This window comes from Carcharhinus amblyrhynchos, chromosome 34 (assembly GCF_965287045.1).
Source record: "Carcharhinus amblyrhynchos chromosome 34, sCarAmb.v2.hapA, whole genome shotgun sequence".
Lineage (NCBI taxonomy): Eukaryota > Metazoa > Chordata > Chondrichthyes > Carcharhiniformes > Carcharhinidae > Carcharhinus > Carcharhinus amblyrhynchos.
In genome coordinates this window covers 12,055,789-12,182,160 of record NC_137357.1, presented here as the reverse complement: position 1 = coordinate 12,182,160, position 126,372 = coordinate 12,055,789, and the positions used below count along the sequence as shown (strand labels likewise).

At 44.5% G+C, this 126,372-nt stretch overlaps 2 protein-coding genes across 3 annotated transcripts; one reads left to right on the top strand and one right to left on the bottom strand.

Moving 5' to 3' along the window:
- Positions 1-4,685: 4,685 nt before the first annotated feature.
- On the top strand, positions 4,686-89,678 carry kansl3 (KAT8 regulatory NSL complex subunit 3). 2 transcript variants are annotated; one of them, XM_080217230.1, is made up of 22 exons: positions 4,686-4,996; positions 9,956-10,126; positions 12,141-12,231; positions 13,297-13,482; positions 18,136-18,267; positions 18,756-18,872; positions 19,816-19,917; positions 20,832-20,903; positions 22,352-22,426; positions 26,046-26,203; positions 29,576-29,639; positions 30,079-30,276; positions 42,385-42,586; positions 44,163-44,240; positions 63,525-63,713; positions 65,385-65,469; positions 71,071-71,237; positions 77,380-77,477; positions 82,642-82,834; positions 86,513-86,694; positions 87,738-87,891; positions 89,057-89,678. In XM_080217230.1, exons 1-22 carry the CDS (start codon positions 4,782-4,784, stop codon positions 89,488-89,490), a joined length of 3,363 nt encoding a protein of 1,120 aa, XP_080073356.1. In that variant the 5' UTR covers positions 4,686-4,781; the 3' UTR covers positions 89,491-89,678. The 2 variants fall into 2 exon arrangements, with proteins under 2 accessions (XP_080073356.1, XP_080073357.1); XM_080217231.1 differs by lacking the exon at positions 44,163-44,240.
- Positions 89,679-90,006: 328 nt separating this feature from the next.
- On the bottom strand, positions 90,007-93,738 carry LOC145361435 (cytochrome c oxidase subunit 5B, mitochondrial-like). The gene is made up of 4 exons (XM_080217232.1): positions 93,579-93,738; positions 91,038-91,108; positions 90,448-90,547; positions 90,007-90,158 (listed from the first exon to the last, which is right to left on the bottom strand). The coding sequence occupies exons 1-4, from the start codon at positions 93,706-93,708 to the stop codon at positions 90,052-90,054; spliced, it is 408 nt and encodes a 135-aa protein (XP_080073358.1). The 5' UTR covers positions 93,709-93,738; the 3' UTR covers positions 90,007-90,051.
- Positions 93,739-126,372: the final 32,634 nt, after the last annotated feature.

Sequence of the window (126,372 nt, the reverse complement as noted above, 5' to 3'; positions counted from 1 at the left end):
GGTGATAGATGAACTCAGGGTCCTCTTCACATGAAGATGGATCTTGCACACCCTCTTGTGGCTTCCCAAGTCACAGTAGGTTTGGTTGATTCTTCACCAGAGTTTGTCTTGAAAAAGACTTTTGATTCCCCCACCTGCCTCCTCTGAATGCTGGTTTTTGGCCAAGGGGGTGATTGGATGTGGAAGTCACAACACTCCATGAGGTTAGTCGAGTCACCCAAATTGTATCTGAACTCTAAAATAGTAGGGAGTCTGGCTGTATACACAATCATAATGTCTTCTGGGTGAGCACTTCCTGCAGGCTTTCAGCCCATTACAACTCTTCCATTGTAAAGTTTGAGCTTCTCTATTTAATACGTAAAATGTTTGGGTTCTAGTTTTAGTTCCTAATGACTTCCTTAATGTTAAGGTGAAGCACCCCTGTTTAGTATGAGAGACAGTTCTGTTATGTGTCCCTGTTGGCTTTTGATCAATGGTAGTCTCATAGAAGCAGTTTTTAGCTGTATTAATTTAAAACGTCCAGTTTTATTTCTCAGGGCTTGTTGATTTGGCCCCAACGAGGACACCCAGATCCTTACACACTGAAGCATTTTGAAGTTTCTCTCCAGTCAGATAATTTGCTTTTTTGTTCTTCCTGCCATATTGGATAACCTCACATTTAAGAACATAAGAACATAAGAAATAGGAGCAGGAGTAGGCCATCCAGCCCTTCGAGCCTGCCCCGCCATTCAATAAGATCATGGCTGATCTGTCGCTGCTCAGTTCCACTTTCCCACCCTCTCCCCATAACCCTTAATCCTCTCTCCTATCAAAAACCCATCAACCCGCGTCTTAAAAATATTTAGCGAGGCAGCCTCCACCACTTCAACGGGCAGAGAATTCCAGAGATTCACCACCCTTTGAGTGAAGAAGTTCCTCCTCAACTCCGTTCTAAACCGCCCCCCTTTTATCTTGAGGCTGTGCCCCCTAGTCCTATTGTCTTTTTTGAGCGGGAAGAGTCTTTCCACCTCTATCCTATCCATCCCATTCATCATTTTATACGTCTCAATGAGATCTCCTCTCATTCTTCTAAACTCTAACGAGTACAAGCCCAGTTTATTCAGCCTCTCCTCATAGCTCAACCCCCTCAACTCCGGTATCAGCCTAGTAAACCACCTCTGCACTCCCTCCAAGGCCAAAATATCTTTGCGCAGGTGCGGCGCCCAAAAATCCACACAGTACTCCAGTTGCGGCCTCACCAATGCCCTATACAGCTGCAGCAAGACCTCCCTACTTTTATATTCAATCCCCCTCGCTATGAAGGCCAGCATCCCATTCGCCTTCCTGACCACCTGCTGCACCTGCAAGCTGGGTTTTTGCGACTCATGCACAAGGACCCCGAGGTCCCTCTGCACCGTCGCCTGCTGCAGTTTTTTGCCTCGTAAGTAATAGTCCTTCCTACCATTTTTCCTACCAAAGTGGACCACCTCACACTTGCCAACATTAAATTAATTTAACATTTATCATTAACATTTATCCACATGAAATTCCATCTGCCAAATTTTGGCCCACTCACCCAACCTATCTATATTGTCCTGGACCAGAATAGAATCGTACAGTGCAGAAGAGACCCTTCTGCCCATTGAGTCTACACTGATACATAAGAAACACCTGACCTCCCAGCTAATCCCATTTACCAACACTTGACCCATAGTTTTGAATGTTATGACATGTCAAGTGCTCATTCAGATACTTTTGAAACCAGAATCCCAAATTACATTAGGAAGCCAAACTAGACCCAAACAATTTTTCTATAAATGTGAGGAAATGATTCCACTGACAAAATAGGGATCTTTTACAGTACACAACTTTATCTAATAAGTTTAACTATTCTAACAAATAAAGCAGCTTAACTATTAACAATTGAACAATGTTAAAAGTTGAAAGGAAGTAACTTTACTTTCTAGCTTATGACTGGTTCAGTTCCAAATAAGCAAAATTCCCTTAGAGACTTAAATGCCACTTGAAATACAGTTAGCAATCATAAATATACTTGCTATAAATTGTGTTAACAGCCTTGAATGTTTCAGAGCAGCTTGCAGACTCCCAGCTAGAACTACCACTTCAAAACTGCAAAGCTCCTTTATCTCGACGACAGATCCAGTTTGTCACATGATCACATCAATCAACTTTAATCCGAAATCCCAGGGGAACCTCCTATACAAACGAAAGTCCATTAGCTTGATCTATGTGACAAATTCCAAGCTGAAAATATGTTTTAACTTGCTTTCACATCCTTGAGCTACCTGTTTTTCAGACACACTGGCTGCTGGCAGAATAAATCTGAAATTTTAATCATTACCTTAAACAAGAAAATTTATATTGATATTAATTGCACTTGTATCATCACAATATCCATTTGCAAATTTCTTAATTCCTCTTTGCAACTTGTTTTCCCACCTATTTTATCTGTAAATTTGGCGATACCACATTCTATCCCTGCATCCAAATCATTAACATAGGTTGTAATAGATGAAACACTGCGGCATACCACTCGATACAACTTGACAACCAGAAAGAAGGCCTGTTTATCGCCATTCTCTGTTTCTGTTGGATAGTCAATCCTCGATCCAAGCACAGAAGATGTTAACCTACTTGGTCTATAGTTTATTGCTTTCTGCCTTTCTCAGTTTTTGAACAGGGACATTGCATCAGCCTTTTTCCAATCCACTGGAACCTTTCTCGATTCCAGGGAATTCTGGAATATTATAATCAATGCCTCCATTGTCTCTCTTGCCATTTCCTGGTGGATCTAAGTCCCCGAAGCTCTGGGGACCTGTCTATCTTTAATCCCAACAGCTTGCCCAATATTTTTCCCCCGAGTGATGGCGATTGTTTTAAATTCCTATTTTTCAACAACCTCTGTACAACCAGATAATATTGGGCTGGTTGTGGTGTCCTCCAGTCAGAAAACCAAGGCAAAGTCTCTGCCATTTTTGTGTTCCCCAATATTAATTCCCCATTCTCATCCTGTAAGATGACTTTAATTGCTCTCTTCCTTTTCAGATATATTTGCTATCCATTTATATTTTGCATTAGATTACTTTCATAATTTGACTTTGCTTTTTGTAATTTTTTTTAGTAACCCTCTGTTGACATTAAAAGTTTCCCAATTCTCCAGCTTGCCACTAACTTTTGAAATATGATATGCCTTAGTTTTGGTCTTTTTGTTATCTTTAATCTCCTTGCTTTGCAATGGATTCGTTTCCCCTTTTTACAACCTTTCTCCCCCACTGGGATATATTTTAGTTGAGAAGAATTGAACATCATCTTAAATAGCTGCCACTTCCTCAATTATCCTACCTTTCAGTCCAGTCCATTGGGGCCAAATCTGTCCTCATGCCGATGTAATTACCTCGGTTTAGCACCAGGATGCTAACGTGGAACTCAGGTTTATCGCCCTCAAACTGAATTTGAAATTTAAGTATGTAATAATCACCCCAACCAGAGGCTCCTTCACTTCATATTATTCTAAGAAACAATCTCTAATATACTCTATGAATGCTCCCTTGAGGCTATCCTTGCCAATTTGATTAATCAAGTCTGTATGCATATTAAAGTCAGGCCTAATGGCAACTAGTGGGAACTCCACTATATGAATCTGAAAAATAATAATTTACTGCTTCTCTGTGATTACAGTATCAACACTGCCACTGTCCAATTAGTCTTGTAGAAGACAGCATTCGGTCCATCGGCTCTGCACCGACCCATCTTTTTATTTTACTCGGGCCTGATTTCCATTACCCAACACATTTACCCCATTAATTTCCCCTAACTCACACATTCTTGGGACACAAAGGGAAAATTTTACCACAGCCAATTTATCTAACCTACACATCTTTGGGCGGAAATCCACACAAGGAGATTTCACAATCACCCAATTCCAGAATTGAACCTGGGTCCCTGGTACTCTGAGACAGCAGTGCTAACTACAATGCTGCCTGGGCTTCTATTTTAACACATTTCCTAAGTTACAGTTGGAAAAAAAACACCTCTGCCTATAAAATGATCTGAGGTCATGGGAGGAGCTTTAGAACGATAGTGTTCTTTGTGCTCCCGATGTCCATTGATGGAATGCAGCTGTGCGGGCGGTCACGGGCGGCGCTGTCTGTGGAGGTCCCGGAATGCTGGGCTGTGTGGCCGCGGGCGGCGCTGTCTGTGGAGGTCCCGGAATGCTGGGATGTGTGGCCATGGGCGTCGCTGTCTGTGGCGGTCCCGGAGTGCTGGGCCGTGCAGCCACGGGCGGTGCTCTCTTCGGAGGTCCTGGAGAGCTGGGTTGGCCACAGGCGGCGCTGTCTGCGGAGGTCACGGAGCGTTGGATTGGCCACGGGAGACCTGTCTGTGGAGGTCCCAGGGCATTGGGCTGTATGGCCACGGGTAGCGCTGTCTGTGGAGATCCCGAAGCGCTGGGCTGTGTGGCCACGGGAGGCGCTGTCTGTGGAGGTCCCGAAGCGCTGAGCTGTGTGGCCACGGGAGGCGCTGTCTGTGAAGGTCCCGAAGCGCTGGGCTGTGTGGCCGTGGGTGGCACTGTCTGTGGAGATCCTGGAGCGCTGGGCTGTATGGCCGTGGGTGGCGCTGTCTGTGGAGGTCCCAGAGCGCTGGGCTGTGTGGCCGCGGGTGGCGCTGTCTGTGGAGGTCCTGACGCGCTGTGCTATGCGGCCTGGGCGAAGGTGGAGTGGCGGCCCGGAGGTCGCGCCGACTTGTGTCCGTTTCCAGGCCCAGCGGCCCCCTACTCTGGCTCAATGTGCTGCCGAGGCAGCGAGCGGGATCTGCAGAGCTCGGCCCGGCGGATGGGCGCCTCTCTCCTGCTGCAGCTGTCGGCCCACGAGCGGGAGCTGGACCTGGTCTTCCTGGATCACAGCTACGCCAAACCCTGGAGTGCCCACCCCGAGGCCAGCAGCTCCAGGCCGGCCCGCCTGCTGTTTGTCACCCCGAGGAGGCAGCAGGACAGTAGCAGGTGAGGGCCCGGGGAGGGGGGAGAAACCACCCAGAGTGGGAATGGGAGTAGGTTTATTATTGTCACATGTGTAAACATACAGTGAAAAGTATTGTTTCTTACAAAGCATACCGTTCATAGAGAAGGAAAGAGTGCAGAATGTGGTGTTGCAGTCACAGCTAGGGTGTTGAGAAAGATCATTTAGGGATGGCATAGTGGTTAGCACTGCTGCCTCTCAGCGCCAGGGACCTGGGTTCGATTCCCGGCTTGGGTCACCGTCTGTGCGGAGTCTGCACGTTCTCCCCATGTCTGCATGGGTCTCTTCTGGGTGCTCGGGTTTCCTCCCGCAGTTTGAAAGAAAATGCTGGCTAGATGTATTCTCCCTCAATGTACCTGAATGGGTGACGGAGCGTGGTGGCTGCGATGTATGAGGAGGCTCCATGATAATCACCCTATTCTGGTCACCCTGTTACAGAAAGTGTTTTCTCCGGGTGCTCCGGTTTCCTCCCCAAAAATGTGTGTGTTAGGTTGATTGGCCATGCTAAAATTGCCCCTAAGTGTCTTGAGATTTGTAGGTTAGAAGGATTAGTAGGTAAAGTATTTCGGGATGTGGGGGTAGGGCTGGTGGGATTGTGGTTTGTGCAGACTCGATGGGCCTGATGGCCTCTTTCATGCTGTAGGGTTTCTACGATATTATTAAACTAGAAAGAGTGCAGAAAAGATTTACTAGGATGCCACTGGGACTTGATGGATTGAGTTATAAGGAGAGGCTGAATAGACCGGGACTTTCTTCTCTGGAGCATAGAAGGCTCAGGGGTGACCTTAGAGAGGCCTATAAAATAATGAGCATCGATCAGCTAGATAGTTAATATTGTTTCCCAAAGGTAGGAGAGTCTAAAACGAGAGGGCATAGGTTTAAAGTGAGAGGGGACAGATATAAAAGTGTTCAGATGGGCAGTTTTTTAACACAAAGGTTGATGAGTGTCTGGAACAAGTTGCCAGAGGTAGGAGTAGAAGCAGGTACGATTTTGTCTTTTAAAAAGCATTTAAACGGTTACATGGGTAAGATGGGTACAGAGGGATATAGCCAAATGTGGGCAATTGGGACGAGCTTCAGAGTTTAATAAAAAGGGCAGCATTGACAAATTGGGCTGAAGGGACTGTTTCCATGTTGTAAACCTCTATGACTTTGTGCTGTATGAGGACTGATTAACTAGGTTAGGATTGTTTTCATTGGAGTTCAGATGAATGAGGGGGGAATCTCATTAGAGACTTATAAAATTCTAACAGGACTGAATAGGGTCGATGTAGGGAGGGTGTTCCTGATGGTGGAAGTGTCCAGGACCAGGGGTCACAGTCTGAGGATTCATAGTAGACTTTTTAGGATGGAAATGAGGAGACATTTCTTCACCCAAAGAAGTAGTTGGCATCAGGAAGTAGTTGATGCCAAAATATTGAATGTATTCAAGAGGCGCTTGGATATAGCACTTGGGGCAAATGGAATCAAAGGTTACGGGAAGAAAGCAGGATGAAGCTATTGAGTTGGACGATCAGCCATGATTGTAATGAATGGCGGAACAGGTTTGAAGGGCCAAATGGCTCCCTCCTGCTCTTATCTTCTATGTCTAGGGGGATTATCACAGTAACTTCATTGAGATGTTAATGGAAGCCTACTTAAGACAATAATCAACTTTAAAAACTTGAATTTTATTTATCAGTGTCACAAGTCGGCTTACATTCACACTGCAATGAAGTTACTGTGAAAATCCCCTACTGTGAAACTCCATCGCTTGTTCGGGTATACTGGGGGAGAATTTAGCATGGCCAATGCATCTGACTGGCACGTCTTTTGGACCGTGGGAGGAAATGGGTGCATCCAGAGCAAACCCACGCAGAAATGGGGAGTATGTGCAGACTCCGCACAGACTGACCCAAGCTGGGAATTGAATTTGGGTCCCTGGTGCTGTGAGACAGCAGTGCTAATCACTGCCACCATGTAGATCCATTCAAAAGTTTGATAGCAGCAGGGAAGAAGCTGTTCTTTAGTTAGTTGGTAAGTGACCTGAGACTTTTGTATTGTTTTCCCGACGGAAAAAGGTGGAAGAGGGTCAGGGGTGCATGGGATGTTTGATTCTGCTGCTGCTTTCGAGAGGCAGTGGGAAGTGTCGGTGGATGGGAGTCTGAGTTAATTGATCCACTCATTAAGATTAAAAGACTTGGCTTTAAGAATTGGAAAGTTATTTAAAATCTTGGTGAGTGTTACGCGCAGAATTCGTTTCCATTTTATAACAAGATATCGAGACACTGAAGAACAGGTTGCAGTGTTTGGACCCATGTCTACAACTGATCTTACTGGAAGTTTATCTTTCAGATGAGGGCTTCCAATCTCAATGCTGAAAGTACTTGCTTTGGAATCTTCTCCCAAACAATGATTTCTCTCAGACTTCTTCTGTAATAGCTCCAGGGCTTTGATCTCTGCTTCCAATGTCTCTAATGGTTCTCTCTCTGGATTACTGTGTGCATTCAAGCTTCATCTTCCACACATTCTCAGGGGTGTTCAGCAGCACCAACAGAAGATCACTGCTTCACAGGGCTGGGAGGAAGAGTGACGACTCTGGCTGTCTCCTTGAGTCTCTGGCTTCTCATGGGCCAGATGTCCACTTCCTGCAGATTTCATAAAACACAGGAACAGAATTAGGCCACTTGGCCCATCAAGTCTGCTATGCATTTCAATCATAGCTGATATTTTTCTCATCCCCATTCTCCTGCCTTTTCCCCATCACCCGTGATCCCCTTATTAATCAAAAACCTATCTACCTCTGTGTTAAAGACACTCAATGACCTGACTTCGGCAGCCTTCTGTGACAAAAAGTTCCACAGATTCATCTCTCTCTAGCTGAAGAAATTCTTCCTCATCTCTGTTTTAAAGGATCATCCCTTCAGCCTGAGGTTGTGCCCTCTGGTTCTAGTTTTTCCTACTAGTGGAACCATCCTCTCCACATCCACTCTATCCAGGCCTCGCAGTATCCTGTAAATCAATAAGATTTCCTCCTCATCCTTCTGAACTCCAACAGACTCCTCAACCGTTCCTCATACGACAAGCTCTTCATTCCAGGGATCATTCTTGTGAATCTCCTCTGGACCCTTTCTAAGGCCAAATATTCTTAGATATGAGATCCAAAACTGCTGATGGTACTCCAAATGGGGTCCGACCAGAGCCTTTTACAGCCTCAGAAGTACATCCCTGCTCTTGTATTCTAGCCCTCTCTACCTGAGTGTTAACATTGCATTTGCCTTCCTAACTGCCGACTGAACCTGCACATTAACCGTAAGAGAATCTTGAACAAGGCTTCCTAAGTCCCTTGTGTTTCTGATCTCCTAATCACTTTCCCATTTTGAAAATAGTCTATGCCTCCATTCCTCCTTGCAAAGTACATAACCTCACACTTTTTCACATTGTATTCTATCTGCCACTTCTTTGCCCACTCTCCTAACCTGTCCAAATTCTTCTGCAGCCCCACTGCTTCCTCAGTTCTGTCTGTTCCTCTACATATCTTTGTATCATCTGCAAACTTTGCAACAGTGCCTTCAGTTCCTTCTTCCAAATCATTAATGTATATTATAAAATGTTGTGGTCCCAGCACCGACCCCTGAGGCACACCACTAGTCACTGGCTGCCATCCTGAAAAAGACCCCTTTATCCCCACTCTCTGCCTTCTGCCAGTTAGCCAATCCTCCATCCATGCCAGGATCTTACCCTAAACACCATGGACTCTTAACTTATTTAACAGTCTCCTATGAGGCACCTTGGTCAAAATCTTCTGGAAATCTAAATAAATCATGTCCACTGGTTCTCCTTTATCTAACTTCCTTGTTACCTCCTCAAGGAACTCTAACAGGTTTGTCAGACATGACCTCCCCTTGCTGATTTCGTCCTATTTTGTCACGCACTTTCAAGTACTCTGCGACCTCTTTAATAATGGACCCTAAAATTTTGCCAATGACCGAAGTCAGGCTAACCGGCCTATAATTTCCCGTCTCCTCCTTCCCTCCCTTCTTAAACAGCGGTGTTATGTGAGCTCCTTTCCAGTCCTTTGGTACCTTCCCTACCTCCAGTGATTCCTGCAAGATCACCCCAATGCCTCCACAATTTCCTCAGCTACCTCTTTTAGAACCTGGGGTGTAGTCATCTGGACCAGGTTATTCTGACTTGAAGCCTTCCTCTGCTCCTCATTCTTGACCTTGCGAAACAGGGTTTGTTGATGATCCCTGTTTTTCTTCCTTGCTTTAGCGGTTATCTTGGCACTTTATCCTGTCCTTCCCTGGTTAGGCAACTTTGCTGTATTTTTGAATTTGCTTTGTGTCCCTTTTCATGTGCCTGTTTTGGCACCTTGTGTGGGACCTTGTTTCCAAATGTTTCTGGGCCTTTTGTTGATAGGCAGCAGCCTTGTTTTTTCCGATTTTACGAGTTGAAGAATCCTATTAAAATCCCGCAAGTGGGAACTGAATGTATTATCTCCATGTTTGCAGATGATACAAAGTTGGTTGGGAGGGTGAACTGTGAGGAGGATGCAGAGATGCTTCAGTATGCTTTGTGTAGGCTGAGTGTGTGGGCATGGGCAAGGCAGGTGCAGTGTAATGTCGATAAGTGTAGGGGAGTCTAGAACTAGAGGCCATAGTTTGAGGATGGGGGTAAACCTTCTAAGACTGAGTTGAGAAGAAATTTCTTCACCCAGAGGGTGAATGTGTGGAATTCACTACCACAGAATGTCGTTGAGGCCAAAACATCATCTGATTTCAAGAAGAAATTAGGCATAGCTCTTGGGGCGAAAGGGATCAAGGGATATGGGTGGAGGAGGGGATCAGGATATTGAATTTGATGATCAGCTATGATCAAAATGAATGGTGGAGCGGGCTCGAAGGGCCGACACCTGTTTCTAGTTTCTGTATCCTATAATGATGTAATTCTGTGTTTTGCAGTGATTGTGACGTGACTGTCGATGTGGAGACGGTGGTTCCAACCCCAACACCCCTGTATGATAATCAGAAGGCTCGGAGTGTGATGAACGAGTGTGAGCGCCATGTCATCTTCGCAAGGACAGATACCGATGCCCCTCTGCCACCTGATGACTGGGAGGATCACATTAGTAGGTGGGTACCTTCCACTGTGAAAATACATGATGCTAATAGCTCCTAGGCTGGTACTGAATACTGATAAGAATAATTAGAATGAGACTTGCATTCTGATCAGTATTCTGTAAACTGTGTGCGCCTCTGTATGCCCTTCCCTGATCAGAACTTTCCATACACCTGACGAAGGAACAGCGTTTCCAAAAGCTTATGGGTTCACTGTCAAATAAATGGTTGCACTTGAACCTGGCGTTGTGAGACTTCTTACTGTGTTTAACAAAAGAACCAGGCTCTCTTTGTATTTGCAAACAGACCTTCCCTGTGGGCTGAGCTTTGCCGTAGAAATGTAAAGAGTGTTAGTGCATTGGAGCTTTAAGTTCCAGCTTTGACAAAGGGTCATCTGGACTCGAAACATCAGCTCTTTTCTCGCCTTACAGATGCCGCTAGACCTGCTGAGATTTTTCCAGCATTTTCTCTTTTGATGTTGGTGCATTTCTTTGGAATTTGATTTTCTTGATTATCTGTTAATTCCATTCCAACCATTAACTTGTACTTGAGCCTATGTCTCTACATGCCCTGTTTGTGAACCCAACTCTCCACTCATCTGAGGAAGGGGCAGCGCTCCTTTGGTGCTACCAAATAAACCTGTTGGGACTTAAACCTGTTGGACTTAAACCTGTTGGACTTAAACCTGTTGGACTTAAACCTGTTGGACTTAAACCTGTTGGACTTAAACCTGTTGGACTTAAACCTGTTGGACTTAAACCTGTTGGACTTAAACCTGTTGGACTTAAACCTGGTGTTGTGAGACGTAACGATTTTCTGCAGTCACCAATGTCAGGATTTAGATTCCTGAGATATTGGGAGCGATTCTGGGTCCTGTATATGTTTAAATAGAGTGCTGAGGAGTGGGCACCTGAGTGGGGAGACACAAGAGAGGGAAACAAAGATAGAAATGAAAGACAGAAAAGTAGAAAGCAAAAGTGGAAGACAGAAGCAACAAAGATTTGCAGCAAGTATGGCCATCATCCCCATCGCTCTATTTTAAACCCTCGCCACAGGATTAGCAAATGACTCTGGGAGGACGTTGGTCCCAATCTTGCTACGATGCAACGTATCCAGTGTCGACTGGCTCTACCCCAGAATCGATCCCAATATCTCAGGAATCTAAATTCCTTCCCCCTACATCATTTGGAGGCATGCATTCGTTTGGTCTCGTCTCCTATTTCTGATCTCGCGAGCATGTGTGACTGGGAGTAATCCTGAGAATACTACCTTTAAGGTCCTGCTTTTTGCTGTATTTCCTGGCTCTTGCTGCACTTCCTTGACAAACCACTCCTCCGATCAAAAATCAAAGCACTGGGCAGGTGATGCAGGGAAACTGGGTCTAAATCCCACCTCTCCAAAACAGAAAATCTGAACCCAGGGGACTTGTTCACTATCTGCTGAGTGTTTTTAGTCTGGCTGCCAGTCACTTGTTTCCTTCATGCCTGGCCCTTTTACCGTGCAGTGTGACCACCTCACTCTACATGCTATAGGCCAAAATCTCATCCTTGTGGATGCTTCACAGTAACTTCAACTTCGAATATCTGCTCAGAGGAGCCATTAGAGTCCTAGAGATTTACAGCAAGGAAACAGGCCCTTTGACCCAACTTGTCCATGCTGCCCTTTTTTTTAAACCCCTATGCTTGTCCCAAATAGTGCGGTCACCGTGAACACCGCATGTGTCCCTGACTTCTCACATCACAGAGGAAGAGCATTCCACATGGCTGAGCTGCCCTGCCATGAATTATCCTGAAATTATTGCTTTTACTTTTATTTCCTTTAGTTTAGAGAATATTAAGGGCAGTACGAAAGGGGGAAGGTGGTGTGGGGGAGGGTATGGTGCAGCAAAACACGTGGGAGGCTGGAGAGCTTCCTTTCTTTCTATTGATTAGATGGTTTCTGCCACTGAGCTTAGTGGCCTGAGTGGTTTTTTGTTGCTGTCTGTGTTGCCTGATGAATCTGATCCATTCATACTGTATCTCTTCCCCAGGTCGGGGTGGACTGCTGCTCAGAACAAGCTGTTCAACAAGATTGTGAAGACATTGCATTCAGACCGGTTGGCAAGACTGGCAAATGAAGGGGTGAGTACCACGCCATCACTGAGCCTGGAGAACGTTCTCCAGAAAATGCTCAAATTACCTCATAAATTGATGGCAGATGTTGTCAAGAGCTGGATGGTGGGTTGATGGATGAGGTTGATGTGGGGAATGAAGAGTTAGCTGAGTTAGAACACAGGAACACAAGAAACAGAAGCAGGAGTCGGCCATCAGGCCCTTCAAGATGGCTGTGCCGTTCCATTGGACCATGGATGATCTATGCCGGCCTCAACTCTTTTTCTGTGTCATTTTCCCATAGTCTGCTATTTGTCAATTACTCAAATATTTATTCATTCCCCCACTTTAAATATGATACAGCCTTCATCACCCTTTGGGGCAGAGAATTCCAGAGATTGATCACCCTCTGTGCAAAGAAATTTCTACACATCTCAATTTTAAATGACCAGTCCTTTATCTTGTAGCGATGTCCCCTTGTTCGAGACTCTCCCAGTGGTGAAAACATCTCATCCATCTACCCTGTCAAACCCCCTCAGGATCTGGTATGTTTGAATAAGGCCACCCCTCACTCTTTTAAACTTAAAGGAATACAGACCCAAACTGTTTAGTCTATCGTCACAGGACAACCCTCTCATTCCAGGAATTAGTCTGGTGAATCTCCTTTGGACTGCCTCAAAGGTTCCTCTTGTGACAATACTGTGCTTGGGTCTATCACTGGCAGCCTCTGTTGCTGCAGCAGCATAATTGCTCTTCATTACAAGAATGTTTATTTTATTCTGAACCAATGCTGTTCTGATTGCATGACCCTCCTGGAGTTTTACAGAATCTGGCTTGATTAGGTTCATTAACAGGTAAGGTCATGTAACTGTGGTCTCATGTCATTGCTCTGGAGTTAAACATAATGCTGGAGACTGCAGATAAAGGCAAGCTTCTTGTTCGTGTTCATATTCCAATTATTCAGCAGAAGCCAATTGGCATCCCAGTCTCTCTGCTCCTGCTTGGGAGGGAGGAGGGATGGCCAAGTGCGGAAAGATTGTAGAGGATTTGTGATGCATTGACTGGACAATGTGAAAGAAAGCTTTTTTTATTCAGGCCAGCAATGAACCAGTGCTGCGGAGGATAGCGGTGGACAAGTGTGCTCGGCGCATTCGCCAGGCCCTCGCCAGCGTGAACTGGGACACCAAGTTAACCCAATGGCTTCACACCACTCTGGTGGAAACTCTGAGCCTGCCAATGCTGGCAGCCTACTTAGACGTACTCCAGACCCTGAAATGCAAGGTACGGGGGATTCTACACTGAATGGGGGGAGATCACTGAACTAGGCGAAAGAAGGATGCATTGATCCTGCACCTTACATAGCCTCAGGGAGTTACAAAGTTGCTTAAGAGCCGAAGAAGTACAATTCACGACAGGGTACTGATCGCGGGGGAGAGAGAGAGAGAGATCACAGGAGGTGAGATTGCCCACCCTCTCTCTGCGTTTACAATTTCAGCAAATTACCGCACAGAAAGCTCGAATGAACCAGTTAACTGGTAATAATGGTAGTAACCTTGTATTGATGTTGGTTGAGGAATACATTTTGGAGGGAATACCCTTCTTCAACAGTGGGAAATTGGTGGAACATTTCCACTGAAAAATACAACCTAAGACAGCGAAGCATTTGCTCAGTTCAGGCTCCTCCCGCACTGAACACCCAGGGTCAGTACTAAGGGAATGCTGGGTTGGTATTGTGTGAGCAGTGATGATAAGTACCAGCAGAGCTCCCTCTCGCTCTCCCGGCTCCCCGTATGAGGGTGGGGGTGTTCGCTTTCACTCTCGTGGTCTCTACTTCCTTTCTCTCCTGTAACCACTCTGTCTGTCTCTCATGCCCTGCAATCTCTCCCTCTTCCATGATCTCTCCTCCTGTGATCTCCCTTTCCCACCATCCATCTCCCTCTCCCACAGTTGATCTCTCTTTCCCCCCACAGTTGGACAGTTGGTTTCCCCTCCTGTGGTCTCTCTCTGCCCCGCAGTCTCTCTCTGCCTGCCTTTATAATTTTGGCTGAAACCCCTGGGCCGGAACTGAAGAATATCGATTGGGGGCAGATGTTTGAGAGCAAATCAACATCTGGCATGTGGGAGGCTTTCAAGTATAAGTTGAGAGGGATTCAGGACCGACACATTCCTGTAAGGTTGAAGGATAAGTATGGCACGTATTAGGATCTTTGAATAACGAGATATTGTGAGCCTAGTCGAAGAGAAAAAGGAAGCATTTGTCAAAGCTAGGAAGCTGGGAATACACGAAGCAAGTGTGGAATACAAGGGAAGTGGAAACTTAAGTAAGGAGGGGTAAAAGGGGTCACAAAAATCCTTGGCCAGCAGGATTACGGAAAAATCCCAAGGCTTTTTATACATATAGAAGAGCAAGAGGGTAGCCAGGGAGAGGGTTGGCCCACTCAAGGACAAGGCAGGGAATCTATGCATGAAGAAGAGGAAATGAGCGAGGTGTTAACTGAGTACTTTGTGTCAGTATTCACCAAAGAGAAGGACTTGGTGGATGATGAGTCTGGGAAAGGGTGTGTAGATAGTTTGAGTCATGTTGAGATCAAAAAGGAGGTGGTATTGGGATTCATGAGAAACACTAAGGTCGACAAGACCTCAGGGCCTGATCGGAATACTTAGGTAAGGGAGGAAATTGCTGGGACCTTGAGAAAAATCTTTGTATCCTCACTGGCTCCAGGGGAGGTCTCAGAGAATTGGAGAATAGCCTGTGTTGTTCCTTTGTTTAAGAAGGGTAGCAGGAATAATCCAGATAATTACAGGCTGGTGAGCCTTACATCAGTGGTAGGGAAATTATTGGTGAGGATTCTTCAAGACAGGATTTATTCCCATTTGGAAATAAGTGGATGTATTCGTGAGAGGCAACATGGTTTTGTGAAGGGGAGATTGTGTCTCACGAACTTGATCAAGTTTTTCGGGGATGTGACAAAGATGATTGATGAGGGTAGGGCAGTAGATGTTGTCAACATGGACTTCAGTAAGGCCTTTGACAAAGACCCTGATGGCAGACTGGTGCAGAAGGTGAAGTCGTATGGGATCAGAGGTGAGCTGGCAAGGTGGATACAAATCTGGCTCGGTCAAAGGAGACAGAGTGTCGCATGGAAGAGTGCGTTTCTGAATAGCAGGCTGTGACAAGTGGTGTTCCTCATGGGGACCTTTGCTGTTTGTATATATATAAAATGATTTGGAGAAAAATGTAACTGGATTGATTAGTAAGTTTGCGGACAACACAAAGGTTGGTGGATTTGCGGATAATGATGAAGGCCATCAGAGCATACGGATCAGTTGGATGCTTGGATGGAGAGATGGCAGATGGAGTTTAATCCGGACAAATGTGAATTAATGCATTTTGGAAGGTCTAATGTAGATAGGAAATATACAGTAAATGGCAGAACCCTTAAGAGTATTGATAGGCAAAGGGATCTGGGTGTACAGGTACATGGGTCACTGCAAGTGGCAATGCAGGTGGAGAAGGTAGTCAAGAGACATACAGCATGCTTGCCTTCATGGGCCAGGGCACTGTGTTTAAAAATTGGCAAGTCATGTTGCAGCTTTATAGAACCTTATTTAGGTTGCACTTGGTATATAGTGTTCAATTCTGGTTGCCACACCAGGATGTGGAGGCTTTGGCGAGGGCACAGAAAAGATTGACCAGGATGTTGTTGCCTGGTACGGACGGCATTAGCAATGAGGAGAGGTTGGAAAAACTTGGTTTGTTCTCACTGGAATGACAGAGGGGCGACCTGATAGAAGTCTACAAGATTATGAGGAGCACGAGCAGATTGATAGTCAGAAGCTTTTTCCCAGGTGGAAGAGTCAGTTACTCGGGGGCACAGGTTGAAGGTGCAAGGTTTAAAGAAGGTGTACAAGGCAGATTTTTTACACAGAGGGTGGTGGGTACCTGGAACTCGTAGCCAGGGGTGGTAGTGGAAGCAGTTATGATAGTACTTTTAAGGGGCATCTTGACAAACACATGAACAGGATTGGAATAAAGGGATATGGTCCCCAGAGGGGAAGGGGCTTTTAGTTAAGTCAGGCCGCATGCTCAGTGTGGGCTTGGAGAGCTGAAGGGCCTGTTCCTGTGCTGTAATTTTCTTTGTTCTTTGACAAACTTGAGTATATTCCTTACAGAATCTCAGACATTTGTTTGAGTTGATAGTGTTCCATTCCAAATGAAACTTTAAAAGCTGGTATTGGGAGAATATGTTGAGCAGAAAATGGATTTCTACATTAGTGAGTAAGTGGCTATCCATTTTGGGTTGAAGAAAAGATAAAACAGTGTATCTAATGATGGTGAGCTGCTGGAAACACTGAAAAGAGACTTACTGTCCAGGAATATGGATCATTAAACCGTCCGGAACAGGTGCAGAAAATTAAAATGTCTCATGGAATGCTGGTCTTTCTGTCCAGAGAATGGGAATAGAAGAGGAGACATCATGATTTAATGATACAAAGCTCTGTGAATCATTCTGTGCTCCACGCCTTGGGAATATCTGAATCTGGAAGAAGTGCATTGCAGATTTAGCCGGACACCAAGGGTTACATCATGAGAAATTACACAATCTCAATGGGCCAAATGGCCTCTTTCTGCACTGCAGAGATTCTATGGTTCTGAATGGGTCAATTGATCTTTTTCAAGATTTAATTGGAACAGATAGAATAGGTAGAATGAGGGGAGAGATACAAAAGGGGCAATTTTTTCATACAGAGGGCGGTGAGTGTCTGGAACAAGCTGCCAGAGATAATAACAGAGGTGGGTACAATTTTATCTTTTAAAAAGGGAGTGGGATAGCTTGATCTTGGGTTCAAACATAGCTCAGCACAACATTGAGGGCCAAAGGGTCTGTACTGTGCTGCACTGTACTATATGAAAGAGCATTTAGATAGTTACATGGGTACGATAGGTATAGAGGGATATGAGCCAATGCGGGCAATTGGGATTAGCTTAGGGGTTTTTAAAAAAAGGGCAGCATGGACAAGTTGGGCCAAAGGGCCTGTTTCCATGCTGTAAGCCTGTATGACTCAATGGAATCAAGAGCAACTGTTTCTACTGGTTGGGAGTTGAGGACTGGGCAGATTATAAAAATCGGCAAAAGACCTTTCAGGTGTGAAGTTAATGAACACTTGTACACATGAAGGATGATACAAATTTGGAACTGGCTTCCATGAATGGCAATTGATGCAGGATGAAATTCTAATATTTTTATCTATGATTGATCAGATGGGCTGGAGTGCAGAATTCAGCCCAGAAAAGTGTGACATGATGCATTTCGGGAGCTCAAATAAGACAAAGAAATACACAACAAATGGGAGGAACCTGAGAGATATAGCAGAAGTGGGAGTGCATGCCATGATCCGGCACCAAGCAACATCTTTTCTACTCACAGCCCACACTCAATCCCTGAAGCTTGCAGGGCAGGTTGATAAGGGGCTTAAGAAGGCACATGGAATCCTTTCATTTATTTCCCAGGTATAGAATATAAGAGCAGTGAGATAATACTGAACTATATAAAACATTAGGTAGTCACAACTTGATTACTTATGCAGTTCTGATCACCTCATTGCAGAAAGAATGTAATGGCATGAGAGAGAATACAGAGGAGTGTTGGCAGGACTGGAAAATTGCAGCAATGAGGAAAGATTTGATAGGCTCAGGTAGCCTTCCTCGGAACAGAGAAGGCTGAGGGAAGTTGTACAAAATTGAGGGGCCTGGATAGGGTGCTGAGGAAGGACCTAGTGACTTCAGCAGAGACGCAAGTGACTCGAGGACAGAGATTTAAAGGTAGAAGGATTGTGGAGGTATTTTCTGAGCAGCAAGACTGTATTTCATCCTGTCTGTATGTTAAGATTGTATTTGCCTGCTGCCCTCCTCTCTGACTTGTTTCCTTTCAGGTCCCAACACTCATTGATAAAATGATCATCTCCTCCACCACAAAGTCAGGAGCTGCTGGAGCTGAAGCCTTGTCCTTATTGTTAAAACGACCATGGGATCCTGCAGTGGGTGTGCTTTCCCACAACAAGCCTGTGAGTTACTTGTCTGGAGTATAAAATTCCTGACTGCACAGAGGAATGGCAATTGTTGAATTGAAATAAGTGCAGTCAGCATGGAGTGCTGGTGCTCCTATTTAATTTGGGAGACAGTGTAACTTGCAGAGGAATGAGCAAGTCATGACATGGGTGGGTGGGAAGGAGAGGTTACCAGAGGGCTGGTTGTGGGGGGTTGGAGGTGTTGATGAGGGTGGTGGGCTGGCATGAGGGGCAGGTGGGAATGGGGGTGCTGGAATGATTGAGCCAGAGAGGGGTGAGGCCAGAGGCACAGGATGGGGTGGGTGGTGGAGGACAGTTAGAGGGGGGTGCGAATGTGGGTGAGGCCAGGGGAGGGGGAATGTGGATGGGCTGGAACACTAACTCCACTGTTGTTCCTAGCTGCACTACACGCACAGATGTTGCTTCCAATGGGTCTGATGATTGCAGTTGGAAGATTGTTTTGATGTTGCTGTTTTCTCCTACAGAGTAAGATCCCAGGCTCTCCATTGTTGGTCATCACTCCCAGTGGACCCACGAATAACATGACCTCTGCATCACGCAGGAATCGCTTCTGGTTATCTCAGTTGTCCTGTTTGGGAAAGGTTTGTGTTATGAATTTATTATTGTCACACTGTGAAGACATTTGTTGTGTTTACTTCTGAACAAGTCTATTGGGGATCTTGTGGTGTCTCCACAATGAGCTGCTCAAGGGATATTTATTCCTAAAGTTCAGTTCAGGAATCAGAATATTTCATTGGCTGCTTTGGAAAGTAGAATGTTTGTAACTTGTCTGTGGCCTGACTTTGGGGATGGTGGGAGTGGTTAGCTGTTAGTGAGGGATGGCATGGAAGCGGGAGAGCGTGAGCAGGGAAGATAGAGGATGCGTTGTTGGTGAGAATTGGCAGGAGGGGAAAGTACAGCTGGGAAGGTGGGCGTGTTGTGAGTGTGGTAATGCTGATAATGTGAGGACAGTTGCCAGTTGTTTCAGACTCTGGGTGATCAGGTGGATGTTGAAACCCAGTTTAAAACATTGATGCAGCTGAATAAAAGCCTCAGTGGCTGATAATTGGCCCTGGGTATTATCACACTAACATTAATTAGTCACAACTTGATTACTTGTGCAGTTCTGATCACCTCATTGCAGAAAGAATGTAATGGCATGAGAGAGAATACAGAGGAGTGTTGCCAGGACTGGAAAATTGCAGCAATGAGGAAAGATATGATAGGCTCGGGTAGTTTTCCATGGAACAGAGAAGGCTGAGGGAAGTTGTACAAAATTGAGGGGCCTGGATAGGGTGCTGAGGAAGGACCTATTGACTTCAGCAGAGACGCAAGTGTCTCGAGGACAGAGATTTAAAGGTAGAAGGATTGTGGATGTATTTTTTGAGCAGCAAGACTGTATTTCATCCTGTCTGCATGTTAAGATTGTATTTGTCTGCTGCCCTCCTCTCTGACTTGTTTTCTTTCAGGTCCGAATACTCATGGAAGTGGTGGGTAGGTGTAGAGGACAGTAAGGATGTTTCATTGGTTTTTTTTGTCCAACAGGTTATCCCAGTCACCATGCACATTGTAACTGGAGGTTCAGGAGTGAATGTGGTGCAGTGTCTAGAGCACATGATTGGAGCGATTCGAGCCAAGATCCATGAGGTAGGTGGCCACACTGCTGCCATCACCTGTTGTCCTCCCTCTGCTATCCATCAGATTTCTTCCCTTCACTGTTTTTGAAAACTTTCAGGGCTCTTTCTGGGTCTAGTGCATGCTTGCCCCACTTTTTTGCCCCCTTGCGCACACGTTCTCCCTACTGTGGATGGCATGGTAGCACAGTGGTTAGCACTGCTGCTTCACAGCTCCGGGGACGTGGATTCAGTTTCCGGCTGGGGTCACTGTATGTGTGGAGTTTGCACATTCCCCTTATGTCTGCGTGGGTTTCCTCTGGGTGCTCTAGTTTCATCCCACCGTCCAAAATGTGTGGGTTAGGTTGATTGGCAATGCTAAAATTGCCCCTAGTTTCCTGAGGTGGTTAGAGGGATTGGTGGGTAAAGTGTGTAGGGATATGGGGATAGGGCCTGGGTGGAATTGTGGTTGGCACAGATTCGATGGGCCGAATGGCCTCTTTCTGTACTGTAGGGTTTCTATGATTCTACTGCCGCCGCCTCCCACCCCCACCCACCTTGCACACTCTCACTAGTTCAGTCACTTGTTACTTGGAGGGACAAAGTCTGACCTAACCCTGTAATAGCAGAAGGGAGTGTGGACTGAAGCCATAATATCAGGATGTGGGACACAATCGTTGGGGTGTTGTCAGAGAATGGCTACAACACTGAAAGAGGCTGTTCAGCCCAGAATGCCTATGCTGGCTCTCTGCTTCAGCAGATCAACTAATCCTAATTCCCCTGTCCTTTTCCTGTAGCCCAGCAATAATTTGGACTTCTGGTGCTTGTCCAGCTCTTCTGAAAGTTGAATCTGCCTCCACCACACTCTAATTCCAGGCTGCAGGGTCTCATTGAATATGCTGCTGATAGAGTGATTATAACCCATATCTCTCTCTCTCTCTCTCACAGCTGCAGACTCACTTTGCGAGCAGGCCAATTGTGTTGATTGGTTGGAACGTTGGAGCCCTTGTAGCCTGTCACGTAAGGAGCCCAAGTCAGACTTGCTGTGGTGGGGTATATTCAGATACTTAGTCAGTTATTGAGTCCAGCTGAGTATCCGTCTCTGAACCCTGCCTGCTGCTGTCGGAGAGAAACCTCGGCAGTAACTCAAACTTACGCAGCAGAACTCAGAGAACCATTAGCAGTGAGCAAGAAGTGAAGGGTTTCTGACAACTTCTCACTCTGTGTGAAGTTTGCACATTCTGCCCGTGTCAGCATGGATTTCCTTCAGGTGTTGGAGTTTCCTCCCACAGTCCAAAGATGTGCAGGTTAGGTTGATTTGTCTGCTAACATGATCTTAGTGTTAGGGGATTAGCAAGGTAAATATGTGGAGCTATAAGAACAGGGCCTGGTGGATTGTGGTCATTGCAGATGATGGGCCGAATGGTCTCCTGCACTGGAGGGTTCTATGAAGGGACAAGAATTGCAACAAATGAAAGAAGCTGGAAGAAGTGAGTCCCAGGACAGCAGTGAATCTGAAATCTAGAGGATCCGGGACTGGGAATGGGCAGTAATCCAGAGTCTGGGGTTGGGAATGGGCAGTAATCCAGAGCCTGGGATGGGGAACAGGCAGTAATCCAAAGTCTGGAAACTGGGAACAGACAGTAAACCAAAGTCCGGGATTGAGAATGGGCAGCAATCCAGAGTGTGGAAACTGCGAATGAGCAGCAATCCAGAGTCTGGGATTGGCAATAGGCAGTAATCCAGAGTCCGGGAATGGACAGTAATCCAGAGCCTGGGTTTGGGAATGAGCAGTAAATCCAGAGACTGGAACTGGGATTGGGCAGCAATCCGGGGTCTGGGATTGGGATCGGCCGGCAATCCGGGGTCTGGGATTGGGATCGGGCAGCAATCCGGAGTCCAGGACTGGGAATGGATAGTAATCCAGGGGACCAAGCAGCCATTAATGCGATATAAATGTTCAGAATAGGTAGTAATATGAGTCCAAATTTGCAAGTGGGCAGCAGGAACTTTGTTGCAATCTGCCCTACAATTTAAGGAGATTCACAATTAAGTGTCTTTGGTTAATTCTTGACCCATAAACTCACAAAATGCTTGAATTGGTCACGCGACCGAGTTCATGTACATTCGAGCTGGTCTGTGTGAACGATTGATGTCTGATATGGAGAGCACCTGGTAATCCTCGGTAGAAGGCTGTGAAATGTACGGACAGGCTCTGGGGCAGTCATGAGGGAGTCCATCCCTACCTTCCTGTTCAGATGAGTGTTTTCCAGTGTGAATTGTGAGTTAGAGAACACACACGTAACCTGGGAAAGTACAATCTGTGCACCAGAGTGGTGTTTCTTGGTATTGTGAAGCTTTTCTCAGAAAGCCCTGTAGAATTTAGTAACCTGTGAAGTATTTTTTGAAATGTTGCGGTTCTGTCATGAATGCTATCTGAAGTTACCAGCTGATGTGTTTCCATTCAGGTTTCGATGATGGAGTTTGTCTCAGCTGTTGTCTGTCTTGGATTTCCTCTGCTCACTGTTGAAGGACCAAGAGGAGTAAGCATCAAATAATTTTAATTATTTTTAAACAGTGAAATTTTGTTACACATGCTGATGTTGAAAAATAAGAGTTTTTATTTTAAGAAATATCCTCAGGGAAGGTACAGTAGATTAGATACAGAGAAAAGCTCTCCACATTGTCATCATAAACACTCTTTAAATAGTTAAATTTACAAAAAGGAAGAGAGGGGCCAAAGTGAATATCAGCAGCTTAGAATGATACTGGGGAAATAATAACGGGAAACCAGGAAATGGGAGAGAAGTTAATTATTTTATAAAAGCAAATTACTGAGGATGGTGGAATCTGAGAAAAAAGAGAAAATGTTGAAAAGTCTCAGCAGCTTTGGCAGCATCTGTAAGGAGAGAAAACAGCTGACGTTTCGAGTCCAGGTGACCCTTTGTCAAAGCTAAAAGGCAGAGAAAGTGGGAGATATTTAAACTGCAGGGTGAGCGAATGAAACATGAGTCATAGCCACAGAAACCAGAGGAAAATACTACTAATGGCAGTCCACGGAGAGAATAAAGGGTGTGAATGGCTAAATGGCAGAGAAGCTAAAATCAGAGGGTAAACTGTGACAGAAGATGATGTTGGGGGAGAAATGAAATTGAGAAAAGGGGGGAAGGGGAAGCAAAGGCAGAGAAAAGGTAAGGAAAGGGGGATAAAACATGGAGAAGTGTGGGGGGGCAGAAAGAAAAGTAAAGAAAGGCAATGAAGAAATAAAAGGGAGAGAACAGTAAAAAAAATTAAATGAAATGAATAGAAAGGGGTGGAAGTGGGGAGAGCAAATCATCTGAATTTGGTGCTGAGACCAGAAGGCTGTAAAGTGCCTAGCTGAAAAATGAGATGCTTTTCCTCCAGTTTGCATTGAGCGTCACTGGAACATTGCAGCAGGCCAAGGACAGACATGAGCATTGGAACAGGATCCCAGTTTATTCAATCTCTCCCTGTGCCAGGCAACATCCTGGTAAACCTTTTGTGCATTCCCTCCAAAGCCTCCACATCCTTCCAGTAGTGTGGTGACCAAAATTGGACACGGTATTCCAAATGTGGCTGAACCAACGTTTTATACGACTGTAACGTTCCTTGCCAACTTCTATACTCAGTGCCCTGTCCAAATGCTTTCTTCACCACATTTTCCACCACCTGTGCTGCCACTTTTAAGGACCTGTACTCCCAGATCTCTGTGTTTCTATGCTCCTGATTGTTCTGCCATTTATTTTGTAGCTCCCACTGAATTGGATCTACCAAAATGAATCACCTGACATTTGTCTGGATTAAATTCCATCTACCATTTCTCTGCCCAATTTTCCAGCCTATCGATATCCTGCTGAATTCTCTGACAATCTTCATCATTATCCGCAACTTTGCCAATCTTAGTATCATCTGCAAACTTGCTAAACAGACCAGCTACGTTTTCTTCCAAGTCATTTATATATATTACAAACAGCAAAAGTCCCAGCACTGATCCCTATGGAACATGACCAGTTACAGGCCTCCATTCAGAACCGCTACCTCTGTGGCCAAGCCAGTTCTGAATCCATCTAGCTAGTTCACTCCTGATCCCATCTGATTTCATTTTTTCCACCAACCTGCCTTAAGGGACCTTGTCAAATGCTTAACTAAAGCCCATGTAGACAACATCCACAGCCCTTCCCTCATCAATCATTTTTGTCACCTCCTCGAAAAACTCAATCAAATTAGTGAGACATGACCTCCCATGTGTAAAATGCTGCCTGTCACCAGCAAAACCATTCAGTTCCGTCTAGATAACGGCCATGTGGTTTGTGTACATTCATCTAATGGCAACCATATGATTGAATTCAATGTGGTGTTAAAGAAGAAGAGATGTGAAACAGAAACAGTTGCAAAGTGTAAATATCCTGGTTTTTGTGATTGCAAGTGGTCTGTCCAAAGAGGTGTGTGCCAAGAAAATAATTTCCTCTTTTAGCTCCTGGTGGAATGGCAGCTGTGAGTACCAAGATCATATGATTTGTTTGGTTCAAGAGGGTGTCCATTTTAAAATCAAAAACAAATTTGTTATCCCAAGGACTCAACACCCATTTAGACAAAGTACTCCGCTCAAAGTGCTACCCGTTGGGAAGGACGTTATTGGCCTTGAGGGGAATGCAGAGTAGTTCAATCAAGGATTTCATGAGGTGGAGAGATCGTACAAATTATGGTTCTGTTACTTGCAAAACAGAAGGATACGGGATTTATGAATCAATTTTTTCAACCCAATAACAGAAACAGATTAGATTCCAACCATTTCTGGTGGTTGAGTAATATAAGATCCATGGGACATTCATAACTACTAAAGCTAAATCTCATGCAAGTGAAAACAGGAAACACTCAACACAAAAAGGATAGTTTTCATGTGGTACTCTTCTAAAAATGGCAATTGTTCATGAAATTTAACTTGGTGATAATTTTTCAGAACTCAGAGGTATCCAGGGATATGGAGTGGAAGTAGATATTTAGATCACACGTCACCACTGTCAAGACCATGCAAAATGTGTTTCCTTAAACTGGTCTACAAGCTAAGAATTTGTGTATGCAGCCCCCTTTTAATTTATTAGTGATTCAGTTAAAAATAATTCAGCACAAAATTATCTGAAAAGTAATATGGAATGAAGTTATTAATTAAAATACAGATAGAAAGATTAGGTGCAAATTAAGAAGGAAGAATACTTAAAGATGACATTTCAAATTAGTCTGTGTGAAATGTCATCATGAGTTCATAGCTTTGAATTCTCTCTTTCTGGAGTGAAGAGCTTGAAGTCGTATTTAGCAGCTGTGATGGTTTATATATTCGACTGTCTGGAGATTGCTTCCACCAGTGGACTCGGCAAGTCAGCAGCGTTTGGGCGCGAGTGACATTCTGATAGTACAGGACTTGCAGATTGCCTGTTTACCTTTCTTAACAAAACCATGATGTTTTAGTACTGAGCCTCTTATTTCATAGCACCAGGTGGCAGGGAAGCCCAGCTCCGAGTTACGTTTCAGCTCTGAGGTATTCTGCCTCCGAATTGCCACATCAAAATGACTTACAGACAACCCAATTTATAATCCAGTAACACAAAATGACTGTTATATTAATCTAAGCGAGTACTTGTATCACAGGGCAAATAAATCCATTAAATTGCAGGGTTTGAAAACGTCATTCCGATCATGTATTCTCCCATAAGTAAAATGGTCTTTCACACTTTCAGATGTCAGTGGACGTCCCTGGGGGGAGTCCGCATTTTTTTAATAACTTTTCATAGCTTCAGTGATACAAGTCTGACACTGTTTGTTTGTAAAACCACCAAAGGTGCCAGGTTATCTGTCTGGTTCTCTGTTTTGATAAAGGCTTTTTTCAACGATGTAAATGTTTGAGAATGGAAAGACACTTGTGAAAGCAGTTGTCTGTAATATTATACTGATTGAATGGTGAGAACAGGCTCGAGGAGCTGAATGCTTTACTCTTGTTCCAATGAATTCCAGAGATTAGGTGCTACCGGCACAATACCCCTGCAGTTTGCCAAAGGGGAGCGACACCTAACGATGCATGGAATGTCTGGGGCACACGCTCCACTTTGACACTGTGATATTAAATGCCTGGATTTTTCCCTTCAGGATGTTGACGACCCGCTGCTGGATATGAAGACCCCAGTGTTATTTGTGATCGGGCAGAACTCAGTGCAGTGCAGTGCTGACACCATTGAGGATTTCCGGGAGAAACTTCGAGCCGAAAACAGTATGGTGATAATTGGAGGAGCTGACGACAATCTGAGGTATACATGCAACTTGACCCCTCATCCTTTTCTTTCATTTAGTGGCTGAGTGATAGCACTAAGTCCTGAATCAGAGGTTTGTGGATTGAAATCCCATATCAAAAAAAATGAGCAAAGCAATAAATGATGTTTTATTATCGCGTGGTAGATTGTTGCATAAAGTTAAATCTCACGGGGTCCAGGGTGAGTTATCCAAATGGATACAAAATTGGCTTCTTAACAGAAGCCAGAGGGTGGTTGTAGAGAGTTGTTTTTCAAACGGGAGGCCTGAGACAGCAGTGTGCGCTCGGGATCAGTGCTGGGCCCACTGTTATTTGTCATTTATATTAATGATTTGGATGAGAATATAGGGGGCATGGTTAGTAAGTTTGCAGATGACACCAAGACTGGTGACACAGTGAAGAAAGTTATTTCGGATTGTAAGGGGATCTTGATCAATTGCGCCACTGGGCTAATGAATGGCAGATGGAGTTTAATTTACACAAATGCGAGGTGATGCATTTTGGTCAATTAAACAAGGGCAGGACTTACTCAGTTAATGGTAGGGGCGTTGGGGAGAGTTACAGAACCAAGAGATCGAGGGGTACATGTTCAAAGCTCATTGAAAGTGGAGTCACAGGTGGACAGAGTGGTGAAGAAGGCGTTCAACATGCTTGGTTTCATCAGTCAGAAACATCGAATACAGGAGTTAGGATGCCTTGTTAAAGTTGTACATTGGTAAGGCCACACTTGGGATATTGTGTGCAATTCTGGTCGCCCTATTATAGAAAGGATATTATTAGACTAGAAAGAGTGCAGCAAAGATTTACTAGGATGTTACCGGGACTTGATGGATTGAGTTAGAAGGAGAGGCTGGATAGACTGGGACTTTTTCCTCTGGCGTGTCGGAGGCTGAGGGGTGACCTTATCGAGGTCTATAAAGTAATGAGGGACACAGACAAAGTAGATAGTCAATATCTTTTCCCAAAGGTAGGGGAGTCTAAAACTAGAGGGCATAGGTTTAAGATGAGAGGGAAGAGATACAGAAGTGTCCAGAGGGGCAGTTTTTTCCACACAGAGGGTGGTGAGTGTCTGGAACAAGCTGCCAGAAGTAGTAGTAGTAGAGGTGGGTACAATTTTATCTTTTAAAAAGCATTTAAGTAGTTACATGGGTATGATGGGTATGGAGGGATAGGGGCCAAATTCGGGCAATTGTGATCAGTTTAGGGGTTTTAAAAAATAAAGGGCGGCATGGACAAGTTGGACTATGAATCTCCCTGACTTTCTGTCCCCTGTTTTGTGCAGTGCTGAACAATTGCTGCATTATCAGAGAGTGAGTACTGAGCGAGTGTGACGCCAGAGGGTCGGAGGGTGCTCCGGTTTCCTCCCACATTGCAAAGAAATGTGGGTTAGGTGCATTGGCCATGCTAAATTGCCCCTTTGTGTACCCGAATAGGCGCTTGAGTGTTTCGACTAGGGAATTTTCATTACAGCGTTGATGTAAGCCTACAATTTAAAAAAAAACTTTAAACCAATGTCCTGAACAACTGGAGTATAACCTTCCTACATTTGTAATTAATTCTCTTCACAATAAATGATAACGTTTTATTAGCTTTCCTAATTACCTTGTAGCCTTTTGTGATTTATGCACACGTCAGGAGCTCTGCAGTCTTAACATTTAGATAACAGGCTTTATTATTCTTTCTGCCAAAACAGAATATTTCACATTTGCTTATATTGTAATCCATTTGTCACATTTTTGCCCACGAGCTTAACCTTTCCATGTCTTTTTATTGTCGTCTCCTTGCACCCTGTTCAGAATTTGCCTTCCTAGCTATCGTTGTGGGGTCGGGAAATTTTGCAGCCACACGTTCAGTCCCTTCATCCAGGTCATTTATATTAATTGAAAAAATTTAAGACCCCAGCACTGATCCCTGTGGCACATCACTCATTACATCCTGCCAACCAAAAACACACCCTTTTTTGCAAACTTTCTATTCTCTGTTAGCTGCCAACACATTATCCCCAACACAATGAGCTTTTATTTTCCAAAATAATGTTTGATGCGGCCCCTTGAGGTTCCACCCCATCCTAGAGGTTTTATCTCTTATCTCCCCTCCTGTGGACGGCCCCTTATCTAAGTACAGCACACTTTGTGGTGTTCATGGTGGGAGAGTCAATATTGATGGAGAACTTCTCTATCGGAGGATCAGAGCTGTTGATGTGCTATACTGTTGGAAGGCGCGTTGTGAGAGTGCTGCAATGTTGGAAGATCAATTTGAGGGGCAGCTGCACTGTTGAAGGTTCAGTACTGTAGGAGCACTGCACTGTTGGAAGCTGAGGGAGCAACACACTCCAGGAGGTGCTACTGTTTAGATGAGACTGAGAATCTATCTATCCCAGGCTGTAAAAGATCAACCCGTCATTCACAATTTGCAACATTTCCTATATCACAGTGACTACACCTTCAATGTAGTTTATTTTGATGTAAAGTGCTTTGGGATATCCTCAGATTGGAAAGGTGCTATATAAACATTCAAGTTACTCTTCCTTCCACTTTGCTTGCTGTGGTCTGGTTTCACAGGTGCTGCACAGCTTCACTGAAGGGACAACTCCATTTCTTGTGGTGGATCCAGCAGAATTCAGTTTGCTCTAATTAACAAGTTTTTTTACACAGAGGGTGGTGGGTGCCTGTAACTCGATACGAGGGGAGATAGTGGAAGCAGATACGACAGTGACTTGTAAAGGGCGTCTTGACAAATACATGAATAGGATGGGAGTAGAGGGATATGGTCCCCGGAAGGGTAGGGGGTTTTAGTTCAGTTGGGCAACATGGTCAGTGCAGGCTTGGAAGGCCAAAGGGCCTGTTGTGCTGTAATTTTCTTTGTTTTTTGCTCTAACATGTGGAGAGATTGTAGGATATGAGTTCTGAGCTAATTCCTCCACCAAAACCCCTGGATTTCTCCCATCTTCTCTTTCACTCAACGCAGTGTCTTCTCCTCACCCATTTAAATTAATAAACACAAGCTAGACTTGAAATAGGCTGCTGGAGCTTCTGGCTGAAAACTCCTTCCAGTAGTTTTTTTGTGTAACTCATACAGAGCTATGGGAAGACCTGTTGCCAGAGTTACTCTTTGCAAGCTATCGCAGATCACTAGTGTTCACATTCTCCTGACACACTTCAAGAGCAAAGCCATTTCCATTTGCTGTCAGAATACTCTGTGATACGATAAGTGCCATATGGAGCCAGAAAGAACCATTCTGTGCTCCTGCCATATCAAACCCAGGTGGGGAGGAGGATATGCCCAAGGACGGTTGTTGATGGGAGGAAAAGGAAGAGTCTGGAAAATAATTTGGACTATGCATAAATCTCACCCTGTTTCTTCACTGCAGGATCAGCAAAGCAAAGAAGAAGATGGAAGGTCTAACGCAGAGCATGGTGGACAGGTGTATCCAGGTACTCGCACTCACTAAGGGATTCTGGAAGACACGCTCTCCCTGTTATGGAACCTGACAAGTGTGCAGTCACTCATATATAGTCTTGACACTTCACACAGTCTCTTAACACATGTCCACTCTCACTTACAAATCGATTGAGATTGCTCAGACTGTCACTCTTGACATACACTCACATATAAATGATGACACACTTGTTACTTATACGTAGATTCTGACGTAAGTATTACAATCACACACTGACTGCATTGTCTCACACACTGTTACTCAAATGCTCTTGCTCCACGTAATTTTTTCTTCGGCAGCCCATGACATTATGGCAAAACAAAGCCAAGAAGGTTCCACCCCATCCCAGAGGTTTTATCTGTCATCTCCCCTCCGATGGACATTATGTCATGAGAAGTTATTGACAGCCTTTGTGGATTTTTTTTTAATCTCAGGATGAAATTGGTGATTTCCTGACTGGTGTCCTGACCAAGACTGAATCTCACTCAGGGGCTGAAGCCAAAGACCTGGATGCAGAGAAGAAAAAGCGATGTAGAGACGCTCGCCGGGACTTGGCATTTGAACTTCCAGAACGAAGTAGCCGGCCAACGTCTCCCTTCAGTCGAGTGCCGGCTTCTCCCTCTGGCTCTGAGGTGAAGGTGTTCTCATCCTAATAGTGTTTAATAACTTCGGGAAGATTTTCCCTTCTGACTTCTGAAAGAAGCTGATTGACTAGATTTATGAATCCTTCACTGTAACAAATAAACAATATTCAACATAGTTCAAATACTAATTAACAGGCAAGTAATACTTCAAACAGCTATGCAATAGTCACTTTAAATGGTCAATGCAATGAAGGAGCACCATATGAACATGCCCACCCCAGCATACATAGCATTAAAATAAGGAGTCCCACAGCTTTCTGTATTTCCCAGGTGGAGATTCAGTTCTTTACTGAACTTCTGAAACCCTTTCAGACAGCAGTCTCAAAATACCCGATCTCCAGGGAATCCCAAAAGGCACGTCTTAGAATCCCTTCAGTGCAGAAAGAGGCCATTTGACTCATCAAGTCCACACCAACTCTGATCGAGTATTTTACCCAAACCCTGCCCTATGCCTGCAACCCCACACATTGGTCATGGCTAATCTATCAAACCTGCACATCTTGGGACCTTGAGGGACTTTTTTTTTTAAACCATGGCTAATCCACCTAAACTGCACATCTTAGGACCGTGGGAGGAAACCGGAGCATCCGGAGGAAACCCACGTAGCTGCAAGGACAACATAGAAACTCGAGACAGATAATCACCCAAGGCTGGAATCGATCCAAAGTTCCTGGTGCTGTGAGGCAGCAGTGTCATGGAGTCAGAGGTTTACAGCATGGAAACAGGGCTTTTGGCCCAACTTGTCCATGCAACCTTTTTTTTTAACTATTAAGCTAGACCCAATTGCCTGCGTTTGGCCCATATCCCATCTTACTCATGTAACTGTCTAAACGCTTTTTAAAAGACAAAATTGTACCCACCTCTACTACTACCTCTGGCAGCTTGTTCCAGACACTCACCACCCTCTGTGTGAAAAAATTGCCCCTTTGGACCCTTTTGTATCTCTCCCCTCTCGCTTTAAATCCATGCCCTGTAGTTTTAGACTCCCCTATCTTTGGGAAAAAATATTGACTACCTACCTGATCTGTGCCCTTAATTATTTTATAGACCTCTATAAGATCATCCCTCAGCCTTCTACGCTCCAGAGGAATAAGTCCCAGTTTATCCAGCCTCTCCTTATAGCTCAAACCGTCAAGGCCTAGTAGCATTTTTGTAAATCTCTTCTGCATTCTTTCTAGTTTAATAATATCTTTCTGTAATGGGATGACCAGAACTATAGACAGTATTCCAAGTGTGGCCTTACCAATGTCTTGTACAACTTCAACAAGAAGTCCCAACTCCTGTATTCAGTGTTCTGACCAATGAAATTAGGCGAGTGCAGGCTTGGAGAAGGTGAGTGACAGATTCCTACCTTGGGCACTTACAGGAGGTTGGGACATGGCAGGGAATATAGGGAGGAATGTAAGTTGTGTCCGGTGCCACATGTGGGAGTTCCTGGTGGTGTCACGGGTCCCCAAGGTACACATCTGCAGTAAATGTTTAGAACTGCAGCGATTGAGGGCCCGGATCAGGCAACTCGAGGGGCGCCTGGAAGATGCGTTTCTAGTTAGGGAGAATGAGGAGATAATGGCTGGGAAACATGAGCAGGAGGAGGTCTCAAGGGCTGAAGAGAAGGGAGGATGGACGACTGTTAGGAGAGGAAAGAGGAAGAAGAAGAGTAGTCAGGGTCCCCCGGCCTCCCCGGAGGCCCCCCAAGGTTCGTCGGCAGGGGCACAGAAAAATAGGAATGAAGGGGAGACTGATTTAGAGGGACGGAAAGGGTCTGGTAAGGTGATAGTGGTAGGGGATGGGAGGGTCCGAGGGATTGATAGGAGGTTCTGTGGGCAAGGGCGCGACTCCAAGATGGTGGTCTGCCTCCCTGGAGCAGGGGTAAAAGATATAATGGAAAGGGTAGAGGGAATTTTGAAAGGGGAGGGGACCCAGGCAGAGGTCATAGTACACGTAGGGGAAGGGGATATAGGAAGGAGGAGTAGGGGAGAGGTCCGTAGGCAATTTAGGGAGTTGGGGGCCAAACTAAAGGGCAGGACCTCTAGGGTGGCACTGTCTGGGTTGCTGCCCAGTATGAGCAGGGCTAAGAATGACGAGATCATGCAGTTGAATGCATGGTTGAGGGACTGGTGTAGGGTAGAGGGGTTTACTTATGTAGATCATTGGGAGGTGTTTAGGAGAGAAAGGCAACTGTACAGGAGGGGTGGGGAGGATTTGAACGGGAGGGGGACTAGTGTCTTAGCAGGGAGGTTAGCTGGGGTGTTCAGGAATGATTTAAACTAATAGGGAGGGGGGGTGGGGAGGTGGCTGGGAGAGAGACGGGTGAAAGGAAAATTATAAGGGAGAAGGTGGTTCCGAGGGACATTTGTGGGTTGAACTGTGTCTGTTTCAATGCTAGGAGTGTGGCAGGGAAAACGGATGAGCTTAGGGCCTTGATGTTTGTGAGGCAGTTGGATGTGGTGGCTGTAACGGAGACGTGGTTACGGGAAGGGCAGGACTGGCAGCTGAATGTTCCTGGGTACAGGTGTTTTAGGTGTGACAGAGGAGGGTTGAAGAAAGGTGGAGGGGTGGCACTGTTAGTCAAGGAAAACATCACAATAGTGCAGAGGGAGGGCGATATGGAAGAGATAGGGATTGAGTCGCTGTGGGTGGAGTTGAGAAATAAAAAGGGAGAGATCACACTGCTAGGGGTGTACTATAGGCCACCCAACAGCCCAAAGTCAGTGGAGGAGGGAATTTGCAGGGGCATTTTGGACAGGTGCAGAAAGAATAGAGTGGTTGTAGTGGGTGATTTTAATTTTCCCGGAGTGAATTGGAGGGGGCCTAGAGCTGGGGGTACGGAGGGAGAGGAGTTTGTGAAATGTGTTATGGAAGGGTCGCTAGAACAGTATGTAACTTGCCCGACTAGGGGAGGGGCTATACTGGATTTAGTGTTGGGAAACGAGCCAGGGCAGGTGGGTGAGGTAGAGGTAGGCGAACATGTGGCGAACAGTGACCACAAGTCCGTCTACTTTAGGATAAAAATGGAAAGGGACGAGTGCCGTCCAAGCGGAAGTGTGCTGAACTGGGGAAAGGCGAGCTATGGCAGGATTAGGAGGGAGCTGCAGCAAACTGACTGGGAGGGACTGTTAGCTGGCAAGTCCACGGTTGGCAAGTGGGAGGCTTTTAGGGACAAAATGAAATGGTTGCAGGGGAGGTTTGTTCCGGTTAAGCGAAAGGATGGGAAAGGTAGGATTAGAGAGCCGTGGATTACGGGGGATATTGAAGACTTGGTTAGGAAGAAGAGGGAGGCGTATGATAGGTCAAAACAAATGGGTACGGAGTGTGCGCTGGAGGAATATAGAGAGAGTAGGAGGGAGCTAAAAAGGGGAATTAGAAGGGCGAAGAGAGGGCATGAGATGGCTTTGGCCGGTAGGATTAAGGATAATCCTAAGGCATTTTATTCCTATATTAGAGGCAAGAGAGTAGTTAGAGGGAAAATTGGTCCTCTTAGGGACAAGAGTGGAGAGTTGTGTATTGAGTCGGAGGGAATGGGGGAGCTCCTGAATGAATACTTTGCGTCGGTATTCACGAAGGAGAGGGGTTCGGAATCGTGCGGTCTCTTGGAGGGAGCGGAGGTTCAGTTGCAGGATATAGTTATTACGAGAGAGGAAGTGCTAGGGCTTTTAGGTAGCGTAAGGACGGATAAAGCTCCGGGGCCTGATGGTATTTATCCCAGGCTGCTTAGGGAGGCGAAAGATGAAATTGCTGGGCCTCTGGCGCACATCTTTGTCTCTTCTTTGGACACAGGTGAGGTCCCAGAAGACTGGAGGGTAGCAAATGTGGTCCCGTTGTTCAAAAAAGGTAGTAGGGATAACCCTGGGAATTATAGGCCAGTGAGTTTGACGTCGGTGGTAGGGAAGTTAATGGAAAAAATACTTAGGGGTAGGATGTATGAGCATTTGGAGCGTTGCGATCTGATTAGGGATACGCAACATGGCTTTGTTAGAGGGAGGTCTTGCCTTACGAATCTGGTGGAATTCTTTGAGGAGGTGACAAGAACGGTTGACGATGGGAGAGCCGTTGATGTCATCTACATGGATTTCAGTAAGGCGTTTGACAAAGTCCCTCACGGTAGGCTGGTAGAAAAGGTTAAGGCGCATGGGATACGAGGCCAGGCAGTTAGGTGGATTGAAAACTGGTTGGGAAATAGAAGACAGAGGGTAGTTGTGGAGGGTACCTTGTCGGGCTGGAGGCCAGTGACCAGTGGTGTGCCGCAGGGCTCGGTACTGGGACCTCTCCTCTTTGTAGTCTACATAAATGACTTAGAAGAGGGAGTAGGTGGTGTGATCAGCAAGTTTGCTGATGACACCAAGATGGCAGGGTTGGCGGGTACAGAACTGGATTGTCAGGTGATACAACAGGATATAGATAGGTTGGTGCAGTGGGCAGATAGGTGGCAGATGGCATTTAATCCTGACAAATGCGAGGTGATGCATTTTGGAAGGAATAATGCAGAGAGGAGTTATGTGATAAAAGGTAGGCCGATTAGGAGTATAGATGTACAGAGAGACCTGGGAGTGCAGGTCCACAAATCCATGAAGGTTGTGTCACAAGTGGAGAACGTTGTTAGGAAGGCTTATGGGATGTTAGCCTTTATAGGAAGGGGCTTAGAGTATAAAAGCTGCCGTCTAATGCTTCAGTTATACAGAACGTTGGTTAGACCGCATTTGGAGTACTGCGTCCAGTTCTGGTCACCTTATTACCGGAAGGACGTGGAGTCTCTGGAAAGGGTGCAGAGGAGGTTTACCAGGATGTTGCCTGGCATGGGGGGACTGGGTTACGAGGAGAGACTGAAGAGACTGGGGCTATTCTCCTTGGAAAGAAGGAGATTGAGAGGGGACATGATAGAGGTATATAAGATACTGAAGGGAATAGATAGAGTTAATAGTGAGAGACTGCTCCCTAGACTGGGTACGAACACAAGAGGTCATCAATTAAGGGTGAGGGGGGGGAGGTATAATTTGGAGGTAAGAGGAAGGTTCTTTACACAGAGAGTTGTGGGGGTCTGGAATGCGCTACCGAGTAGGGTGGTGGAGGCAGGCACGTTGGACTCGTTTAAGATGCAGTTAGATAGGCATATGAGTGAAACGGGAATGGAGGGATATGGTAGGGGCTATTAAATAGGGTAAACCTCGGGAGACACCGGAAGGGCAGGCTGTATAACTAATATGTTTTGTCTTTATTCCACAGGTGGAGGTCCACCTCGTGTCAAGCGAGGGGCATGCACACGGCGGGTTGTGCGTGGGCTGCTCTTGGAAGTCCAGGAGTGGCCTAGTACTTCATGTCGGTGTGTGTGCTTGATCCTGGACCGATAGACGGGCTCCACAACAGCTCAGTGACTAGCGCTGCTAGCTGTGCAGATACATGGATTTGGGCCTGTGTCTGTGGGAGTTTGCGCATTCTCCCTGTGGTTGCGTGGGTTTCCTCCGGGCGCTCCGGTTTCCTCCCACACCCCAAAGATGTGCTCTTAGGCTAATTGGTTTCCACCAAATTGACACTATTTCTTCCCTGAATCTGACTGAGTAGGGTCCCATTCGTAGACATGCAGGGTAGGATAGGTGTAGGGCGATGCGGCGGCGCGGGCTCGTTGGGCCGAAGGGCCTGTTTCCCGTGCTGGGTTGTTCTTTGTTCTTTGTTCTTTGAAACCAAGCATGCTGAATGCCTTCTTCACCACCTGTGACTCCACTTTCAAGGAGCTATGAACGTGTACACTGAGACGTCTCTGTTCTGTAACTGTCCCCAGTCACCTGCCATTAACTGAGTAAGTCATGCCCTGGTTCAGTCTGCCAAAATGCATCACCTTGCATTTATTTAATCTTTCTTGGTGCTCAGCAGAAATTTATTCCGATGGTTAAAAAGGACAGTAGGAAGAGAGGTAATAAGCCGTGGATAACGAAGGAGGTGAAGGAAAGTGTTAAATTAAAAGCGGAGGAATTTAGAGTAGCTAAGAGTAGTGGGCGAGAAGAGGATTGGGAAAGGTTTAAATGTCAACAAAGATTGACAAAGAAGTTGATAAAGGAGGGTAGGAGAAGCTATGAGGCTGGGCTAGCACTTAATATAAAAAAGGATAGCAAGAGTTTTTATAAATATATAAAAAGGAAGAGGCTGGCTAGGGTGAACGTTGGTCCTTTAGAGGATGAGAAAGGGGAGCTAGTGGTAGGGGATGGGGATATGGCTAAGGTCTTGAATAACTTTTTTGTTTCTGTCTTCACGGAGGAGGACGTGAATAATTTGCCGGGTGTTAGCGATGGAAAGGTGGTAGGAATGGAGGGTCTTAATGACATTACTGTTACTAGAGAGGTGGTGCTCGACAGACTGGAGGGGCTGATTGTGGACAAGTCCCCAGGACCGGATGGAATGCATCCGAGGGTTCTGAAAGAAATGGCGGAGGTGATAGTGGATGCCTTGGTGGTTATTTTCCAGACGTCGCTGGATTCCGGGGAAGTGCCGGAAGATTGGAAAACGGCTAATGTTACGCCGTTGTTTAAAAAGGGTGCCAGGCAAAAGGCGGGGAATTATAGGCCGGTTAGTTTAACGTCTGTGGTAGGTAAAATGTTAGAATCCGTCATTAAGCAGGAAATAGCGAGGCATCTTGAAGGGAATTGCTTGATAGGGCGGACGCAACACGGTTTCATTAAAGGGAAGTCGTGTCTGACAAATTTACTGGAGTTCTATGAGGATGTGTCTAGGGCAGTGGATAGAGGAGAGCCGGTGGATGTGGTCTTTCTGGATTTTCAGAAGGCGTTTGACAAGGTACCTCACAAGAGGTTATTGCAGAAGGTCAGGGGACATGGAGTTGGGGGTAGGGTGTTAGCGTGGATAGAGGATTGGTTGTCAAATAGGAGGCAGAGAGTGGGGGTCAATGGGTGCTATTCGGATTGGCGGTTGGTGACTAGTGGGGTGCCCCAGGGGTCGGTGCTGGGGCCTCAGCTATTTACCATTTACATAGATGATCTGGAGGAGGGAACCGAGTGCAGGGTGTCGAAATTTGCTGATGACACCAAGATTGGGGGAAAGGCAAATTGTGCGGAGGGTGTGGAGAGTCTGCAGAAGGATCTAGATAGGCTGGGCGAATGGGCCAGGAAATGGCAAATGGAATTTAATGTTGGCAAGTGTGAGGTGGTCCACTTTGGTAGGAATAATGGTAGGAAGGATTATTACTTACGTGGCGAAAAACTGCAGCAGGTGACGGTGCAGAGGGACCTCGGGGTCCTTGTGCATGAGTCGCAAAAACCCAGCTTGCAGGTGCAGCAGGTGGTCAGGAAGGCGAATGGGATGCTGGCCTTCATAGCGAGGGGGATTGAATGTAAAAGTAGGGAGGTCTTGCTGCAGCTGTATAGGGCATTGGTGAGGCCACAGCTGGAGTACTGTGTGCAGTTTTGGGCGCCGCACCTGCGCAAGGATATTTTGGCCCTGGAGGGAGTGCAGAGGAGGTTTACTAGGCTGATACCGGAGTTGAGGGGATTGAGCTATGAGGAGAGGCTGAATAAACTAGGCTTGTACTCGTTAGAGTTTAGAAGAATGAGGGGAGATCTCATTGAGACGTATAAGATGATGAATGGGATGGATAGGATAGAGGTGGAGAGACTCTTCCTGCTCAAAAAAGACAGTAGGACTAGGGGGCACAGCCTCAAGATAAAGGGGAGGCGGTTTAGAACGGAGTTGAGGAGGAACTTCTTCACTCAAAGGGTGGTGAATCTCTGGAATTCTCTGCCCGTTGAAGTGGTGGAGGCTGCCTCACTAAATATTTTTAAGAAGCGGGTTGATGGGTTCTTGATAAGAGAGGGGATTAAGGGTTATGGGGAGAGGGCGGGAAAGTGGAACTGAGCCACAACAGATCAGCCATGATCTTATTGAATGGCGGGGCAGGCTCGAAGGGCTAGATGGCCTACTCCTGCTCCTATTTCTTATGTTCTTATTTCTTATTAAACTCCATCTGCTATTCATCAGCTCACTGGCCCAATTGATCAAGATCCTGTTGCAATCGGAGATAACTTGCTTCACTGTCCTCCATGCCACCAACCTTGGTGTCATCTGCAAACTTATTATCTATGCCTCCTATATTCTAATCCAACTTGAAACCTCTGGAGGCTCTCGAATCCTTGGAGCAATTGGTGGGGGCGGGTGGTGTTACTGGTATTGCCAAAACCAGAGCCCCCAATTTCTCTCTCTCTCTCTCTCTCTCTCTCTCTCTCTCTCTCTCTCTCTCTCTCTCTCCTCCCCCCCCCCCCCAGCAATGTGTTTCATTAAAAGCTGGATTTGTCCCAGAACAGAAACTCAAAACATTTCATTCTTTTGCCAACACTACTTCAACTTGTCTATATACAACAGCTTTAACTTAATAAAACAACCTAAGATGTTTCACAGGAGCACTACAAATCACAATTTGACCCTCAGACTTAAGACCAAAGGTTTAGTCCAAGAGAAAGTATTTAAAGAGTTTTAAAGGTGAGGTAGAGAGGTGTAGGAAGAGAATTTCCCAAGCTTGGAATCTAGGTTGACCATTTCCTCCCACAGTCCAGTGCTCATCACTGTGCCACCATGCCATGTTGCTCTTAACATTGACCACTCCGTTCCTGGATTTTACCTTTTTGGTTTCTTTTGCTTACTGCACCTGACTTCCCTTCCCTTCCTTACACCCAGTTTCACAGTCCCATCTTATCGTAGAATCCCGACAGTGCAGAAGAGGCCATTTGGTCCATTGAGTCTGCAGCGACTCTCGACAACTCAGACTAGCTGCAGCTCAGTATTATTTTCAATAGCAACCTCAGCCAGAATTTAACTTCCCAGTGGTGATATCATACCCAAGAAACCCAATTATTTGTCCCCTTTCCAGTATTAGGTTGGTTTCACTTTGGATTTAATGGGGAAGTCGCATTATCATGACAATGTCATGGGACTAGTTATCTGAAGGGCCAGGCTAATGCTCTGGGACCGTGGGTCAACTCACAGCACAGCAGTTGGTGGAATTTAAATTCAATAATCAATTTGGAATTCAAAGTTTCAGACAACTATCATTGTTGCACAAATCCTTAAGGAAAGGAATATCCTTAAGGAAAGGAAATCTGTTGTCCTTATCTGGCCCGGCCAGCATTTGACTTGGGATTCACAGCAATTGGTTGAACCTTAACTGCTCTCTGAAATGGCCTAGAAGGCCAATCAATCCAAGGGCAATAAGGGATGGACAACAAGTACAGGGCCCACATGCCACGAAAGAAGAAAAACAATTGCAAAACATAACTCCAGGCTTTTTCAAGGTATAAGATTCATGACACCATCTGCTCATTGATCACCCGTGTATTTGCTGTCCTGCATTGGCTTCCAGTTCTATGACACCTTCATTGTAAAATTGAACCACTCCATTAATCCCATGACTTATTCTTTCCTGTCTCTGTAACCGCCACCGCCCCCGACATCTCTCCGAGATCTTTGCACTCTTCCAATTCTGGCATTCTGCACATTATCAAATGTCATCACTCCATCAGTGGTGGCCATGCCTTCAGCTGCCCAGGCCTGAAGCTCCAGAATTCTCTTCTAGAATTTTTCCCCCGTCTTTAAGATACTCCCGAAAATCTGACTCTTTCATAGAATCAGAGCATCCCTACAGTGCAGAAGGAGGCTGTTTGGCCTATCGAGCCTGCACCGATAACAATCCCACCTCGGAACTGTTTACCCTGATAAACCCTGACACTAGGGTCAATTTAGCATGGCCAATCAACCTAACCCGCACATTTTTGGATTGTGGGAGGAAACCTATGTAGACACGGGAAGAATGTGCAAACTCCACACAGAGGGACCCAAGCTGGGAATCGAACCCAGGTCCCTGGCACTGTAAGGCAGCAGTGCTAACCACTGTGCCACCGTGCCGTCTTGTAATGAACCTTCAGTGAAGGTTTTTGGAAACTCCTTCAGTGCAAGCTGTTGTTTTTCTGTGGAAACTCAACACTGGCTCATAGGGTAACCCTCTCACCTCTGGAACAGCTGTTATGAGTTCAAGAACATTTGAAGAGACTTAAATGCATAATCCAGCTGATGCAGATTTCAGTCATGATGAAGTGTGTTTTGGTGGGGTGTGGATGATACTGAGGAAGCTCCACAGTGTCAGGGGGTAGGTGCCGAGGGAACCCTGCACTATCAGAGTGAGGAGAACATGCACTAAAACCTTAAGGCCATTTTCTTTGGGTTTAAACAAAGGCATGAAGACAGAGTTAGCTCAAGTGGACTAGAAAAATAGTTTGAAAGATATACTGGGAGTTAAAAAGTCACATATTTAAGGGGATATTTCATTATACTTTCTATTGAGAAAGTAAAAAAAGCAAGTATGAGAGAAAGTTAGCCTATAATAAAACAGGTAGAAAGAGTTTCTCCAAGTACTGAAATAGGAAATGAGTAACAGAACCGAGTTTTGGTACTCTGGAAAGAGAATCTGGGGAATTGATAATGAAGGCAAGAAAATGGCAGAGGCGTTGAACAGGTATTCTGTGACTGTCCTCACTGGAAAACTTCTCAAACATGCTTGAAAACAAAGGGATGAACAGGAGGAGGTAAAAATAATCTCAATCATGCAGGAAAAGTCCCCAAGACCTGATGGTCTGCATCCTTCGATCTTAAAAGACGGTATGCAGTGGGAAATGCTTTGGTTACAATCTTGCAAAAATCCTTACATTCTGGAAGGGTCCCAGTGGATTGGAAAAGAGTTAACGTTTTTATTCAAGGAAGGAGGGAGATAGAAAACTACAAGACACTTCGCATAATATCCGTCAGGAAAATTTCCAGAATCCATTATTCAAGAGGTTATGGCAGGATATTTAGAAAATCATAATTTGATCAGGCATTGTCAGAATCAGTGTGGGTTTGGGGAAGAGAAGTTGTACTCAACAAATGGTTTAGTTGAAGGCACCAAATCTATTGTAGCTAATAATGTGCCAATGAAACCAAGATGGATAAGAATGTAAGTGGTCTGCAAAGGGATATGGTTAATGATTGGGCAAAAGAAGTATCTGATGAATGAGCATTTGGGAAAATGTGGATTTGTCCACTGTATTAGGGAGAATAGAAAAGCAACATCCTATTTAAATGGAGAGGGATTGCAGAACCCTGAGTTGTAGAGGGACCTGGGTGTCCTGGTACATGAAACACTAAAAAGTTAGTCTGCAGGAGTAGCAAGCAAGTGATTAGAAAGGCAAATGGAATGTTGGCATTTGTTGCAAAGAGAGGGGAATGTACAAGGAGGATATTGATGAGACCACACCTTGAATACTTCTGTACAATTTTGGTCTTTATTTGGAAAAAATATATGATTATGTTAAAAGCAGTTCAGAGATGGCTCACTTAACTCATTGCTGGGATAAACGGTTTATCTTACGAAGAAAGGTTGAGCAAGTTGGACTTAAATCTATTGGAGTTGAGAAGAGTGACAGGCGATTTTGATGGGATTAACGTGCAGGAGGATGTTTCCACTTGTGAGAGACTAAAATTGAAATGAGTCAAAATTGCTTCTCTCAGAAGATTGTTAGTCCGTGTGATTCTCTTCCCCAAAAAGGAATAGAGGCTGGGTCATTGAATTTATTCAAAATAGAGTTAGCTACACTTCTAATAGACAACGGAGTCGAGGGTCATGAAGGGCAGGTGGAGTTGAGACGACAAGCATGTCAGCCATATTGAGTCTGATTGATGAAGTCGGCTCAAAGGGATGAACGACCTACTCGTGTGTTCCTAGAACTCAGAAAGAAGTAAGTCATCTTCAACAGCCTAATAAAGTTAAGCATGGTATCACGTTGAAAGAAAGTGCACACACTATTGCAAAGCTGAGTGGTAGACCAGCAGATTGGGAAAATGTGACCCAGAGAGTTTGGAGTGGTCGAGTCATTTTTGAATATGTTCAAGGCTGAGAAAGATATTTGGACTCTTGGAGAGTTGATAGTTATGAGGAAGAGGCAGGAAAGCAGAGCTGATGTCAGAATCAGATTGTTGTGACCTGAGTGAATGGTAGAGCGGTTTTGCAGACCATGTAACCGGCTGTCCCTTCAATTTCATGTGTTCTGATGTTCCATCTGTCTTTCACAGGGCACATCGAGTGTGTCGAGCAGCCCAAATTCCAGCCCAAAGACCAAGTGTTCAACCTTGTCACCCGCCCAGAAGGCCAGCCTGATCACAGCCACTGCTACTGCTGCCAGCCAGTCGCCCAACCTCTCTGCCCAGTTCACCCAGATTCTCAAGCAGCACATGCAGCGGACTGGCACAGTGCTGACCCAGAAACAAGCTCAAGGTAACAGAGCAGTTAAGGGCACGGATTGTAATGATTAGATCAACGGTTATTTGGTGAGATTCTGAGGGGTTATTGGAGTGGTGCGCAATCAGCTGCAGCTTTGAGGGTTAGAACTAAATTTTGGCACTGTGCATGAAGTATGTTCCAGCAAAGCCTATCCACACTGTGTCACAGTGTATCTCGCCACATCGTGAGCTGTTTCCCTGTCCCTGCTCTCGGCACCCGTGCCACCTACTGTGTTCCTGCAGTGTCTGCTCTTTACAGTGTTAGTTGGGTGTCTTGAACTTCACCAGTGCTGAATCTTCAGAGGATTCATTTTGAATGGACAGAATGTGCTTAGGCTTTGGCTTTGGCTTTACTTTTGATATATTAACTCAGTTGAGATGCTGTTAATCCCATGGATATTTTGGTGCTGAGAACTTTTTCATGCGGCAATTGTGACCTCAGATGACAGTGGAAGTAGCCTTGATGATAACTTTCCAAAGAACAGTGATTAATTGGATAGCACAAGGAAAGAGTTCACGCAGGCATGACGGTCTGAGTGGCCGCCTAATATAAGGATGTATAGAGCAGCAATAGACCCATTCAGCAAAACCGTGCCTGATATAAGATCTTAACCCTACCCTCTCTCATAATTCCCAGTTCCCTTAATTCCCCTCATGTCTGAATATTTATCAGCCTCCGTCTTGAAAATGCTCAGGTTTTTGGGTTTCAAGAATTCCAGAGTCCCAACCCTTCGAGTGAAGATATTTCCCCCCCCAGTCTTTGTCCTAAATGGCCCACTCCATATCCTGCAAATATGGCCCCTTGTCCTCCACTTTACAGCTCTGGGAAATAGCTGAGCACTTGATCACCTGAAGAATTTTGTATGTTTCAGTAAGAGAACCTCTGATTCTTCTAAATTCCACAGAATATAACCACAGTCTCCTGAATCTCTCTTGTCCAAGTTCCACATCCTGGGAATTGCTCTTGTGCGCCCCTTCCAAGGCAAGTGTATCTTTCCTTGGGTACGGGAGGCAATATGGTACGCCAGGTGTGGTCTTGCCTAACTCTTATATAATTGCAGTAAGACTTATTCACTCTTATACTCCAGTTTCTTTGTAATAATTATCAACTTATGATTTGCATTCCAAATTGTTTGCTGTAACTGCATGTTAATTCTGTGTGATTCAGGAATGAGGACCTTTCTAAATATAAATTTCTCAGTTGCGTACCATTTGAAAGAAATTGCAATTTTCTATTTTTTCAGTCAACGTGGATAACTTCACATTCCCCCACATTGTGTTCCATCTGCTGTATTGTTGACCACTCTGTTTTTATGTTGTCTGTGTACCTTTGCAGCTTCCTTGTATTGTTATTTCTGCTTATTTTTCCATCTAACTTTACTGCACCATTCTGTAATTCTTTGAGTTCTACACAAGTCACTGAGCAGCAAGGCTAAACCAGATCGGGAAAGTCCACTATTTGTGGAGCCTAAGTTGAACTTAGAATGAAAGAATCACTGTGCATTTCTGACACTCTAGCAAGTGGAACCGGAGATCTTGTGATTTGCTAATTGTGCTATGATTGATTCCAGCTCAGTTTGCTGCTTTTCTGAAACAAAACATGCTGGTGAGGAAGAATTTGAATCCAGCCAGCTCATCTTGTGTCTTTGGTAAGTCTGTCTGTCTCTCGGGCATCCTAGCTCAAATCAAGACTTGACACACTGACACTGAGCCCCATGCTTCAGTATCATGTTGTGTGACTGCGCATTTGGTTCCATCCACACTGGTTGCTTGTTTCTCGAGCTGGAATTCATGTGATTTTCAGTGCAGCAGAAACTGAAAGTAAGTTCAGGGAGGGACTTACTGGATTTAACTGACGATGTCAGTTTTCAGATGCATGCGGATAAACCCAACTCCAAGCTCATCACCATTTCTCTCGACCCCTGCACTCTCTCTCACTTGTTACCCTGCCATTTCTCTGATTAGTACTGGATGAAATGTCACTCAGCTCCAATTTTGGAGGTCCAAAGCCATCTATACCCCTCTCCCAAGCAGCAAGGTTACTGATTACATGTATCCTTGGTGATTTATCTTTTCACTTGCTGCATTCTCCAACCATGAGTGTGCCAGCACATTCACCTTTATGACCTACTGCCTTTCAAACCGGAAAATAAAAAGGACAAATGACCCAATTGGATAATGCTTGACTATCAGCCAAGCAGCGTTTTTACTTACAATGTTTTAATACCTGGCAAAGAAAAATGTTAGAAGAAAATGGGAGGGAAATCTTTTTTCATGCCCTTATGATATTTCTTTAGGGTTGCATACAGCAGTGACCTGAGATTGATTGTCAGTGCTTGGAGATTGCAAGCTAATCCTGGAGGGTTGGTTACCCGACCTCGAAAGTATCTGAGGCTGATCTGGACTGTTCTAGATCATAGTTTCATACTTGTCTACATATCATTACCTGATTCCACTTCTGCCTCTTTTATCTGCTACTGTAACCCCCATCCATGTCTTTGTTTGATGTCAGCTTGACTGTTCCAATTCATGGCAGACCAGCAGCCAATGTTTGACCTCTGACCTCAGGACATCTAAAATTCTGTTATCAGTATCTGAACTTGCACCAAATCTCATTCACCTATCACCCCTGTATGAACCTGACAGTTCGTTGCTCACACTTCAAAAACTTTTTCACTTTCGCCATGACCTCACCCCTCTCTATTGGAGAGTCCAAGTGTGGCAACGGGTGGTGGTGGTGGGGGGTGGGGTGGTTAACAGTAATAATAAAATTGTCACCTTCAGCCTTAAAACCCTACGAGCCATTTGCAATCCACTATTAAAAGCAAATTACGGCAGATGCTGGAATCTGAAACCAAAAGAGAAAATGCTGGAAAATCTCAGCAGATCTGGCAGCACCTGTCAGAAGAAAAAAACAGCTGATGTTTAGATGACTCTTTGTCAAAGCTAAAAGGCATAGAAAGTGGGAGATATTTAGAGATAATCGGTTTTTAGATAGTCCGAGATAAGCTGTGACAGACCTCTGATTTCAGTTTCCCTGCTGTTTGGCCATTCACATCTTTTATTTTCTCTATGGGCTGCCATGAGCAGCCTTTCCCCTGGTTTCTGTGGCTATGACTCATCTTTCATTCCCTCCCCCTGCAGTATAAATATCTCCCACTTTCTATGCCTTTTCGCTTTGACAAAGGGTCATCGGACTCGAAACATCAGCTCGTTTCTCATAGATGCTGCCAGACCTGCTGAGATTTTTCAGCATTTTCTCTTTTGGTTGCAATCCTCTAATTCTGGCTTCTGTAACCCAGATTTTAATCACTCACCTGCTTATTTAACCTCTGTAATTACCTTCCTGCACCAACATAATCTTGTGTCTCTACTTCTCTGTCCACTTTTAAGATGTTCCCTTAAGTATCCTTTTTGTTCATCTGTCTTTGTGCCTAATGTGCCTTGAAGTCGGTTCTATAATACTTGCATATAGTGCCTTGAGACTTTTTATTACATTAAAGGCACGATATATATACAAATTGTTGTTCCCATTTTAAAAACATCATGGAGAAAATAATCGGACTTAAGCTGAACAAATTTTCAAGAGCAGAGGCTCCTACTCTAGAGTATTAGAAAAAGTGACAAAACTTCACAAGTCTTGGCCATGATTTAATTCTGGATTCAGGGCTTGTACCTTGGCATCGGAAAATCGAAAGTGACGCTACTGGCATTCAGAGGGAGGTATCAACTTGGTAACTTGACTTGAATGTCACAGTTGTTACAGCACGATGATAATTGGAGTCCATTGTTGTCAGTACAGAACTTGTGTAGTCTCAAAGTGGAATTTAGTTTTTAAATTAAGCTTAAACTTTAAAAACTGTAAAAGAAGCTACAAAGTCGTCAACACTTGACAGAAACTGGCTGTGGCAGTTCTCAATCCATTGCTTGAATAGGGCTGACCAGAAATTTGGCTGAGTTCTGGTAACCTAGCTCTGATTGACAAACAGGTATAAAAGTAGACAGCATTTGCTGATGCAAAGTGTGCAAGTTAGAGATTTATAGCAATTATGAATTTGCCACAGTTTCTTACGCATTTAATAACAGCTGAATTATTGTGCAGTCATTCCAGACACAGAAGAAAGCCAATTGGGTCTATGCTAGTTCTCTGCCAAGTAACTTAGTCAGTCCCGTTCCCCAACTGTAAACCTCAGTGTTGCAAACTTATCTCTCACAAATGTCCATTCAATTGGCTTTTGAAATTATTAATCATCTCCACTTGCACCACTCTTTCAGGTGGTGGGATCCAGATCATCATCACAATGTTCTTCTTCACATGCTGCGTGTATCTCTGCCCAAAATCTTAAATCTGTATCATGATTCTTTATATGAAGAGCTAATCTTTGGAAATTAACTGGATGAAAAAAATAGAAAAAAAGGATTTTTTTTAAACAAAGGGAATGACTAAATGCTGTTATTCTGAGCAATTTGAGTATGCTATATACACAACGCAATTCCTCTGAGTGATTTGTGTATGCTGTGTACACAATGCAATTCCTCTGGACGATTTGTGTATGCTGTATACACAACACATTTCCTCTGAGCAATTTGTGTATGCCGTATACACAACACATTGCCTTTGAGCGATTTGTGCATGCTCTAGACACAAAACAAAACCTCTGAATGATTTTTGTATACTGTGTACACAACGTAATTCCTCTGAGCGATTTGAGTATGCTCTATACACAATGCATTTCCTCTGAGTGATCTGTGTATGCTGTATATACAATGCAATTCCTCTGAACGATTCGTGGATGCTGTATACACATTTTCTTTGAGCAATTTGTGTATGCTGTATACACAACACAATTCTTCAGTGATTTTATGTATGTTCTATACACAACACAATTCCTCTGAGTGATTTTGTGTATGCTGTATACACAACACAATTCCTCTGAATGATTTGAGTATGCGATATACACAAAGCAATTCCTCAGTGATTTGTGTGTGCTGCATACACAACTCAATTCCTCTGAGAGTTTTGTGTGTGCTGTACATACAACGCAATTCCTCTGAACGATTTGTGTATGCTGTATACACAACACATTTCTTCTGAACGATTAGTGTATGCTGTATACACAACACATTTCGTCTTAACGATTTGTGTATGCTCTATACACATTTCCTTTGAGTGATTTGTGTACGCTGTAAACACAATGCAATTCCTCTGAGTGATTTGAGTACATGATAGACAAAACGCAATTCCTCTAAGTGATTTGTGTATGCGATGTACACAGAGCAAATCCTATGAGTGACTTGAGTGTGCAATATACAAAACACAATTCCTCTGAGTGATTTGTGTATGCTGTATACACAATGCAATTCCTCTGAGTGATTTGAGTATGCGATGCACAAAACGCATTTCCTCTGAGTGATCTGTGTATGCTGTATATACAACGCAATTCCTCTGAATGATTGATGTATACTGTATACACAGCACATTTCCTCAGAGCAATTTATGTGTGCTGTATACACAACACAATTCTTCGGTGATTTTGTGTGTGCTCTATACATAACACGATTCCTCTGAGTGATTTTTTGTGTGCTGTATACACAACACAATCCCTCTGAATGATTTGAGTATGCGATATGCACAGGGCAAATCCTCAGCGATTTGTGTTTGCTAAAGATACAGTGCAATTCCTATGAATGATTTGTGTATGCTGTATACGCAACTCATTTCCTCTGAGTGATTTGTGTATGCTGTATACACAACGCAGTTCCTCTGACTGATTTGAATATGCGACATACACAACGTAATTCCTCTGAGCGATTTGTGTATGCTGTATACACAATGCAATTCCGCTGAGCGACTTGTGTATGTGTTTACACAACGCAATTCCTCTGAGCGATTTGTGTATGTGTTTACACAATGCAATTCCTCTGAGCGACTTGTGTATGTGTTTACACAACGCAATTCCCCTGAGCGATTTGTGTATGTGTTTACACAACGCAATTCCTCTGAGTGATTTGTGTATATGTTTACACAACGCAATTCCTCTGAGTGAGTTGTGTATGCTATATACACAACACATTTCTCTGAGTGATTTGTGTATGTGATATACACTAAGCAAATCCTATGAGTAATTTGAGTATGCAATAGACAAAATACAATTCCTCTGAGTGATTTGTGTATGCTGTTGATGCAATGCAATTGCCTGAGTGATTTGTGTATACACAACGCAATTCCTTTGAGTGATTTTTGTGTGCTGCATACAAAACGCAATTCCTCTGAGTGATTTTGTGTATGCTGTATACAGAACACAATCATAACTTGCAAGCACAGCAAGCAATTTGGAAAGCAAATGGTCTGTTGATGTTTATATAATGGACTTGGAGTATAACAGTAAGGAAATCTTGTTACATTTACAGAGTTTTGGTGAGACCACAGTTTTGGTCTCTGTACAGAAGGAATGCTGCGCTTCCTTAGGCAGGCTAAAACCTAATTTCACTGAATTGTCAGATGAGAAGATGCTGAGTAAAATGGAGTTTAGCGGAATGAGAGATGTTATTGTTGAATCTGGAGTTCCTGTGCAGGCCAAGCACAAATTGGCCCTTTTCACTTACTGCCCCATGCAAAATAATTTCATGGATCTCTGTGCTGAAATGAATAGACAGCAAAACAAATGATTAGAGAGAACATTGAATTCGGATCACTTGACCATTGAAATTACCAAAGATCTTAGATGTTTGCAAAATATCTAGTTGGCCTCAGCCTTAGAGTACAGAGAAAGCCCTTTGGCCGATTGAATCTACAATGACAAAACTACACTAAATCGACACTAATCCCACTTTCCAGTACTTGATCCATAATCTTGAATGTTTTGACATTTCAGGTGCTCAGCCACATACTTTTTAAAGGTTGTTAGGTTTTCCATCTCAATTACCCTCCCAAAGCGGTGAGTGAAAAAATCTCTCTGCAAATCCCCTCCAAACCTCTTGCCCCTCAACATAAAATTATGATGCCCCTTATGGATGCTTCAACTCAAGGAAACAACCGCTTCCTATCCACTCTTTCCATACTCCTCATAATCTGATAGATCTCAATAATGTCCCCCCTCAGCCTTCTCTACTGTCAAGCAAACAACCCAAGCCTATCCAGCCTCCCTTCATAGCCTCCTATGGGACTTAAATGCTTTATCCTACGCAGTTTCTAGGTGTCCAGATCGGTAATAACCTGTCCTGGTCCCTCCATGCTAACACTACAGTTAAGAAAGCCCAACAACACCTCTACTTTCTCAGAAGATGAAGGAAATTTGGCATGTCAGCTCCAATTCTCACCAACTTTTACAGATGCACCATAGAAAGCATTCTTTCTGGTTGTATCACAGTTTGGTATGGCTCCTGCTCTGCCCAAGACCACAAGCAACTATAAAAGGTTGTGAATGTAGCCCAATCCATCACGCAAACCAGCCTCCCAGGCATTGACTCTGTCTACGCTTCCCACTGCCTTGGCAAAGCAACCAGCATAATTAAGGATCCCACGCACCCTGGATGTTCTTTCTTCCACCTTCTTCCGTCGGGAAAAAGATAGAAAAGTCTGAGGACACGTAGAACCAACTCAAGAACAGCTTCTTCCCTGCTGCCATCAGAGTTTTGAATGGACCCACCTTGCATTAAGTTGATCTTTCTCTACACCCTAGCTATGCCTGTAACACTACATGCTGCACTCTCTCCTTTCCTTCTCTGTGAATGGTATGCTTTGTCTGTATAGCACGCAAGAAACAATACTTTTCACTGTACACTAATACATATGACATTAATAAATCAAATCCAATATCTTGGTGAATCTCCTCTGTACACATCCCGATGCTGCCTTATCTTTTGGTCAGGCCACCAGAATGGCACAAAATACTCCAATTGTGGCCTAACCAAAGTTTTTATATAGCTCCAACATAACCTCCCGATTCTAATCAATTCCATAACTAATAAGGGCAAGTGTTCTCTATGCCACCTTAACTATCCTGTGCAACCACCTTCAGTGATCTGTGGACTAGCACTCCCAGATCCCTCTGTTCCTCTGAGCTTTGTAGTGACTCTTTGTCCTTGAATATGTCCCACTTTCCCCAGAAACAGTCCAGGTGATCCAGAAATCTAAGACCCTCTCTCCTGCACCAACTCTTGAGCCAGCATTCATCTGCCCTATTCTTATATTTCTGTGCTCGCTAGCACGTGGCGCTGCAAGAAATCCGGAAATGACAACCTTTGAGATCCTGCTTTTTAATGTGCTGCATAAATCCCTGAATTCTTGATGCAAGAACACAGCCTTCAGTCTACCTATATCGTTTGTACTAAGGTGTACCATGACCTGTGACTTATCACTCTCCTCATACAGGATGCCCTGCATCCTGTTCAGTCATATAGAAACCAGAAGCAGGATGAGGCCATTCGGCCCTTCACACCTGCTCTACAATTCATTTTCATGGCTCATCATCAAATTCAATATCCTGATCCCCTTTCCTCCCATATCCCATGAACCCTTTAGCCCCAAGAGCTATATCTAATTTCTTCTTGAAATCAGACGTTTTGGCCTCAGCTACATTCTGTGGTAGTGAATTCCATGAATCCACCAACCTTTTCTCACCTCATTCTAAAAGGTTTACCCCTTATCCTCAAACTATGGCCCCTAGTTCTGTACTTCCCCCCCACCCTAATTGGGAATATTCTTTCTGAATCTACCCTGTCTGACCCTGTTACAACTTTATCAGTTGATATGAGATCCCCTGTCACTATTCTAAATTCCAGTGAATATAATCCTAACTGACTTCGACTCTCCTCATATGACAGACAGCTATCTCAGGAGTCAACCTGGTAAACTTTTGCTGTACTCTCTCTGTAGCAAAGACATCCTTCCTTAGGTAAGGACACCAAAACTCCACATAATATTTCCCCATATAATTGCAGCAAAACATCCCAATCCCTATACTCAAATCCTCTTGCTATGAAGGCCAAGATACCACTTGCCTTCTTTGCTGCCTTGACATCTTTAACCCTGGCCCAGGGAGGCAACACAGGCAGAAGTTCCTGTCTGTACTCTCAGTAATGAAGGAATATCATAATTCCTCCTCCTCCTTCCTCCCATCCTGTACAGTCAGGCTGTTTGTGGTGCTAGAAGCTTGGCTCTGACTGCACACCCTTGAGGAAGCACCCTCATCAAATTTCAAAATGGCAAACCCATTTGGGAGCAGGACCTCAGTTGAACTCCAGAACAACCTGCCTGTTTCTCTTGGACTGTTCAATGGTCACCCTTCTTTCCTCCAGTCCCTTGAGCTGCAGTGTGATCACCTCTCTGAGTATACTTTCCACATAACTCTCAACCTTTCATATGTACCACAGCTTCTCCAGTCTCTGCTTGAGCTCCAAAAACATGTCTCTGCAGTTAGGAGTACTCCTTGCAAAACTGGTCGTCTGGAATTCTGGTATGGTCATGACTTTCACATATGACCAATCACACTCTCCCCTCAACTGACCTCACTGTCATGTCTTGAACCTACTTTGTCTTTCTTGCTAACTTTTCAAATTATGTAGTCTTAAAGTAACTTAGTCTCCTTGTCTAACTGTACATTGGCCTATTTATCCTTGTATCACTGAAAATTAGTTATCACTTTATTATGTTGGCTCTGAATTTTAATCATCCCTGGTGTTTCTCAGTTAATTCCTTAATATTACGCTTTTCTAATTTACTGTTTTTTTGGGTCAGTCCCAGCCAAGTCCGAGTCACCCGACCTGACTCACCTAATCAGCTGCCTCTTGCCATGTGTCTGAATCCTGACGTCACCTCAAGAGCTCTGGGTTCAATGAAGACTCACTGTGCTGCACTTTGTAATGTGTCCCTGCCACTCCTCTCTGCTGCTTCCCATCTAGTTCACTCTCTCTGCAGGGATTCTATGATTCTGGTGCTCTGTGTCTCTGACCCTTGCCGCACTGCTTTGAAAATAGAGGTATTTTTATTGAAGCTGTTTTCATTTTATTCAAAAATGCAGCAAGCTTTGGTGATCGGTACAGTACAGCAGAATCATTCTCAAACAGATACATGGAGGAACATAAGAAATAGGAGCAGGAGTAGGCCATCTAGCCCTTCGAGCCTGCCCCGCCATTCAATATGATCATGGCTGATCTGAAGTGGCTCAGTTCCACTTTCCCGCTTTCTCCCCATAACCCTTAATCCCCTTGCCTACCAAAAACCTATCTACCCGCGTCTTAAATATATTTAGCCTCCACCACTTCAACAGGCAGAGAATTCCAGAGATTCACCACCCTTTGACTGAAGAAGTTCCTCCTCAACTCTGTTCTAAACTGCGCCCCCCCTTATTTTGAGGCTGTGCCCTCTAGTCCTGCTGTCCTTTCTGAGTGGGAAGAACCACTCCACCTCTACCCTATCCATCCCTTTCATCATCTTATACATCTCAATGAGATCTCCCCTCATCCTTCTAAACTCTAACGAGTACAAGCCCAGTCTATTCAGCTTCTCCTCATAGCTCAACCCCCTCAACTCCGGTATCAGCCTAGTAAACCTCCTCTGCACTCTCTCCAAGGCCAAAATATCCTTGCGTAAGTACGGCGACCAAAACTGCACACAGTACTCCAGCTGCGGCCTCGCCAGTGCCCTGTACAGTTGCAGCAAGACCTCCCTACTTTTATATTCAATCCCCCTCGCTATGAAGGCCAGCATCCCATTTGCCTTCCTGACCACCTGCTGCACCTGTAGGCTGGGTTTTTGCGACTCATGCACAAGGACCCCCAGGTCCCTCTGTACCGTAGCATGCTGCTACTTTTCGCCCTGTAAGTAGTAGTCCTTCCTACCATTATTCCTACCAAAGTGGATAACCTCACACTTGCCAACATTGTATTCCATCTGCCAGGAAGGAGGGATAAAGAATTACCAACACAGATGGTTTGAATTATTCATTGTATCAAGCACTTCCCACCAGACAAGTAACAAAAAGATATATTGAAGGATATCAGGATTCAGTGGTACAACTAGGCTTGCAGGATAACAGCTACAGAACTTAGGGAAAACCTTGCAGGAGTAAACTGGACAATGTGGAGCCCAGAGCTTGAGGATAAGAGTCCCAAACTTTACAGGATGTGTTCGATTTAGCTCAAAATAAACAAGTCCAGAAGTTTCACTGTTTGGCATTGCAGAATGATTGTGTGCCAATTCCAAGTTGAAGGATACCTATTACTATCCATGAGCAAAGGACATGCTTCTGTGCTGCAGGTATTAATATGTTGTACAGCCTTTTGCATTTTAGTTTTTTTCCATTAGACCCTGTATTGGATGTGAGGGATCGACTCTAAGGGCCTTATGAAAGTTCTTTCCAGCTCTAAGATTATTGAATTAATCAACCTTAATTTTGACACGACCAAAATCAATGCAGGTAATCTCACACATCTACCTTGAAGTTCTGACACAACGACGATATGGCAGGGTCAAAACTGTGTCATGAGCTTGGAGTAATATGCAGATGGTGCAAAGCTTTAATTGCGCTTCTTTTGCTATATCAGAAACTGAAATTTTATTTGCATATTCCCAAATACCACCCTGTGTCTCCTCATCACTATTTACTGTGAGGTTGCCTTCCCAAGACATGGGAAGGCAACACAGCATGTCCTATGTATTATCATCAGATTTAGAGCACAGAGTGTTGTAAAATTTACTAACTAAATGCCAGCACCATAGATAACCAGGAAAATCACACTTATCTAACACTACCATAGGATCCCTAAGAAATAGAAGTGACTGAATGATACAAGGACTGATCAGTTTCAACATCAAGCCATGTGGAGTGGGGGGCGGGGGGGGGGGGGGGGGGGGGTCTTCCCTCACCCATTCACCTGTAAATTTAAGGTGAGAAGCTAACTGGTACAAATTAATATTTGGTATCCTGAGCTCTCCTTTGGAAACAGGCAACTACAGCTTAACTAATTTTAAACAAGGCTTCTTGTTCCAAACAAAAGAACTGAACGACCCATTAATTTCCTTAAGCACCTGAGCAGGCAACAGGATAGGTAACATTGAGACTCAGAGGTTTACAGCATAGAAACAAGCCCTTCAGCCCAACTTGTCCGTACCACCCAGTTTTTGCCACTAAGCTAGTCTTAATTGCCTGCATTTGGCCCATATCCCTCTATACCCATCTTAGCAAAGTAACTATCCAAATGCTTTTTAAAAGACAAAATTGTACCCACCCTCTGTGTGAAAAAAATTGCCCCTCTAGACCCTTTTGTATCTCTCCCCTCTCACCTTAAACTTATGCTTTCTAGTTTTACCTTGTCAGAGGCCTTGCTTAAGTCCATATAGACAACATCAACTGCACTGCCCTCATCTACCTTTTTGGTTACCCCTTCAAAAAACTCAAACAAATTTGTGAGACATGGTTTTCCACTCACATAGCCATGCTCACTGTCCCGAATCAATCCATGCCTCTCTAAATGCTTGTAGGTCCTGTCTCTCAGAATACCTTCTAACAGCTTACCCACTATCATTGTAAGGCTCATCAGACTGTGGTTTCCAGGCTTTTCCCCGCAGCCTTCCTTAAACAAAGTCACAACATTTGCCACCCTCCAATCTTCAGGCACCTTACCTGTGGCTGTTGATGACTCAAATATCTCTGCTAGGGAACTGCAATTTCCTCCCTTGTGTCCCACAACTTCCTGGGATACACTTCATCAGGTCCCATGGATTTATCTACCTTGATGCCCTTTTAGACTTCCAGCACCATCACCTCCGTAATATGTACACTTCTCAAACCATCACTATTTATTTCCCCAAGTTCCCAAACATCTATGCCTTTCTCAACAGTAAATACCTATGAGAAATATTCATTTAGGATCTCACCATCTCTTGTGGATCCACACATAGATGACCTTTTGATCCTTAAGAGGTCTGACTCTCCCCCGAGTTATTCTTTTGCCATTTATGTATTTGGAGAAGCTTTTTGCAGAGGATAAAGTGGCCTAGGTAATGTATTCATCTGAATCAAAACAGTTCTACCCAATCAGGAAATTAGTAAAGGTGACCAACAGTGTGGGTCCACATTAATAGAGGCTAGTAATGGAGGGAGGTTTGCCTTATATAGCTGCCAAAAACCAGGGGTAATATGAATGTCCAGATAAGTGAACCCCAATGGAGTCATGTGTAAAGGGAAAAAAAGAGGGAGGTGGTCTACCTCTTAACCTGCCCAGGGGCATTGGCTCCGATTTTGTGAAATTAATGTTATAACCTGAAAAAAGAGAAAACCTCGCCACCATATCAATAATGGCAGGAACAGAGACAATCCACTTGGAGGCAAACACCAGCATGTCATCTGCATAAAGAAAAATTTTGTGCTGCCTATCTCCACCAGACATACCTTGGGTGGGGGGAGAGAGTTGTCGTAGTTGTCGTCATGTCAAAGATTCAGCAGCTAAAGCAAACAAAAGGAGATGGGGCATCCCTGCTTTATCCCTCTCTGAAGGCCAAAATTCTCTGACCTATAGCCATTTGTGAAGACCACTGCCAATGGGTTCTTTTGGAGTATTTGAATCCACTTCACAAAGTCCCCTCTTAATCTTCCTAATTGTGCAACATGTCGTACAAATAATTCCATTTCTACCCTATTAAAGACTTTATTGGCAGCGAGGGAGATTACTGAAATGGAGAGGGAGTCCGGTAAGGATTCTTGTCATGTGAAGCTGAAGGAAATTGGTGCAGTTCGGGCAACACTGGACTGTTTGTTGACCCAACATGCAGAGAGGAGTTTGAGGTTTGCTGAGCTGAATTGTATGAATTTGGGAATAATACAGTATACATTTGGCTTTTATCCTAGGAATATCGAAAGACTTGGATAATATCCAGCAATCTCCTAACATGATTACCTGAGTTCCAACCCTTAATAAATTCTGTCTTATCATTCTGGATAATACAGTAAGAAGTCTTACAACACCAGGTTAAAGTCCAACAGGTTTATTTAGTAGCAAAAGCTCGTGGCCTGGTGTTGTAAGACTTCTTCCTGTGTTTACCCCAGTCCAACGCTGGCATCTCCACATCACTCTGGATAATCATAGGAAGGGTATTCACCAAGCACGTCGCCAGAACTTCAGTCAACACTTCGAAATCAATGTACAATAAAGAAATGGGCTGTAACAAGTACACAGCTCAGGATGAGGGAAATATTCACCTCATGGAGTGGCTGAGGGACAAATGTACTGACAATGTGAACCTATACCAAATGAACCGACTGACCACAAGTACCAGAGACTCCTCAGCATGTTGCAATTTAAACAAATTAGTGTGAAAGCTTTGTTAATATCTTCTGCCCTAATCCTCCTACGCCCCTTGGAGTCCACCACAGAAAATATATCCTAGAGTCCAATTTCCTCCTCCTAATAAAAGCCAAATGTGTTATTCCCAAATTCATACAATTCAGCTTAGCAAACCTCAAACTCCTTTCTGCAGGTTGGGTCAATAAACAGCCCAGTGTCACCCAAACTACACCAATTTTCTTCAGCTTCACGTGACAAGAATCCCTGCTGGACTCCCTCTCCAATTCAGCTAACTGAACCTCCAACTCGCGCTCCATCAATCTACGCCTCTTTCTAGTGGAGAATGTCTAAACCTCTAACAAAGGCCTTGCAAGTCTCCCACAGAATCAAATCACAGAATACTACAGTGCACAAGTGGCCCTTTGGCCCATTGAATTGAGGAGCTCACATGAGGAAGAAAATTGACGGAATAAAAAATATCAAATTCAGTCGTGAAGTATGAGATGGAAGCATAATCCTCAAGGAAAGATGCATCAGATCTCCAGGACCTGGGCTCCCACTAGAGCAGAAATTCTAAAAAAAGGACTGGAGTGTGGCCAGAGATCACAATATCACCAAAAGTACAAGAGACAACCAACTACAGGATCATCTTTGGTGCAGAAAAATAGTCAATTCTGGTGTGACACAAAACAAAGTGTACTCTTCATCCTTGGAATGGGAAGTTCTCCATACATCTGAATAAGACACCTCCTCACAAGCCGAGGCCAATGCCCAAACTTGCCACGGAGGAGAGTTTCTCAAAACAGTGAGTTTATCCATTGGTGGGTTAAAATGACAATTACAATCACCACCAATAAGTGAATTATCGGAGGCCAGTTCAGCAAAGTCCACAGAATAGAATCATAGAATCCCTACAGTGCAGAAGGAAGCCATTTGGCCCATTGAGCCTGCACTGATGATAATCTCACCCAGGCTCTATCCCCACAGCCCCACATTTTTACCCTGCTAATCCCTCAATGACGCTAACAGAGAATTTAGCATAGCCAATCCACTTAACCTGCACATCTTTGCAAAACCCACGCAGACATAGGAGAACATGCAAACTCCACACAGCCAGTGATCCAAGCCAGGAATGGATCCTGGGTCCCTGGCGCTGTGAGGCAGCAATGCTGTCCACTGTGCTGCCCAAAAACCTCAGTGACAAAGTCCAGGAGACATTTAGGGGAACCATAAACATTCATTATTGATACAATCTCCCCTTATACCAGCCCCTTGACAACCACATAGCGACCCCCTTTCCCAAATAAGAGGCAGATTCTTATTAACAACACTGGTGCCCTCAACTACTGGTTGAGAAAGAAACAATAATACCTGCACCAGCTAGTCTGTCTTGAGTTTGATTTGCTCCCGGTCATCCAGATGAGTCTTTTCCAATCGCTTTGTCAGCTTTCTCCTTCTTAAGAAAAAACAAGATCTTTTTTCTTTCAATAGGGTGATGAATTCCCCACACATACCAGGAGCAAATTTTTATTGTAACCATTCCCATTGCTTATTTAACCACAAATAATACAGGATATTGGCAAGATGGTGGTTAAAGCACCATGGATTTTTGTCTCTCACTTGGGCACGCACCACAGGAGGCTTCCTCCATCCCAGCCACAGTGGAGGTACCGATTCAGCATCTCTTCCCAGGATATATAGTTTGTCTGTACCACAGCAGAAGTTGAGCAAGGAGTCTCTCACCTCAAAACAACTGAAACAATAGGTCAGCCCTTAACCTCTTGGGGATTTTCCTCGCCCGCTGTGACGATACATGGGGCACCACCGATTACCTTCATATTGAACCACTTGCTCACCTCCCTCCAGTGGTGCTTTCCATTTGACCACAATTGTCATGAAGGATATCTGGTGAAAAAGTCCAGTGCCAAAGATACCTGGAATATAAGATGAGGAAATGGATAAAGATAGCACATCTCTTGTATCATACAACCTAAACAATCCACTCCTCCAGAGCAAGAAGTACATAGTAAGATGCATTCCATTAGTGATAAATGGATGCTCCTGTGTACATCAGGCGAAAGAGCAAACATTTGCTATCATGTACACTCAGGATTGTCCTGATCAATGTGGGAAATCACATTGTAGAAGGATCAGTTAAGAGATGGAGTTAAAGGGGATACATTCAGTGATCAACAAGGATTGACAAAGAACTGGTAATGTGACTGAACAGGATCCTCTGAGACACTCACCTCTTGGCTCAGTCACAGGATTATCTTGGCCAATATGAAAAAGCAGAGAGCAGGATCAAAACAAGGAAGTAATTTCTGAGGTTATAGTCCAGGATTAATGAGGAATTGCAGATCACGATTCTGAATCATTATTTTTCATGGATTCTAAAAAATCCGAAGCCTCAGCAGGCTTGTTGAAATTGTATAAAACACTGGTGAGGCCACAAGTAGAGTATTGTGTGCAGTTATGGTCACCATATTACAAGAAGGACATAATTACTCTGGAGGGAGAGAGAGTGCAGAGGAGGTTTACAAGAATTTTGCCAGTGTGACTGTGGGACAGATTGATAGGTTGGGATTATTTTCCTTGGAGCAAAGAAGGCTGAAGGGTGACTTGATAGAGGTGTTGAAAATTATGAGAGGAAGAGATAGAGTGGACAGGATAAAATTATTTCCCTTGGTGGAGAATTCTAGAACCAGAGAATATAGATTCAAGATAAGTGGCCTCAGAGGGATAGATGAGGAAGTTTCTCCCAGAGGGTAAAAACAAAATTCGCTGCCTGAATTGGTGGTGGAGACAGAGACCCTAAACACATTTAAAAAGTCCCTGGATCTGCACCTTAAGTGCTGTAAGCTTTGGGCAGGGTTCAGGAAGATAGGATTATAAAGGGCACCTTGGTATGCCTGGGCTGGCATGGATATGATGGGCTGAATGGCCTCCTTCTGTGCTGTAACTTTTCTATGGTTCAAACCGAATGGATTCCTCAGGATAGTGCAGGTCATTCTGAATTACAAAAGTCTTCAAACCTTTTCTGACCACATTGAAGCCTTTGCATTTTTGCTGCATTGCTGTCTAGGAGGATAATACTTTTGCCCCATCGTAGAGCCAGTTCCCACCACGACTGACAGTCCTGAAGCTCTGGAAACCTCTGATAATAGGCTGTGGAAGTTAGTTGTCCCTGGACCTCAAGGATCAGATGTGCTGCCCCGCTTGAAGCTTCCTTTATATTGAGGTTAAAAAAACATGGCATCCACCTTTAAAATATCTAACTGGGAGCCTGCCCTCAACTCCGTCTGGAAAACCAATCACAGGATGCTCTTCCTTGGGCTCTGATTTTTCAGCTCCATCAGGATATCAATATATCATGCAGCTGATTTGCCAAACTTTTTGACATTAAGGATTCTATCTTCCACCTCACTGAGCCTCTTGCCGGTATTCTGCAGTTCATCTCAGTGAGCATTAATGTTCTTTGTCAAAACACCGAGGTTGCCATCTATAACTATAATAATATTCGCAGCCATCTCCTGCAATGCCTTGGGCACAGTTCTGCCCCAGGTGCCCCAGACTGCTGTTTTTTTTATCAGACACTTGTCGGCATTCTAACATCCATACTCCACCAAAAATGTTCCAAGGATATAGAATGGAGTATACGCTTTCAGGGTAAAGCCCCAGAGCTTGCAGAAACACGACCATTCCCGCTCTTGCATCACAGAGCTGCGACTCTGTGCCCCACTGCTTAATCAGCTGCTCCCCACCAGGCTCACTCTTCCTCTGGCCTCCGGTGCTCTGGGTTTTCCTGTGAGATCACAAGAGCCGTCTGCAGGACATTGTTCCCAGACTCCCCAGCAACTTGGAGCATATCAATGAATGAAACTGAGCATATGAATTCCAGATACTGATTCTTACAGGTTGAACAAGAAAACTTGAATTTAAGAATGTAAGGAGCAAGAGTAGGCCATACAACCTTTGGAACCTACTCCTCATTCAACAAAATCATTGCTAAACCTCTTCAGTCACCTCAGTTTTGCTTCTGGTCTCCAAATCCCTGATTTTCATGAAAATTCTTTCAATTCCAGCCTGGGATATACTGACATGTAGGGTTCTTGGGATAGCAAACTCCAGGAATTCACAACCCTGAGTGAAGAAACTTCTGATCTTAATCTAAAATGGCCTTCTCCTCATCCCAAGGGAATGCTTGAATTCCTGACTCTTTAGCCATTGTAAACAGCCTCTCAGCACCCATCTTGTCAAACCCCTCTGTGAACTGTATATAGTTCTGAGGGATCATCTCTTGTTTTTCTAAACCCTAACCGGTTTATAGTGCTTTTCATAATCGTAAGACATCCTGAAGTGCTTTAGTCACTACTGTAGTTTTTTTGTCATGTTCACTTATGGAATGTCTGGAATACAACACGCACTTTGCACACAGCACACTCCCATGAACCTGCAATACGGCCATAAGATAATATGAAAACACAGAACAATCTATGACAGAATTAAACCATTCATCCCATCGTGTCTGTGCTGCTCAAAAGCAGAGTAATCCCACTCTGCAGCCCATGACCCATTGCCTTGTAACTCTCAGCATCTCAACTGGATGGTCAAGTGTTTTTAAATGAGATGAGGGGGTGCCATCAACATTGGAGTGTCTGGCCAGTTTGTTTCTTTGGAGACGGTTTGAAAATTTTTCCCTGGCCGGGCATGCATGGCAATTTTAAGGGGCCATTTCTTAGTGCAATCTGCATGGAAAGTATCAGGTACTTATACACAATAGACTTTGATTTGAATTATTATTGTCACATGTACTAGTATACAGTGAGGAGTATTGTTTCTTGCTTGCTCTACAGACCAAACACCATTCTTGGAATACATGGAGGGGGGAGGAAAGGAGAGAGTACAGAATAAAGGAAAGGAGAGGGTACAGAATAAAGTGTTACAATCATAGCTAGGGTGTCATGAAAGGTCAAATTAATATCGGGTAGGTCCATTCAAAAGTCTGACAGCAGCCAAATCTGTGAGATTGAAATAGAACATTGTTAGAAAGTTTAAAAGAGTTAAAGCTATGTTTTAAAAGATTAGAGCGAGAGTAAAAGATAGAGTTAGAGGGTATGCTGGAAACAGCTTGGCAGAAGTCGCCACGCTGTGATGCCATCTTGAAAGCACAGACCGTTCAGCATAAGTAGTCCATGCTGATTTTCTGTGCTCCACCTGAGCCTCCGCATTAGGTCTTCCAAACTCGCTTGCCAATTTTCTGTCTGTTCTTTCTAGCTTTGTAAATCTACACTCATGTTTCCATACTCTCCCCACAACACAAACAAATCTCTCCGGGATGATATTGGCCTGGCCCTGTTGAGATGCGACCAGTGTGGTTTGTACAAAGTCCCACCTCTGCCAAAACCAGTCGTAGCGCTGCAGAAATCGAAAGCTCTTGCTGCTGCACTATCGCTCCGGCCAAGCATCCAGCTGCACTTGCCGCAATCAGTGCACTCACTGGCACGTGATACTGGGAGTAATCCAGAGATTATCACATAGGACATTCTACTTTGTAATTTGTTTCCTAACTGAAACCAGGGTGAGGCCTGCAGTCACGGAAACACACCCCTATTGCTTTCCTCTATTCCACAGTTGAACCACTGTTACTCTGTGGCCTTAACTCTGGCTGTCTTCTTGAGGGGAAATTGCCCTTTCTAAATACCGGTTAGAGAGTAAGGTGAACTTAGGAAACTGTTACATTTAACTGCCTGATGTGGGCATTGTTGGTTAGGCCAGCATTTGTTGCCTATTCCTAATTACCCTTGAGACAGTGATGGTGAGCTGCCTTCTTGAACGACTGCAGACCACGTGGTGTGGATACACCCACAGTGCTGTGAAGAAGTGAGTTCCAGGGTTCTGTGTGAGCAATATTGAGGGTACAGCTGCTTTATTCTGGATGATGCTGAGCTTCTCGTGGGCTGTTGAGCTTCTCTCATCCAGGAGAGTATTCCATTACACTACATTCTATCTCGCAAATGGTGGATAGCAAGCTTCCAGGAGAGATGAAACTGCATCTTAAGAGTGTGCAGGCAACAAGGGACCGTGTGAATGCCAGACAGGCAAGGAGGATCAGGCAGTTAAACACCTCACCCTGGTGTCAGAGTAAAGAATGCCACGAGCTTTTGCAGAACATACAGAGACACTGAGCAGCTAGGCGTCATGGTCAATGTCAGTTCCACTGGGATTGGTTGAAAGAGGGGTGAGGTCCTGCAGGTTCTTAGGAAATAAACGACAAAGTAGCACCTCCTACGTAGTAATCTCTGGATTACTGCCACACTCCACTGGCTCCACAAATTCCGAACATTTCCAAGCTCTCTCCCTCCTGTTTGATAAGTGAAATGGAATCTTTCATTTTAGAGGCTGGACAGAGCCTTGATTCTAATGCCTCATATGAAAAATGGCAACTTTGACTTGGTCAGTACTGCACTGGGATGTGAGCATCACGGGAGGGTATTCCATCACACGATATCAGCTTAACTCTTAACCAGTGCTGACTGTCCATGAGCAATTAAATGAGATGCTTAAAAATGTTCTAAGTGCTGCAACTTTTAATGTTGTTTATCTCTGGTGGGCCACCATTGACAATGTACATTGCTGAATTTCAGTTCCACTCTCAGCGGAACAGCAAGAGCTGGTGGAGAAGGAGGATGTGAAGAGCCAGCTGAAAAGGCGGCAGACAGCTAGTCCAACTCAAGTGGTTGCCAAGCCTGCAAAAAGAGCCAAGATCAAAGTAACCATTCTCTCCCAAGGAGAGACATCAGCTGCGACCATGCCTTACACAGGTGCCAAGGAGGGTAAGTAGGCATCATGCCATTTGGCTTCATTCCACAGTTCAGTGCCCTGTCAGAGCAGAAAAATATCTGGCCCTTGAGGGAGAAGGGAAGCAGTCCTTTTCCCATTTCCTTCCTGCTGCAACTCCCTCCTCCTCTATTAGTTTTGGAGCTGATGTTCCTTCATTTTCTCGAAATTGTTATGTGAGAGTTCTGTTTTGTGCCTGAGTTGGGAATTCAAAATCAGCATCAATCTGAACAAATAAATCAAATTGCAAAGCAGGTAGAAAGTGGTAAACATATTCTGCTGGATATCAGACACGCATGTGCGTGGACAGCTGGAGGGGTTCACAAATCTGTTTCCAACTTTGATGGTGCTTCAACCAAGTTTTCCAATGTTGCAGTTGTGGAGGAAGTTAAGAGGAGCTATATCAGACAGTATAAAAACCCAACATGAAACTAACAGGATTGGTGAGGAGGAGCTTTCGAGAAGAAGCAAATAGGGGCCTCTAGTTGAAGAGGGCATGTCGCGATTACCATCAAATGCTGCACTGCCTCCTGTTTCACTCACCTAATAATGTATATTTTATTAATATCCTGTTCTAAAGCATGAAGGATATTGATCACATTGTGCTTATTCTTCTCTTTCACTGTACTTGGTCCTGGGAGTCAGGCTTGTTGTTCACTTAAAGCTGAATATTGTACCCAGGGAAGCAGACATTTGCCCTGTGGGTGTGACTTCACCAGATTGAATGCAGATCTCTTACTTCGGGTTGTCGGTCCACATCACACAGTGATCCGAGCAAAAGAAAGCTAACTGTAAATCTTAAAGATGAACCAGTAAGTTAAACTTGAGGCACCTTAAAGTTTGACTTCTGTGAAGCATGTGTCCCAGAGATGACAACCACCAGGCCTGCTGAGGTCGGAAAGGAGCTGTTCTTATCAGAATCTCTCTAAAATAATTGTAATATCCTTTCTGTGAGCTTTCTGTTCACATAAGGAGCACATTGGTAACAGCTTAAAGGATTGCTCCAGCTTGTATCTTGTGTTCAACGTTGGTGATTGCAGTCAATGGGAATAGTTTTGAACCCAAGGAAAAGTTCTCAAACAAAATGCCTCAACAGTGCAATCCTGGGTAGAGGAGACGTTGTAAAGTTAAATCGAAATGGGCAATTCTCTCTGAAAGCTGGCTTGGCAATTCTGAACATGTTTGAGTTTGGGTATTATAAAAAATCATCTTGGAAATACCGAGCAGGTCTGGAGAAACTCTGCAGTCAGAAACAAAAGTTGACGTTACAGGTTGACTGGGTAGGTGAAAGATCATGAACCTGAAACGTGAATTCTGTTTCTGTTTCCACAGTTGCTGTCAGAGAGGCTGAGAATTCTCAATATTTCCTGATTTTATTACAAATTCCTGCATGTGCCGTATTTTACTTTTGTACCTGGTGTCAGTTCATCTGTTCCCTTGAGAAATCTGAATATGTTTTGCTGGGCACCAGAAAGCCAGAGGACTCAGGACCAGAGTGTGGGGTAACAGCCAGACCAAGGAGAATGAAGATTGCTGTTCGATACTTGAGTAAAATAGGAAAGAGTTTTTAATTAAGCTGGAGCAGTAATGTCGTCTGATCACAGTAATTATGAACTCAGTAAATCGGGTTGATGGAGTCGATTTGATTTATTTTTCCTTGTTGGCAGGTGGGGTAGGGAAATCCTTAACTTTGTCAGTGAGTCACCCAGGATCTGGCAGCAAGGAACTGACTGGAGCTCTCACGGGTCAAAGGTAGGTGCAGTCTTGCTTGGCAACATAATCCCAGGAATGTTTCATTGTGTGACATTGTAGAGTTGAAAGATTTGCACTGGCGGAGGGTTGGGTGGCAGTATGTCATAACCAGACTCAGGCCTGTGAACAGAAAGTGTCATGAGACATGGTTCTCAGAGAAACATCATCCCTCCCCTGAAAGCCTTCATAAAGGACAGTGAGACTGACAACGGTCTGACTTAAGGCACCTTAGGAAGCTGGTCTTGTGCTTCTTAGTCTGGTTGAGGAATGAGCCAGTTGAAGAATTGTTGGAAGTTGTGCTCATATTTATTGACCTCCAGGGCATTGGACTGGTTCTGCCCATGAATTCAAATCTACTTTCTCCAGTTTTAATTAATTTATAAGGAACTTTTGTAATTCTAACTCTCCATCGATTGTTTTAATATAAATCAACATGCTTCAGCATGGATGCAAAACTACACCAGCTCTCCAAGTACAATCTTTGATCAACATCTTGGTGCTTAGACATTGGCTGCAGTGTGTCCCAGTGCCTGTGATTGGTGTTTGAGTGTCTGGGCACTCTGTATTGTGGTCACCATTCCAGTCTAGAATAATTACCATGCTCTGTGACCTGGCTACCCATCCTGAGTCTTACAGTGATCTGACTCTGCTGATCTGACTCTCAGGCGTCCACCAATCGCTCTCCAAGAGCTAAAAAGCACTGCTATCTGTGTCTGTATCATAAAATAGTTACAGAAAGGGAGGCCAATTGGCTTCTTTGCTCGTGCAATGCATCTAGTCTGACTTTCCTGCCTTTTCTCCATGATTCGGAAAATATTTTCTCTTCAGATAATGATCCATTTCTCCCTTTGACATGGGAGAATCTGCCTCTCCCATGCTCCCAGGTAGTCCATTCAATATTCTAACAACTTGCTGAGTAAAGAAGATTTTCTTCATGTTGCCATTGCTTATGACCCCAAGTATCTTCAATCAGTCAATTCAATTGAACCTTCCATCAAGGGGAAAGGTTTCTCCCATCAACTCTGTGCACATCCCTCATGATTTTGAAAACCTTTGTCAAATCTCTTTTCAACCTTCTCGTAGAGTCATAGAGGTTTACAGCATAGAAACAGGCCCTTCAGCGCAACTTGTCCATGCCGCCTTTTTATTTAAACCCCTAACCTAATCCCAATTGCCCTCATTTGGCCCATATCCCTCTATACCCGTCATACCCATGTTACTATCTAAATGGTTTTTAAAAGATAAAACTGTGTCTCTACCTACTACTACCTCTGGCAGCTTGTTGCAGACACTCACCACCCTCTGTGTGAAAAAATTGCCCCTCTGGACACTCTTGTATCTCTCCCCTCTCACCTTAAACCTATGCCCTCTAATTTTAGAGTTCCCTACCTTTGGGAAAAGATATTGACTATCCAGCTGATCTATGCCCCTCATTTTATAGACCTCTATAAGATCATCCCTCAGCCTCCTGCACTGCAGAGAAAAAAGTCCCAGTTTATCCAGCCTTTCCTTATACCTCAATCCATCAAGTCCTGGTAGCATCCTAGTAAATCTTTTCTGCACTCTTTCTCGTTTAATAATATCCTTTCTATAGTCGGGTGACCAGAGTTGCACACACTATACCAAATGTGGCCTCACCAATGTCTTGTACAACTTCAACAAGATGTCCCAACTCCTGTATTCAATGTTCTGACCGATGAAACCAAGCTTGTCGAATGCCTTCTTCACCACTCTGTCTATGACTCCATTTTCAAGGAGCTATGAACATGTATCCCTCGATCTCTTTGTTCAGTAACTCTCCCGAGTGCCCCATCATTAACTGAGTAAGTCCTGCCCTGGTTCAGTCTATCAAGATGCATCACCCCGCATTTGTCTAAAATAAACTCAATCTGCCATTCGTCAGCCCACTGGCCCAATTGATTAAGATCCCGTTGCAATCGGAGGTAACTTTCTACACTGTCCACTATGCCACCAATCGAGGTGTCATCTGCAAACTCACTAACCGTGCCTCCTTTATTCTCATCAAAATCATTAATATAAATGACAAATAACAGTGAGCCCAGCACTAATCCATGAGGCACATCACTGGTCGCAGGCTTCTGGTTTGAAAAACAACTCTCTAAAACCACTCTCTGGCTTCTGTGAAGAAGAAAATTTTGTGTCCATTTCGATACCTCACCCTGGATCCCATGAGACTTAATTTTATGCAACAACCTACCATGTGGTACCTTGTCAAAGGCCTTGCTAAAGTCCACGTAGCCAACATCAACTGCACTGGCCTGATCTACCTTCTTGGTTACCTCGTCAAAAAACTCAATGAAATTTGTGAGACATGATTTTCCACTCACAAAGCCGTGCTGACTGTCCCTAATCAGTCCTTGTGTCTCTAAATGCATGTAGATCCTGTCTCTCAAATACTTTCCAACAATTTACCCATCACAAATGTGAGGCTCACTGGGCTGTAGTTCCCAGGTTTTTCCCTGCAGCCCTTTTAAACAAAGGCACAACATTTGCCAGTCACCAATCTTCAGGCACCTCACCTGTGACTATTGATGATTCAAATAACCCGATTGGAGGACCCACAATTTCCTCCCTAGCCTCCCACAACGTCCGAGGATACACTTCATCAGGTCCCGGGGATTTATCTACCTTGATGCACTTTAAGACTTCCAGCACCATCTTCTCTGTAACATGTACCCTTCTCAAGAGATCACTATTTATTTTCCCAAGTTCGCTCACATCCATGCTTTTGTCAACAGTAAATACTGATGAGAAATATTCGTTTCGGATCTCATCCATCTCTTGTGGATCTGCACATAGATGACCTTGTTGATTCTGAAGAGCCCCTACTCTTTCTCTTATTACTCTTTCAAAAAAAAGTAATTTTGTTTGTAGAAGCTCTTTGGATTCTTCTTTGCCTTATCTGCCAAAACAATCTTGTGTCCCCTTTTTGTCCTCTCAATTTCTCTCTTTACTCCTGTACTCTTCAAGGGATTCACTTGATCCCAGACGCATGTGCATGTAATGTGCCTCTTTCTTCTTCTTGACCAGGGCCTCAATATCTAGAGTCATTCTCCAAGAAGAATACTCACAGCTTCACCAATCTATCCACCTTTGGAGACATTCTTGTGAATTTTTTTTTACTCCTCCTCGAAGGCCTTTGTATCCTTCCTTAAGTATGGTGACCAGAACTGGACACAATACTATGCTTTCATCGTGTTTTAGACAGGTTTGTTATGAATGCCTTCCTTTTGTACTTTATGCTGCTATTTCTGAGTGCCTGAATGTCTTGTGAACCACTTTCTCAACTTGCCCTGTTCAAACATTTGTGCACCAATAGCCAGCTCCAGGTCCCTTTGCTTCTGGTCCATTTATATCATCATGCCTTTATTCTTCCGAGCAAAATGGTCATTTCACACTTCCCTTAAATGTTGTCTGCCACTTGTCTGTGAATTCCACCAGCCTCTCTTTGCTTCTCTGAAATCGAACACTGTCCTTGTAGCATTTCAAAAACATACATTTTGCGTCATTTGCAAATTCTGAAGTTGTGCCCTGTACGTTGAAGTCTAAATCATTCATATGTATGAGGTAATGCAGGGATCTGAACACCAACCTCTGGGAACGCCACAAATACCTTCCTCCAGTTGAAGAACAACTATTCACCTGAACCCTCTTTCCATCAGTTGGCGAATGTTCTACCCGTGTTCCTACTGTCTCTTTTATTCCATAGCTCTGACCTTGTTGCCAACCCTATTATGTGGCAGATTATGAAATGCCTTTTGGAAATTCATGTACATCACATCAACACCATTAGTTTTATCAGCTGTCTCTAGCATCTCTGTAATGTTTGAAACTGGAGAGGAAAGGTTTTAGTATAGGCCAGCGGTTTCAGTACTGCTTCACTGAGGAGCCACTTGATACTGATAAAAGTTGAACTGCAGGTGATGGCATTTCAAATTGGTTAGCTCAGTTGCAGAAGTCTGAGGGTGAATCAGTTTACAAGAGCTGGACTCTGTGCAAGGAACAGGCAGTCCTTCAGCTAGGAGTCTGAACAACAGAAGTCAAGGTGAAAGGGTCTGCAGTTATGCCTGGGCTTGATACTTTGTGTTTGATAAGTGGGCAGCACAGATAAAGTTTCCTTTAATGTCATCTCTGTTGTCGACCTTATAGTGAAGGACTTGTTGCAGTGAGTCTCTGCATTGTCTCTTCACTTTAACCTCGTGTTGTGAGACTTGTTACTGTGCTTACCCCAGTCCAATGCCGGCATCTCCACATCTTGTCTTTTCAACACATCGACTTTCTAACAAGAGAATCAGGAATCAGCTAACTCCAGGATCTGGATAAACACACAAACACAAGCAGTAGATGTAGAAGTGAAGTAACATTTGAATACTGAGCCATGGCCTCCGAGCCAGGAGATTGTGAGTTAAAGTCCCACTCCCGAGTATTGTGCTCCACAATCCAAGCTGACAGTTTATGCAATTCAGAGGGCGTGCTTTGCTTCAGAGGAATCTGGATGTCCTTGTGCATGAATCGCAGTAAACAAGTATGAAGGTATGGTGGGTATTAAGAAAAGCAAATGGAATTTTGGCATTTATTGCTCAAGGAATAGAGTATGAAAGTAGGCAAATGTTGCTGCAACTGTGCAAGGTATTAGTGGTACTGCACTGACAGTACTGTGTACAGTTTGGGTCCCCTGATTTGAGGGATGTAGTTGCATTGCAGGCCATTCAGAGGAGGTTCAGCAGATAGATTCCAGAGATGAGTGGGTTGCTCCATGAAGAGCAATTGAACAGTTTAGGCCGATACTCTGGAGAGTTTTGAAGATGAGAGGAGGACTAATTGTGGTATACAAGATAGTAAAGGGGATTGACAAAATCAATGTAGACAGAATGTTTTCTCTTGAGGGGCAATCTAGATTGAGAGAGGAAACATAGCTTAAGGATAAGAGGTAGCAGATTTAAAACGGAGATGAGGAGAAACTACTTCTCTCAAAGGGTGGTGAATCTGTGTGTGTACCGTACACAAGATGCAACTTGCCAAGGTTCCTTCAACAGCATCTTTCAAACACATGATCTCGACCAACTCGAAGGCCAAAGGTGGCAGATGTGTGCAAAGGCCAACTGCAAGTTCCCTTCAAGTGACACCCATCAGACCTGGAACTATATCCCCATTTTTTCATCATTGCTGGGTCAAATTCCAGGAACTCCCTTCTGAACAGAACTGTGGGCATACCTAAAGTTAAAGTTAGTTTATTGGTCACAAGTAAGGCTTACATTAACACTGCAATGAAGTTACTGTGAAAACTTCACCAAAAGTACCTGCACCAAATAAACTGCAGCAGGTCAAGAAGGCAGTTCACCAGCACCAGCTCAAGGGTGATTTGGGGATGGACAATAAAGACCAGTTTATTCATCAAAAAATAATAAAAAAAAAATTTTGTGGGATCTTGCTAACTCCCAGTTTGGACAATGATAACACTTCAAAAGTAGTTTCTTGAGTCAGGGGTGCTTTGGGGTGTCCAATGGTTGTGAAATGCATTTGTTCTTCCCTTAATATGAAGAGAACTTTATCTTCTCATACTCTCTCTGTTTCTTTCAGATCAGTCACTGTGGACACATTCTCCAGTTGCCCAGGTACAGTAACCTCACCTGCTCCAGCCATTAGCACAACAACCAGTGCCTTCCACACTATTCAGGCGAGACTAGTTGCTGCACCGGGCTCCAATGCTTCACAACAACCTCATTCTGGTCCTATCACAGCATCAGGTACCTAACAGTTTGTGTGTTCCTGAATGTGTTCCATCTCTTGGAGTAAATGAGGAGAAACACCAATTGTTCATAATTGACAACAGAGAGAGTTCCGTTCATGTAGTGACTTCGAATGCACTTCCTGAAAGGGGATCAGAATCTTTAATTCTTTAAGGTCCAACTTTGACAAACGGTCGTCTAGACTTGAAGCGCCAGCTCTTGTCTTTCCTTACAGATGCTGCCAGACCTGCTGAGATTTTCCAGCATTCTCTCTTTTGGTTTCAGATTTCAGCATCTGCAGTAATTTGCTTTTGTAGAGAATTCTGCTGATGCAGTGATTTAGAATGCACTTCCTGAAAGAAGATCTGAATCTGTAGTAACTTTTAAAGGAAATTGAATGTAAAAAAAACAAATTAAGAATTTAGGGCTGTGTGGAAAGTGCAGGGAATGGATAATTATTTCAAACAGGTGCACCTTTGGCTGAATGGCAGCTGCAGTAAGATTTTGATTTTCTTTTAACACCATCTTCTTGCTGGAATTCTGTGTCTTTGGGGATTGACACTCGCCCATACTTCATTGAATGCAAGCCGCTGAACATTGGTTGACTATTTTACTGTGCGGGGATAATCACAGACCAGCCAAATGCTGGGAGTGGCCAAGCCATCAGGACATTTTGGATGGCCTGTTGAACATAGCAGTGCAGTAACATTTTTCAGGATTTGTTCCCCGCCAGCACTTGTCCCTGAACTTGCGGGATGGGGAGGAGATCTTAAACAAACAGAATCTCACAGTTGTCTGCACCAGGACTAACATTTCTTTCCAATAACTCCATCAACCATTACCAACTGGTTAATTAGGTCAAAGACCAGAACCCATAAATACTGTGACTACAAGATTAGGCCTGAGGTGGGAAATTCTACAGTGAGTAACTCACCACTTGACTCCCAAAAGCCTGTCCACCATCTGAAAGGTACAAGCCAGGAATGTGAAGGAAAACTCTTGACTTGTCTGGATGGGTTTGGTCCAGTAACAGCGAAACTCAGGCAACTTGAAACCATTCGGGACAAAGCAACTGACTGTCCACCCAGCAGCTTCAACATTGACTTCCTCCAGTACCGATCCATAATTACAACAATGTGTACCATCTATAAGATGCACTGATAGGGTGGGATGGTGACACAGTGGTTAGCACTGCTACCTCACAGCACCAGGGTCCTGGGTTCGACTCCTGGCTTGGGTCACTGTCTGTATGTTCTCCCTGTGTCTATGTGGGTTTCCTCCGGGTGCTCTGGTTTCCTCCCACAGTCCAAAGATGTGCGGGTTAGGTTGATTGGCCATGCTAAAATTGCCTCTTTGTATCCTGAGATGCGTAAGTTAGAGGAATTAGTGGGTAAATATGTCGGGATATGGGAGTAGGGCCTGGATGGGATTGTGGTTGGTGCAGACTCGATGGGCCAAGTGGCCTCTTTCTGCACTGTCGGATTTCTGTGATTCACATAGAAGGACAAGATCAGTAAATGCACGGGAACAGCACCTCCTGTAAGTTCCCCTTCAAGTCCCTCACCATCCTGACTTGGAACGATGTCATAATTCTGAAGTGACTTCCCATCATCATCTCAAGGGCAGTTCGGGAAAGAGTGGAGACAACCACAGTTTAGTATTTGAATGAGACCATTCAGCCCACTGTGTCTTTGCTGGCCAGAAAAAAGATGGCAGCTGCTCATTTTAATCCCACTTTGCAGCACATGGTCTGTAGCCTTTCAGCTTAACGCATTTCAGATCCAGAGACTTTTAGCCCCAACCACCAACAAAGGCAATGAATTCCAGGCACCCACCACCCCCAGGTGAAATCGTACTTTCCTCATATTTCCTCTAATCCTTTTAGCAATTACCTTAAATCTTGGTCATTGATCCCACAGCTCAGGAAAACAAGAATTTTCTGTCTACCTTGTCGAAGCCCCTGATAATTTAGTACATCAATTAGGTCACCTCTTCGCGTCATCTTTCCTAAGGAAATCAACCCAAGCCTATCCAATCTTTCCCCATAGCGGCAATTTTTAAGCCCCAGTAACATGCTCCTCTGCTCTCTTTCCAGAGTAATTATGTCCTTCTGTAACGTAGTGACCAGAAATGAGCAGAATATTCCCCTTTGTGGCCTAACCAGCGTTTTATACAGTTCTATCATTGTGTCCTTGCTTTTGTATTCAATACCCCATCGAATAAAGAACAGCATTCCATCTGCTTTCTTGACCACCTTGTCTCCCTGTCCGGCGCATGTGAATATACACTCCAAGGTCACTTCCTCAACCATCTCAATGTCTTCCCGTTTATTGATTGTTCCCTTGCTTTGCTTGCCCTCCCAAAATGCATTACTTCACACTTTTCCCCGATTGAATTCCATTTGTGACTTTTCTGCCCACTGAACCACGTGGTTGATATAATTCTGGAGTCGACAACGATCCCCTTCACTATCAGCTGCATCATCTGCAAATTTCCCAATTATTCCATCTATATTTCAGTCTAAATCGTTAATATATCCAACAAACAAAAAAGGTGCCAACATTGTCAACAATATCCACTGTACTACTTTCATTAATCCTCCTTGCTACCTGTGCAAAACGTTCTATAAAGTCAGTGAGACACAATCTTCACCTTACACAACCATGCTGACTATCATGGTATATATGGATTTTAGTAAGGCGTTCGATAAGGTTCACCATGGTAGGCTTCTGCAGAAAATGCAGATGTATGGGATTGTGGGTAATCTAGGAAGTTGGATCAGGAATTGGCTATCAGATAGGAGACAGAGGGTGGTGGTTGATGGTAAATATTCATCATGGAGTTCAGTTACGAGTGGTGTGCCTCAGGGATCTGTTTTGGGGCCACTGTTGTTTGTAATTTTTATTAATGATCTGGATGAGGGTATAGTTGGGTGGATTAGTAAATTTGCTGATGACACCAAAGTCGGAGGTGTGGTAGATTGTGAGGAAGGGTGTCATAGTCTGCAGGGAGACTTAGATAGGTTGCAGAGCTGGGCCGAGAGGTGGCAGATGGAATTTAATGCGGAGAAGTGTGAGGTAATTCATTTTGGTAGGAGCAACAGATGTGTCGAGTATAGGGCTAACGGGAGGACTTTGAATAGTGTGAATGAACAGAGGGATCTAGGTGTTTGTGTACATAGATCCCTGAAAGTTGGGAATCAAGTAGATAAGGTTGTTAAGAAGGCGTACGGTGTCTTGGCGTTTATTGGCAGGGGGATTGAATTTAGGAGTCGCAGCGTCATGTTGCAACTGTACACTACTCTAGTGCGGCCGCACTTGGAGTACTGTGTGCAGTTCTGGTCCCCGCATTACAAGAAGGATGTGGAGGCGTTGGAGAGGGTGCAGAGGAGGTTTACTAGGATGTGGCCTGGTATGGTGGGGAGGTCCTATGAGGAGAGACTGAGGGATTTAGGGTTGTTTTCGTTGGAAAGAAGGCGGCTAAGAGGGGATCTTATTGAAACATATAAGATGATTAGAGGTTTAGATAGGGTGGATAGTGATAGCCTTTTTCCTCGGATGGAGAAAGCTAGCACAAGGGGGCATGGCTTTAAATTAAGGGGGGGTAGCTACAGGACGGATGTCAGGGGTAGGTTCTTTACCCAGCGGGTGGTGAGGGATTGGAATGCCCTGCCTGCTGCAGTTGTAAATGCGTCTAGTTTGGGGGCGTTTAAGAGATCTCTGGATAGGTTTATGGACGAAAAGGGATTGGTATAGGCTAGTGGGTCATTGTTTTTGTAACTGGTCGGCGCAACATCGTGGGCCGAAGGGCCTGTTCTGCGCTGTAATGTTCTATGTTCTGTGTTCTATGTTCTATCTCTGATCATAGAATCCCTACAGTACAGAAGGAGCCATTCAACCCATTGAGTCCATACACAACCACAATCTCACCCAGGCCCTATTCCCGTAACCCCACACATTTACCCGAAAATCGCCCTGACACTAGGGTCAATTTAGCATGGCCAGTCAACCTAACTTGCTTGTCTGGTATGGAGGGCATTAGCTATGAGGAGAGTTTGGAGAAACTTGGTTTGTTCTCACTGGAACGACAGAAGTTAAGGGGTGACCTGATAGAAGTTACAAGGTTATGAGAGACATGGACAGAGTGGATAGTTAGAAGCCTTTTCCCAGGGTGGAAGAGTCAATTACTAGGGGGCACAGGTTTAAGCTGCAAGGCACAATGTTAAAAGGAGATGTACGAGGCAAGTTTTTTGCACAGAGGATGGTGGGTGCCCAGAACTCACTGCCAGGGGAGGTAGTGGAAGCAGATACAAGAGTGAGTTTTCAGAGGCGTCTGGACAAATACATGAATAGGATGAGAATGGAGGGATGTGGTCCGCAGAAGGTTAGGGGCTTTTAGTTCAGTCAGGCAGCATGGTCAGTGCAAGCTTGGAGGGCTGAAGGGCCTGTTCCTGTGCTGTAATTTTCTTTGTTCTTTGTCTTTGGAGTGTGGGAGGAAACTGGAGCACCCAGAGGAAACCCAAGCACACATGGGGAGAATGTGCAAACTCCACACAGTGACCCAAGGCCGGTTTTGAACCTGGGTCCCTTGCGCTGTGAAACATAAGTGCCAACCACTGTGCCACCATGTCGCCAATCAATCCCTGCCTTCCTAAGTGACAGGTTACCCTGTCTGTCAGAATTGTTTCCAATAGTTTGCCCACCTACATTATTAATGGCATCTCTGATAGGTCTAACCTTTTCCTTATTCTGTTGCTCTTAACATATTGGTAAAACATCTTCGGATTTTCTTTGACTTCACCTGCCAATCCATTCTTTGCTTTTCTAAGTTCCATTTTCACCTTGTTCCTGTACTACCTATACCTCTCTGTGACTGTCAGAAGCTTTCTTTTTCTGCTTTATCTTGGCCTGTATGCTTCTGGGGCGGTACCATGGCACAGTGGTTAGCATTGCTGCCTCAGCATGTTCTGCATAGGTTTCCTCCATGTGCTCTGGTTTCTTCCCACAGGCCGAAAGACATGCTGGTGAGGTGGATTGGCCATGCTACATTCTCCCTCAGTGTACCCGAACAGGTGTCAGAGTGTGGCAACGAGGGGATTTTCACAATAACTTCATTGCACTGTTAACATAAGCCTACTTGTCACAATAATCAATAAACTTTAAAAAAACCCAAGGGGCTTGATGTTTGGCAGCACCACCCTTTTTCTCTGTGGGAACATGTCTACAGTATGCCTGCAGAATTTTGCCTTTGAATGCCTCCCATGCTTGATTCAGTTTTTCCTTCCAATAGCTGTATCTAAGCCATTCTTGCCAGCTCATCTCTCAGCTGTAAAATTTGTCTTCACCCAGTGTTGAACTTTTGCTGCAGTTCTATCCTTTTCCGTAATGATGCTAAATCTGACTATATAATGATCACAATTTCCCAAATGATCCTCCACTGTTGGTTTATCCAGTTGCCAAGCTTCATTTCGTAAGGCTGGAATTGGAACCTTTCTCATTGGGCTTATAACGTGCTGGCTAAAAAAGTTCCTTGAATATATTCAAGAATTTTGTGCCCTCTGCATTTGTATTCGAATTGACATTAAGGAAATTGAAGTCCCCATGGATTACTACCCTGTTGTTTTTGCGCTCTCAAATCTGTCTACATATTTGCTCCTCTAACTTCCATTATTGGGGGGTCAATTGGGGGGTCCAAACCGTGTGGCTGCTTAATTTTTATGTCAGGAACTTATCCTAATTCAAGCCCCAAGAGCTCACAAAAATGACCAAACCATCGTAATTTTCTATCCCACTTTGCTCCCACTCCTCTTCTAAATGCTGCGTCTTGCTGATGTCGGCTATTCTGAGATCAAACTGGATTGGTGAGTTGAGGTAATTAAGTATGCCACTGAGCCTGAATGTATTCTTGGTCAACATTCGCACACGATTAGATCGTGATGGGAGATGGTACTGGGTGAAGAATTTTGGTTGCTTTTCCTACCTCAGTGTCGTGAGGTTAATAGTTCTATTTTGTGCCCCAAAGCTGCTATTTCAGCCCACATAAGGTCCAGAAAGGAACCCGGAGCCGTGTAAACGCTATTGAGTTTTAGCTTTAAAATAATATGAGTGACATCACATAGTTGTTGCAGATCCTGGTTCCTGACATCTTGCTCTGTGTGCAGGGACTCCATCGGCCAGTAGCCTGCTGCAGGGGCTGAGCTTTAGTCTTCAGGACATTGGAACAAAGGCCCCAAGTCTGTCGTCTGCCAGCCCAGGCCAGGTACAGTGCAATTCATACCTCATTGACAGTTGTGTAAAGAGGAAGGCTGAGAACAGATTGCTGCTTTTTAGCCTTCTAAAGGACTCAATAATGACAGCCATGGCCAGCTATTCACCTTGATCATAATAATTAATCAGAGGACAAGCCTGAGCTTAAAGGGGTGTAAATTTTAATAATTCAGTGATTGAGTGATGAATAGATTGCCCAAAGAACATGGCAGAACAATTTGGTAGTGATTCGTTCAAATGTAAATTATTGTTACATTTTCATGGGATGTGGGTGTTGCTGGCTGGGCCAGTATTCCGAACTGCCCTTGAACTAAGTGGCTTGCTTTAGCCGTTTCACAGAGCATTTTTAAGAGTGAACCAATTTACTGTGGATCTGGACTCATCGGTAGGCCGGACCAGGTAAAAATTTGTTTCCAAAGGACATTAGGGAACCGGCTGGACTCTGGTGACATTTGACAATGGTTTTATAGTCATCATTAGACTTTTAGATTGGAGGGTAGCTAACGTAACCCCACTATTTGAAAAGGGAAGTAGAGAGAAAATAGGAAATTATCAGAGTTGGCCTGATGTCGAAGTGGGGAAAATTTGAGAGCCTGTCCATCAAGAATTTTATAGCACAGTGGCTGAATTGGATAGAGTCAGCATGGATTTATGAAAGGGAAATCAAGCTTGACAAATCTACTAGAATTTGTCGAGGACATAAGAAGGAGAGTTAATGAGGGGGAGCAAGTGGATACAATATATATGGACTTCCAAAAAGGCTTTCGACAAAGTCGCACGTCAGAGATTAGACTATAAAATTAAGGCACATGGGATTGGGGGTAGCTTATTGAGGAGGAGAAGAAGAAGCAGAAGGTTGTAGGTTGCAGGGAGATATAAGCAGGTTGGTCAGATGGGCAGAGCAGATGGTATTTAGTGTGAGGTGATGCACTTTGGAAGAAGTAACAAGACAAGGAAATATTGAATGAATGGCAGGACACTGGGAAGCTCAAAGGAACTGATGGAACTTGGGGTAATTATTCACAGATTTCTGAAGGGGGCAGAGCAGGTGAATAGAATAGTTAAGAAGACAAGTGGGACACTGGCTTTTATTAGTTGTGCCATAGAGTAAGAGCAAGAAGGTTATGTCAGAGTTGTACAGAGTGTTGGTTAGGCCACAGCTGAAGCACTGTGTGCAGTTTTGGTCATCTGATAGAAAGGAAGTGATTGCACAAGAGACGTTGCAGAGGATATTCATCAGGATGTTGTCTGGGATGGAGCATTTGAGCCATAAGGAGAGGCTGGATAGGCTTGGATTGTTTTCTCCGGAGCAGAAAAGGCTGAGGGGAGACACGATTGAGGTGTATGAGATTATGAGGGGTATGGACAGGGTGAGCATTGGCGGCTCTTCCTGTTGGTTGAGGGGTCAATCAGGAGGAGGGATAATTTTAGGGTGAGGGGCAGGAGATTCAGAGGGGATTTGGGGAAAAAAAAATCACTGAGGGTGGTGGGAATCTGGAATGCACTGCCAGGGAAGGTAGTGGAGGCCTGAACCCGACAACCTTTAAAAAGTATTTGGAAGAGTACTTGAAACATCATAACTTTCAAGAATATGGGACAAGTGCAGGAAAATGGAACTCGTGCGACTTTAGTGGTAATTATTTTTGGTGCAGCCTCAATCGGTTGAAGGGCCTCTGCCATGACCAATCCTGTGACTTTTTGGATAGAAAACTGATTGGCAGACACAAAATAAAGAGTCGGCATGAATTGGTCTTTTTCGAAACGGCAGGTGGTGACTAGCGCTAAGTGAGAGAACTAAGTGCGATATCTCCACATTTGCAGAAGACACAAAGCTGGGAGGGAGGGTGAGTATGAGGAGGATGCAGAGATGCTTCAGTGTGAGTTGAACAAGCTGAGTGAGTGGGCAAATGCATGGCAGCTGCAGTAGAATATTGAAAGCAGATTATTGTCTGAATGGCTGTAAATTGAAAGAGAATGTGCAATGAGACCTAGGTGTCCTTGTACACCAGTTGCTGAAAGCAAGCAGGCAGGTGCCGCAGATGGTGCAAGGAAGGTAGTTGGCCTGTTGGCCTTCATAGCAAGAGGATTTGAGTACAGGAGCAAGGAAATTTTTGCTGCAATTCTAATTTGATTTGATTTATTATTGTTGCATGTATTAGTATATCATGAAAAGTATTGTTTCTTGTGTGCAATACAAACAAAACTTACCATTCATTATGAAAGCAAGGAGAGAGTGCAGAATGTCGTGTTGCAGTCATAGCTAGAGCATAAAGATCAACTTAATGCAAGGCAAGTCCATTCAAAAGTGAAATTGCAGCAGGGAAGAAGTTGTTCTTGAATCAGTTGGTACATGTCCTCGGACTTTTGTATCTTTTTCCCGACAGAAGAAGGTGCAACAGAGAACGTCTGGAGTGTGTGGCGTTCTTTATGTTGGCTGCTTTGCCAAGGCAGCGGGAAGTATAGACAGAGTCATGGTTTGCATGATGGACTGAGCTTCATTCACGACCCTGAATAGTCTTTTGTGGTTTTGGGAAGAACAGGAGCCAGACCAAGCTGTGATACAACCAGAAAGAATGCTTTCTATGATGCATCTGTAAAAGTTGGTGAGAGTTGTAACTGACATGCCAATGTTCCTTAGTTAGTCTCTTGAGAAAGTAGAGGCGTTGGTGGGCTTTCTTAACCACAGTGTCTGTATGGAGGGACAGGACAGGTTGTTGGTAACCTAGAAACTTGAAGCTCTCAACCATTTCCACTTTGTTCCTGTTGATATCGTCCCATTGAAAGTGGCAATGCAGGTGGAGAAGGTAGTCAAAAGGGCATGTGGCATGCTTGCCTTCATCGGCCTGGGTATTGAATTTAAAAATTGGCAAGTCATGTTGCAGCTTTAATAGAATCTTAGGCCACATCTGGAATATAGTGTTCAATTCTAGTCACCACACTAACAAAAGGATGTGGAGGCTTTGGAGAGGGTACAGAAAAGATTTACCAGGATGTTACGTGGTATGGAGGGCATTCGTTATGAGGAGAGGTTGGAGAAACTTGGTTTGTTCTCACTGGAGCGACGGAGGTTGAGGGGAAACCTGATGGAAGTCTACAAGATTACGAGAAACATGAACAGAGTGATAGTCAGAAGCATAGGGGGCATAGGTTTAAGGTGTGAAGGGCAAGGTTTAAAAGAGATGTACGAGGCAGATATTTTACACAGAGAGTGGTGGGTGCCTGAAACATGTTGCTGGGGGAGGTAATGGAAGCAGATACAGGAGTGACTTTTAAGGGTCTTCTTGACAAGTACATGAATGAGATGGGAATAGAGGGATGTGGTCCCAGGAAGTGTAGGTGTTTTAGTTAAGTTGGTCAGCATGGTTGGCACAAGCTTGAAGGGCCGAAGGGCCTGTTCCTGTGCTGTAATTTCCTTTGTTTTGGCAGATAGCAAAGAACAATGTCGTGTCTCCCTTTTGCCCTCCTGATTTCTCTCTTAACTGTACACCTACACCCCCTATACACTTCAAGGGATTTGCTTGATCCCAGCTGCCTATGCACGTCATGTTGGATTTGTCTTGAACTTTGGTGAGGCCACAGCTGGAGTACTGTATGCAATTCTGGTTGCCGCATCAGAGGAAGGATGCGATTGCGCTGGAGGGGGTGCAGAGGAGTGTCACCAGGATGCTGCCTGGGATGGAACATTTAAGTTATGAAGAGAGGTTGGATAGTCTTGGGTTGTTTTTGTCGGAGCAGAGAAGACTGAGGGGCCATCTGATTGACGTTTGCAAGATTGTGAGAGCTATGGACAGACTGGATAAGGAGCAGCTGTTCCCCTTAATTGAAGGGTCAGTCATGAGAGAACATAAGTTCAAGGGCACGAGGTTTAAGGGGAATGTGAGGAAAAACTTGTTTACACAAAGGGTAGTGAAAAGTCTGGAATGCATTGCCTGGAGGGTGGTGGAAGCGAGTTGCCTCATATCCTTTACAAAGTATCTGGATGAGCACTTGGCACAACGTAACATTCAGAGCCATGTGCCAAGTGCTGGCAGATGGGATTTGGTGGGAGTTCAGGTAGTGGTGCAGAGGGACCTCGGGGTCCTTGTGCATGAGTCGCAAAAACCCAGCCTGCAGGTGCAGCAGGTGGTCAGGAAGGCGAATGGGATGCTGGCCTTCATAGCGAGGGGGATTGAATATAAAAGTAGGGAGGTCTTGCTGCAGCTGTATAGGGCATTGGTGAGGCCGCAGCTGGAGTACTGTGTGCAGTTTTGGGCGCCGCACCTGCGCAAGGATATTTTGGCCTTGGAGGGAGTGCAGAGGAGGTTTACTAGGCTGATGCCGGAGTTGAGGGGGTTGAGCTATGAAGAGAGGCTGAATAAACTAGGCTTGTACTCGTTAGAGTTTAGAAGAATGAGGGGAGATCTCATTGAGATGTATAAGATGATGAATGGGATGGATAGGATAGAGGTGGAGAGACTCTTCCCGCTCAAAAAAGACAGTAGGACTAGGGGGCACAGCCTCAAGATAAAGGGGAGGCGGTTTAGAACGGAGTTGAGGAGGAACTTCTTCACTCAAAGGGTGGTGAATCTCTGGAATTCTCTGCCCGTTGAAGTGGTGGAGGCTGCCTCGCTAAATATTTTTAAGAAGCGGGCTGATGGGTTTTTGATAAGAGAGGGGATTAAGGGTTATGGGGAGAGGGCGGGAAAGTGGAACTGAGCCACAACAGATCAGCCATGATCTTATTGAATGGCGGGGCAGGCTCGAGGGGCCAGATGGCCTACTCCTGCTCCTATTTCTTATGTTCTTATGTTCTAATGTGTCGCTGCAGACCCGATGGGCTGAAGGGCTTTTCTGCACTATACGATTCTATGATTCAATACATCATCATGTAATGAGACTACTAGGATGTTAGAAGGTGCACGAGATGGTGTTGAGTTTTCTTTGTCCACCAATTCCTCTGTTCCTAGGGCTGGGGAGCTGGAGGATTGGGGACTGTGGAGCCAGGCGGGGAACAAGTAGAGCGGGGCAGCGAGTGGTTGTCTAGAACTGGAATGGGTTCCAGTTGTCCCTCAGAAATGTGAGCTCACCCTTTCTCGTGCTGGCATGTTTAAAGGCTGTACTTGGTGCGATTGTTCCCTGTGTTTAATTTGACATTTCAGCAACAATATTGTTCACAGACCCTGAATGTGAAAAGTTCTGCCTCCACTCTGGCAAACGTCACCATGGCAGCAAATCCTGTCGTCCGTACAGTCAGTGCATCGGCTGCACCAGGGTTCCTGGGTGGGAATGGGAGCAGCAAATCCACCGCCATCCATCAACTGCTGACCAATGGAGGACTGTCTAAACTGACGAGTAGCTCGTCCACGACAAGTAAGTCAGGATTTCTCCCATTTTTCTCAATTCTTGCACCACTCTGGTACCAATGAAATACCTTTGCATTCTCGCCGTTGTTGTAATGCAGGAAATGTGGCATTCAGTTTGTATGATTCCACTAGAAGCAAAAGCCCAGTCACAGAGTCATAAACTGCAGGAAAGGCCCATCAGCCATTGAGTCTGCACTGACAATACCTACCACTAAATGCATGTGAATCCCAATTTCCCTGCACTTGTTCCATATCCTTGAATGTTATATTTCAAAGGTTCGTGCAAATTTTTTTTTGTTTTGGCAGATAGCAAAGAACAATCTCGTGTCCCCTTTTTGCCCTCCTGATTTCTCTCTTAACTGTACACCTACACCCCCTATACACTTCAAGGGATTTGCTTGATCCCAGCTGCCTATGCACGTCATGTTGGATTTGTCTTGAACTTTGGTGAGGCCACAGCTGGAGTACTGTGTGCAATTCTGGTTGCCGCATCATAGGAAGGATGCGATTGCGCTGGAGGGGGTGCAGAGGAGTGTCACCAGGATGCTGCCTGGGATGGAACATTTAAGTTATGAAGAGAGGTTGGATAGGCTTGGGTTGTTTGTGTCAGAGCAGAGAAGACTGAGGGGCCATCTGATTGACGTGTGCAAGATTGTGAGAGCTATGGACAGACTGGATAAGGAGCAGCTGTTCCCCTTAATTGAAGGGTCAGTCATGAGAGAACATAAGTTCAAGGGCACGAGGTTTCTGGCCTCCACTACCTTTCCAGGCAGTGCATTCCAGATTCCCAACATCCTCTGAGTAAACAAGTTTTTTTTCAAATCCTTCTCAATCTCCTGTCCTCACCCTAAAACTATGGCACCCTCGTAATTGACCCTTCAACCAAGGGGAGCAACTGCTTCCTACTCACCCTGTCCATACCCCTAGGTGGTGCCTGGAATGTAGTGCAATGTTCAGGATGCTTCACTGGAGAGTTTTTAAACAGACTTTGACATCAAGTAACTTAAAGAATATTCAGACAGATGACCAAATTTTAGTCAAACATTTATCTTTTGAGGGGTTTTAAAGGAGGAAAGTGAGATGGAGACATGTCAGGTGTGAATTCCAGAGTGGAGACCAAGAGAACAGAAAGTATGGTCATCAAATGGTGGAGCATTTAGAATCAGGGATGCAGAAAAGGGTATAATTAAAGGATCACAAGTTTATGGGTTTGGAGCAAATTATAGCATTTAGGAGGGGAGAGTTGATGGAAGAAGTTAAAAACAAGGATGAGGGTTTTAAAATTAAAATGTTACTTTACAAGGGGCCTCTGAGCAAAGAACAAAGAAAATTACAGCACACTAATAGGCCCTTCGGCCCTCCAAGCCTGCATCGACCATGCTGCCCGACTGAGCTAAAACCGCCTACCCTTCCGGGGATCATATCCCTCTATTCCCATCCGATTCGTGTATTTGTCAAAACTCCCCTTAAAACTCACTACATACTCTGACAGCGAGTTCCAGGCACCTACAACCCTCTGTGTAAACAAATTTGCCTTTCACGTCCTTTAAACCTTGCCCCTCGCACCTTAAACCTATGCCCACTAGTAATTGACTCTTCCACCCTGGGAAAAAGCTCCTGACTATCCACTCTGTCCATGCCTCTCATAATCTTGTAGACTTCTATCAGGTCTCCCCTCAACCTCCATCATTCCAGTGAGAACAAACCAAGTTTCTCCAATCTCTCCTCATAGCTAATGCCCTCCATACCAGGCAACATCCCGGTAAATATTTTCTGTACCCTCGCCAAAGCATTCAGTCCTTCTGGTAGTGTGGCGACCAGAATTGAAGACTATATTCCAAGTGTGGCCCTACAAGGTTTTATAAAACTATAACATGACTTGCCAACTTTTAAACTCAATACCTCGGCCGATGAAGACAAGCATGTCGTATGCCTTCTTGACTACCTTCTCCACTTGCATTGCCACTTTCAGTGCCCTGTGTACCTGTATACCCAAATCCATCTGCCAATCAATACGCTTAAGGGTTCTGCCATTTACTGTATATTTCCTATCTGCGTTGTGAATGTGCTAAAAGATTGCAAGGATGATCGGGGTCAAGGATTGATTTTTTTTGAGGGGGGAGAGGTGATGATGGCAGGTTTAAAGGAGCAAGGGATAACACTTGAATAGAGAGATGGGGTAACATTGGGGTCAGGACAGGAAGTTGGGAGTCAACAGTTTAGTGGGACTAGAATCAAGGAACGGGGTGAATCCTGTCGACAAGAAGAGTTCAGAGAGGTTAGGAGGGGACATAGAGGTGCGAGTTCAGGGTGAGGGCAGTAGGGAAATTTGGAGGGAGTTTGGTTGGTTGCCTTGTGGAAGGAAGAGATGTAATAGAAACAGCTGATTGGATGGTCTAGGTCTCAGTGACAAAGAATTCGTGAATTCAAGTTATGTGATTTTGAGCCAATAATTTCTTCTTTATTGAAATAAAAACAGAAAATGCTTGAAATACCCAGTAGGGTATTTCGAGCATTTCACTTCAGAAAGTCTTTATGGACAGAGTTCATGTTTCAAGTTGATTACCTTTCAATTTAATGTTTTTATTGATGTTAACTGGGGGATTAACATTGACGCCCTCAGTAATACCCCTTTAACACTGCAGTGCCCCCTGAGTAACAGTCAAGTGTACTCTCAGTAATGCCCCTTTGACAATGCAGTGTGCCCTCAGTAATGCCTCTTTGGCAGTGCAGTATGCCCTCAGTAATGCCCCTTCGACAGAGCAGTGTGCCCTCAGTAATGCCCCTTCGACAGAGCAGTGTGCCCTCAGTAGTGTCCCTTCGACAGTGTAGTGTGTCCTCAATAATGTCCCTTCGACAATGCACTGTGCCCTCAGTAATGCCCCTTCAACAGTGCAGCATGCCCTCAGTAATGTCCCCTTGACAGAGCAGTGTGCCCTCAGTAATGTCCCTTCGACAGAGCAGTGTGCCCTCAGTAATGTCCCTTCAACAGAGCAGTGTGCCCTCAGTAATGTCCCTTCGACAGAGCAGCGAGCCCTCAATAATGTCTCTTCAGCAGAGCAGTGTGCCCTCAGTAATGTCCCTTCGACAGAGCAGTGTGCCCTCAGTCATGTCCCTTTGACAGTGCAGTGTGCCCTCAGTAGTGCCCCTTTGACAGTGCAGTGTGCCCTCAGTAGTGCCCCTTTGACAGTGCAGTGTGCCCTCAGTAGTGCCCCTTCGACAGAGCAGTGTGCCCTCAATAATGTCCCTTCGACAGAGCAGTGTGCCCTCAGTAATGCCCCTTCGACAGATCAGTGTGCCCTCAGTAATGCCCCTTCGACAGAGCAGTGTGCCCTCAGTAATGCCCCTTCAACAGTGCAGTGTGCCCTCAGTAATGCCCCTTCGATAGAGCAGTGTGCCCTCAGTAATGTCCCTTCGATAGTGTAGTGTATGTCCCTTCAACAATTCAGAACTCCCTGGGAAGTTTCCCTCCAAAGTGCAGCTCTCCTGCGGGACAGCACGTGAATTTCAGCCTGAAATATGAGTGGGAGTCTCTGGAGTGGACTTTGATTCCACAACCAGTTATTCCTCAGTAACAGTGCTACCCTTCCTGAAATTCCTACCTAAAATTAAGAATTGTGAAATCAGCTCTGTCTTCCAATCTGTTCTGTAGCCTTCTGTTGACCCTTGTACATTTGTTCTTCAGGTGTGAAGTCACCAACCACTATCACTGTGACCCTCAGGACTCCAGCCAGCCGAGTGTCTACTCTGAGTCAGCCGAATACTGTCAGTGCTATGCCCACCTTATGTAGCACAGTGGGTAGTCTGGGTCTTAACCCTGAGGAAATGGATCATGAGGTCAAAGTGCAAGCAGCCCTGAGTCAGCAGGTCAGTGTTCCACAGGCTGTTGGGACATGTCTTTTTTTTTAATTTAAGCTGGTTTAATGAGCAGATTAAGAATATGAAATTTTTTTGTGCATTACATGTTTGCTTTTACAGTCATTCACTAAAGGCTCGTGGAAAGATACTGGAAAAGTAAGGAGCTATTATTTGAAGGGAACTGCAATAAAAGAATCATAGAATCCCTACAGTACAGGAGCCATTCAGCCCATCGCGTCTACCAACCACAATCCCACCCAGGCCCTACCCCCACATCCCTACACGTTTACCCACTAATCCCTCTAACCTATGCATCTCAGGACACTAAGGGGCAATTTTAGCATGGCCAGTCAACCTAACCCACACATCTTTGGACTCAACCCCAATAATTTTTTATTTTTGGCATTAGTGTGAGAATAAGGTTTCACTCCAGGTGTGATTCTGTTGACGAACTAGGAAGCTTTTATTAAAACAAATTTTATTTTAACAATACAGTTTAAATATAAGAAATGAATTAGCTTAACTTTTACCAATTGAAATATAAACATGACAAGATACTATTCTTAACTGCTAACCTACCTCTTAGTTGCAATTTAAGCACTATTCCTCATCGATTCCTCTTCTTCAAAACCAGCTCACAAACAACACAGGCGAATGTGCATCTTGACTTTGTAGCTGCTCTACAGCCTTTGAACAATTCTCATTGGCATACTCATGATCCATTGAAATGTTTAAGTAATGGTATGCATGGTTATGGAGCAAAATCAGATAGATGATGTTGAGGTCATAGCTCAGCTACGCTCTAATGCAATGGTGGAACCAGCTGGAGAGACTGAAGGACCTTCAACTGTGTGACTTTAGGGTTGTCAGATCAGGTGCCCTCTCCTGCTGTGTCAGTTACATTATGCCTGCCACCTTAAGTGATATTTCTCCAGCTCTGACAATGTTCCTGCTAAACTGTATGGCCTGGTTCATTGCTGACATCTATGTGAGGTTGCACAAAGTTTAAAGAAATATCGTCTTTGACCTTTCATTTTTCTCTCTCCCTGCAGTGCGGTGACTCACTGCTGTCAGTTCTGGGCTCCCAAGGCACCACCACAATCAAACAGATTAATGCACCAGGGGAAATCGGCAAAGGACAAGCTCCTGTGGAATTACCTTCTGTGGAAAAAGTTGCAACTCCCCAGTCTTCTTCGACAGTTGTAGGTGAGGCCACATTCACAACGAGGGCAGACATTTGTTTTGAGTGCCTGGTACTGTAAACAAAGGAGGCTGAAGTGTTTAAAACAATGAAGGGGCTTGATTGAGCAATGTTGGAAAAAATGTTTCCACCAGGGGTTGAATCCTTACCCTAGAGGTCTTTATTTTAAATTGATGACTGATAAATCCCACAAAGAATTTAGGAGAAACTTTTTAACCTTGAGAGCAGTGAGAATGTGTGACTTGTTCCAACATGATGTGGCTGAGATGAAGAGCACAGATGTGTTTGAAAAAGTTAATGAGATGTGAGAGAAAGGAATGATTATGTTGACAGGAGGAATCAGAAGGTTGGGAGAAAACGTGTGGAACATGAAGACCAGGATGGGCCAAGGGGCCTGTTTTCAATGCTATGGACTCAATGCAGGGAGGGTTGGTTCGCTCAATTGGCTGGACAGCAGACTCCTGATGCAGAGCAATGCCAACAGCGCAGGATCAATTCCTGTACCAGCTGAGGTTATTCATGAAGGCTGCCATCTCAACCCTTGCCCTTCACCTGAGGGGCTCAGGTTAAATCACCACCAGCTTGTCCCTTCAAAGGTGTCATCTGGGACTATGTAGACTTCACCTTTAGTTCCAGTGGGGTTCGCTGTTTCAGTTAACTGTGAATAGTAACCGATCAAATAATGTGACAGGAACCGGGTCTAGAACCATTTCCACTCTCGTAGGCACAAAATGAGCGACAGTCTTGACAATGTCCACTTCCCCCAGAGCCCCTGCTCAATGGTGGTAAACACCAAGTGTCAAAATTTGAGAATGTTTTTTTTCTGGACTTAAACCAGGAAGAGGGATAAATAAAGAATGATATTCATTCTTGTCCTGTTCTGATACTGTAGTGTTGGATAATAGTGAAGTTTCCATAAATGCAAAATCTTGGGACTGGCTGATTGTGAGGTTTTAGAACTTGACAGCAATGCTTAAACTTAGAACTTTCTTGAATGGATGAGGAAAACAGCAATACTTAGTTGTCCTCTTTTAAGGTAGCTTTCTCAAAGGTTGAAGTAACTTAAGTCATAGAGGTTTACAGCATGGAAACAAGTGTGTCAATATGGTGCATGGAACGATACTGAAGTGATGATTTGATCAATGTTTGCCAACTTTCATTCTTTTGCAGTTACGACAAGTCCAACGAAAACCCTTTACGTGATGTCTGATGCAAAGATGTCTGCCCTCACAAAGTCTATAGTCAGTCCACTCGAAGCCTCCACTTCAAAGTTGTTAGGAACCTCGAGCACAGTTAGCTCTATGCTAGCTCCAACCATCAGCACTTGCACTGTGATGCTTTCCAAAGTAGGGCCGGTGCTACAGAGCTCTTCAAAGACAGTGCTGCTCACTTCCAGTGAGAGTGAAGGACAAACTTCTTTAGGGGAAAGGTGTGGCCTGGCTTCACCCAATTCCAAAACCCCAGTAACAAGGCCGGTCAGCAGCGAGACCCTGGGAAAAGTGCCCTCTGTGATGGACCAAGGAAGCACTATCATCCATACAACAGAGATTCCCCGACCCCCAGGTACGCCATCACCTGGTACAGAACAAGGACCCTTGAATTAAAGCGACTCCACTCTTGATTTTCCCTTCCCCCTGCTACTTGTTCAGTCCAAAGGCTAATGATTCCCCTCTGAGGGGATACATTACTCAGTTTGGGGCCCAGGGACATGTGTACAGTGCCATTTTGTTTGGTTATTGACTTTTGTAAATGATCCATGTATTCAATGATGTTTTGCTTTTGATATGTTTGCTCCACACCTCTCCTTAAGTTACATAGACAGCATTCCCATTTTGACGTCTCTCTCTCTCCCTTCAATATTGTGTGGGTGGAGGATGGAAAGGGAGGAAGATAGGATCTGGGTCAAACCTAGGTCAATTGGAGCATCGCCTTCCCCTCCGGGGAAATCAGACCCCTCAACTACAGCATTCTTCGAAGAGACCCTTTGAAAATTCAGAATTAAATAAAGGTCAGGAAACAACACTGGCAGCTGTAAACTTTATTTTTAAACTTTTTTTACTCTTAAGAATACAGTGCCAAATGGCTTGGAGTGTTACACGTTGGGTCCCGAACCATAAACAAGATCCATCAAATACAGATAGGAGCGTATCCAGTATTGTCTTCATTCAGTGTTTGTGAGGTACAAGCTGGTAATGAGCCCCGCATGAGGGGCAACGCTGGGCATCTCCCTCATGAAGCCAAAACCAAATGACTGCAGTATTGTCTTCCTCACCTACAAGACAGAGTTCCCTGTTAATAGCAATATATAGTTGTTTTGCCAGCATAAAGAAGCTACACTGCAAGAAGCAACAGGGATCGCAGCCACAGGCTACATACAAGGCCTATCCACAAACTCATCCTGAGCTTTGTGACTGGTTAAACCTCAGCAATAAAAAGCAACTATGGAATCAAGGGTTTTCTCATTTGCCCTTGGTTTTAAATTAGCATTTTTACTGAGAGACAAGTGAAAGCAGACATTGAGTTGAAGAAAATATAGCACATGCATTGAATGTAGTACTTACAAACACAGCCCACAAGCCTCTTGTTGGTGATGGATGGTACAATGTGAGGATCATCTTTGGTCCCAGCATACTCCTTGGGCTTCAGCATGTTAAAAGGATCCTGAAAGGAAACAAGATCAGATCCAGTTGAAAGAGCCCACTTCCACTTCCCATTTCATGGAATAGGACCACCAAGTGATGAAAATGCTGGTTCAGCCTCAAACAGAGAAACATGCATTTAACGGGACATCCTCATCCTCAGTTATGCACAAGCTGTTGACGGAGATGACAAAACAGCCAAGTATAGTCCTGCCCCATAGTTCTATTCAGAATGGAACACCTAAATTTGATTTGTCCGAGGTCTAGATATCTGATCAAAGAGAATGACATGAGGAAAAAAACTTCACAACTTGGTCTGGAAATATGCACAACCGATGAAGAGTATGAGTTAACTGTGGGTACTTGCGTTCAATCGGCAAATATGTCTCACCCACGAACAGATGGGGATTAAAAGGGCAGACCACCATAACCCCAGTCTTCAAAATAATACACAACTCCTGCCCCTCCTCACCCCCTCCCCCTCCCATGATCTTTCAGGTCAAACCAAGTACCTTCCCAGTCTTCATAGCCTGCATGATCATCTTCTCCAGCCCAGTTGCTTGCTCTTCATCAGTCGGAATACCTGTTCAAAAGGTAAAGCATATTGATTAGATACAGACAGCCAGGATGAACAAGCAGGTTTTCTGTTGGGATTGCATAGACTTCAGCTCCCCACACAACCATTCATTTCCTTCATGCCCATCATCTTCTCCCCACCCCCAAAAACAATGGATATTGAAGCAATATATTAGTTCCGAGAGCAGGGTCACACAAACTTTCCTCACCATCGTCTGCAAAGAAATGACAAAGTGTGTTCAGTTCCTGGACACAAGGGAGCTTCTCTCTGTTTGCAGCCTATGCTGTACTTCGCCTGCAAGTGATTGGTGGGCACAGGAGGAGGAGGAATGTTGCTTCTTGGGAGTGCTGCAACTGATTTAATTTTTTTGCATGACAGATTGACGACCAAGAAAACTGATGAACTATGAAGATAAATGAATGCCACAACTGATAATGTAGTTGATCTCTGATGCATTCAGGGGAGTCAGAGCCCTTCATTCAATGAAGAGAAATGTGTACTGTGTGCAGTTTTGGTTGCCGCATTTGCGCAAGGATATACTGGCCTTGGAGGGAGTGCAGAGAAGGTTCAACCACATTGATACCGGAGATGAGGGGGTTAGCTTATGAGGAGAGATTGTACTCGGAGTTTAGAAGGCGGGGGGGGGGGTCTTTTGGGCGGGTCAAACAAGTAAACAAACTTAAATTACGTTCGGACAAAGAAAAAGGGGGCAGCTCCCCAAAAGGAGGGGGAACGGCCCGAACGGGATCTTATAGAGACATAAGATAACGAAGGGGAAAGATAGAGTAGAGTTGGAGAGATTCTTCCCGCTTCGAAAGAATAGCAGAACTCGAGGGCACAGCCTCAAAATAAGGTGGGGGGAAGCAGTTTAGATCAGAGTTGAGGAGGAACTTCTTCACTCAAAGGGTGGTGAATCTCTGGAATTCTCTGCCCGTTGAAGTGGTGGAGGCTACCTCGCTGAATATATTTAAGTCATGGGTAGATAGGTTTCTGACAGACAAGTGAATTAAGGGTTATGGGGAGAAAGCACGAAAGTGGAACTGATCCACTTCAGATCAGCCATGATCTTGGTGAATGGCAGGGCAGGCTCAAAGGGCTACATGGCCTACTCCTGCTCCTATTTCTTATGTTCTGAATAGCATTAGAGATAAACAATTGAGCTTGTTCTTCAGATGGAATTGCCAATACCCATTCCTTTCGTTCCTCTGGAGACAAGCCTGTCTGCATCCTTGTGTTTCTGAATATTGGGTCTTTCACCAATGGTCTCAACTTTGATGCTTTTATACAGCAACAGTCAGCAAAGCTGCATCAGATGTGTCCAATTCCTCCTCCACTTTACCCCTGCTTTGTCAGTTGAAACCAATTATCAACTGGAGAACCAAACATCACACTCTTCTCCAATATGCATGCTAGTTCACCCATCTATGTTAGGAAATGAGATCAAGCACATGATCCACACGGTCTACAGCCAGTACTATGGTTAATGAAGCCGAGATCAGCTGTCAATGCCAAGATCTTGATACCACTGACCTTCTCATTCCTCTCACCCAAATAATTCCAGCTCCAGTAAAGGTCCACTGTTGCAATGTCTGAATGACAGACCCAGTGTCTTGTCAATTGACAGGAGGTTGGCCACATTGGTGTAATTTATACCAAAACTCCCACTATATGCAATGATAATAAAACAGTTTTTAGGGGCAGGTACCTTGCTTCTTGCAGTTTATCAAATTACCTTTGCTTCTACTGTTGCTGGTCTCAACACAGGTCAAATCACAAAAATCTCTCCTCATATCAGCTGGAATTCTGTGCTCTGGCTCTGAATGCTATTACCGGAAAATGCTTCTCCATACGTATTCAATTTAGGATGGGAAGAGAGAGATGTGTCCCCAAAGCGTTGGGGTTTTAGTTCAGTCGGTAGCATGGTCGGTGCAGGCTTGGAGGGCCTGTTCCTGTACTGTAATTTTGCTTGTTTTAATGTCTTCGTTAAACCTCTGCTCCAAGGAGAACAGTGTCAAGTTCTCCCAAGCTCTGCACATGACTGAAGGCAAGTATCCCTGGTACAAATCCGAAACTTCATCTCTGCATCCAACCTAAATCTAGGATGTCACGTCCTGTTCAACTTGCATCTTGCAAAGTAGCACCAGTTCCTGCACTGACCCTATTCCTGCATCTCCTCAATCTGCATCATTTAATTTCGAACCCGGAAACCAAAGGTCAGGGGCAAAATATGCCCCGCAGACATCCCCAGAAGTGAAACCCTTCCCCACCTCGCAGTGGTCAAATCTCCCTCTCCCCACTCCAGGGCCGGAGGGGGAAGGGTGGGTGAAAGCTCCCATGCTGTGGAGCTGCCGGCTGCACTAGGCTGGGCCCAGCCTTTAATGCGGCGTGAGACTGCGGCTAAAAGGCTCGTTTCCGGGCCGACGACCTTGAGCCTGACTCGCGGCCCCAACCCCCTTTCCCGCTGCTCTTCACTCACCGCCAGCTGCCAGCGCCCTCACGGGGGCGCGGCCAATTCGGAAAACCGGACGGGGGCCTGGAGCAGCCGACAAGCCGCAGCCGGTTCGCATCAACCGGAGGCCCCCTGCTATCGCCACTCTAGCCGCCATATTGCGCGCTTTGGTATGGCCCCGCCCCAAAGCACGTCACTCAAGCCCCCCCTCCGAAACACGTCACTCAGAGCAGGCTCCCCCCCGCATACGTCACTCAGATCAGTCCCTGCCCCCGAATCACGTCACTCACACGAGGCGACACCCCTGGTCAGCATCATACGCGCCAAGCCCCCCCCGAGTGGTAACCGTTGCTAGGCTGGGCCTGCGGCCTCGGCTTGCGCCGGCAGTAAAGGTTTGTGTTGGGGGTTTTGTGAAGTGGGTTTGCCGATGAAGCTGCTCTTTTCTCCCGTTGGGGCTCAGGTTAGTGTTTGCTGTGGAATCAGTGAGAATCTTCGCCCAGGCGGGCGGCAGCCAGAAACCTCACAATCCAGGTTCAAGTCCAATTGGTTCATTTGGGAGCACGAGCTTCTGGAGCGCTGCCCCTTCATCAGGTGTTTCGACAGCAAGTGTTAGAGGCAGCACTTTTCACCGTCTCTCAATATAGGATAATAATCAAATAATAATGAACAATAATAAATCAAATCCAGTAAACCCGAAACTCCCCCCAGTCTCTCTGCCATTTCTCCTGTCAGTCAAAGTGGCTCCATTAGTTTTCCTGCAGCCGCTCCGGGGGAAGCTGCTGCAGGAAGCCATTTGGCCCCTCAGGATGCCTCCTGCTCTCTCATCTGATCTTCACTGATAACATTGTGGCTTTAACTCCACTTTCTGACCTCCTTCGTAAACCTGCTGACTGGAAACAAGTGAAGTTGGCCTTTGGGTGAAATCAAGTCAAATCAAACCCAAGATGGGGTTCAGTGCCTTGTGCAGCTTGGATCTTGTCTGTCCCTCTTGTAGAGTCCCTGAATTGGATTTAATTGGAATCTGAATTTGGTTTTTGGAACAAGGAGTGGATTTGGGTTTGCCCGGTCCAATCTGGAATTAGCTTGGTAACTTCAAGGACGGAGTTTTAAAAAATTGTTAAAAAAGAAGCTAAGAGTAAGTTAGCTCTTCCTCAAATGACCCTGCTTCCATTGTTCCCTGGGTAAGAGAGTCTCACACACTTAACTCATTGAAAATTTCTCCTCATCTCCATCTTAAATAGCAGAAGTCTTTTCAAACCTTGTCCTTAATTCTGCTCTTTCCCACAAAAGGAAAACCAGCCCCTAAGCACTTGTTCATAGAGTCACCGAGGCATACAGTTCAAAAAAGGTCCTTTGGCACCTTCTAAATGGCAGGACTGTTCCAGAATTTTGGAACACGAGAACCAATGCTGGCCATCTCTGTTAATACCTGGGATGGAGATTATGATACATAATTATTGCCAATGACTCCAGTTTTGCCATCTTCGATCAAGTGCTGTCTTGATGGCAATGGTAGTCACTTTCATTTAATCCCTGGACTTCAGCTGTTTTGTCCATTTGGTCCAAGCTGGAATGAGGTCAGGAGCCAAATGGCCCTGGTGAAACCCAAACAAAGTGTGACACTCCATACATAATGAAAAGTGTGCTGGCCTTGGAGAGGGTCCAGAGGAGGTTCACAAGAATAATCCCAGGAATGAAAGGTTTTTCATATTTCAGTTGAGGAGTCTGGGTCTATACTCGATGGAGTTCAAAAGGATGAGGGGAGGATCTAATTGAAACTTACAGAATACTGAGAGGACTTGATAGAGTGGATGTGGAGAGGGTGTATCCACCAGTTGGAGAGACGAGAACTCAAGGGCACAACCTCACAGTGAAGGGACACTCCTTTAAAACTGAGATGAGGAGGAATTTCTTCAGCCAGGGGTGGCAAATCTGTGGAACTCATTGCCACAGAGGGCTGTGGAGGTCAGGTCATTGAGTGTCTTTAAGACAAAGATAAGTTCTTGATCAATAAGGGGATCGAGGGTTATGGGGAGAAGGCAGGAGAATGGAGATGAGAATCATATCAGCCATGATTGTGGAGCAGTCTCAGTGGGCCAAGTGATGTAATTCTGCTCCTATACCTTATGGTCCTATCGTTTTATATTTACCCCCAATCCCCCTGACATTAAGGAGCAATTTCGCATAGCCAATCAACATAACCTGCACATCTTTGGAGTTTGGGACGAAACTGGGTCGCTGGTGCTGTGAGGCAGCAGTGCTAACCGCTGTACCACTGTGCCATCCCAGTCATTTAATTATCCACTGCCATTCATGACAATTGCAGTAGGAATGCACAGCTTACATCTGATGCATGTGATCATTAACTCTTTCTATTCCATGCTGCTTCCACCATTTGGCGTGCAAGAAGTCCTGTATTGTTGAAGCCATGATGTGGATATGCCAGTGTTGGACTCGGGTGGGCACAGTCAGAAGTCTCTCAATGTCAGGTTAAAATCCAACAGGTTTATTTGGCACCACGAGCTTTCAGAGTGCTGTCCCCTTATCAGGTGAATCATCTCTAGAAGCTCGCACTACCAAATAGACCTGTTGGACTTTAACCTGGTGTTGTGAGACTGCTTATGGTACATTGTTGAATTATCAAATCGACAGTTCATTTCTATAAATACCTCATGCTGCTCATGGCATGCCTACTGCAGTCCTCGTTAATCCAGAGTTGATACTCTGGTTTGATGGTAATGGTGGAGTGCAGGATATGCTGAGGTACAGATTGTGGTCGAGCACAATTCTGCTGATGGCTCAAAGTTGCCCAGTTTTGAGTTGCTATTTGTGCTACACAATGAAGGATATTTCAAAGTGACAACAAGTTCATCTCCATAAAGACTATGCAAAGGTCATTTTACCAATACTGTCATGGATAGATGCATCCGTAATAGGGAGATTGATGAGGAGAAATTCTTCCCTTACTACTTGCCACAGATCCAACTTCAGATCTATATTACTGAGCCGTTCCAGTACAGTTACAACGTTGGCGTCTACTCGACAATGTGGAAAATTGCCCAGTTATATCCAAACCAGCCAATTACCACCCAATCAGCCTACTCTCGATCATCAGTAAAATGATGGAAGGGTCATCAACAGAGCTACCAACCAGATCTGCTCAGCAATAACCTGCTCAGTGACACCAAGTTTGGGTTTCACCAGGGTCACTCAGCTCCTGACCCCATTACAGCCTTGGTTCAAACATGGACCAAAGAGCTGAGATTGACAGCCCTTGACATCAAGGTCACATTTGGCCACAAAGCCAGGAATCGAACTCACATCCCTGGCACTGTGAGGCAGCAGTGCTAACCACTGTTATCATCACTGAATCCCCGACTTTCAACGTCCTTGGGGTTACCATTGACCAGAAACCTAACTGGACTCGCCACAGTGTGGCATCAAGGAGTCCGAGCAACTGGAACCAATGGGTATCAGAGGGCAAACTCTCCATTAGTTGGTGTCACACGTGACACATAAGTTTGTTGTGAAGCGTCAGTCACCTTAGCTCCAGGATATCTCTGCAGGAGTCCATCAAGGTAGTTTTCTCAGCCCAACAATCTTCAGCTGCTTCATCAATGACTTTCCCTCCATCATAAGGTCAAAAGTGGAGATGTTTGCTGATTGCACAATGTTCAGCACCATTTGTGACTCTTCAGATACTGAAGCAGTCCATATGCAAATGCAACAAGATCTGGACAATATCCAGGCTTGGGCTGACAAGTGGCAAATAACATTTATGCCACACAAACGCCAGACAATGACCATCACCAATAAGAGACTCTCGAACCTCCAGCCTTTGACATTCAGTTTAAAGTTCTAAGTTTATTTATTAGTGTCACAAGTAAGCTTACATTAACACTGCAATGAAGTTATTGTGGCAGTCCCCTAGTTGCCACGTTTTGGCGCCTGTTCGCATATCCTGTGGGGGAATTTAGCATAGCCAATGCATCTAGCCAGCACGTCTTTCAGACTGTGGGGGAAAACTGGAGCGCCTGGAGTAGACTCCGTACGGACAGTGACCCAAGCCAGGAATCGAACTCACGTCCCTGGCACTGTGAGGCAGCAGTGCTAACCACTGTTGCCATCACTGAATCCCCCACTTTCAACATCATTGGGGTTACCATTGACCAGAAAGTGAACTGGACTCACTACAGAGGCAACAAGACCAGGTCAGAAGCAAAGAAGACTGTGGTGAGTAAGTTATTTCCTGACTTCCCAAAGCCTGTTCACCATCTACAAGGCACAAGTCAGGAATGTGCTGGAATGCTCTCCACTTGCCTGAATGAGTGCAGCTGCAACAACACTCAAGAAGCTTGACACCATCCAGGACAAAGCAGCCTTCTTGATTGACATCACATCTCCATTCAATCCCTCCATCACTGGCAGCAGTGTGTATACTATCTACACGATGCACTGCAGCAATTCACCTTCCAAACCCACCATCACTTCCATCTAGAAGGACAAGGGGCAGCAGATATTTGGGAACATCACCACTTGCAAGTTTCTCTCCAAGCCATTCACCATCCTGATTTGGAAATATATTGCCGTTTCTTCGCGGTCGCTGGGTCAACATCCTGGAATTCCCTTCCTCACAGCGTTGTGGGTCAACCCACAGCACATGGACTGCAGCAATTCAAGAAGGCAGCTCACCTCCACTTTCTCAAGAGCAACTATGGATGGGCAATAAATGCTGGCCAGCCAGCAATGCCCATGTCACACAAATGAATTTAAAAAACAGGACTGGGCCAGCTCATTCAATATTGCTGCTATCCAGTTTACATTTTGTGCCTTTCACACACCCAGCGCTTCCTCCAGGTGGAGTACTGATTCATCAGCTGGAGGTGCAGGGTGTTAGGTGGTGATTAGTGATTTCCTTGTCTGTGTTTGACCTGACACCATGTGTCTGGAGTCAATGCCAGAGAAACTCCATGTGTGGCTTCATGTGGTGGGTATGGTGGTGTCAGGGACATTGTGAAGTATGATTCTGTGAGGCTGACGACATCAGGCTGTTCCTTGACGAGTCTTTGGGATAGCTGTCCCAATTACTTATGTATTTCTGAATGTTTCGCCCTGAGTCTGTCTTTTTCCCAGGGTCGAAGGGTCAGTTACTCAGGGGCTTAGGTTGAGAGTGAGGGGGGAAACTTTAAAAGGGATGTAAGGGGCAAGTTTTTCCCACAGAGGGTGGTGAATGCCTGAAACACACTGCCGAAGGTGATGGTGGGATCAGATTTTATAGCAACTTTCAAGAAGCATCTGGATAGAGACGTGAACAGGCATGGAATAGAGGGATATGGAGCACATAGAGGCAAGAAAATATTCGATTCGAGAAGCGTTTTACAGCTTTAATTTAAAAGCCTTCCAAGCATTCCAGTTTAATGAGACAAACAAGGACAGTAATACAATTATTTCTTTATTTAACACTTTTGGTACCAACTCAAATATAAACAGTTGCAACTCATTAATTCTTCGCTGAACTTTAACGAAATGTCAACTTTTACTATTTAACTGAACTAGATACTGCCGAGTTGAGGAAAACCTTGGCCAAGAAATATCCTCGATGTAGAATCTGTCTTCTCCTTCTCGCAGGCACAGATCGTTGGTCTCTTCAAGTTATTACTGCCAAACAAAGGACTCACATGTCTCTTTTATGCACAATTCTACACTTGCTTCCAGAAGGTTCTCTGTCATCCAGTCAATTGTGTCACCAGAAACTGTTCACATGGCTTGAACATCCAAGGAAATTACTTTTGAAGAATGCCATTAGTTACCTTGTTCGTTTGACATGTCCCACACATAGCAGCCATATAAATCAGAGTCGTGCTGATTCAGTTAATGTCAACAATTTCCCTTATCAGGGAAGTGTCAGATCAGAGCTCTCAGACCAGAGCGTCTCTACAACCTGCATCTGGTCTTCATGTATAAGTTGACAAAAAGATCCGGCATACATATCTCTCAGCCAGAATAGCCATTTTACAGCCACTATTACCATTATTATTGTCATATCATTGTTGTAGCCATTGTTTCTGCATTCACAGAAGCATTTGTGTCAGAACAGGACCTGTTCCTGTGCTGTACTGTTCTTCACTCTTTGTTCTCGCCTTTTGCGCTGGCATATTCTAAAATTTGTAGGCTTTGCCCCTTCATGTGACATTCTGAATAATATTTTCTTCATTGCTACCCCTTCTCTTTCTTTGATGTCTCTCATCAAACGATCACATTTTCACTCACTTGATCCCTTGCATCCAATGTTTATTTTATAGCCCTCTCCACTGCCCGAGTTACACCGCTTTCTTTGTCCTACCTGTCTCTTTTGGTCCATACATAGATCATGACAAGTGGATCTTAGCCCTTCTCCTGCAACTTACTCTCCAGCCCCAAACAGATGTCCCAAATCCTCAGAGCGGGCAGGCAACACAGCCTTCTGAACTCTTGTTCTCAGTAGCATAGAACTGTGGCTAATCCCCTGACAAGACTGTCCTTTACTTCCACTAAATTCTTTTATCTTCCCCCACTTGAATGGCTTCCTGAATTCTGTCATCCACCCTGCAAACAAGCTGTAAGAACCTTGAACCTTTTGCCATTTGAAAGGGCTGAGGCTCTCCAATGCAAGCTTCTTGATCTGCCTACCTGACTAATTCAGAGTCACACCCTTATGTCCCTTACAAAATCAAAAGCCTCGATCATAACATGTGTCATCATCTGGAACATTTCATTCCCTGAAGCATTGCGGTGTCTGTGGCTCAGCTTCATTGACTCTTGAGTTAAAACTCCGCAAACTGCAGACAGTTACGACAGGCATGTTTGTCCTGGATCACACTGGTGTCCAGGAACTGCCATGTTCTGCCATCTTGACACATCATCTGCCTTGTCATCTTTATTATTAACAAATAAACATTACTGCCCCAGTATGCTTCACTATTGCTGGTCAATGTTGTTAATAAAACCTTACAATAAATTCTACAAGTTTTGAGACATTAATGAACAAAATGCTCACCAACCACTTTGTGTTTTCCCTGGAATGTCACACTGAGTTTCCTCAGTGCCATTCGCCTCACCTTTTTAAATTGGTCCCCCACTCTCCACATTCTTTTTATTCAAAGTTAAGGTAACAATTTACATGACCTACTTCCCATAGTCACACCCAAATTCAGTGAACAAATGCTGTCTGCGTTCTTGCTTACTTCTGCACTTAACAAGAGCACCTCTATTTATTCTGGATAAAATTCGACAAGTGAGTCAGCACTGCTTGCTAGATAAATTCATTCAAATTAGATACCTAATTAACTCATTACAGCTGCCTTCTTTTATCATTTGCCATTAGACAGTCATCCTCGATTAAGTCTTGAGATGGAAACTGAAATCTGCTGTTAGGGAGCAAATAAAAGCAGAATCATGTTAGGATTGACTGTTCTCAAATTACTCTTATTTATCCATCATTATTATTAACTATCTCATCATAAATACACCCTTACTTCCTCCAGCATCCTCCCATGCATCCAATCCAGTTTTAGTGACTTATTGATATTAAGATTGATTTCTCATCTTTCTCATAGCTCTTCTTAATCAATGTTTCACCCAGAGAATGTTCTAACTACATCCTTGTTCAAATAACTTGGACAGCATCTTCCTTGGGAAAGACAGAAGCAAAGTACTGCTGGGAGTATTTTGGTTTCCTCAGTAAGGATAGGCAACAGCACCTCCTCCACAACCACCGTCAACACCGGTGCCCCACAAGGCTGTGTTCTCAGCCCCCTACTATTCTCCTTACACACTTATGACTGTGTGACCAAGTTCCCCTCCAATTCAATTTTCAAGTTTGCTGATGACAACACTGTAGTGGATTGGATCTCAAACAAGCAGTTGAGGCTCCCTCATTGAATGTTTTTAAGGCAAGAATAGATAAATTTTTGAACAGTAAAGGAATTAAGGGTTATAGTGAGTGGGCGGGTAAGTGGAGCTGAGTCCACAAAAAGATCAGCCATGATCTTATTGAATGGTGCAGCAGGCTCAAGGGGCCAGATGGCCTACTCCTGCTCCTAATTCTTATGTTCTTCTGTTCAATGATGAGACAGAGTGCAGAAATGAGATAGAGAATCTGGTGAACTGATGCGGCAGAAATAATCTCTCCCTCAGTGTCAACAAAACAATGGAGATTGTCATTGACTTCAGGAAGTGGAGAGGAAAACATGCCCCTGTCTACATCAACGGCGACAAAATATAAAGGGCCAAGAGCTTCGAGTTTTTAGGTGTCCAGATCACCAACAACCTGTCCTGGTCCCCCCATGCCAACCAATGCCTCTACTTTCTCAGAAGACTAAGGAATTTTGGCATGTCAGCTACGACTCTCACCAACCTTTACAGATGCACCATAGAAAGCATTCTTTCTGGTTATATCACAGCTTGGTATGGCACCTGCTCTGCCCAAGACCACAAGAAATTACAAAAGGCCATGAATGTAGCCCAATCCATCATGCAAACCAATCTTCCATCCATTGATTCTGTCTACACTTCCAGCTGCCCCAGCAGAGCAGCCACGCACCCCGGATATTGTCTCTTTCACTTTCTTCCTTCGGCAAAAAGATATAAATGTCTGAGGTCATGTACCAATCGACTCAAGAATAGCTTCTTCCCTGCTGTTGTCAGGCTTTTGAATGGACTTACCTTGCATTAAGTTGATCTTTCTCTATACCCTATGACGATAACACTGCATTTTGCACTTTCTTATTTCCTTCTCTATGAATGGTATGTTTTGTATAGCGTGCAAGAAACAACACTTTTCACTGTATGTTAATAATATTACAATAACAAAATCAAATCATTTAAAGAGAGAAATACTCACATTGGAGGCAGTTTGAAGCTTCTGAGGACTGGACAATCCGTGTCCTCTTGTGGGGAAATGCATAACGAGAAAGCATCATTTCAAATGAGGGATCTCCCATTTAAGACAGTGAAGAGGAAGATTTTTCTCTTTGGAACTTTCTATCCCAGAAAGCAATGGATACTGTGTAATTTAATATATTCACAGAAACATCGGAATTCAGAGCAGAAGGAGGCAAAATTCAGCTCCTTGAGCCTTCTCTGCCATTGAATCAGATCATAGCTGATTTCTCCTTGGGCTCAAATCCACGTCCCCACCTGTTCCCCATATCCCTCATTCCTTTTTTATTAGAAATGAAACCATTCAATGATTCAGACTCCACTGAGCAATGGGGCTGTGAGTTCCATAAATTCACCATCCTCTGCGAGAAGTAGTCCCTCCTCATCTCGGTTTTAAATCTACTGCCTCACAACCTCTGCCTGTGACTAGATTGCCCATAAGAGGAAACGTTGGGTCTGCATTTACTTTATCAATCCCTTTTAAAATTTTATATATCTCGATCAGATCCCCTCTCATCCTTCTAAACTCCAGCAAGTACAAACCCAAACTGTTTAGTCTCTCCTCGTGCATCAACTCCTTCATCCCCGGAATCAATCTGGTGAACCTCCTCTGAACTGCCTCCAATGCCACCACATCCTTCCTCAAATAAGGAGACCAAAACTGGACACAATACTCCAGATGTAAGATTGGTTTAGAGGGATATGGGCCAAATGCGGGTAATTGGGACCAGCTTAATGGTAAAAACTTAATGGCATGGAAAGTAGGGTCAAAGGGCTTGTCTCCAAGCTGTAAACCTCTATAACTCTCTGTGGCCTCACCAACACCCTGTACAATTGCAACAACGCTTCTCTGCTTTTAAACTCCAGTCTTTTTGTAATCAATGCCAACATCCCATTAGCCTTTTTCATTACATGCTACACTTTTGCACACCGACTTTCTGTGGTCCATGAACAAATCCCCCTGCTCGGAAGCATTTTGAATCTGCTTTCCATTTAGGTAATAATTTGCATATTATTTTTGCCAAGATGGACAACCTCACACTTATCCACATTAAACTCCATCTGCCAAATTTTGGCCCATTGTCCTAGCCCACCTATATCTGTCTGTAGAATCTTTATATCCTTGTCACTGCCTGCTTTCCCACCTAGTTTACTATCATCCACAAATTTTGCTATGTTACTCTCTGTCCCTGCTTGTAAATCATTTGTATAGATCGTAAACAGTTGAGGTCCAAGGACTGACCCCTGCAGCACCCCGCTAGCTACATTTTGCCAACCAGAGAAGGACCCATTTATTCCAACCCTCTGTTTTCAGCCAGTCTGCCAATCCTCAATCCAGTCCAGTACTCTACCCGCAATCCCCTGTGATCTCACCTTCTGTATCAGTCCTTTATGCGACACCTTATCAAATGGCTTCTGGAAGTCAAAATATACCACATCTATAAGCTCTCCACTATCCATCTTTCTGGTTATATCCTCAAAGAACTCAAGCAAGTTTGTCAAGTGTGACTTTCCCTTCATAAAACTGTGCTGACAATGGTGGATTGAGCTTTATCTTTCCAAATGCTCATTCATCTCCTCCAGCAACTTCCTCACCACAGGGGTCAAACAAACTTGCCTACTTTTTGTGTTTCTCCCTTTTTGAATAAGGGTGTCACTTTAGTGTGTTTCCAATCCACCAGGACCTTACCAGAATCCAAGGAATTTTGAAATATCACAACCAATTAATCCAAGGAAATTTGGCATGTCAGCTATGACTCTCACCAACTTTTACAGATGCACCATAGAAAGCATTCTTTCTGGTTGTATTACAGCTTGGTATGGCTCCTGCTCTGCCCAAGACCATGAGGAACAATAAAAGGTCATGAATGTAGCCCAATCCACCACACAAACCAGCCTCCCATCCATTAACTCTGTCTACACTTCCCGCTGCCTCAGCAAAGCAGCATAATTAAGGACCCCATACACCCTGGACATTCTGTCTTCCACCTTCTTCCTTTGGGAAAAAGATACGGAAGTTTCAGGTCGTGTACCAACAGCTTCTTCCTTGCTGCTGTGTCAGACTTGAATGGACTTACCTTGCATTAAGTTGATCTTTCTCTCCACCTGAGGTATAATTGTAAAACTACATTCTGCACTCTCGTTTCCTTCTCTATGCACAGTATGCTTTGCCTGTATGGCATGCAAGAAACAATACTTTTCATTGTATATTAATACATGTGACAAATATAAATCAAATCAAAATCAATATCTCTGCTGCCATCTCCTTTAATACCCTCGGGGGGGCAGGCCATCTGATCCTGGAGACTACCTGCCTTTAATCCCATTAGTTTATTCAATGCCTTCTCCCTTGTGATGTTTATTGCACCAAGTTGCTCTGCATTAACTGCAGTTTTTGGAAAATCTTCATTATTCTCTACCGTGAAGACAGAGGCAAAATGTTGGGTTAGTGTCTCTGCCATCTCTGTGTTTCTATTAATACCTCACCAGTATTGCCCTCTAAAGGACCAACATTGACTTTAGCTCATCTCTTCCTTCTTTTATACTTTTCAAAGCTTTTAATATCTGTGTTTATGTTTTCTGCTCGTTTCCTAGCTCATCTTAGCCTTTTTGATTCTATTTTTAGCAATCTTTTGCCGAATTATAAAGTTCTCCCAATCCTCCAGCTTGCTGTTAGCTTTTGCAGTTTGGTCTACCCGAGTTTTTGCCTTTATGTCCTCTTTGACTTCCATGTTTAGCAACGGAACGTTTTTGCTTCCTTTTACAATTCCTCTTCCTCTCAGGAATACAGTGTGAGAGGTATTCAATATCTCCCTGAACATCCATCATGGTTCCTCAACTGTCCTGCCCTCAATTATTTGTGCCCAGTTTACTTGGGCCAACTCTTTCCTCAGGCCTGTACAATTGCCTCTGCCCAACACTAAAACTCTAGTATTCAAGGATGAGTTAGACACATTTTTGGTCTACAGGGGAGTCAAGGTCAAGGGTAATGGGCTGGGTGCAAGTGGCAGCAAGGACGTAGAGTCAAGGTCACAATCAGATCAGCTATGATCATATGTAACATCAGAGCAGGCTTGAGGGAATGGATGGCCACTCCTTTTAGTATGTTTTTATTTTTAGTTCCTTAGACTTAAATACACCCTGCCCCCATGTGTAAATCACCCCTAATTGACCAACCCCCCCCCGCTACTTTGACTGCTGTTTCAACAATTTATCCACTTACAGAAGAATTGTAGAATACTTACAGCACTGGAAGAGGTCAGACAGCCCATTGTGTCTGTACTGGACCTCTAAAGGAACAGCTTACCTCATTCCATTCCCCTGCCTTGGACTTGTAGTTCATAGACTCATGGTAGCAGTCAGTAATGCAGCTCTGAATCCTGGAGTTCAAGCACTTCCAACTGATGATACTTTTTGGAGATGAGGTTGTCCAGGACATGAAGCATCCTGGACTTTTCATTGTGTGGACTAAATTAGAATCATGGAATTGAGACAGCTCAGAAAAAGGCCATCGGCCCACTGTGTTTGTGCTGGCTCTCGTAAGGAGAAAATTACATTCTGCCACTCACCCACATTCTCCCTCATCCCTGCCTTTTCAGATATTGAGAAAATGTAGACAGGATTATGGCATAGAAAGAGGCCATTCTGCCCATCATATCTGCACCAATGGAAAACAAAACCTCATTTCCCAGCAACAAAAGGGGAAAATACTGGAAAATCTCAGCATCTATGGACAGAGGTCAGATCCAATGTTTCGAGTCCGGATGGCCTTTGTCAGAGCTTTGTTTTTGTTTCAGATCCCAGCATCCACAGTATATTGCTTTTACCTCGTTTTTCAGCACTTGGTCTGTAGCCCTGGAGATTACGCCCTTCGGCCTTCAAAGCTTGTACCGACCATGCTGCCTGACTGAACAAAAACCCCCTACCCTCCTGGGGACCATAATCCCTCTATTCCCATCCTTTTCATGAATTTCATGTCCAGACGCCTCTTCAAAGTCACCATCGTATCTGCTTCCACTACCTCCCCCAGCAATGTGTTCCAGATACCACCACCCTCTGTGTAATAAACCTTGCCCCTTGCACCTTAAACCTATGCCCCCTAGAATTGACTCTTCCACCCTGGGAAAAAGCTTCTGACTATCCACTCTGTCCATGCCTCTCATAATCTTGTAGACTTCTATCAGGTCACTCCTCAATCTCTGTCGTTCCAGTGAGAACAAACCAAGTTTCTCCGACCTCTCCTCATAGCTAATGCCCTCCACACCAGGCAACATCTTGGTAAGTCTTTACTGTATCTTCTCCAAAACCTCCACATCTTTCTGGTAGTGTGGCGACGAGAATTGAACACTCTATTCCAAGTGCAATCCAACTAAGGTTCTGTAAAGCTGCAATATAATTTGCCAATTATTAAACTCAATGCCTAGGCCAATGAAGGCAAGTATGCCATTTACTTTCTGACTACCTTCTCCATTTGCATTGCCACTTCCGGTGACCTGTGGATCTATACACCCATTTCCCTCTGCCTGTCAATACTCTGAAGGGTTCTGCTATTTACTGTATACTTCCTATCCATATGAGACCTTCCAAAATGCATTACCTCACATTCATCCGGATTAAACTCCATCTGCCATCTCTCCACCCAAGTCTCCAACTGATCAATGTCCTGCTGTATCTTCTGATGGTCATCCACTTTGGCAGAAATATTAGTAGGAGGGATTACTATTTAAAGGGCGAAACGCTACAGCATGCTACGGTGCAGAGGGACCTGGGGGTCCTTGTGCATGAGTCGCAAAAACACAGTCTGCAGGTGCAGCAGGTGATCAAGAAGGCAAATGGGATGCTGGTCTTTACAACGAGGGGGATAGAATATAAAAGCAGGGAGGTCTTGCTGCAACTGTACAGGGTACTGGTGAGGCCGCAGCTGGAGCACTGTGTGCAGTTTTGGTCGCCGCACTTGTGCAAGGATATTTTGGCCTTGGAGGGAGTGCAGAGGAGGTTCACTAGGCTGATACCGGAGATGACGGGGTTAGACTATGAAGAGAGGTTAAATAGACTGGGTCTGTACTCGTTGGCGTTTCGAAGGATGAGGGGGAATTTTATAGAGACGTATAAGATCATGAAAGGGATGGAAAGGGTAGAGGTAGAGAGATTCTTCCCACTCAGAAAGGACAGCAAGACTAGAGGGCACAGCCTCAAGATAAGAGCGGGGAGCAGTTTAGAACAGAGTTGAGGAGGAACTTCTTCACTCAAAGGGTGGTGAATCTCTGGAATTCTCTGCCTGTTGAAGTGGGGGAGGCTACCTCGCTAAATATATTTAAGTCACGGGTAGATAGGTTTTTGACAGACAAGGGAATTAAGGGTAATGGGGAGAAAGCAGGAAAGTGGAACTGATCCACTTCAGATCAGCCATGATCTTATTGAATGGCGGGGCAGGCTTGAAGGGCTAGATGGCCCACACCTGCTCCTATTTCTTATGTTCTTATGTTCATCGCTATATGCAAATCCACCAATCTTTTGTGTCATCCGCAAACTTACTAATCAAACCAGTTATATTTTCCTCCACATCATTTATATATTCCATGAAATTCCAAGATGGTGCCAGGGTGAAGTGACTTCTTGCAAGCTGTGCCTAGCATACATTCTAATTCTATCTTTTACTCTCGTTCTATGCTTCTAAAACTTTATTTTAACTCTTTTAAACTCTCTGGCAATGCTTTAATGCTATTAACTGTAACACTATTTTCTGCACTCTCTCATTCCCTTGTCTGGGGATGGTATGTTTCGTCGGTACAGCGCACAATACATGTGACAATAATAAATCAAATCAAATATGTTATAAACAGCAGAGGTCTGAGCAATGATCCCTGAGAAAAGCCAATAATCATAGCACTCCATTCAGAAATGCACCCTTCCACTGCTACACTCTGTCCGAGCCAGTTCTGCATCCACCTTGCCAGCTCACCTCTGATCCCATGTGATATCACCTTCTGCCAGTCACCAGTCTGTTACGAGGGACCTTGTCAAAGGCCTTACTGAAGTCCATGTAAAAATATCCACTGCCCTACCCTCATCAATCATTGTCAATTCCTCGAAAACTCGATCAAGTTGGTGAGAAATTACCTCCCTTTCGTAAAACCATGTTGCCTCTCGCTAATACATCCACTTATTTCCAAGTGGGAATAAATCCTATCTCAAAGAATCCTCTCCAATGATTGCCCTACCAGTGACGTAAGGCTCATTGGCCTGTAATTACCTGGATTATTCTTGCTACCTTTCTCAAACAAAGGAACAACATTGGCTATTCTCCAATCCTCTGGGACCTCCCCTGTATGCGGAGATGCCAGCGGTTGGACTGGGGTAAACACAGTAAGAAGTCATACAACACCAGGTTAAAGTCCAACAGGTTTATTTGGTAGCAAAAGCCACTCGCTTTTGGACTGCTGCTCCTTCATCAGGTAAGTGGGAGTTCTGTTCACAAATAGGGCATATAAAGACACAAACTCAATTTACAAAATAATGGTTGGAATGCTTTACAGGTAATCAAGTCTTAAAGATACAGACAACAGCAGTGGAGAGAGGGTTAAGCATAGGTTAAAGAGATGTGTATCATCTCCAGCCAGGACAGTTAGTGAGATTTTGCAAGCCCAGGCAAGTCGTGGGGGTTACTGATAGTGTAACATAAACCCAAGATCCTGTTTGAGGCCGTCCTCATTTGTGCGGAACTTGGCTATCAGTCTCTGCTCAGCGACTTTGCGCTGTTGTGTGTCGTGAAGGCCACCTTGGAGAACGCTTACCTGAAGGTCAGAGGCTGAATGCCCATGACCACTGAAGTCTTCCCCAACAGGAACAGAACACTCTTGCCTCATGATTTTCGAGCAGTGTTCATTCATCTGTTGTTGTAGCGTCTGCATGGTTTCCCCAATGTACCGTGCCTCAGGACATCCTTTTCTGCAGTGTCTCAGGTAGACAATGTTGGCTGAGTTGTAAGTGTATGTACCGTGTACCTGGTGGATGGTGTTCTCACGTGAGATGATGGCAAGCATGTCAATGATCTGGCACATCTTGCAGAGGTTGCTGTGGCAGGGTTGTGTGGTGTCGTGGTCACTGTTTACCGAAGGCTTGGGAGTTTGCAGTGAACTATGGTGTGTTTGAGGTTTTGTGGTTGTTTGAAGGTAAGAAGTTGGGGTGTGGGGATGGCCATGTGGAGTTGTTTGTCTTCATCAATGGCATGTTGAAGTTTCCTGAGAAGATGTTGTAGTTTCTCTGCTCCGGGGAAGTACTAAATGACGAAGGGTACTCTGTCTGCCATGTCCCGTGTTTGTCTTCTGAGGAGATAAGTGCGGATTTTCGCTGTGACATGTCAGAACCATCGATTGATGAGTTGAGCGCCATCCCCTGTTCTTACGAGGGCATCTTTCAGTGTCTGGAGGTATCTGTTGTGATCCTCCTCATCTGAGCAGATCCTGTGTAAACGGAGGACTTGTCCGTAGGGGATGGCCTCTTTAACGTGTTTAGGGTGGAATCTGGAGAAGTGGAGCATTGTGAGGTTATCCGTGGGCTTGCGGTACAGTGAAGTGCTGAGGTGACTGTCCTTGATGGAGATGCGTGTGCCCAAGAATGCAACTGATTCCAGTGAGTAGTCCATGGTGAGTCTGATGGTGGGATGGAACTTGTTGATGTTATCACATAGTTGATTCAGTGATTGTTCACCATGAGTCCAAAGGAAGAAAATGTCATCGATGTATCGAGTGTATAGCATCAGTTGAAGGTCCTGTGCAGTGAAGAGGTCTTGTTCGAATGAAACAAGAGTGTTCTCTTTTTGTCAGGGAACACTTCAGCGGTCAGGGGCATTTGACCTCTGATGTTCGGGTAAGCGTTCTCCAAGGCTGCCTTCACGACACAACAACACATAGTCACTGAGCAGAGACTGATAGCCAAGTTCCACACACATGAGGTTGGCCTCAACCAGGACCTTGGGTTCATGTCACACTATCTGTAACCCCCATGACGTGTCTCAGCTTGCAAAATCTCATTAACTGTCCTGGCTGGAGACAATACACATCTCTTTAACCTATGATTAACCCTCTCTGCACTCACATTGTCTGTACCTTTAAGACTTGATTACCTGTAAAGACTTGCATTCCAATCATTATTTGTGCTGAGTTTGTGTCTTTATATGCCCTGTTTGTGAACAGAACTCCCACTTACCGTGGAAGCAGCGCTCCGAAAGCGAGTGGCTTTTGCTAACAAATAAACCTGTCGGACTTTAATCTGATGTTGTGAGACTTCTTACTGTGTTTACCTCCCCTGTAGCCAGTGACAACACAAAGATTTCTCTTAAGGCCGCAGCAATTTCTTCCTTTACCTCTCAGTATTTTTGGATCTGTCCCATCAAGACTTCTCTACCTTAATGTTTCTCAAGAACCCCAACACTCCACCTTTTTGATCTCAACATGACTCAAATTATCTCCACACCCTTTCCCAGATTCATCATCTACCAAGTCCTTTGGTGAATACTGACGCAAAGTACTTATTTAATACTTCACCCATTTCCTCTGGCTTCATGCATGGATTCCCTCCCTTGTCCTTGAGTGGGCCAACCTTCTCCCTGGCCATCCTCTTGCTCTTTATATATGTATAAAAAGCCTTGGGATTTTCCTTAATCCTGCTGGCCAATGATTTTTCATGACCCCTTTCAGCCCTCCTTACTCCTTGCTTAAGTTTCTTTCTACTTTCTTTGATTTCCACACTTGCTTCGTATGTTCCCAGCCTCCTAGCCTTGACACATGCTTCTTTTTTCTCTTTGACTGAGCTCACAATATCTCTTGTTATCCAAGGTTCCCAAAACTTGCCATACTTATCCCTCATCCTTATAGGAATGTGGCAATCCTGAATCACTATCAACTTACACTTGAAAGTCTCCCACATCGCAGATGTGGATTTGCCCTCAAACATCTACCCCAATCCACATTCTTCAGTTCCTGTCTAATATTGTTGTAATTAGCCTTCCCCCAATTTAGCACCTTAACTTGAGGACTACACTTTTCTTTATCAATCAGTACCTTAAAGCTTACTGAATTGTGGTCACTGTTCCCAAACTGCTCCCCTTTTGAAACATTGACCAACTGGTCAGGCTCATTTCCCAATACCAGGTCCAATATGGACCCTTCCCTAGTTGGACTACCTGTTTCAAGAAGCTCACCTGGATGCTTCTTACAAACTCTGTCCCATCGAAGCCCCTTGCACTAAGTGAGTCCCAGTCAATATAGGGGAAGTTAAAATCTCCCACCAGAACAATCCTGCTACTTTTACACCTTGACAAATTCTGCCTACTTATCTGTTCCTTCGGCAGTGAGTCCCAAACCCTGATTCTCTGAGTGAAAACAATATTCCTCATTTGTCCTCCAACCCTTCAATCAATCACTTCAAATCTATGCTCCCTAGTCACTGAACCTTTCGGCGAAGAGAATTATCATCCACTCTATGCAGGCCCCATATAATTTGTGCACCTCAATCAAATCTCCCCTTGGCCTTCTCTGTTCCAAGGAACACAATACCCAGTCATCGAAACCCTACAGTGCAGAGAGAGGCCATCTGGCCCATCAAGTCTGCACTGGCCATAATACCACCCAGGCCCTACACCCATATCCCTACGCATTTATCCGCTAATCCCTCTAACCTGCACATCTCAGGACACTAAGGGGCAATTTGAGCATGGCCAATCAACCTAACCTGCACATCTTTGGACTGTGGGAGGAAACCGGAGCAGCCAGAGGAAACCCACGGAGACATGAGGAGAATGTGAAACTTCACACAGACAGTGACCCAAGCCAGGAATTGAACTCTGATCCTTGGAGCTGTGAAGCAACAGTGCTAATCATTGTGCTACTGTGCTGTCCAACCACTGTGCTACCATGCCATCAATCCAACCTTTTCTCAAAGCTGCAATTTTCCATTCCTGGCAACATCCTTGTAGATCTCCCCTGTATTTTCTCCAGTGTAATCACATCAAATCTGTAATGAGGTGACCCAAACTGCACAAAGTACTCAAGTTGTGGCCTAACTAATATTTTATTTGGTTCCAGCATAACCTCCCCGATCTCATATATATTACCTTGGCCAATAGAGGAAAATATTCCATAAATTTTCTTCACCACCTTATCAACTTGCCCTGTTATCTTCAGGGATCTGTATTCATTGCACTGGACTGAGGTGGTTGCAGTCATATTGGTGGTCATTAATATTACACTATTAACTTAAAAGAAGTAAACTTAAGACTGAGAAAAAACATTGGTTATTCACTCACAGTTCAGCTCCTTCCCTTGTGCTGATGTCACTTTCAGTGTTTTTATCAACTTCCCATAAGACTCGAATTCTCCAACATCCAGACTTTCTGATTCAATTAGATTCTTTTATTTTCAAGCTAATTTCTTTATCGAGATGAAGTTATCAGTAGATTAGCTGAGTGTTTTATGGAAAATATCCTCTCACCATTCTTTCTTGTGCTGCAGTATCTCTTTGCAGTTTTTTACTTGCAGTACGAGTCACTTCTCTGCTGCTTTTCCATCTTGCATCTGTTTAAATCCTAAGGTTTGCTTGTGTCATTCCCTTCGCTCTCCCGGCTCTCAATAAATAATTAACCAAAAAATCATTAGAATAAACTATCGTAATCGTTTGGAAAAAACAAGAGGTATAATATGGAACGTCCAAAGGTGTTTTGTTCCTTTTCAAATGTTCACTTTTCAGCTGGAAAACTGGGAAAGATAGGCTAGATGACCATCGGTGATTAATGTGTAATGTTGTTGAGGTATAGTCTATAGTATGGTCACTTGAAATGAGCAACTCGAGACATTGGAGTTTGTTGATTGATATATTGTTAAGAATGTTATGGCCTGTGATAGAAACAGCATGCAGACAGGTTGTGCTTTCAAGGCTCAGCCTGGTAGCAGGACTCACAGATCTTTTAGTCACATCAGTCAATTATATATTTGGATCCCTTGGCCTCTTCATCATGTGGCCTTCACTTCTCGCTCTTGCTTTCCAGTTTGTCACCAAGTGCCTGACTGTTAATGGCTTCAGAATCACAAGAGATCAGCATGAAATGTGGCCTTGCCAGTGCTGGCCATATCCCAAGAGCAAAAAGCAAAAGGTGAGTGCTCTTATTTTTCTTTTATCTGAATGAGAAATGATGGAAAAGTGTGGAAAGTGCTTTACTCTGTATCTAACCCTACCCTGGGAGTGTTTCATGGGGTAAGAAGTCTCACAACACCAGGTTAAAGTCCAACAGGTTTATTTGTGGCTACAACAAGTTTACTTGTAGCTACAAATAAACTGTTGGACTTTAACCTGGTGTTGTGAGACTTCTTACTGTGTTTACCCCAGTCCAACGCTGGCATCTCCACATCAGTATTTAATGGGGACAGTGTAGAGCATGGCTAATCCTTTCCTGACTCTCACTGCCGTTGACTGGTATTGCTCCTTCCATCAACAGTTCTCAGCGCATTTCCTTGGCTCTCACCAATTCATCCTTACACACGCACAGCAAGCATACATACATCAATACTGTGGCAAATCGTATTGTTCTGAACTTTGTCCTCTGACCCCATGTGTGGCCCCCAACATGAAAAGGCTGGACAAGCCTGGTGTAGAGTCATAAAAGTTTACAGCATGGAAATAGGCGCTTCGGCCCAACTTGTCCATACTGCCCTTTTTTTAACCCCTCAGTTGATCCCAATTGCCTGCATTTGGCTATATCCTTCTGTATCCATCTTACTCATCTCATTATCTAAATGCTTTTTAAAAGACAAAATTGCCTCTACTACTGCCTTTGGCAGCTCAGCTCGCTGCAGACACTCACCACCCTCTGTGAAAAAATTGTCCCTCTGTACCTTCTTTTATCTCCCCCCTCCCACCTTAAACCTGTGCCCTCTAATTTTAGACTCTCCTACCTTTGGGAAAAGATATTGACTATCTAGCTGATCTGTGCCCCTCTTTATTTTATTGACCTCTGTAAGGTCACCACTCAGCCTTCTAGGCTCGAGGGAAAGAAGTCCCAGTCAATCCAGCCTCCTGATAACTCAAACCATCAAGTCCCGGTAGCATCCTAGTAAATCTTTTCTGCACTCTTTCTAGTTTAATAATATCCTTTCTATAATAAGGCGACCAGAACTGTACACAGTATTCCAAGTGTGGCCTTACCAATGTCTTGCCCAACTTCAACAAGACGTCCCAACTCCCGAATTCAATGTTCTGACTGATGACACAAAACATGCCAAATGCCTTCTTCACCACTCTGTCCACCTGTGGGTCCATTTTCAAAGAGCGATGAACATGTACCCCTATATCTCTTTGTTCTGTAACTCTCCCCAGCGCTGTACCATTAACTGAGTAAGTCCTGCCCTGGTTCAGTCTAGCAAAATGCATCATCTCGCATTTATCTAAATTAAACTCCATCTGCCATTTGTCAGCCCACTGGCCCAATTAATCAAATCCCATTGCAATCGGAGATAACTTTCCTCATTGTCCACTATGCCACCAATCTTGGTGTCATCTGCAAACTAAATAACCATGCCTCCTATATCTTCATCCAAATCATTAATATAAATGAGAAATAACAGTGGACCCAGCAGTGATCCCTGAGGTCTTTTGCTTTTTGCTCTTTTTGCACACCACTGGTCACAGGCCTCCAGTTTGAAAAACAACCCTCTACAACCAGGGGAAGACTTACTCTGTGCTGTACCTGTCCTGGGAGTGTTTGATGGGGTATACAAAGTAAGAAGACTCACAACACCAGGTTAAAGTCCAACCAATTTATTTGATAGTAAACCCACAAGCTTTTGGGGTTTGCCCCTTCCTCAGGTAAGTGGAGAGTTCTGGTCCCAGACAGAGCATATAACAGCACACACAGTTTACAAATTACTGATTAGAATGCGAATCTTTACAACTAACCTGCTATTCAAGTCTTAAAGATGCAGACAGTGTGAGTGGAAAGAGCATTAGGCATAGGTTAAAGAGATGTGCATTGTCTCCAGACAGTACAGTAAGTGAGATTTTGCAAACCCAGGCAAGTCATGGGGGTTCGGGATAATGCGACGTGAACCCAAGATCCCGGTTGAGACCATCCTCATATGTGCGGAAACTGGCTTTCAGTCTCTGCTCAGCGACTCTGCACTGTCATGTGTCATGAAGGCCACATTGGAGAACGCTTACCCGAAGGTCAGAGGCTGAATGCCCGTGACCACTGAAGTGTTCATCAACAGGAAGGGAACAGTCTTGCCTGGTGATTGTTGAGCGATGTTCATTCATCTGTTGTCGTAGCATCTGCATGGTCTCCTCAATGTACCGTGCTTTGGGACATCCTTTCCTGCAGCGTATTAGGTAGACAACGTTGGCCGAGTTGCAAGAATATGTACCGTGTACCTAGTGGATGGTGTTTTCATGTGTGATGATGTCATCCATGTTGATGATCAGGCATGTCTTGCAGAGGTTGCTGTGGCAGGGTTGTGTGGTGTTGTGGTCACTGTTCTCCTGAAGGCTTGGTAGTTTGCTGCGAACAGTGGTCTGTTCGAGGTTGTGCGGTTGTTTGAAGGTAAGAAGTGGGGATGGCCCTGGCGAGATGTTCGTCTTCATCAATGATATGTTGAAGACTCTGGAGAAGATATCGTAGCTTCTCCGCTCCAGGAAAGTACTGGACACCGAAGGGTACTCCATCCACTGTGTCCCATGTTTGTCTTCTGAGGAGGTCGGTGCGGTTTTTCGCTGTGGCGCGTCGGAACTGTCAATTGATGAGTTGAGTGCCATATCCTGTTCTTATGAGGGCATCTTTCAGCATCTGGAGGTGTCTGTCACGATCCTCCTCATCTGAGCAGATCCTGTGTATTCGGAGGGCTTGTCTGTAGGGGATGGCTTCTTTAACGTGTTCAGGGTGGAAGCTGGAGAAGTGGAGCATCGTGAGGTTGTCTGTGGGCTTGCGGCACAGTGAGGTGCTGAGGTGACCATCCTTGATGGAGATGCATGTGTCCAAGAATGCAACTGATTCTGGGGAATAGTCCATGGTGAGTCTGATGGTGGGGTGGAACTTGTTCATGTCATCATACAGTTGTTTCAGTGATTGTTCACCATGAGTGCAATGGAAGAAAATGTCATCCATGTATCCAGTGAATAGTATCGGTTGAAGGTCCTGTGCAGTGAAGAAGTCTTGTTCGAGCTTGTGCATGAAGATGTTGGCATATTGAGGTGCGAATTTGGTCCCCATGGCTGTTCCGTGTGTCTGGTTGAAGAACTGGTTGTTGAAGGTGAAGACATTGTGGTCCAGGATGAAGCGGACGAGTTGTAAAATTGCATCTGGAAACTAGCAGTTGTCAGCATTGAGTGCTGAGGCAGTTGCAGCAATGCCATCGTCATGGGGGATGTTGGTGTCGAGCACCGAGACATCCATTGTGACAAGAAGTGTCCCTGGTTCAACTGCTCCATGTGTGCTGAGTTTCCGTAGGAAGTCTGTAGTGTCACGACAAAAGCTGGGGGTTCGTTGTACAATGGGTTTCAGGATGCCAATGACAATCACTGAATCAACTATATGATGACATCAACAAGTTCCATCCCACCATCAGACTATTCTCCGGAATCGGTTGCATTCTTGGACACACGCATCTCCATCAAGGACGGTCACCGCAGCACCTCACTGTACCGCAAGCCCACAGACAACCTCACGATGCTCTACTTCTCCAGCTTCCATCTTAAACACATTAAAGAAGCCATCCCTTACGGACAAGCCCTCCGTATGAGGAGGATCGTGACAGACACCTCCAGATGCTGAAAGGTGCCCTCATAAGAACAGGATATGGCACTCAACTCATCAATCGACAGTTCTGATGCGCCACAGCGAAAGACTGCATCGACCTCCTTAGAAGACAAACACGGGACATGGTGGACGGAGTACCCGTTGTTGTCCAGTACTTTCCCAGAGCAGAGAAGCTACGACATCTTCTCCAGAGTCTTCAACATATCATTGATGAAGATGAATGTCTCGCCGGGGCATCTCCACACCCCCACTTCTTGCCTTCAAACAACCGCACAACTTCAAACAGACCATTGTTTGCAGCAAACCATCCAGCCTTCAGGAGAACAGTGACCACAACACCACACAACCCTGCCACAGCAACCCCTGCAAGACGTGCCAGTTCATCGACATGGATGACATCATCACACATGAGAATACCATCCACCAGGTACACAGCACATACTCTTGCAACTCAGCCAACGTTGTCTACCTAATACGCTGCAGGAAAGGATGTCCCGAAGCATGGTACATTGGGGAAACCATGCAGATGCTCCAACAACGGATGAATGAACATTGCTTGACAATCACCAGGCAAGACTGTTCCCTTCCTGTTGGTGAACAGTTCAGCGGTCATGGGCATTCGGCCTCTGACCTTCGGGTAAGCGTTCTCCAAGGCGGCCTTCACGACATGCGACAGCACAGAGTCACTGAGCAGAGACTGATAGCCAAGTTCCACACACATGAGTACAGTCCCAACCGGGATCTTGGGTTCATATCGCACTATTTGTAACCCCCATGACTTGCCTGGGTTTGCAAAATCTCACTTGCTGTACTGTCTGGAGACAATACACACCTCTTTAACTTATGTCTAATGCTCTTTCCACTCACATTGTCTGCATTTTTAAGACTTGAATAGCAGGTTAGTTGTAAAGACTCGCATTCTAATCAGTATTCTGTAAACTGTATGTGCTGTTATATGCTCTGTCTGAGACCAGAACTCTCCGCTCTCCTGACGAAGGGGCAAACCCCAAAAGCTTGTGGGTTTACTATCAAATAAATTGATTGGACTTTAACCTGGTGTTATGAGACTTCTTAGTGTGTTTACCCCAGTCCAACATCAGCATCGCCACATCAGTGTTTGATGGGGATAGTGTAGAGGGAGCTTTACTCTGTATCTAACCCTCTGCTGTATCTGTCCTGGGAGTGTTTGTTGGGAACACTATAGAGGGAGCTTTATTCTGTACTTAACCCCATGATGTACCTGTCCTGCAAGTGTTTGATGGGAACACGATAGAGGGAGCTTTATTCTGTATTTAACCCCATGCTGTACCTGTCCTGCGAGTGTTTGATGGGGAGATAGTGTAGAGGGTGCTTTACTCTGGATCTAACCTAGCGCTGTACCTGTCCTGGGAGTGTTTGATGGGCATGATGTGGAGATGCCGGCATTGGACTGGGGTAAACACAGTAAGAAGTCTGACAACACCAAGTTTAAGTCCAACCAATTTATTTGATAGTAAACTCACAAGCTTTCAGGGTTTGTTCCTTCATCAGGTGAGTTTACTATCAAATAAATTGGTTGGACTTAAACTTGGTGTTGTCTTCTTACAGTGTTTGATGGGGACAGTGTAGAGGGAGCTTTACTCTGTATCTAACCCCATGCTGTCCCTGTCCTGGGAGTGTTTGATGGGGGCAGTGTAGAGGGAGCTTGACTCTGTATCTCACCCCGTGCTGTACCTGTCCTGGGAGTGTTTGCTGGGGGACAGTGTAGAAGGAGCTTTACTCTGTATCTAACCCCTTGCTGTACCTATCCTGGGAGTGTTCGATGGGGGGACAGTGTTGAGGGTGCTTTACTCTGTATCTAACCCTGTGCTATACCTGTCCTGGGAGTGTTTGATGGGGATGGTGTAGAGGGAGCTTTACTCTGTCTCTATCCCCATGTTAGATACCAGGCTTTTTCAACCTTTTTGCATGGGACCACATTTCAATTTTTCCCTGGTTCAAGGGGCTAACGAGCAAATTTTGGTTTCCCACTTAGTGAAAACATTGAATCTTAACTCAGCGTTGGCTTGCCTCTCAGTTACCTGTATTTCAAACATTGTTGACAACACATAAAGTTTATATCAATATTTATCTCTGGGGACCTTTTGTGAAACCAGAAATTATCAACAGTCAGATACAGAGCGAACATAAATTGAAACATCCTACTCAGTCTACAACTGGCCTTTGTAAATAAGATTATGAGACCAGGTAACTGGAAGAAATGGAAATAAATACATCTGTGTTAACAGCTCTTGGAAATTAAGGAAGATGGAATTGCAGGAAACGATCAGTGCGTATCATCAAAACTTGACAGCTGCCATCAAATCATGAGGATAATCTTATGAAAATAAGATATTCATTTGATGAAGAATTGAACACAGACTGATCTCTCTCAGCTTCGCACCAGACCCAGGGGAAGAGCTTGTTAATCCTTGTCTTAATTACCTGGTAGACCACTGCAAGAAGGTCTGTCAGAACCATAGTTATTCTCCGCACCACGTATGCTGTTGTTGTCCTGGTCTCGAAGCTGTGTGTCAACTTGGCTCAGCAGGTAAAGTCTAAGTCATAGAGTCATACAGATTTACAGCAAAGAAACAGGTCCTTCGGCCCAACTCATCTTTGCACCCAGGTTTCAAAACAACTCGTCCCATTTGCCTGTATTTGGCCCATATCCCTGTAAACCTTTCCTATCCATGTACCTGTCAAAATGTCTTCTAAATGTCCTAATTATACCCACCTCTTGCCACCTCTCCGGCAGCTCATTCCATACACGCACCATACTGTGTGTGAAAATATTGCACCTTAGGTCCCTTTTAAATCTTTCTTCTCTTACCTTAGACCTATGCCCTCTCGTTTTGGACTCCCCTACCCTGGGAAAAAGAATCATAGAATCGGACAGTGCAGAAGAGGGCCATTTGGCCCATTGAGTCTGCACCAACCACAATCTCACCCAGGCTCTATCCCCATAGCCCCATGCATTTACCCTAGCTTGTCCCTTGACACTAAGAGGCAATTTAGCATGGCCAGTACACCTAGCCTACACATCTTTGGACTGTGGGAGGAAACCAGAGCACCCGGAGGAAACCCACACAGACATGGGGAGAACGTGTAAACTACACATAGACAGTGACCCAAGCTGGGAATCGAACCCGAGGCCCTGGCGCTGTGAGGCAGAAGTGCTAACCACCATGCCACCTGGTTATTCACCTTATTGGTGCCATTCATGGTTTTTATAAACCTCTGTCAGGTCACCCTTCATCCTCTTACATTCCAGGGAAGAAGGTATCAGCCTATCCAGCCTCTCATTCTAATTCAAATCTTCTAGTCCCGGTATCAGCCTTGTAAATTTTTTTGCACTCTTTCCAGTTTAATAACATCTATCCTATAGCAGAGCGACCGGAATTATACACAGTACTCCAAGTGTTCGCTTGCTTCTCTGTCTTTCTCTATGGTAAACATTGACAAGAAATATTTCTTCAGGATCTCATCCATCTCCTTGCCAATGTCTTGTTTAGTTATAACATAACATCCTAACTCCTGTACTCAGTGCTCTGACCAATGAAGGCAAGCATGCCAGCCATCTTCTTCACCACCCTACCTATCTGTGATGCCACTTTCAAGAAACTCTGTCCTTGCACCCCTAGGTATCTCTGTTCAACAACACGCTCTGAAAGCTCGTGATTCCAAATAAACCTGTTGGACTTAAACCTGATGTTGTGAGACTTCTAACTGTGCCCACCTCCAATGCCGGCACCTTCACCTCAAGGGGAATTAGAAAAGGACAATAAATTGAAGCTAAGCCCAATCTCAGAAACGAATTTTTAAAAATCTTAATGAATGATCTGCTTGCCTTGGAGGCAGGACATTGAAGGTTAATTAAGTTGGTTTCCAAAATGAGAAGGTGAGTAAATTGGGTCAAACTTCTCTGCCAGTTTAGGAGAATTATCTAAATTAAACATAGACATTAATGAAGGGTCTTGACAGGGTACAAAGGTTGCTTCCACTGGTTGGGATTTCTAGAGCACGGACACAGCCTTGGGATAATTTTGGACTGAGGTGGGGAAAAATCCATCCACTGAAATTTTGAATCTTTGCAGTTCTCTACTCTGACATTTGTGATGTTCCATTATTGAATATGTTTAAGCCTGATATTGTCAGATTATTAGTCTCTCAGAAAATTGAGAAATATGTGGTCAGGAAAGTAGATTTGAAACAGGATATTATCCATGATCATATTGAATGTGTTGGGAAACTGGAGTTAGTTGTAAGGGTGGTGAACTCTGATGAGGAGTCATCCAGACTTGAAACGTTGGCTCTATCCTCTCTGCACAGATGCTGTCAGACCTGAGTTTCTCCAGCATTTTCTGTTTTTGTTTCAGATTCTTGCATCCACAGTATTTTGTCTTCATCTTAGTTTTAAGGGATTTATATTTGTATGGATAAACATTAGAAATAAGATAAAGTCTTTGGTCAATCTAATTTAATGTTTCTGTGCTTGCAAGGAAGCTGTGATTAGTTTTCAGGCTTTTTGATTGTGTGGGGGTTACAGCTGAGGCTCTATTGTGTTTTGGAGCTTCGGAATGCAGTCTCCTGGTATTTAAATAGCAACTGGTGTTCGGAGCAGACAACCTCTTTTGTCCTGAAATCTGTAGCAAAAAGTTAGTTCAATTAAAGATTGGGGGAGAGAGAGAGAGAGAGAGAGAGAGAGAGAAAACGCACCTCTCAAGGTCTACTCAAAGCCGGTAACTTATAACGGAGTTAGGTTTTCAGACAGCAAGGACTGGAGGTATACAGATGAACTAGTAAAGAACTAGTGGAAAGACCAAAATCTCAGAGAGCTGCAACATGAAAGGTTTCAGGGAAACTCTGAGGCAAAATGAGACCTGAGACAAAAGGCAGAACAGAACTTTGTTCAGAGAAAAGTTGGGACAGCTAGTTTGGTGAGAACTACTAGAAAAAAGCCTTCTAAAAGAACTGAGTAATTGATGTATCACAGTCTGTGAACCAATTGTAAATCAGTAAGTGAAAAGATGATTGCAAAGTGCGATTTGGATGGCACGGTGGCACAGAGGTTAGCACTGCTGCCTCACAGCGCTAGGGACCAGAGTTTAATTCCGGCCTTGGGTCACTGACTGTATAGAGTTTGCACTTTCTCCCCATGTCTGTGTGGGTTTCCTCTGGGTGCTCCAGTTTCCTCCCACAATCCAAAAATGTGCGGGCAGGTGGATTGGCCATGCTAAATTGCCCCTTAGTGTCAGGGGACTAGCTCGGCATGGGATTATGCAGATAGGGCCTGGGTGGGATTGTGGTTGATGCAGATTTGATGGGCCGAATGGCCTCCTTCTGCATTGTAGAATTCTATGGATCTCATTCAGAGTGTGGAATGGATAACAGGTTGGTTCAAAATCCTGGCATGGACTCTCTGCTAATGGAGAAGTGGATGTTCTGGTCAACTAGGTCATTGGAAAAGACGAACTGGATTTTGGAATGTGGCTCGCTGAGTGTATTGCTCCAAGAGAAGATTTTAACACGTATTCTTGGGGGTGGAGTTTAGATACCCTCATATGACCACTATCTGGGGGGTGGTGATTTTGTGGAGAAATTTGCAAACATTAACTTTGCGTGTTAATGAGATGTTATTAATCCATATTAATCTTAAATTAGTGCGTGAGCGTTAAGTTGAAAGAGGAGTAAAGGTGTGTTAATTTATAATCCATTTTTCATCTTTAGTAACTTTCTTGTGGCTGTTAAAACTAGTTAGCAGTCTGGCAATTCTGTTTTCCACCACATTTGATAAAATAAAGAAACAAATAATCGTTCTGATCTTTTGGAACAGAGTTCCATTCTGGGCTTCTCCTGTCCAGTTTTCACATCCACTGGTGTGACAGTACTGTGCCTTTAACAAATATATTTTTAATAATGTTCTCTGCAGTTGTAAGCAGACCCAAGCTATCTGCTTATAAGTCCTTTTGTTGTTGCTGAAATGATTTAACTGGGGTTCTGTTTACTATTTCTTCTGGCCCTCATGTACTTTCTGGGATTTTTGTGACCTTGAACCGTTGGAGAAAGAATGATGGATAGGTCAGGTGCCTTTGGACAGTTTTCCTTTTGTTTAACTTTCAGTTTTGGGTTGTTGTCGAATTAGGAGTTGTTTGGACGTCAGACTGAGAAGCAGTGTTTCTCTCCCTGGTATTGTAAAATTCGGCTGGCAGCCCATCTTGCCTTTGTGGAATGAGAATGCTGTCTCTTGTAGAGGCTTGCTGGCTAAACGCTAGAGGCCAGCAGTGATATTATCTCTACCTCAAGGACTGCTGGAACTGGCAAGGCTGACAAGGCAAAGTTTCAATTCTCTAACCAAAGGACTCAGTTCCAGCATCACGTGAGTATTCTTGTTTTCTGGGTTAAATTTGTGGCAGGTGTCAGTTTATATGGAAGTTTGTTTGGTTGGAACATTTCATTTAGTTGTTAATGTTTGTATAATATCATCGTTTTTTTTTCTTGTTTGTAATTGGTAAAAGTCATTGCTATATGTTAATCTTAAATAAACTTTGCTTGATAAAAGCTCCCTAGTGTGCCATTTGAATCAAACCTGAAGTGAAACATCTCATGGTTACCCTAGCCAGATTCAAATTGCAAAACTTATGATCCAGACAGACTTCTTAAAACACTTTGGAGTTTCTGGCCTGGATTATAACAATGGGATCGTAACAAATGACAGAACAGGCTCAATGGGCCATCTGATCTGTTCCCATTTCTTACGTTTTAAATGATGAAGTTATAACCTTGGGGGTCTCAGTACATAGATGATTGCAATGTCAGAAACTGGTATTGAAAATAATCAGCAAAGTGATTGGAATCCTGGCTTTTATATCTAGAGTAGCAGACAAGTTGGTAAAAATTATACTTCAGCACAAGCCTGATTAAACCACATTTGGAGTACAGTTCACATCTTTGGAAGGATACACTGGCCTTGGAGGGATTGCTGCAAAAATTTGACAGAATGACTCCAAGGGTTAAATTTTGAGGAAAGGTTACAGAAGTTTGGGTTGAAATTGCTGCAATTTAGGAGGCTAAGGGTAATTTGACCAATGTTTTTAGATATTGAGTAGAACATTTGCAGATGACACCAAGATTGGTGACATAGTGGACAGTGAAAAAAGTTATCTCCGATTGCAATGAGATCTTGATCAATTGGGCCAGGGGGCTGATGAATGGCAGATGGAATTTAATTTAGACAAATGCGAGGTGATGCATTTTGGTAGATTGAACCAGGACAGGATTTACTCAGTTAACAGTATGGCATTGGGGAGAGTTACAGAACAAAGAGATCTCGGGGTATGTGTTCATAGCTTCTTGGAAGTGGAGTCACAGGTGGACAGAGTGGTGAAGAAGGCCTTCGGCATGCTTGGTTTCATCGGTCAGAACATTGAGTACAGGAGTTGAGACATCTTGCTGACGTCTAGACATTGGTACGGCCACACTTAGAATACTGTGTGCAATTCTGGTGACCCTATTGTAGAAAGGATATTATTAAACTAGAAAGAGTGCAGAAAAGATTTACTAGGATGCGACCGGGACTTGATGGTTATGAGTTATAATGAGAGGCTGGATAGACTGGGACTTTTTTCTCTGGAGCGTAGGAGGCTGAGGGGTGACCTTATAGAAGTCTATATAATAATGAGGGCACAGATAAGGTAGATGGTCACAGATAAGGTCTTTTCCCAAAGGTAGGGGAGTCTAAAACTAGAGAGCATAGGTTTAAGGTGAGAGGGGAGAGATACCCAAGTGTCCAGAGGGACAATTTTTTCGCACAGAGAGTGGTGAGTGTCTGGAACAAGCTGCCAGAGGTAGTAGTGGAGGCAGGTACAATTTTTTCTTTTAAAAAGCATTCAGACAGTTACTTGGATAAGAACAAAGAAAATTACAGCACAGGAGCAGGCCCTTTGATCCTCCAAACCTGCACCGACCATGCTGCCCGACTTAACTAAAACCCTGTATCCTTCTGGGGACCACATTCCTCTATTCCCATCCTATTCATGTGCTTGTCCAGACACCCCTTAAAAGTCACTGCCGTATCCGCTTCCACTACCTCCCCCGGCAACGAGTTCCAGGCACCCACTACTCTCTGTGTAAAAAATCTGCCTCATTTCCTTCCTTTAAACCTTGCTCCTTGCATCTTAAACCTATGCTCCCTAGTAATTGACTCTTCCACCCTGGGAAAAAGTTTCTGACTATCCACTCTGTCCATGCCTCCCATAATCCTGTAGACTTCTATCAAGTCTCCCCTCAACCCCCTTCGCTCCACTGAGAACAATCTAAGTTTCCTGGCGTAGGATTACTTAAGATTACCAACAGTCTGAGGATTCAGGGTAGACCATTTAGGTTGGAGGTGAGGAGACATTTCTTCACTCAAAGAGTGGTGAGCCTGTGCAATTCATGACCACAGAAAGTAGTTGATGCCAAAACATTGAATGTGTTCAAGAGGCAGTGAGATATAGCATTTGGGGCAAATGGGTTCAAAGGTTATGGGGAAAAAGCAGGATTCGGCTTTGAGTTGGATGATTGGCCATGATCGTGATGAATGGTGGAGCAGGCTCAATGAGCCAAATGGTCTCCTCCTGCTCCTACCTTCTGTGTTTCTGTGATCACAATGTTTACGTTGGGAGCAGAACAGACAAGTTTCACTCAGCTGATTCCAAGCACAAATGGGTTTGTTTTATGAAGGAAGTTTGGGCAGGGTGCATCTGTACTCATTAAATTTTAGATAAATGAGAGATGAACTTACTGAAGCAATGTAAGATTATATTTGAGTGCTTGACAAGGTAAGTCCTAAAAGAACGTTTCTCTTCAATGGAGAATCTCGAACAGGCTCACCACTCTTTGGGGCGGCATGGTAGCACAGTGGTTAGCACTGCTGCTTCACAACTCCAGGGTCCAAGGTTCGATTCCCGGGTCATTGTCTTGTGGAGTTTGCACATTCTCCTCGTGTCTGTGTGGGATTCCTCCTGATGCTCCAGTTTGCTCCCACAATCCAAAGATGTGCAGGTTAGGTTGATTGGCCATGCTAAAAATTGCCCTTAATGT

What these genes read in the sequence shown, in the direction of transcription:
- kansl3 (XM_080217230.1), top strand. Translation starts at nt 4,782, where the DNA reads ATGTGCTGCCGAGGCAGCGAGCGGGATCTGCAGAGCTCGGCCCGGCGG. An exon ending in AGTTGTCCTGTTTGGGAAAG is followed by an intron (nt 18,873 to 19,815) that starts GTTTGTGTTATG and finishes TTTGTCCAACAG; the next exon opens with GTTATCCCAGTCACCATGCA. An exon ending in GACCCAGAAACAAGCTCAAG is followed by an intron (nt 42,587 to 44,162) that starts GTAACAGAGCAG and finishes GATTGATTCCAG; the next exon opens with CTCAGTTTGCTGCTTTTCTG.
- LOC145361435 (XM_080217232.1), bottom strand. Translation starts at nt 93,708, where the DNA reads ATGGCGGCTAGAGTGGCGATAGCAGGGGGCCTCCGGTTGATGCGAACC. An exon ending in AGGCTATGAAGACTGGGAAG is followed by an intron (nt 90,548 to 91,037) that starts GTACTTGGTTTG and finishes GTTTCCTTTCAG; the next exon opens with GATCCTTTTAACATGCTGAA. An exon ending in GAGGCTTGTGGGCTGTGTTT is followed by an intron (nt 90,159 to 90,447) that starts GTAAGTACTACA and finishes TCTGTCTTGTAG; the next exon opens with GTGAGGAAGACAATACTGCA.